The 144,179-nt window shown below is 34.7% G+C and overlaps 11 protein-coding genes, 1 non-coding gene and 8 pseudogenes across 14 annotated transcripts; 12 read left to right on the top strand and 8 right to left on the bottom strand.

The window, feature by feature from the left end:
• Positions 1-1,075: 1,075 nt before the first annotated feature.
• Positions 1,076-1,148, top strand: TRNAV-UAC. The gene has a single exon. It is a non-coding gene; the product is annotated as a tRNA-Val (tRNA).
• A 3,673-nt stretch (positions 1,149-4,821) lies between these two features.
• On the bottom strand, positions 4,822-7,366 carry LOC116112189 (zinc-finger homeodomain protein 9). The gene has a single exon (XM_031398363.1). It carries the CDS (start codon positions 7,107-7,109, stop codon positions 6,087-6,089), a length of 1,023 nt encoding a protein of 340 aa, XP_031254223.1. The 5' UTR covers positions 7,110-7,366; the 3' UTR covers positions 4,822-6,086.
• A 19,556-nt stretch (positions 7,367-26,922) lies between these two features.
• Positions 26,923-27,950, top strand: LOC116112185 (gibberellin-regulated protein 4). The gene is made up of 4 exons (XM_031398360.1): positions 26,923-27,161; positions 27,255-27,296; positions 27,401-27,434; positions 27,558-27,950. The coding sequence occupies exons 1-4, from the start codon at positions 27,099-27,101 to the stop codon at positions 27,737-27,739; spliced, it is 321 nt and encodes a 106-aa protein (XP_031254220.1). The 5' UTR covers positions 26,923-27,098; the 3' UTR covers positions 27,740-27,950.
• Positions 27,951-33,796: 5,846 nt separating this feature from the next.
• LOC116112174 (structural maintenance of chromosomes protein 4) lies at positions 33,797-42,715 on the top strand. Its single transcript, XM_031398350.1, has 28 exons — positions 33,797-33,935; positions 34,484-34,573; positions 34,688-34,789; positions 35,014-35,190; positions 35,275-35,405; positions 35,830-35,908; positions 35,988-36,145; positions 36,235-36,310; positions 36,502-36,630; positions 36,699-36,843; positions 37,413-37,543; positions 37,654-37,806; positions 37,903-38,092; positions 38,504-38,637; positions 39,130-39,288; positions 39,391-39,699; positions 39,791-39,967; positions 40,068-40,151; positions 40,227-40,436; positions 40,537-40,626; positions 40,716-40,837; positions 40,927-41,082; positions 41,165-41,272; positions 41,378-41,438; positions 41,747-41,881; positions 41,997-42,084; positions 42,188-42,260; positions 42,352-42,715. The coding sequence occupies exons 1-28, from the start codon at positions 33,804-33,806 to the stop codon at positions 42,473-42,475; spliced, it is 3,723 nt and encodes a 1,240-aa protein (XP_031254210.1). The 5' UTR covers positions 33,797-33,803; the 3' UTR covers positions 42,476-42,715.
• Positions 42,716-43,154: 439 nt separating this feature from the next.
• On the bottom strand, positions 43,155-45,798 carry LOC116112102 (aquaporin NIP2-1-like). The gene is made up of 5 exons (XM_031398295.1): positions 45,606-45,798; positions 45,231-45,455; positions 43,687-43,881; positions 43,528-43,589; positions 43,155-43,386 (listed from the first exon to the last, which is right to left on the bottom strand). The coding sequence occupies exons 1-5, from the start codon at positions 45,747-45,749 to the stop codon at positions 43,155-43,157; spliced, it is 858 nt and encodes a 285-aa protein (XP_031254155.1). The 5' UTR covers positions 45,750-45,798.
• Positions 45,799-63,726: 17,928 nt separating this feature from the next.
• LOC116112058 (amino acid transporter AVT1I-like) lies at positions 63,727-83,954 on the top strand. 3 transcript variants are annotated; one of them, XM_031398238.1, is made up of 3 exons: positions 63,727-63,912; positions 82,504-83,111; positions 83,369-83,954. In XM_031398238.1, exons 2-3 carry the CDS (start codon positions 82,620-82,622, stop codon positions 83,888-83,890), a joined length of 1,014 nt encoding a protein of 337 aa, XP_031254098.1. In that variant the 5' UTR covers positions 63,727-63,912; positions 82,504-82,619; the 3' UTR covers positions 83,891-83,954. The 3 variants fall into 3 exon arrangements, with proteins under 3 accessions (XP_031254098.1, XP_031254099.1, XP_031254097.1); XM_031398239.1 differs by lacking the exon at positions 63,727-63,912 and adding an exon at positions 81,147-81,282; XM_031398237.1 differs by lacking the exon at positions 63,727-63,912 and adding an exon at positions 81,949-82,343.
• Positions 67,482-68,675, top strand: LOC116112101 (annotated as a pseudogene).
• Positions 74,423-76,094, top strand: LOC116112100 (annotated as a pseudogene).
• A 235-nt stretch (positions 83,955-84,189) lies between the features above and the next one.
• LOC116112060 (amino acid transporter AVT1I-like) lies at positions 84,190-86,139 on the top strand. Its single transcript, XM_031398240.1, has 3 exons — positions 84,190-84,528; positions 84,689-85,296; positions 85,554-86,139. Exons 1-3 carry the CDS (start codon positions 84,345-84,347, stop codon positions 86,073-86,075), a joined length of 1,314 nt encoding a protein of 437 aa, XP_031254100.1. The 5' UTR covers positions 84,190-84,344; the 3' UTR covers positions 86,076-86,139.
• A 645-nt stretch (positions 86,140-86,784) lies between these two features.
• LOC116112029 (pentatricopeptide repeat-containing protein At2g36730) lies at positions 86,785-88,613 on the bottom strand. The gene has a single exon (XM_031398196.1). It carries the CDS (start codon positions 88,556-88,558, stop codon positions 86,981-86,983), a length of 1,578 nt encoding a protein of 525 aa, XP_031254056.1. The 5' UTR covers positions 88,559-88,613; the 3' UTR covers positions 86,785-86,980.
• A 2,208-nt stretch (positions 88,614-90,821) lies between these two features.
• On the top strand, positions 90,822-94,139 carry LOC116112027 (annotated as a pseudogene).
• A 413-nt stretch (positions 94,140-94,552) lies between these two features.
• Positions 94,553-96,147, bottom strand: LOC116112099 (annotated as a pseudogene).
• Positions 96,148-98,613: 2,466 nt separating this feature from the next.
• LOC116112030 (phosphate transporter PHO1 homolog 9-like) lies at positions 98,614-102,402 on the top strand. Its single transcript, XM_031398197.1, has 11 exons — positions 98,614-99,320; positions 99,435-99,736; positions 99,825-99,873; positions 99,959-100,030; positions 100,127-100,256; positions 100,352-100,472; positions 100,581-100,839; positions 100,943-101,092; positions 101,186-101,704; positions 101,824-101,963; positions 102,082-102,402. Exons 1-11 carry the CDS (start codon positions 98,751-98,753, stop codon positions 102,179-102,181), a joined length of 2,412 nt encoding a protein of 803 aa, XP_031254057.1. The 5' UTR covers positions 98,614-98,750; the 3' UTR covers positions 102,182-102,402.
• Positions 102,403-102,436: 34 nt separating this feature from the next.
• On the bottom strand, positions 102,437-105,181 carry LOC116112028 (ATP-dependent zinc metalloprotease FTSH 6, chloroplastic-like). Its single transcript, XM_031398195.1, has 5 exons — positions 104,529-105,181; positions 103,906-104,446; positions 103,333-103,646; positions 103,003-103,243; positions 102,437-102,917 (listed from the first exon to the last, which is right to left on the bottom strand). Exons 1-5 carry the CDS (start codon positions 105,122-105,124, stop codon positions 102,576-102,578), a joined length of 2,034 nt encoding a protein of 677 aa, XP_031254055.1. The 5' UTR covers positions 105,125-105,181; the 3' UTR covers positions 102,437-102,575.
• Positions 105,182-108,253: 3,072 nt separating this feature from the next.
• LOC116112098 lies at positions 108,254-111,451 on the top strand (annotated as a pseudogene).
• A 341-nt stretch (positions 111,452-111,792) lies between these two features.
• LOC116112097 lies at positions 111,793-113,596 on the bottom strand (annotated as a pseudogene).
• Positions 113,597-115,958: 2,362 nt separating this feature from the next.
• LOC116112096 lies at positions 115,959-119,285 on the top strand (annotated as a pseudogene).
• Positions 119,286-119,698: 413 nt separating this feature from the next.
• Positions 119,699-122,129, bottom strand: LOC116112095 (annotated as a pseudogene).
• A 2,845-nt stretch (positions 122,130-124,974) lies between these two features.
• LOC116112094 (beta-1,3-galactosyltransferase GALT1-like) lies at positions 124,975-127,987 on the top strand. The gene is made up of 8 exons (XM_031398292.1): positions 124,975-125,076; positions 125,190-125,814; positions 126,060-126,295; positions 126,384-126,665; positions 126,749-126,877; positions 126,957-127,136; positions 127,224-127,328; positions 127,462-127,987. Exons 1-8 carry the CDS (start codon positions 124,975-124,977, stop codon positions 127,672-127,674), a joined length of 1,872 nt encoding a protein of 623 aa, XP_031254152.1. The 3' UTR covers positions 127,675-127,987.
• A 300-nt stretch (positions 127,988-128,287) lies between these two features.
• On the bottom strand, positions 128,288-128,938 carry LOC116112025 (protein DMP9-like). The gene has a single exon (XM_031398192.1). It carries the CDS (start codon positions 128,936-128,938, stop codon positions 128,288-128,290), a length of 651 nt encoding a protein of 216 aa, XP_031254052.1.
• Between the last annotated feature and the right edge of the window lie 15,241 nt (positions 128,939-144,179).

Raw genomic sequence — 144,179 nt, 5'->3', positions numbered from 1 at the left:
TTCATTTCCAATATATATTTGGTTTTTCCAAATCTTTTTAGAATAAATGAAAAAAAGTTTCGTTGTGAGTATATATCTTATAGAAGTACTTATCGAAAACTCAAATCAATCTTTGACTTATAAGAAATATGGCTTCGTTTAGTTAAGAATTTGTATCACAAATTTGAACGACAATACTTTATATTAAGAAAAGTTATAACAAAATAATTTGATAGAAGAAAAAGATAGATTATAATCTATCATTAGTCTCAAGAAGGGCTTGGGAATAGTATAATTTTGTTTAAGATAATCTCGTTCCTTAACTTAGGGAACTCATAGTTTTAGTGCATTTAGGATGAAAATCAAAGATGAAATTTTGTTTCATTTTTTTATTTTTTTTAGTATCAAATATCAATCAAATCCCCATCTGCGCATCGACGTATTACCAAGAGATTGTGGTAGTGGGGTCCTACGATCCCTCTCGAGGACTAAATGGGTTCGGCTTATAAGTGGACCCATAGTAAACCTCGGATACCTCGATTATGACAAAAAATATATCAATCAAATTTAAAATGCTTATTTTTCTTTGTAATATTTCTTCTCTTATTCACCATCACATCATCATAGGTTCATGAATTTTTATTTGAGCTAGGATCGTCATGATTAATTAACAGAGGTAACACTATATAGTATAAACCTTTCTAATTTCTTTCTTATTATAATAATTTAAAACTATTTGGCTTTTTCCTTTCTTTCTTTCTCTTTTTAAATGCATCTCTAAGCGTATCCCAAGGGACAATCATGTGAAAGGATATGTATTTTGATTTGATGTTCGTGTGTAAATATTCATCAAACCAAAATATGATAAAAGGGATTAAATGAATTTTATACCAATTTTAAAATAAAAAAAATGGAATATTCAAAACGTACATCCTCTTGCCCTAGCCCTTAAAAGTTCTTACTCTTAAAATCGGCCCAATGGACCATCGTGTATTTGAGAAGCAAGCCCATGGGCCTTCCAACAAGGTAATTTTTCCCAAATTGGATCTCTTGGCCCATAAAATTTATAGCGATTAAAATACAACATAAACATCAAGTTGCTGTGGTGTAGTGGTTATCACGTTAGTCTTACACACTAAAGGTCTCCAGTTCGATCCTGGGCAGCAACCAGCGTTTAATATATTTTTTCTCTCCCTAAATTAACATTTTATTTTGCAAATAAAATCCTCTTAGATCCTGTGGTTTGTAACAAATGGGTTGTGGATCTCTTTGGCTCCGTTTGGTTCACAATTTTGTGTTTTTAGAAAAAGTTTTTTGAAAAAAGTTAAAAAAAAAGTTGAATTGGGTGGGTATTACGATGTAGGATTTACAAATTCATAAAATACCCCCTATGTTTGTTTTTTTACAAAACACCCTTTATAATAAAATATTAAAAGTTAACAAAAACACCCCCAATCCACCCTCAAATACGGACAATCGGCCACCACCGCCGGAGGGTGGCTGGAGTCGCCGTAACAAAAACATTAAAAATATTTAGGGATATTTAATTGAATTAACAAATTTAGGGGGTTTAAAAAATGTTGAATAAAATTGAATAATATTGTGAGTTTTTTGGTATTTTACTGTTTAACTTTTTTGGGAATACTAAAAGTAGTATTCCCAAAATCCAACCAAACGAAGCCTTTAATTTTACCTATATGTTGGTGGGTATTAACCACATACAAAAGTTTCACAAAACCCAATTCAATTCATCTCATGGGATGCCTTCCACATCAACCCAAATTAAAGTTGGGATGAAATAACATGTGAAGTGAGGGGTTAACAGGCTCACATAGTTTCCAATTTTGGGTTAGACAAATGGGTTCTTTCCTTGTTTGTTCTCACATGCAAATTAAGTTATGTCCACGACTTGATTTAACATCACTCACATGACCTTATTTAACTTCCAAACTTTTCCACTTTTCACCCTCTCTACCTTTCAAATTTCAAAATTTTACCCACTCTAGATGGGTCGTTTCTCGACATCATAACACCATCTATGGATCTACTCATCTGGTAACTTAACAATACCTAGTCGTCAATGCTATATTGTGTAAACTCTATTTAAGCAAAGTATTAGTTTATTTTTTTGAAGGAAAACAATAAAGATATCCCAGTGTTTATATCATAGCAATATCGATGGATCTACTAGTAATTATCAATATGGTAACTTAATAGGACCAAGTTGTTGGTCTCTAGAGTGTGTAAACTCAGGCCAAAATGGAATAACTTCTAACGAAGCAAAGTATTAGGTTACATTTTTTTTTTTTTAGAGGAAAGTGAAAGAAAGATATGTAGGTGCCGAGAGTAAATTGAAGATGATGGTATCAAATATAAAGAGATAATTAGGGATATGGTTTTGAGAATATTTTTGGACCACATTATAAAGCGTAATAATCTTTATGCTTGGAAATAATTTTTTGTGGTCCTCTATTGACATAGCAATTTTGTGTTCCTTTTAATGTTTGTTTATAAGCTTCTTTTCTTTTTCTTTTCTTGAAAGGTGTTCAAGCACAAGATAGGATTTAAAGTTCTACAATTTCTTGTCATATGTTCTTAAACTCTTTTGCAAATTGGACAAAGAGCAATACCCCTGTGTGTGTAAACTTACTCGAACACCCCAATTTTAAAAAAAAAAAAAAAAAAAAAAAACAACAAAAAAAAAAAAAAAAAAAAAAAATAGCAATACCCATTTCAAGAAACTAATCAATATATGTAAGATGAAAGTGTTTTCAAAAAATATTTTTAAAAAACACCACAATTGGGATTTGTATTGGTGGAAGGGCAACAAAGACAAAAGAATATCTCTTATTTAAAATCCCTCAAAACCTTTATGAAAATTAATTTTGGCCATTAACTAGTTTAGGAAAATCCAATACAATTCAAACTTTTAAAATTGGTTGAGCCCAATGCATCAATCTCTTTCAAACGTTGCCTAATTAGTGCTACAATTTATCATTCTCATGTTTATCAAATAAGCAACTATATTTTGAAACACAATTTAAATGTGCATTAAAAAAAAAAAAAAAAAAACCCACATGGTAGACACATGAATAATGTAATATCCACACTCTAATTGCTCATTTATTTTTGTGGGATAAGATTTTTTAATTGGGTTCTTGTGAATTTCTTCACCCAATTGGCAGGCCTAAATTGTTTATACAATTGACTTGGTTGTATTGAAAAGATTGGGAAAAGCACAAAGGTACTTTTGAAGAACCAGGTCCTATTTTCAGCTGCAGGATTATTTGACCTGTATACAATTTTCAAGAATAAAAAAACCCAGAAATTTACATCCAACTTTTGCCATAAAAAATAATAATAATAATAATTCATCTCACACAAAGGCTTACAATTTAAGTTTTCATGAGGAATAATAATAAACTTTAAAAAGCAAAACTGATTGATACAGTAATGTTTCTGAATCATACACTGAAAAGTTTAATAATCTTAAGGATGTAAAGGAAATACCCGATTGGAAATTCTTCCTGTCTTGATCAGGTTCTTATCACCAGTTTATAAGATATGGCTGTTAGCATAGATGTAATCTTATTCTTATAAGTTATCAACCCTTTGTACGCGGTTTGAGGTGATTCGACCCTCTTACTTTGGTCACGATAAGATGTTAACCCTTTTAATACAAAACCCTATAAAAGTAGAGATTATATTCAGTATGGAGACTTTTTTTTTTTTTACGACCATGGGTATCCGAATCAGCTTACGCACGGACCTATCAATCGGGTAAGAGTTCTTGTGACTATCTCTATTAGTAATTAAGAAGGGACTCAAACTCGAGACCTCTTAAATAATACACAAAAAAATTTATATTAAACCACTTTATCATCCAGAGATAATACGGAAATATTGTGTCAGCAAAAACTAGTAGGAGATGGGGGAAGGACAGTATCAGAAAATGATCCAAGCAAAAATATTACAAGTTGAGTAGGCACATCACATGTCAAGGTTATAATTAGTTTCTGAATTGGTCATGGAGGCAATAAGTAAGTTGGTGACCTCTATATTCATAAGTGTATACAAAGCATTCAATCATCCAAGAGAGAGAGAGAGAGAGAGAGAGAGATCTCAAAAATCCAGAAAGAGAGATTTGATCCACAAAAGCAATCTTCTCCTTATAATATAAGCTTTAGATTAGACTAGATTAGATTATCAATCCCTCTCTATGCTAATGGGGATTTCCCTATTTCTGTATTTGACCCTGAATAGCCCATACCCTCTTACAAAAAAGTCAAAAAAAAAAAAAAAAAGCCTGCAAACGCCATTAATAACCTTCTGATCAAAGGGGTAACGTGAACCAGAAAAATTACCCACCAATCTCTCAAAATTTTCAGCTTTCTAATCATCTTCTCTGAGGGTCACATTCAGTCACAGTAAAAAATATAAAAAGTTCTCAAAAAATTTGGCTCCATTTTTTGACTTGCTTCAAGTTAACTCCATTTAAAACATGATTAAGCGAGAAAATTACGGGCAAAGCAAAAGCATTAGAGAATCGTTTTAGGGGTTTAATCAAACTTTGGTATATGCTTACACAAAACGTGAAATGAGAACCCAATAATCTCCTCAAAAGCTTGAAATTAGATGAAGAATTGGTGATGGAAGCACATCATATAATTAGAAATAGAACTTATAAAAAGATTCCAATCACCACCCAAGTGACATTACACCTACCATTTGCTTAATCCCACATCAAATCAAATTTATAGAATATATATTTCAGGATTCGATTCATATTTATACATAATCAATACATATCCGAGACTATCGTCTCATAATATGGAAGAATAAACTATCAAATCGCGAATTTATTATATTAATATTGAAGAAGATGGTCTTGAGGGAAGACTGAGGGACAAGCTATAGCCCATGCTTTGGCAGTTGAGCCACAGAAGATGATGCATGCACCCACGGCCACACCCCACAGAAACAAGATTACTGACTTCATCAATGACCATAAACCAAAACAAACCCACATCAAGGAAGTTGAAGGCAACAAGACACTTAACATTTAAGGACTCCAATCGTCATCAGCATCAGCATCTTTATTATACAAATAATAATAAAAATACTAGCACTAATGGTGAACTGAAACTGCTTCCCTTAAAAGGAAAGTTACAGATAAAAAAGAAAGGAAAAGACGACTCCAATATAATATTAAATTAATTAAACTAAAAAGATTAGATTAGATTAGAATAATATCCCTTATCCTTAATCATGAAGCTTAAAAGTTGAGGGTTTGGAGTTAAGTATTATGCATTATCCAAAACACCCAAAAGGAGTAATAACCCTAATTGAGAAGAATGGTCTTTTCTTTTGCACTTTTGAAGAATAAAATAAAATAAAGCTATGAATAAGATTCTATATTTAGAACTAGAAGCAAGTACTGGTTTAGCTTTAACCATGGAAATCTTAATGCTTAATTAATTATAATAATCTAGACTTTATGAGGAGGAGGAGGAGAAGACAGGGGAACAATGATCATAAAATGATGCAGCTTCAAATAAAATAAAGCTATCAAATCTCTCAAATATATCTCCCATAAATCAAACACTAAAGTATTGCATAAAAGCTATGGGGATAAAATAGAATAATCTGCAACCACACTCTTCTATGCAAGCAACACTTTTTGCTCCTTTTCTCTCAGACAAAAGATGTCTCTCTGTGTTTCAACAAGAAGAAGAAGAAGAAGAAGAAGAATGAATTAATTAATTAAACAAAAAGGGCAATTAATTAATTAATTAAAGCCAATAAATGAGGGGAAAAAATTTGCAAAAGAAAAGAAAAGGGATTCCCTTTGGAACAAGCTCTCCCATGTTAATATCCATCCTCATAATCAACAAAGTAGTAATGAAGTGACAAGTGATTGATCATCACCATCATTTAATTAAACTAAGAACAAAATGAGAAAGGAAAAAAAGAAAGAAAAGAGAAGAGAAAATAATTAAAAGAAGAAGGAAAAAAAAAAAAAAAAAGGATAATAAACAGCTAATTAATAAAATCAAAGTCCTTACTCTATCATCTTTCTAACACTTATTTTCCCATCAAAACATTGCTCAAGATGAAGAAGATGACCCATTCGCCGTGGCACCACCACCACCACCTCCACTTCCACCGCCAACTCCGACAACGTGTGCAACACTTTCACTTTCAATATTAATATTATTAGTATTAGTAGTATTAATATTATTCTCCTCCCCCTCTTCACCACCACCATTGTTGCCATTGCTTTCAAGATTGATTTTTTCACCTCCAAGACTCTCCCTTCTCCCGAAAGTGTTCTTGTTATTATGCATCCATACCTTCAACACAGTTCTATCGACCCCAACTTCATTACAAAACTCCTGCACCATTTCATCGTCTCTCTTTTGCATCTTCCACCCCACTCTCTCTGCAAACTCAAGCATTTTCTCCTTCTGTTTCTGACTGAACTTCGTTCTAAACCTCTTCCTCGAGCTCGCCCGGACATTTCCGACATTATTCATCACATTTTCGTGCCCGCTCAAGTTCCCGGATAAAGCAAGCAGCATGTGGGGGGCTGACGGGTAGTACGACGACGAGATCGGCGGAGGAGAGGAAGAACTGGGGCTTCTGTGCGGCGGAGGTTGAGCTTGGGACGATGGTGGAGGCGGAGGGTGGTGACGGTGGTGGGGCTGGTACTCAATTGTGGCAGTTGTAATTGTATTAGGATTAGCTGTAGCGTGGGGTGTGGTGGGAGCAAACGACGGGTCGTCTGGATCCCGGCGGTGGAAGTTACGGTGGCAGCCACATGCGGCACATTTAAGGGAAGTGGGATCCGTCGACGTGGCTGTAGGAGAAGGCATGAACTCTCCACACCCGTCTAGAGCATGTCCACCCAAGCTGGCTGCATGATTTTTCAGACATTCTTTGTAAGTAATAACAATAGGATGATGATGGTGGCTGTGGGGGTGGCCGCCGCCGTGGTGTTGGTGGTGATGAACCTGGTGGCGCTTCAACACCCCGTTGGTGAAAGCTAAATGCTTCGCCGGAAGGATCTTCGTGGCCGCTGTTTCAGTACTCTCAGTTTCAGGAGACTTCGAAGCTGGGGTTAAGTCCATGGCTCAAACATTAATTAACAATATCAAAACTTAAAAGGGAAAAATTAAAAAGAAAAAAAAAAGTGGTTTTGAAAAAAGTAGTTTGAAGAAGAGGTCAAGTTAGGGTTAAGTGGGGGTGAAAGATTGAAACTTTATTATGGGTGTTTTTGAAAGCCCTGAAAGGAGAGCAAGAAGATGATGAAGAAGAAGATGATGATGATGAGCAGTGATGACTGTTGATAATAGAAAAATCTTTGAGTTTTGTGGTGGTGCTTCTTAACCACTTGTTGGTTTTGAGTTTTTAACCCTGGTTCTAATCCATGGTTAATTTTTAACCGCCAACTGGGGTTAGATATTGTGTAATAAATATACCCACCTAGTGACCAGTACTGTTTATGTAATAACACTTTTACTATTTTCAACTTTGATGGAAATTAAATTAATTAAATTCTCTTTTTTTTTTTTTAAATTTGGAGCGAGCGAGTTGACTCAAGAAAAATATGAGTGGTGAGAAATGAGAATAGTCTGCAAAATTTCTGAGAAATTATCTGTAACCCATCTTAATTTGTCGAGTTGCTGGTGTAAGAAGGTGGACCGCTTTAATACTAAAACCTTATTCATTTTTCGATTCTGCCCACCCAATCTTTTTCTTATGACTAAATTACCCTTTCATAAATCATAAGGTGAGGTTCTCCTATTTTATTTATTTATCTCTTCTTGCTTCTTTTATGATTTTTTAAATGAAAAAAAAAAAAAAACTTGAAATCTAAGAAAATTTATGGTTAAAAAAATAATATTGAGGTATACTTTACATCTTTCTATATTGACTTGGGATCCATAAAAGAATATTAATGAACACAATATTTTATATGGAGATTACACATGAATGTATCAAATAGTACTCATTTTTTAATAACCTCATCCATCAATATTTAGATTTATATATGTTTGTGTGTCCGGATGCACCTCAATTAATTCTCAAGGGAGACCAGCGACCTACCATCACAGCCTCCAACTTAAATCGCTTATGCTCAAATGGTTTCAATTTGTCTTAACCATCTGGGATACCCACGGATGGTTTATTTCATTCTTCTTCAACATAGTTTTTTACAAAGTAATTATTATAAAATAAAAAGAAAGAAAATATCGGCATACCTAACAAAAAGAAATAAAAGACTATTAATCGAACAAGAATCAACTAGTATTTTTATCAAATATTCTTCCTAATTGATGAACTTAATTTTTTTTTGGCATTTGGTTCATAAGAATACATCCTTATTATCATATTATCGAATGAGTGTCGTAGTTTTTCTCTTACATCATAATCAAGGGCGGGAGCTATGGGGTGCTCCCTCGAGCTTTCGTCCTCACAGACTTTTCAGAAAAGAAAAAAAATTCAAAATTTTTTAATTGATCGTAAAATTCAAAATTTATTACCTATTATTATTCTAATTATATACACAAATATCTCTTTATAATAATTTTTTTAATTTTTTAATTAATTTTATATAATTTTTTAGTTTATCTTTTCCGTGTTAATACATTTCCTCTTATCAAATATTGAATATATATTTAATTTTTCAGTCCTCCCAAAAAAAAATTCTACTTTCCCCTATAAAAATATGTGATATTGTGTATTGAGTAATTAACCAAATGGGTTGTGGGCAAAAGAGTAATTTAAAGTGCATGGAGTCCATCAATCAAATCCAGGGTGTTTAGGTCACTACATCCCTAAAATTAAAGGTATCTTTGTCGGCTTGGGAGAATTTTCGGACGTTGAACGGGCTTGTCTGGAACCCGACCCACCGTAACCTTTTTGTTCCAAAACTCAAAACCAAATCCAAAACGACATGCCGTTTTCTTTCTGCTTAAGAACCCGACAAAACCCAACGTTTCATAACTGAACCGGAATTCCGGGTCCGATCTCTCTTCCCAGATTTGGAATTTAGTGCATGAAAAACGAGATTTCGGTAATGATAATCATCATAATAACCGTGATTATCAGGCTAAAGACATTCTTTATTCAGTGACACGTGTTAATCTTTTTCCACGTGGCGACTCACCTCTTTTACACTTTACATTTGTTTGTTGCCACGCACTGGGCTTTATCTCAGCTTTATGACACAGTGAATGAATTTAAAAGAAAGCCAAGGATTTACTAACCTACATCAGTTCTATTATATTATTATGTTACTTCTCTTTCTAATTTTTATTTTACTTATTAAAACAAGTAAATTTTAAATAAAAAATTCATATCTCTTGAAATTTTTATTTTGGTAATAAAAATTAAGAGTGTTAATGCTGTTATTTACACCAACGAGAAATACGCAGAATCCGTGATAGAATCTATGCAGAAGTTTGTTTAAAACCCATGATTTGGATGCTGAATACAAATAATGAATTGGAAATCAAACAATAACACGCTGAATACAAATAATAAATTGAAAATCAAACAATAACACGAGGAAATGATTTGTAAAGTGGTTTGGATGCTAAGTGTAAATCTTACGTCCACTATTTTGTACTATTTTCTGTGTTTTCTCTGCACACAAATACGACTTATAAAATATTAATAAAAATCAAATCCATAAATATTAAAAAACAAGTTTATAAATTGTTATAATGATAAACTTGTAAATAAAATCAACCTAAAAGAATGACAACGTAAATCTATGCTTTAGAGATTTACTGTATAATAAACATATACAAAAATTTGAGTGGGAAATTTTTCAAAAATAATGTTTTTAGAATTATTTCATAAATATTAAAAAAGAAAAAAATTATTTCAAAATATATTTTGAGAAACTATTGATAAAAATATTGAATTTTATTTTAAAACAAGATTAAACTTTTTCATATTAACATACTACTATTTAAAGGATTGGATCATGACAGTCCATAAAAAAATTTAAAAAAAAAAATAATATTAATAAAGAAGATAAAAGCAGGAGAACAGTTGAGGTGGGCGCTGACTTTGGTGAGAATTAATTAAAAAAAAAATTAATTAAAGAGATAGCAGGAAGAGGCAGTGGAACTGTGGAAGTGAAGTGATTAAAGATTGATTAAACCAATGAAAATATTTGATAATCAGAAATTATGGGAATGACCTCAGCAATCCAATCATGCAGTAGCTGAGTTTAATCATCGATTTTTGTGTCAAACAAAATCACAACCGTTGCATTGAAACTCACAAAAACAAATTATTATTTTTATATATATTTTTAATCTAATTAATTTTAAATTTCTCAAGAGCTTAGATTATCTGATGGGGTGTTTGATGTGCAAGTGCTTTTGCCTTCTTCAGCTTTTAACTTTGACTCTATATTTTTCCATTACCTTTTACTGTTTTCCACAGTAAAAAAATCTACACATTTTTCTGCTTTCTTGCTTGACCATCTCAAATTTCAATCCCACAATTCTGAAATCCTTTTTTTACCCTCTCAAAAGTTTTCAAAATCCGACCTCTGTCAAACCCTACAATCTTTTAGAATCCACAAAAAGATACAAATTTTTGTGGGATCGATTGTCGTAGCCATGTCAGGCCTGAATGTAACTCCGCCCTTGATTAGTCGTAGTTATAATATCGTTTAACTTTGATAATAACATCGGGTCGATAAGAAAAACAATACCCCCATTGAATTTAAGCATAGCTTGTTGTGAAGTGATTGTTGATTTGGGTCCCAATTAACAGTAAGTAGTGAGTTGTGGAGGCCCCGGCAGTCTGCATTATCAGGTGTTTATACAAGGACATAGCACCACACCACCTAAGACTAGCTAAATCTTAGGGACAAAGGTCACGTTATGACAATTACTTCCACACCCTCTTCACTTTTACATCAATTCTTCTTCATTTTACATCTTTATATATATATTTTCATAATCAACCATTGATTAGATATTGAGTGGGTAATATTACTTGGAAACAACTAGAAGAAACCGTTACGTTCGCTACAAGCTACAACTTGACCTAGTAGGTCACAATATTAGAAAATAATTGGATAATCGTATCATCGACCTAAGATTATTCGTGTATCGAATAGTATTACCGACAAACCGTTAGAAGAAAATATTACTTTTGATGACCTATTACTTTACTTAGAAGATTATATTGTCATAAAATAATCAGATACGGCTTGATATTATCTTAATCCATCAAAATAGTTGTATTTGAATAATTTAGTAGGACCCATTTTATTGTCTTGTTATTTAGAATTTAAGTATGGAGGAATACCATACCATACCATACCATAAAATTGAAGACTCGACAAAAAGTGATTTGGCAATACTAAAAATTTTGTATATTTATTGCGGGGATGACATCGAGCTTGTTTGAACTCTTCATATTCTATGGATAATTTATCGCAAAAAAATAAAAATAATAATAATTAAATTTCAACATATCGTTTTCATATCAACTACAAATAGTTTGAGAAATCTCAAGAATATCAAGATTTAAGCTAGCTAACCATGAGTTCTGGTCAAATTGGTAACTGGGCTTCTAGTATGTGAATTTTATCTGCAATATCAGAGATTCGAATCTCACTGGAAACAGTTCGTAGTCAGGGACATTTACCCAAGCCCTGATTGAAGATTAGTCTCGTGCGTACCTTCAAGTGTGGGGACACCTCAAGACTTTCACCAAAATTAGGTATAAAATAAGGTTTAAATCCATTATTTATCATTATAAAATTGTTTATAATTTAAAGTTTGTTAATGGGTATTGAGTACACAGTACTAAAACAGTTGATTTTACCAAATTATTTGAAAACAAAAAAAAAAAAATTAAAAAACTTTCAAAAACGTTTATTCTTAATTAGGGGATTTTCTTTTTGAAAATGTTGTTAACCCACATTTGGACTCTCTTTCCAATTAGCTATATATATATATATCAACATAAAACAAAAGGTTAGGAGCAATAACTAATTGTAGACTAAGATTATTATCTTTTTGAAAAATTTTGGTCAACATGAATGTGAATAACATGAAATTAATTGTTTAAGCACATGAGATGAGTCCATTTCTAGACCACATCAATTTCTATAATCTTAAGAAAGACTAGGATTTGTTTCGTACGGTTTACTTAAATAAAGTTAATAAAACTAAAAACTATTATCATTAAAGTCGTTCGTTGTTTGTTTGCGTAAATTCAAAAGTAATAGAATTGTATAATGAATAGTATATTAAAGTCGTTAATTTCGTTATTACTGGTGACATAAGATTATTAATAGTGTAAAGTAACAAGTCAAGATGATTCATCCGTAATCAGTGTCGGCATGCACTTCGATAGTTAAAAAAACACGAGTAATCAATTCAACAACTCCATCCTTATAAACCCTATTTAATCCTTAAAATCAGCATAAACCAATCAAATTAATGATTTTTTTGGCATTGTTTTCAAGTTTTTGATTAAAAAAGCAAAACCCAAGAAAAAAACAGGAAAAAGATTTTCAAAGGAAAAGATAGAACAACAACCTTGCTTGGAGGGAAGTGACTAGACAATGCAATTCCACTCTCTCTTCTTTGATTACAAATACTTCTAAATTTGTAAAGAATGTTATGTCACTTCATATTTATTAAAACCCATCTAATCAAACAAGCTTAACTTCAATTAGGGTTCTAAATTTTCTAATCAATTTGATGTGAAATTATATGCCTTGAAGAAGGCTTGGTAGGAATTGCTTTTGGATTTTAGCTATAGTACAAAGATTGCATATTAGATGCTTCAACAAATTTGGATAATTTTTTAGCACTAGTTCCTATGCAAATTCATTTTTTTTTTAGTAATATTTATTTATTTTTCATTTTAATGAATATTAAAAGAAAATTCAATCAATTAATATTTATCTATTATCTTTTTTATTTTTTTATTTTTTTAGCCGAGATATTCAGATCAGTCTATATGCACTTCAACTAATTCTCAAGGAAAGTTATCTTATAGTAATCCATCGTTACGGTCTCATAGGTAAATCATATCTTTGTCACATTTGTTGTGAAGATTAATTATATACTAACAAATCCTAAATCATTATGAAAATGAAAATAATACGAACAAAGGATAAACAAATAATCATACACAGAAACACAAGGGCTCCGTTTGGTTCAAAATTTGGGGGTTTTGGGAAAAGTTTTTTTAAAAAAGTTAAAAAAAAGTTGAATTGGGCGGGTATTACGATGTAGGATCGTTGATGGTCAACGACGACCATTTGTTGGCCGTCGTGACCGACTGTTACGGCCAAAGATCTGGCCTTTTCCGGCCAGATCCACCGTGGATCTGGCTGGAAAAGGCTAGCTCGGCGCACTACCGGCCAGATTCAGCCGGTAGTGCGCCATCCTACCAGATTCCGGCCATTTTCCGGCGATAGTGGCCGGAATCTGGTAAATGTGGATTATTGGGGTGTTTTTGTAATTTTAAAAAAAATATTTAGGGGTATTTAATTAAATTATCAAATTTAAGGGGTTTAAAAAAAGTTGAATAATATTGGGAGTAGTATTCCCAAAAATATGAGTTTTTGGGTATTTTACTGTTTAACTTTTTTGGGAATACTAAAAATAGTATTCCCAAAACTGAAACAAACGAAGCCAATATTTATAGTAATTCACTCTCCATATGAGAGTTACATCTATTTTGCCACGGCAGAATTTCACTATAAAGAAGAAGAATCTCAACAAACTTTTCAAAAAGGCATGCTCAATCTTTCACTCTTGTTCAATAAAAAAAACATATTTTAAACTTTATATCTAACAATGTTTTAAAATACCCACATAACTTAGTTTAACATGAATGATTTAAAATTACAGTAATACTATATTTACCAACCCAAATACCGATTTTTATATACCGACTCACTACCCAACAACCCAAATCTCAAAATTTAACTTAGAGTCAGTATGTCAAATCGGTCCTGGGTCGGTAAGGCTACCATTACTGTTAAAATTAATTACAATTTATAACTATGTTGAAAGGAAGGTGCTAGAAGGCTTGTTGGTTTGGATAAATTATTTTAAGTGTGGAAGCTAAAAATCATAAATTATTAAGGATAAACATCAATAAATAGTTAAGTAGTTGACTCATGATCAATGCTAATTATACCATTGATAAAGATAGATAAAGAAATTATAGTGCTTATACATGTTGATAAAGTTATCTATCTAACTTTAATTCATACCCTACTTATGACAGATTTTATGAATCTTAATTACCAATTGACCAAGGACCTNAAACAAGCTTAACTTCAATTAGGGTTCTAAATTTTCTAATCAATTTGATGTGAAATTATATGCCTTAAAGAAGGCTTGGTAGGAATTGCTTTTGGAATAGTACAAAGATTGCCATATTAGATGCTTCAACAAATTTAGATAATTTTTTAGCACTAGTTCCTAGGCAAATTCACTTCTCTTTTTTTAGTAATATGTATTTTTTTTATTATTTTTTTAATGAATATTAAAATAATATTTATCTATTGTCTTTCTTATTTAGTTATTTTGTAGTTGAGTTATTCATATTAGTTTATATTCACTTTAACTAATTCTTAAGGAAAGTTATCTTACAGCAATCCACCGTTGCGGTCTCATAGGTAAATCATATATTTGTCACCTTTGTTGTGAGGATTAATTAGATGCTAACAAATCTTAAACCCTTATGAAAGTGAAAATAATACGAACAAAGGACAAATAAATAATCATATACACAAATACAAGATTTATAATAATTCACTCTTCATATGAGAGTTACATTTATTTTGCCACGACAGAATTTTACTATAAAGAAGAAGAATCTCAACAAACTTTTAAAAAAGGCATGCTCAATCTTTTACTCTAATTTAATAAAAAAAAAAAAAAAACATATTTTAAACTTTATATCTAACCATGTTTTAAAATACCCACATAACTTAGTTTAACATGAATGATCTAAAATTAATTATAATTTATAACTATGATTAAAGGAAGGTGCTAGAGGGCTTGTTGGTTTGGATAAATTATTTTAAGTGTGGAAGCTAAAAATCATAAATTATTAAGGATAAACATCAATAAATAGTTAAGTAGTTGACTCATGATCAATTCTAATTATACTATTGATAAAGATAGATAAAGAAATTATAGTGCTTATACATGTTGATAAAGTTATCTATCTAACTTTAATTCATACCCTACTTATGACAGATTTTATGAATCTTAATTACCAATTGACCAAGGACTTCCCCCACCCCCTCATAAATGACCAATACAACAAACGGTCAAAACTATGTATTCTTGGCCACTTTTCTAAATCTAGCTCCATAATTTTTACTTCCCCCGCGTATTATGTAAAAGAGTTAATCCAACATATAACGTCATCGACTTTTGATAACAGTTAAATTAATCCTCAAGAAAAGCTATCTTACTTACCAATTCACCAAGGACCACCCCACCCCTCATAAATGACCAAATGCAACAAATGGTCAAAAGCTATTTTAAATCTAACTCGATATTTTTTTTACTTTCTAGTTAATCAAACACATAACGTCATTGACCTTTGATAATAGGTAAACTATTAGTTTAGAAGTCAGATTTCTTTCTCGTACTAATTGTACAAGTGAGTTTGATTAATCAGATAATTTGATCAACAGTTTAGGGATCAAATCTGTTTTGTACTGAACATTAGTTCAGGGAACAAGAATTAGTAGTTGATGAAGTGGGGCAATTGGAAGATGGGATATTAATCATAGATATGTTTGTTCCCCTTGAATGAAATAATAAGAGTGATGGTCAAGGCAACAACCAGCACAGCATTTGAGCAATAATGGCATGTTTTTTTCTCCACGATGATAGATGAGGTAGAGGGCTAATTGGGGTTCCAAATTGACCAAATGGGGATGCTTTGTGGAGGTCATTTTAGTGGTTTTTATCTCATGGCCCTAATGAGAAGAGAAGGATAAGGTTCTCTATTTCCTATTGATGTTATTCTCCTGATCATATTATTAACAAATTTAATGAAAATTTTGAACCTGTTAAGACCGAAATTAATTAACCATGGCTTGTAGACTAAGAAAGAAACAAATTATTGGAGAAATAATTTCAACTTATGGGGGGATATTGCTTAGAGATGAGGAGGAAAAGCAGTATTTGTGGAGCAATTATTTTGCTTACTGCCATGCCAAATATCAAAGTAAATAATATTTCACCATTAAAACAGTAACCTACCCAGCTTTAGCCTTTAATGAAGCTTTAGCTTCGATCCATCATTTACACGGAGGATTTTGATTACTTTAGTGGGCAAAGTCATTTTCCTTGCACTGGGTAATATTTTTCAGACTTTCCAGGGAATCACTGAACAGGTCCCTTGTCCTGGATTTGCTCAAGAGAACAGTGAAAAAATAATTCCAGGGCTTGCTCAAGATCTAGTTTTGAAGTTAAAACAGACAATATGATTCCACAAGATCTAGATTTGTTCAAGTAACAGATTCTATTATTCTAACCAATTGAAATGATCGGATTATTTCGATTCCATTAGTAATGAGAATTCAGAAATCAGACATTAATCAATTCCATCATTTCGATTTTTTGGGATCTTTCTTTTCTTCAAATAGAGATAGAATCCGAACAATTCCCTACATGTTTTTCTGAATATACGCTAAGTAAGTAAAAGAGTTTCAGATTAAGATCTTGTTTTGAAGTATAACAGGACAATATCTACTCGATTAGACGCGTAAAAATCTGCATAATACAAATTTTTTTGTCTCCTGTTTCAGTGTCATTATAGTGTAACAAGAGCACGAGCTTCAACATTTACAATTTTACAATCTGTCAAGGATGATTATGCTTTTCTTTAATTTGTCTACTGTCACAAGTTACAGCAGCCTCACAGTTAACAGGCTCCAAAATTTACATGAAAATGTCGATAGTGGGGTCTGCAAAAATGGGGCTGGCACGCAGAGCCAATAGCAACTCTTTTGGGAACTTGGGCCCCCATGGAGGAAAACCCTTACCCTCCTTTCTTCCGTTGAGATGGGGCCAGTGGAAATTTCAGGTAGCAGAATACTGTAACTCACAGGAAATGGAAAAGGTGAAACTGTTGACAATCAAAATTTCAGGATTCGCAAAAAGAAAAATTGTAAGGTTGCTGGGTTTCCAAGTCCAACGTTGCTTAATTTTAAGGTACATGAAATTAAATGTGGTGAAAAAATAAAACAAAAGAAAAGAAAGAAAGAAAGAAGATGAGATGATGAAGATGAAAGGAATAATAATGGCTTTCTGACAGATCTACCAAATAGTCCTTTAAGATTTGTACAGTTTAATAATTTGGGTTAAACTGAAATCAAATAATGAGGTTCTCCGGAGAACAGCTAGAACATCTGCAACAGGACCCCACTTGTTTCTTTTGGGTAGAGCACAAATTAATGATGGAGTTTAAAATCCAGAATTCAAGGTTAGATTGGTTTAAGACTTTTTAAGTGATAGAGAAAACGAAATGTCATGAACAACAGCTAGCAAAAGAACTGTGACTGAGTGAGTGTCCGAATTATAATTGAAATTGGTTGCAGGTTTTTTGCTTTGCTTGCTTGTAATGGCTTAACGACCTTAATAATTGGAGGGTTGTAGGGCTCTCAACCCATGTGGTGAGTAATCAGGAACTTTTGAAAGCCTATAAGGGAATGATGAGAAAGAGGGATCTATAATATATAAACCCAACCAACCAAGCAAATAAATCCCCATTCACATTTGTTTTAAATCTTTTTCCTAATACAAAGAATCTTAATTTACCTATAGCTATCTACTTCCCTTTGCTTTGCTTTGCTTCTTCTATTTTCTTGCATCCATTTCCTTTTAATGCTGACTTTGGTTCCGATAATGTTTATTATTGAAAAGATAGGATTACTAATTAGATAGATTACTTTGAAGATTAGTGAAAAATGTTACTCTAATATGTTTGATTAGATTGGTGTGTATAAATAATTAAATATATTTGGATGAGAGGAATAAAAGAATTCTAGAGAAGCCTTTTACTGAATTACCGTTTCTTTTTAATATTATTATTATTTAGAGTATTATTTTTAACCCTTTATATTTTAGAATTTAGCTAAAAAAAACCCAACTAAAAGTTTAAAATTTAAACAAATACCCCCAGCCTAAAGACGACTGCCAACGGTCGGCCAACACCGTCATCGGCAGTCATCAAAATGATGCATGGCCTATCGGATTTGGCTGACTGTGCATCAATCTAACCGTTTTCCACCAGATTAAAGGTTGGAATTGGCTAGACGGTCATGGATATGGCCGAAAATGGCCAGATTCATGGTCGTTAACAGCCAAATTTGTGGTCGTTAATAGTTGTGCATTTGGCCATTAAGGGCCAGATTAGTGCACGATCGGCCAAATTTGGTTGGTCGTGCACCGTTTTGGTGACTATCGGTGGTGGTCAACAGTCGTCTGCAGTGACTGACTTATTTTGGGTGATATTCATGTAAATAATGAGGGACATTTCTGTCCAAAAAAATAATTTATGAGGTTATAGAAGTTTGCAATGCCCTCATTTGTCTATTGGTATGGAAAGATTATCGAAATCTTTTATTACTTTACAATCAAACAAGGGAATGTCTGAAATCAAATATAGATTACTGGAATTATCTTTTCAGAACCCTAACTAAATGCAACATAAATTCTTGCTAAAACTCATTCTAACATCTTGATGGGTGATATTGAAAGCTAACATATGTACAAGTCACAATTTTATTTCAGTGGGGGCAAAAAAACAATAAAGATTAGCTCACAATCTAATCTTGCAAATTTTCTTTTACAATCCCAACGTGGCAGCTCACAGTTGGGATTACGGGACCCATAGCGAGCAAATGGGACCTATTTTTGAGCTGATCAATTACAAATTATCACGTCAAAGTTATAAGAAAAAGTTTGTGAGATTGGATTACAAGTATAGTATTGTCTAAAAGAAAAAATAATTTGAGGTTTAAATTATACACTAAAAAAATACAAAAAATGTCAGTATAGATAAAGAATACAATTAAAAGGGGGTTAAAAAGTTCTTGCATGAGTTGTGGTCCAGCTGGTAACTAGGCTCCCAATTGGCAAACTTCACCTGTAATGTCAGATGTTTAAACCTTACTGGAACCAGCTCGAGGCCAAGGACACTTACCTGAATCCTAATCAGGAATTAGTCTTATACATTCAAGTATGGGGACATCTCAACGTTTTCAATAAAAATAAAAATAAATAAAAAAAAAAAGAAGATTTTTTCCAGGGTTAGTGAGGGTTGAGCCCCTTAGGCCCTTAGTGGCTTCGTCCCTGCCAGCCATTATGTTAAATTACGTGCTAAAATTGTTTCGCTTCATATAAGTTTTTATTTGGAATCTCGTGTGTGTAAATATGTTGAATTGGCACTCCTTTATTTGTCGGATGACTAAATACATTCTATTTGATGCACCTTGAATGTTTCCCTATGGAATAAAGAAACAACAAATGCATTGAATTCTAAACAACAAATGATAGTGTGGTCCAAAGTGTCTTTAGTTTTGAGATTGAACCATGGCCTATTTCTGTTTAAACTCAAAAGGGTTTAGGCAGAACTTTGTTTTTATGAAAGATCACTGTCATTGATCTACCAAATGGGCCACATATTTATTTCAATCTGCTAAAAGAAAGTCAGAGAATTTTATTTCATGGTGTTCTTTAGGGAAGAAGGCCTTTTAATTGGGCTAGTTCTTTTGTTAGCCCAATTTGAACATTCATTCAATGTTTTCGGAAGTGGGCTTAAACAGTTAAACCCTCAAGTTTGATTAGCTTCTTGGTTGGGCTAAACCCAAATCAAAACTACAAGGCTTTTTTGGTGCAAAGATTGCTCTTGTGCAAGCATATTTGTCATAGAAATTTCTATTATTGGGAAGGTGTAATATTGGGGTGTTTAGGATCTCTAATTTACAATAAAATTCTTCCATAAATATTAGATTGAGAATTCTCAAGACTTTCGAGTTAACCCAATGCTTTATTTTCTGTCCTGGTTGATCCTGATTCAATTTTTCTTTTTTAAATATCTCAATTCGTAATAACAAGCGTTAACTTTCGAAGAACAAGAAATGAGCCGTGAATGCTAATTTAACCTTAGTTTCTTAGGCTCAAAAGTATTCAATGTGACTGACAAGAGTAACTTCTTATCATTCTTAGGGTGTTTTAAATGATTACCCAATATCTTGATTTGAAAGTTGCTATACGTAACCTATAATAAATAATAAATAAATAGGACCCGATCATACTCTTGAATCATTTAAAAAGATAATATCCGGGCTTGAGTTGGCAGTATAAGCTCTAAATCTCGTTATTAATTATATTCTTAATCAAAAGCATGCAGGAACATGAACATTATTGATTTCAAAAGCAAAAGCAAAGCAAAAGAAAAAGAACAAGTGGGAATTAATTATATTCTTAATTATCCAAAAATATACACGTATGTAGGCATACATGAATGAATATCCTGATGGATCTCTGATATATAAACTGTCTCCCATGTGGGCTCACATGCAAGAACATGAACATTATTGATTTCAGCTTTGTTACAAATCCCCTGCAATTCACACATCACCACTCTTTTTTTTTTTCTTTTTTTTTCTAATAACAGAGGTATCCGAGCACAATGGCTAATCGAACCCATCTAATCTTCAAAACCCCGGAACACCTTACAAGTATCTTACAAGCTTAATAAATCAAAATAATTGTACAATTATGGTAGATGTTTCTCTTGCAACTCAAACACCCACGACTTGAACACAAAACCTCTGGATATAATTAATTCCAATGGTTAAAAGACGTACCATCCGGCCACGAGGGGAGGGTCATCACTACTCCGTTAATTTGCAGTTAAAAAATTTTTGTGTGATATTTATTGTGTAATAAATATTTTTCGGAAGATGAAAATTTGGTAGTTGCCTCTAATAGTTGTGTGTAATTAATTTGGTCATGGCATTTGAAAATTATAATTATGGGCACATGGATTGGCTGCAACTAACCATATCTCTTTCTTACCTTTCCCCACCTAATAAGCAATACCATAATCAAATTTGTTGGGAATATATACAACATTAATCAACCTTTCATACTTAATATAGTATGGAATAATATTTTAATGGGTATCAAGGATTTAATTTTTGGTGGGTTCACATTTATAGTTTAATTCGTATAATGTGATCCTCCTTGATGTTCATACATAGTACAAATATGGTTTTAAAATCTAATAGATTCGTTGAAATTATTAAGATGCGGTTTTTTTTTTTTTTTTTTTTTATTTAACTAAGAATTCATAATGTCATTTGAAATTAATATAGAGTTTTATTATTGTAAATACCCACTAATTTTGTTGATAAATCTCGTATAAATGTATAAAAAAAATAAGTCATTTATAAAAGTAAGAATGTTATTAATCCAAATCTGTACATGTTATCAAGTAGAAAAGAAAAAACAATTATACCTAACCATTTTGATGAAAAAAAAAAAAGTTAATGACTTTTTCTCACTCAAATAATAGTTTAATGATACTTTCCTATTTACATGCTTTTAAAATATCATTTTACTACTTAAATTTATATTTTGACAATAAGCAAAGAGCAAACTCGATCCAGTTTTTTAGGACTTTTGAAGAGGAGAAATCGATGAGTCTTTTGATGGTTAAGATTGATCGGAATTTGACTTGAGAGAGGCAGCTATGCAAACTCTAATCACTCAATTTCTAGCAATTGTCGGGGTTGGTGAGAGTAGGGTTTGAGGGGTTTTACTAAGTGATAATCGGGGAAGAGAATTGTGACAGTATGAGGTCGCAACGGTGCCGGAATTGGAAACAAAATATAACTTTGGATAGTAAAGTGTTATTTTAAAAGTCTAGGGATGGGAATGTGTCATTAAGTCATTATTTTGATGGGAAAAAGTATTTTACTAACAAAAAAAGACATGGAAGCGCTAGAAATTGTTGCAAAACTAATTCAACACAAGTAATTATGTAATTAGGTGATAATTAAGATGACAAAAATATCTTATTTCATACCTTTTTCTAGGGATGAGCACAAAGCACGGCCCCGCGGAGACCTGCCCCGATCGAGTGGATTTTCCCTAAATCGTTCAGGCTTTGGGCCGGGATCGAGCCTAAGATTAGCCCCGGAATTTGGGGACGGGCTAAGGTCGGGATAAGTCTTGCCCCGACCCAGCCTGTATATTATATATATATATATATATCAATATTAATTTTAATAATAAAAAATCAATCATATATACATATATTAATTTTAATATCTGAAAATCAATCATATATACCTATAATAATTTTAATATTTGAAAATCAATTATATATTATACAATAACAAATTATAATTGTATAAATATTTGATAAAACTATATACAAATAGGTAATAAATAAAACTAGATTAAATCTAATAAATCATTATAAATATTTGTAATATATATATATTATGCATAATATGTTAATGCTACAAAACAAAAATTATACATTCGACATTATATATTATACATTATATATGGTATACATTTGACATTATACATTATATATTGTATATAATATATGGTATATACCATATAAGTATAATGTATATAGCATATATATGTTGTATATTATAATTTATACATAATATGCTATTATCTATAATCTTACGTTAATATATAATATATATGTAATATATTATTTGTTGTTTTGATTGATCGTAATGAATCAATAAATCATTATAATTTTCTTTTTGTCCCTCGTTGAATCATTATTTCAATTCTATTACCTAATTGTATTTGTTATATTGTGATAACTATTTATTTAGAATTTATTATAATATATATGGTAGTTATTTATTTAAAATTTATAATAATATATTTGTATAATGTATCATATGTAATACATTATATATTAAAGAGACATTATGTATGTTAATAATTATTACTTAATACAATAATACATAATATTATACTATTAATATGTAATATATTTATATATATGTATCATGTATTATAATTATCATTTTGATAGTTGGATTCATTATAATCATTAATCAGGGGCGGATCCAACTCTTGTGAAAGGTGGGCATTTTAACCAAAAAAAAAAATACTAATATGTATAATTGTCGGGTGGGTTTTTTTGGCAACTCATGTTTTAAATCTTGATACTGTCATGTTTCGAATCTTTTAATTATAGGTATATCACCTATTGTAATATATTATCAATTTAATATGATGGTTTTTATATTTAATATGTATATTATAGATTTAATTTCTTTTTTGATGATATGAACTTTATCTTTAATATGTATATTTTATATATATATATATATATATTTTTTTTTTTTGGCATATATAATTTGGAGAAAAAGATAATAAAACTAATAAAGATATAAAAAGACAGAAAACCCCCGCTTTTTTCTTATTCAACAAGTCTATAAATTTTATGATAACTACTCTAAGATTCCTATTGAATTTTGATGGAAGCTTTTTTTGAAGTAATATAGCATGGTTATCTAGTAATGACTGAAATCACTGGAGTAATTTTTTTTGTTCTTAGGGCTCACGTCACGTATAACTACCTAATGAAGGTGTGTTATGTTAGCATGTGTGTATGATACATGGATTCTCATTAGGCAGTCATTCGTACGTAGCATGGTTATCTAGTAATGACCGATATCATTGACTACTATTTTGTTCTGTACAACTACCTAATGAAGATGTGTCATGTCAACATGTATGCATGTCGCACATATCCTCATTAGACAGTCATTCACACATAGCATGGTTATCTAGTAATACCCATAACGATTGAGGCTCTGTTTGATTCATTATTCTGATAGTTTTTAGAATAATCTTTTGAAAAAAATTAAATTGAGCGGGTATTACGATGTAGGATTTAAAAATTAACAAAAATATCCCCTATGTTTGTTTATTTACTGAACACCCTTGTTTATTTACTAAACACCCATATAATAAAATATTAAAAGTTAACAAAAATACCCTCAATCTACCCATTAAATACGGACAGTCAGCCACCACCGCCAGAAGGTGGCCGAAGTATTTTTGTAATTTCTAAAAAAATATATTTAATGATGTTTAGTTAAATTAATAAATTTAGAAGGTTTAAAATAAATTAAAAAATATAAAATAATATTTTAAGAATAATGATATTTTACTGTTTAACTTTTTTTGAGAATACTAATAATAATATTCCCAAAAGCCAAACAAATCTTACAATGAACGCACAACTATCTAATGACTATTTAAAGTCGTTTTTTTTGTACCAATGAACCTCATTAGATAGTCGTTCGTACATAACATGGTTATCTAGTAATGACCGAAATCACTAATTAAAAAAAAAAAAAAAAAAAAAAAATCTTTTTATAGACTCATTTTGAAATTATATAAAAATCTTTAAGATAGGATGTGTGAGTCCAATAGAAGACTTGATTAAACAAGCGTGCCATCATTATCAGATGTGGGTAGCCAAGGGTACATTGCAATTAGAGCTTAATTAATAATTAATTATGTACATTATCCCACCTCATTAATACTTCATTATCCTCCCAAATTCTATACTATGTATAAAACTTGGAGCTATTTTGGATAATTAAATTTTCTTTTGAGATATATCATTCAAAAATAAAAATTTAAAAAAAAAAGGTTAGAATCTATTAATTTCAATTTTTTAATTTTAATTTTAACATTAATAATTAGTAATATGGTTATGGTTTATAGGGCACAGTAGAAAGGAAGAAATGTCGGTGATGCACGGCTAAGATTGGCCCAAAAAAAAAAAAAAAGGAAGAGAGAAGAGGATGGGATCGGGACGCGGGTTCACAGCGCATGGTGCGCAGTTTTGTCAAAGCGGCGCAGCTTTGGGTCACGTGCTATGGTCAGAGGGATCACATGTGAAGAGACAAAAGGTTGAAATTTTTTATAATAAAAAAAGCACTTATTTCAGATTAACTTTTTCAATATTTTTAATAAAAAGGGTTTCAGTTTCTTTGACTTTTCTGCTCCAGTGGGCCCCTTATCCATAACCCACTTAACCAACTCTTACCTTCCTTCTCCCTCCACTCTTCAATGCACCGCCTTTCTTAAAATCACTTTTTTTTATTACCATTTACCCAAACGTTGTCTTAGGATTTAGCCCCATGCCTCTTTAATTTTTTAATATACATTTATTATTCTAATCTACTTGTTTATAAATTAAAACTTTAAAATAATCTAATTGGTAAAAAATATCTATCGAAATTAATCAAAACTAACTATAGAGTTTTTTTTTTTTTTTTTTTTTTTTTAAGACCAAAGTATGTGGGATAACTTATGCACACTTCGACTAATTTTCAAGAAAAGATTAATCCAGAAACCCGCCACCACAATCCCCCACTTAAATCTCGAATACTCAAGTGAGGAATCGAACATAAGACCGTACGTCTATCCACACTATTCTCAATTTATTCTAACCAGTTAGGTTACCCATGTATGAGTTAACTAAAACTAATTTCGGATTAGAAACTATAAAAAGTTATGATTTTACATAAATTTTTAAGATTATATTAGAATATATTTGTTGAAACATTACAATTCAATTTATACAAGTATGTTTTTCATTATAGGTCTTTTACATCTCTTATATAGAACATCTTGAAATTTTTTACGTACAGATCAAAGGCGAGCATCTATCCGCTAGCTTTTGATTTTAGGGTTTATGAAATTAGCGATTGAACGCTCACATTTGGTCCGTATATTAAAAAAATTTCAAGACTTCGCATTGGATATGCAAAACCTATTGCATTGAATTTTTATCCATATTTTTGTTGATCTCTTTAAAGAAAAGCTACCATGATGCATATGCATTAAATCACTACTCACCCATTCACATAAAATAAATCAACTTGTGTTAGGGAAAAGAAAAAAATGGGTTTTGGGTACACACCTTAGAATAATTCTATTGAAAACAATATATCTATAGATTATAGTTACCATCACATGTAATTGTCACAACAATAATTGAGGTCATGTAGTCATTTTTGAAGCATAGTCTTTTGATATTTAATTTGGGCATGACATGAGCTTGAGCTTGGCACATGAATGAAAGTGAAAGAATGTAGATCCTATCATATCATAAATTGGCTTCTCCCATGTGCATCTTGGCCTCACATATGGTCTAAAATTGTCAATTAAAAACTATATATATATATATATATAAGATCCATTTGATCAAATATATTTACATATAATTTTTTGGGATTCTAACTAGCATTATCTTTATATCTTAGCCTTTTATAATGTGAATTTAATGATAATCTATCGCAATTGCGGTCATTATTATGCTTAAATAATATTTATTTAAAGAATAATATTATATATACAAAATTGATGTCAAATTCCATATAAATCGATATTTCAATAATGAAAAAAAAAAATATTACGAGTATCTTATCGTTAATTTTATTATAATTTATTAGAAATATCTCAAACTTTACTTTAAATGGTAATTCTAAAAATTCAGAAGGCCAAATTTATATATATTTTTGAGTCAGATTATATTTACCGTTTTTGCATACCGACTCTTTATCTCGATTGACATGGAGTATCGACAAGGAGACTTCCCACGTCGCACTTTATGTCAATCGGGATGGAGAGTTGATCTAAGTACAATATTTTCCATATTTTTTCTTTTTTTTAAAAAAAGCTCCCAACAACTGAAAAACACATGGGTACCCACAAAAATGTCCTTTAAATCTAAAATGCAAAGGTGTCATCCATCCAATAGAGAGAGTACAAGATAATGTTGCATGACTGAGTACAGCTAATAATTTTCTTTCTTCAACAATCCCTCGTTTAGTTACCCTCTCCCTATTTATACCTCTTCCCAACCAAAACCTTTCCCATAAACAAACCCCTCTGCCATCTACTTTTGTTGCTGTTGTGGTTGCTCTTGTTTCTTGGGCTATTTAGGTGCTCTCATTGTTGTCACTTGGAGAGAGGGGTTTGTTTGTATCAACCTTAAAAAAATAAAAAGTAGTCATGGCTAAGTTTGTTGCCATCTTCATCTTTGCTCTCATTGCCATTTCCATGCTTCAAACCATGGTAAAAAAAAACTAAGAAGAAGAAGAAATACCCTTTTGATTTTTTTTTTTTCACTACAATATGTTCTTATTTTGATTTGTTTTGTTAATGTAGGTGATGGCAGCTCATGGCCAAGGAGGTCACCACAATGACCAGGTAATAATCTTTTCTTCTTCTTCTTCTTCGTCTTTTCTTCCTCGGGGTCTCATATTTGCAAGAAACTAATGAAATGAGGGTATGATTTTCTGTGTTTTTTTCAGAAACATTATGGCCCTGGGAGTCTCAAAAGCTTCCGTAAGTTGCTCAAAACTTTTTACCCATCTCATTTTTTTATTTTTTTAAATTGGTCAAAACTGTTTTGACCAATGGTCAAGAAATTTTAGTTACTGATTGTGGTGGTGGGTTGGAATTGACCAGAATGTCCATCACAATGTACGAGGAGATGCAGCAAGACTCAATATCATAAGCCATGCATGTTCTTCTGTCAGAAGTGTTGCAAAAAGTGCCTTTGTGTGCCCCCAGGTTTCTATGGCAACAAACAAGTCTGCCCTTGCTACAACAACTGGAAGACCAAGGAGGGAGGCCCCAAATGCCCTTAAGCTAAAAATAATTATTCAAAGCAACAATATTTTCTGACTCTTTTACAGAATTACTGTATTTCCCTTTTAATATTTTATGTTTTGGGTTTATTTTGTTCGAGTTAATTCATAATTAACTCTGTAATGTGAAAAAGTCACTCCTTGAGGATTATTTCCCCTAAATGTGAGTGGCTAATCTATCATATTATCAATGAAATTTCTTGTTCTATTACACTTACAATGTAGGGATCAATTCGGCTAGTGGTTGAACATGGACTCTTGGAGTATTACCCAAAAGGATGGTCATTGAAAGTTTACTCAGCCTTAACTTTAGGACTTCAGGATTAGTTGAGATGCTAGCAAACTGGTTCAAAAATACTCAAATCAAAAGAAAAATAATTTGGTTTTCATTTGGGTTTCTGGGTATCAAAAGAAAAATAAAGTAGACACCAAATTAAGGAAAGATACTTTGATCATGTGAAGAGTGTAAAAAGAAGCCATTGAAAAAGGGGAAAAAAACAAAAAGAATTGGCAAATAGTAACATAGTGGGGTTGGATAATGGACAAAGCGTGAGCTTATGGAACCCTACATGTACCCGAAATTTATGGGTGGAAATTGGAAGCCAGATTAAAGATGCGATGCCTACAGAGATTTAACATGGGCTACTCATTCTACTTGTAACTTTTCTGGGTACCATTAAGGTGGCATAGTGGGGGTAAATAAGCATGCCTGAACTTTATCAATTCAACTAAGCAATGAGTTTGAGCAGCATCTCTTGTTGTGATTTACTCTTCATATCTATGTAGAAGTATAGGCTTCCACAGAGAAATATGAAGGTGGGTTTCAGACCTTTGCCTCCTCTTTAACAATCAACTGTATTAATGTTGATCCAGAACAGCTGAGTGGCAGAAAATGGCAATAAATTTTATCCTCTATTGTCTACCCTTATAATCCCACCTCTCAGCTAATGCTGCCTTAACATTTAATTTCAATCTAGCTCTTCCTGGTAATGTAATGTGAATGTGTCAACTCTCATTCCCCTGATGAGGCCAACAGTTTCAGTATATAATCCAATTTCTCCAGCAAGTATCATCCAACAGGAGTCCGAATTTTATATGTATATATAGAAAAACCTTATGTATAGTCATGAAAATAAGTCTGGTTTGAAAAGAAACATAAGGTAAAACAGAGGTCCAACACAATAAAGAAAACTCTTGGATGTTCAAAACAAAAGCATATATATTTAAATGTTGCCTTCAGACCTTTCTCTTGCGACAATGTTCCTGAACTTTGACACAACGGGGTGAACTTCAGCTTCGTCGCCGAGCTGCCGATGATCAGCTGCATCATTTTGGTCTCCTAAGTCTATCACAATGGTTACTTCTGCAGGCGTTTCTGTGTTCTCAGATGCTGTTTCCTAATCACAAAGTTGCAAATATTGCCATCATGTTCCAACTATAAAACAATACTAGTAAACTGGAAATCAAAATGTTACCAATAAGAGAGAAGTAAGAAAGATTACTTCAGGATTCTGGCCTTGACATTGACAGAAATTGGTGCCTTGAGACCTTTCTCTTGCGACAATGTTCCTGATTGATGACACAATAGGGTGAATTTCAGATTCTGAAACTACCTCAGGTTCAACAGCTTCGTCTTGGAGCTGCTGACGATCAGCAGCATCATTTTGGTCTCCTGAGTCTACCACAACGGCCACTTCTGGCGTTTCTGTGTTCTCAGATGTTGTTTCCTAATCATAAAGTTACATACATTGCCATTAAGTCCCAATATAAAACAATACTAGAAACAGGAAATCAAAAAGTTATGAATAAGGAAAAGAAAGAAAGGTTAATTACTTCAGGTTTCTGGCGCCGACAGAAATGGATCAGGAATGATATGATAGCGGAAGGCAGCATGAATGCAATGGCAAACTTTTGAAGCAACATCATGGAAACATGTTATAGCATTACTATAATTATATTTAAGCTTAAAATTGATACCATATATGTGAAAAATTACAACTGAAATTTGTTCTTACATAGAAGATGCCACTGGTATCAATTTTTTCATAAGGATGTGGACCCTTAAGAGCATCCTTGATGATCAGCGCCGTCAGCAACTGCCAAGGGTCGATACCATATAAATAATTAGCTCATAAATCATATGACAAACAAAATTGCATAATGAAAAGAGACAATTATTTGGTTCTGGGATAAATTAAGCGAAAGATGATGAAGATAATGCAGAAGGGTACTTACCATTGCATTGCAGCAACAGAACACAGCTTGCATCTTGTAAAATACAGAATAAGAAACAGTCAGTATATCACTATCTATCTGAAACTAAAGTCGGATCAATTGGACGTCCGCCCCTGAGAATAATTTGTATGAAACTTACTATTAGAAAGGTAGCACAACATTTATTAGCCAAAGTTAATTCTTCAGTCTGGAGCTCTTCCTCTGATTGCCCGATTGGTCGTGGCTGCAGTATTGCTGGTGAGAACAATAATATTCTTGGACCTCCATTGGAATCACTGCAAGAAAGTTGGTTAATTCAGTATGCACAACATAGAAACAATGGTAATTAATAACATTTTCTTTAGCTACAGTACTAATCCCAGCTGCGACTTAATGCAATTGAAACCATAACAAGACTTGCGTTATATCGAATGGAGGGTGAATATAGCGAGGCGCTGAAGGTGGCGGAGCAGTATAACCAGGCTTGTAACGCTGCATACACAGGAAGAGGAAGATTAGTATTTATAACATATCATGTTACAGGTTGATAAATAGCTTATGCATACAAAAAATGAGAGAATCGATCGACAAATACCTGACGACAGATTTCACAAGTGACACTTAGCTTGGCGTTGCACCATTTCTGAACGCAGTTCCTGTGGGCAAACTGAGGAAAAAGAAATTGAAAAAGAATCAAAGGTGTATTTATATTGAAGATGTATAAGGACATTATGCATACGTACGTTACAGCTATAGCCTGAAAAACTTTGAATATAGAATGAATAAGAGATGAAAAAAAAAAAAAAAAAGAACTGAGGATTATAGGATTATATATATATATATATATACACTTCCGGTGGTCACCCTTAGTAGACAGTAAGTTAAGGTCGGGTAAACTCTCTAGTGGTCACCTTTACTAGGTAAGGAGGAAAATCAAATTCAAGACTTCTTGAGTAATACACTCAAAAATCTCTGCTGCTCCATCCGACAATGTAAGGGTGGTTTGGATTATATTTAATCACTAATCCTTCAAAGGTTGATGCCTAATTATGGAAGATATTAATTAGGGATTAAATCTAACTTTTATTAAGTATTAGTAAATATTAACTTGTGGTACATATCAGTAATACTAAGATGGTAACATAGATTTTCTTCCTAATTCGAAACTTTAAAATATTTTATAACCAACCATATACCTCGATGGTCCCTTTACAGGCACAAGGGGCCTCCATTTTCGAAATGAAATCTTCCTCTTGGCAAAAGCGACATTCAGCTTTCCGTCCTAGCACCTGTTCTTCACCAGGCAATTCAAGGTAATCGTCCATGGCTGCCGAAACAGTAGTGGACTGCCTCTTGTATTGCTTGGAACTGCCTTCTCCATGAGGCACTGCAACCTGATCATGAGGATGATCATGCTTTGACACCATTGATGCGAACCTTGGAGGTGCCACAAGGCAGTCGCCACTCGGTAGGAGTTGATCGGTACTCATTCTTCCAACCTGAAAAAAAAAAAAATAATAAATAAATAAAAATAAAGGAAAAATAGAACGAAATTTCAGTAACTTTCATCATTAACTGCTAATTAATTTAAACTATGATAATAACGAGTAATATATATATCTTCTATATTATTAGGAGGGACACAAACGATTGAAATAATTATTACGATAAAATATCAAGAAAACACGTAAATAAACATGCATCCGTAAAACTTGTTCGAACACTTCGATTATCAAAAAAATAAAAAAATAAATCACCCTTAAAGCTCCAAAATGAGATTTGATAATAACATCTTTTACATAATTATAAGAGATCTATCATTCTGAAAGATCTAACCAACTTATACAAAGAAAACATGCACCTGTGAAACTCCAAAATGAGATCGATGATAAAATAAAATCTCTTACATAATTATAAGAGACCTATCATTCTAAGAGATAACAAGATGAACTGATTAGTACGATGAAATATCAAGAGTACACGTAAATAAAGATGAATCGGTGAAGATCTTTCACATAATTACTAGAGATCTACTGTTCTAAGAGATCCAACCAGCTGAACTAAATAGTACAATAAAATACTGATATAATACCATAAACAAACATGAACTTTGAAATTCTAGCAAAACCTGTTTTGATAACACAATCTCTTGTATAGTTTGGACAGATCCAAACATTTCAACTGGTTAGGATACAGATTTAATAACAAGATCTCTTATATAAATACGAGAAATCTAACCAATTGAACTAGTTTATACGATAAAATACTATAAAACTTGTTAAAAATCAGAATCTGCTTTGATACTATGTTAAAAATCGGAGAAATAACAGTATAATATGAGAAAAATATTAATTACACAGAAACACAATATTTTACGTGATTTGACAAAACTAAATGTATTGCATGTAAGAACTCCAAAACAAAGAACTTTTAAACATACATAAATGGAATTAAAATAATCAAAAAACACTTTGAAGAAGAGAGAGTAGAGTACTACTGAATTCTCTTCTTGATTTCTTCTTCTTCTCTTATAATGTTTTTGAATGTGTGGAAAATTAAGGGAGAGTAAGATTGTTTTTATATTGGAGTTGAATGTAACGGAAGGTTAGTGAGAGTGTACATTTGTCCAAACGAAAACAGGAAGAGGGATGTGAGATTTGGACGCGTAAAGGGGCTAAATTGGGTTATTTCTGCCACATAATTTCACTTTTGGAAGGGCTTTTATTTTGCTAATGTGGCTATTTGTTGTTTTCTGATTTTGTTTTATTTGTTGCGGTTATGCCTCTTTGGACTTTCCTTTGTGAATTCTCTAATATATCCTTCTCCAAATTATTTCATAATCTCATACAACTAACCCGGTTTGGAAACAAAATTACATTTGGGAAAAACACTTCCTTTTAATAAAAGTGATTAACACAACATTCCACCACCATGAGCATCTAATTAAATCTTGAGAGTCAGAGAAATTCGAACCTAAGAACAGACAGTGTGAATTAACCACACATCTCAATGCTCGTCCTATTTTTTGAACTACCTAAGAGGATGCTAGTAGGAATGGAATATCACATTTACTTCATTAATAACAAGAAAGAAAAATGAAAATGAAGTAATTAAACGTACGCTTTTAAGGTAACTTATTGGTATCCTCGTGATGAACTAGTTTGTCATATCAAAAAACGACAATGTAGTAACACGACAAATAAGATTTTCCTGTATAAACAAAATCTTAAATACCCGAGTTGCGACAAGAGTTTACTTTTACATTATTAATTATAACACGACGTATAGTTAGATTTAGTGGTTGTTGTATGTATTAAGATTATCCAAAACTCATTATAAAGATATCTTCCTATATGCAACATGAAATCTTATTTCTATTCAAAATTGGAATTATTAGTAGATTTTGCAATAAATGTACTCAAATTTTCAATTGATTCCAATGCATTCCATTTTATAGTTACTACTTAAATAAAGTAAAAAAGAGAATGGGCCTGAGCCCAAAAAAGAGAAGCCCATAAGAAGATAATGGGCCTGAACCCAAATAAGAGAGGCCCAGAAAAAGAGAATGGGCCTGAAACCAAAGAAGAGAGGCCCATAAAAGATATTAGGCCTGAACCCAAATGAGAGGACCCAGAAAAAAGAGAATGGGCCTGAAACCGAACTAGAAAAGCCCTTCAAACGGCCCATATGCACTCCTTTTAAAATTCTCATAAAACTTTCATTTTCCCGCCAAAAGCCTTCACCAAAATTTAAAAACAAAAAGTATAGAAAGAGAGAGAGAGATAGAGACTCATTTTTAGTTTACTTTTTTGCTTTTTCAGTGAGGGTCGCTGAGTAGACTGGGGGAAAAATGGTGATGGAATCGGCGGACGACTCAGTTCACGAAAGAACCGGAAAACGGCCGAGGCTCTTCATCAAAGAAATGGTGATGCGGAACTTCAAATCGTACGCCGGTGAACAGCGTGTCGGTCCTTTCCACAAGGTTAGCAGGAGCACGTCTAGTTTCTGTAGGGATGAAAAGGAAAATTTGAGGTCAAATTGATTTGCGTCAACATATTTGAGTGATTAGTAAAGCTATGGTTCTGTTTGGTTGCCCAGAAAAAATTGAGGTTATATTGAATTGAGTCAATTGATTTGAATTATTAGTAAAGGTGTTTCGTTTATTTTAATTAAATTCAAAGCTATGGTTCTGTTTGGCTGCCGGGGAAATTTTTTGAAATTAAAAGGAAAACCAACTGATTTCAATCATTAGTATGTGCTTTTTGTCTATATTAAATTAAATGGAAATACTTAAACTCAATGAGCTCAGTTAAGCAGACAATTGAAAGGTTATTGATTTTCCTATATTTTCTATCTCGGTTTCTCCTCAACCAAACAGGACACATGGTTCGTTTGGGAATTGAATATCTGTCTTCCTGATACAAAATCAGGCAAAAAGTTGCACACGCTTGGTTTGATTTGCTTATTATTAGTATTTTTGGTAAGAATTATTTAACTACTTATTTATTTGTTTATTTTGGTTGGTGTTAGAGCTTTTCTGCAGTGGTTGGGCCGAACGGGAGTGGGAAGAGTAATGTGATAGATGCAATGCTTTTTGTATTTGGGAAACGAGCCAAGCAGGTGTACTGCACAGTCATACTTTAATTTCTGTTTTGGAAATGTTTTTCTTGCTTTTAGTAGAAAAATAACCTATCATTTATACAAGATTGAGATTGTGTTAATTGAAATGTGCAGATGCGGCTTAACAAAGTTTCAGAGCTTATTCATAATTCTACAAATCATCAGAATCTAGATAGTGCCGGTGTTTCTGTTCATTTTCAGGAGATTGTTGATTTGGTAATTTTTAAAATAGTCTTTCTTATTTGGATTTGGTTGCTATTATGCAATAAATTCTGTTCTTTGTGAGGCATGACTGAGGTTGGCTTTCTTTTCGCTGTGGCATTCACTAGCAAGAATGTTAAAATTTAGATGAGATCTTACTTTTTTCATTCTCAGTGATCAAGAAACTTCAAGTAACTTATCTGTTAAAGTTTTCTGATCTGAGTTTGTAACAAATACAGGATGATGGAACATATGAAGCTGTCCCAGGAAGTGATTTTGTAATTACCCGGGTCGCTTTCCGTGATAACTCCTCTAAGTATTACATTAATGATCGCCAAAGCAATTTTACTGAAGTGACTAAGAAACTGAAAGGGAAAGGGGTTGACCTGGACAACAACCGTTTCCTGATTCTTCAGGTTGAGAATTGTTGCACAGCATTTCTAATCTTGAGTCAGAATTTCGTTTTACTTGTCTTAGACTCAGTTGTCCGTGTTTATCAGGGTGAAGTGGAGCAGATTTCACTGATGAAGCCAAAAGCTCAAGGGCCACATGATGAGGGCTTTCTTGAATATCTTGAAGACATTATTGGAACTAACAAATACGTTGAGAAAATTGATGAATCTTACAAGGAGTGAGTACTTTTCCAGCAGGCTACTTTGTAGAAAGTTTACCCTGTACATGCTCTCATCCCTGCTTTCTTCACTCATTAACACTTGGAAAACATACATGATATGCATTAATTTTGTCAGAGTATTATGAAAACTTAGCTTTATTTTTTGTGGTAAATAAATGCTGCCATCAAAAGCTCAGGAAAAAAGATAATTTACCATGCAAATAGATTTTTTATTAGGGTAAAGTGCTGGAATTCTTCAAGAATGTTTGAAAAGAAACATCTGACTATATATTTTGCTCTTAATTATAACTAGATGGTAGGCAGGGCTTTAGAATCAATTCTATATATTTTGGACCATGGTTAAAGTGGGTACTCTGTTATTATATACTGTTATGACTCATATGTCTCACAATCTGTGTACTTTGTTCTTATTTTCTGATAGACTTGAATCTCTCAATGAGAAGCGATCTGGTGTTGTTCAAATGGTTAAGTTAGCCGAGAAAGAAAGAGATAGCTTGGAGGTCTGTATGTGTTTCTTTGCACTGGTACTTCATGTTTACAAATGTTCAATCAAACTCTTAATGTATTTCGATGGAACAGAATGTGAAAAATGAAGCAGAAGCCTACATGCTGAAAGAGTTGTCGCTCTTAAAATGGCAAGAGAAAGCTACACAATTGGCCTCTGAAGATACTAGTCAGAAAATGGTAGACCTGCAGGAAAAAGTGTCCAATCTAGAAGAAAATCTTAAGAATGAAAGGTAATTTTTGTCCTCATAAGTGTTGAGGCAACATGACGCTTTTAATGCAGAAAACTATATGTAATGAAGTTTTTGACATCTTATTCTAGGGAGAAAATCCAAGATAACAATAAAACACTCAAGGAGCTAGAATCTGTGCACAATAAATATATGAAGAGACAAGAGGCAAGCATTTCTTTCACTCTACTGTTAAAATAATTACTCAAAGTAGTAGTTGCCTTACGACAGATACTTGATCTGTTGTTTATTGAAGGGAAGTTTGCGTGTATAAATCTTATGTCATTTTGATGATTTTGCTAAATTTTTCTTTGTGTTTATTGGAATAATGAAGTTTTAATCTTTCCTGTGAACATTAGGAACTTGATAATGATCTTAGAGTTTGTAAGGAAGAGTTCAAAGAGTTCGAAAGGCAGGATGTTAAATACCGGGAAGATTTGAAACACATGAAGCAAAAGATCAAGAAACTTGAAGATAAACTTGAAAAGGTAATGCAAAAGGGATGGCTTATGGGGATTGTATACATACTAAACCTTACTTTGGCTTGCACTGGCAGGATTCCTCAAAGATTGATGACCTAAAAAAGGACTGTGAGAACTCGACAAACCTGATCCCAAAACTTGAAGATAGCATTCCAAATCTGCAAAAGCTTTTAGTGGAAGAAGAGAAGATACTGGAGGAGATTAAGGACAATGCCAAAGGTGGTTTTATTGCTATTTTTAACTGTAACTATATGATCATACTTTCTAGGATCAGCATGTGTTACAGCAATTCTGATACTAGTTTTAAATACAATACTGATTTATATATATTTTCTTTACGTTTGCATTTCTTGAAAAAAATAATCTATGTTACTCTGAAGATTTGGATCTCCATCATTAGTTTGCAACCTTTGGGTGGTTCATACTGAGTTTGCTTAAATCAGATCTATTAATGTTTTTCTCAAACCAGATTTTTAAATGTACTATCATATCTCCAATGCATTACTTGATAATTGAGTTGTTTAGATATCAAGTGTCAGTATAGTTCAAATTTTAAGTTCAATTTATTTTATTAGGCTTTTGGGCTTTTCATATCCAGTTCTTTGAGTATAATGTCTCATACAAAGTACGTGATTAGTGGTTTCGGGAACAACACTTTTGTGGTGCATATGATGCATACTTTGCATTAGAACTGCATTATGTTATGATGGGTGTGTTTTCCATTGTTGACACCTTGTAAACATAAACTGTGCACCTAACGTACTTGTTTTTGATTTATTTATGAGCAGTTGAAGCTGAGAAGTATCGCTCTGAGCTCACAACAGTTCGTGCAAAATTAGAACCTTGGGAAAATGAGTTGATTGTGCACAAGGGAAAACTTGAAGTTGCATGTACTGAAAACAAACTACTAAGTGATAAGGTGTGCTGGTGTATTCTTTTTGAATTTTTAACTAACATTAAAGAAGTTAGGAACCACAAAGTAGAGGATGAATCTAGATAACTGACTGAATGTTCCTTATGACTGTTAAGCATGAAGCTGGCCGTGTAGCTTTTGAAGATGCTCAAAAGCAAATGGATGACATATTGGAAAGGATCAACACTAAGAATGCAACTATTGCAAATATGCAAAGTGATTTAGAAAAGAACAAGCTTGAAGCATTGGAGGCCCGCAAAGTGGAACAAGTTAGTCTTTTCTTGATAATTATTTGAATATACTATTGTTTATAGTTTATTCTGTTGCTGTGATGGGATATGATGAAACACTCAAGTCTTTTGCAGGATTGCATTAAAGAACAAGAAGCAATTATTCCTCTTGAACAAGCAGCAAGACAGAAACTTGCTGAACTGAAGTCTGTAATGGATTCTGAGAAGAGTCAGGGGTCAGTTCTAAAAGCAATTCTGCAGGCTAAGGAGTCCAACCAAATCCAGGGAATACATGGCCGAATGGGTGATTTAGGTGCAATTGATGGTGAGCATTCTGTGTCATAATTGCTGTATAGTCTTTGCTACCATTTGCTATCTGTGTCGTATTGACTTTTTAAGTTCAAGGTGTCAAATTGAATTGGGTGGATCCTGGTTATATTCAGTTCAATCTTTTATGCATCTGGATTCCCACAATTTCTTGTTAGTCCAGAGTGATATAAATTTAGGTTAACCAAAGCTGCGATTCTCCATGGCAATTGTGCTAGTTGTACTTTCTAGCCATGATTCTAAACTTTACCGCCTTTTTGATTTGACTGTTGGTGCATATGTGTTGCTTAATGCATCAACAAGTTTTCTCATTTCTTTCTTCTAGAATATTTTGATTTTGGAAAACTTATTCTTGTCATTTTTTCATGTGCTCAAGTTATTCAATTTTTTCCTGATTTTGTCTTTGCAGCAAAATATGATATTGCTATATCAACAGCATGCCCTGGACTCGATTACATTGTGGTAGAAACAACCGATGCAGCGCAAGCATGTGTTGAGCTGCTCCGGCGGGAGAAACTTGGTGTTGCAACATTCATGATATTGGTATTAACTGGTTTTTATAGGGAAATTCTTACATTTCAATCTGCCAAAAGTGACATTAATATATTAGTACATAGATGAAGTTGTGAATCTGGGAGTTGGATTCCATGAAGACTTTGCATTAGAATACCGTGCTGACAAACTATTTGATTGCTAGAGTTATCTGATTCTGTATTCAAATACTATTTCCTGAGCTTTGAATTGCTTAAACATGAAACGAAGCCGTGAAAAACAATTTTGTAGTTGACCTACTAAAGAATCTATTGGTGCAAGGATGAGTTGATTTAGGAAACATAATTTGTTTAGAAAAGATGGTTTCAACGGTGATGAATAGGTCGCAAAATTCACAAGTTACAGCATCTTTAGGGTTGTGATTTATTAAAGGGAGGTAAATGTTGGCATCTTTTAGTTTCTTAGAGTAAGTGGTTTGGCACTATTACTGTAATATAGAGATTAATAAATTATGAATTAACCTTTTGTTGGTTCTTCATGCAGGAGAAACAAGTCGATCTTTTGCCGAAGTTAAAGGAGCAAGTAACCACTCCAGAGGGAGTTCCACGTCTCTTTGACTTAATTAAAGTTCGGGATGAGAGAATGAAACTTGCTTTCTATGCGGCTCTTGGAAACACTATTGTAGTGAAGGATCTTGATCAGGTAGAGTTTTAGTTTCCCGCACAAACACACCTGCTCATTGAAGGTTCCCTGTTAAAGTTAATTTTGGTTTGGCCTTTTAATTGCGTTTCTTCTCCAATTTAGGCCACCCGCATTGCTTATGGCGGGAACAAAGAATTTCGACGAGTAGTAACACTCGATGGAGCCCTTTTTGAAAAATCTGGTACTATGAGTGGTGGGGGAAGTAAGCCACGTGGAGGCAAGATGGGGACGTCCATTCGGCCCACCAGCGTGTCTACTGAAGCTATTAGAAGTGCTGAAACGGAGCTGTCCACTATGGTTGATAAATTAAATAGTATTCGCCATAGAATTTCTGAAGCCATGAGGCATTACCAGGCATCAGAAAAAGAAGTTGCACTCTTGGAGATGGAGTTCGCCAAAAGCCAGAAAGAGGTTTAATGCAGTTATTTGATTGTCCAAAGTTTCTTTTGGATATTATATATTCAAGTGGATTTGCTACTAATTTTTTTTTTCTATCAAATAGATTGATAGTTTAAAAACGCAACACGGTTATCTTGAAAAACAACTTGGATCCTTGGAGGCTGCATCAAAGCCGAGGAAGGATGAGACTGACAGACTTAAGGAACTCAAAAACATTATTTCTGCAGAAGAAAAAGAGATTGATAAACTTATACAGGGTTCTAAAAAGCTGAAGGAGAAGGTGGGTAGGGGAATTCATAGAATCAATGATACGAAGAAAAATATCCTTTCTATTTTAACAACTCAGTTTGCTGGATGTTCATTCTTTGGGTCTGTTTCAGGCTTTGGAGCTTCAAAGCAAAATAGAAAACGCTGGTGGTGAAAAGCTGAAAGCACAAAAGGCAAAGGTCGATAAGATTCAGTCGGTAAGTTATTCTCTACTCGGAAACTTCTAATTATGGTAAATGTAGCGCATCTATTGATTTGTTCTTCACACTCAGGATATTGACAAAAATAGCACTGAGATCAACCGTCACAAAGTTCTTATAGAGACGGGACAAAAGATGATAAAGAAGCTGACGAAGGGGATTGAAGATGCTGGGAAGGAGAAAGAACGGCTTATCAAAGAGAAGGAGAAAATGCGAGAAATTTTTAAAGAAATAGAGCAGAAGGCCTTTACTGTTCAAGAGAATTACAAAAATACACAGAAGGTTTAACCATTTTTCTGTTTGTTTACCCTTATGGTAGTTTGGCACAAGGGTGGGTTGGTTCTGTTGCAGATATGTGATTGTTTTTTTCTCTTTTTTACAGTTGATTGACCAACATAAAGATGTGTTGGATAACGCAAAGAGCGATTATGAAAAAGTGAAGAAAATTGTTGATGAGTTGCGTGCATCAGAGGTACAGTGTGAATGAATTCATATATATATATATATAGGTTTTTGGTTCTTGATCGTATCTTTTAGGTTAACATTTTGGTTATAACACAGGTTGATGCTGATTATAAATTACAAGACATGAAAAAATCATACAAAGAGTTGGAAATGAAGGGCAAGGGTTATAATAAGCGACTTAATGACTTGCAGATGGCTCTTGTGAAGCATTTGGAACAGTATGTTGGTTAGTTTGATATTTTGATTAGAGTAATAGTGTATTTGCTACTCTGGAGCATGCTTTGACGTTATATCTCATTCGTTGCAGAATTCAGAAAGATCTAGTGGACCCTGAAAAGCTCCAAGCAACCCTGACAGATGGGACTCTAACTGAGGCCTGTGACCTAAAAAGAGCCCTTGAAATGGTAGCACTGTTGGAAGCACAACTGAAAGAGCTGAATCCAAATCTTGATTCAATCTCAGAGTATGAATTCTCTGGTTCATTTAAGTGTTTCCACATTTTTATTTATTTACTGTGTATCATTAACAAAACTACCTTTTTGTAGGTATCGGAGAAAGGTCTCGTTGTATGATGAACGTGTGGAGGATCTTACCACAGTCACTCAACAACGTGATGATATAAAGAAACTGTATGATGAATGGAGAAAAAGAAGGCATGGATTTCCTTCATATTATATCTGCCTTCTACATATTCCATTTTCTCCTTATTCAAAATTGATAATTTCTTACTCAAGTTGAATGTGATCACTTAATCTTAGGTTGGAAGAGTTCATGGCTGGATTTAGTGCAATATCTTTAAAGTTGAAGGAAATGTATCAGGTTTGGAACTCTCTCTCTTTCCCATTGCAATTTTTCTTCTGCAGATATGTCGGTTTTTATATAGAATCATTTGAATTTGTATTAAACAGATTTTAGTCAAATGTAAAATTGGTGAAATTGCTGGCAGTTTATGAACTCCACTACTGATTTTGCTCGAGTCTTTTTGCTTGAGTCTTCTTGAATTTTTTATTTCTCATTAAGTTGGGCTTACACAACTTTTTCTGGAGTTGCATTCAGTTTCTACCCCATGTGTGTCCGTTTCCTCTGATTAATGTTTGTACCTTGTCCATGTAATGAACTTGCTGCAGATGATCACTCTGGGAGGTGATGCAGAACTTGAACTAGTAGACTCTCTGGATCCTTTCTCAGAGGGTGTTGTTTTCAGTGTGAGACCACCTAAAAAGAGCTGGAAGAATATTGCAAATTTATCGGGTGGCGAAAAGGTTACCTTTGATCTTGTTCTCTCATTGATTTAGTGCTCTATTTTTTAGTGTCAGTGATGCATTATTATGATCCCAGTACTTTTTCATCTAACATTGATATTTTAACTGTTCTCAGACTCTCAGCTCATTAGCTCTTGTTTTTGCACTTCATCACTACAAGCCTACACCGCTTTATGTAATGGATGAAATTGATGCAGCTCTAGGTACAGTACTTAGAATCAACTAACTCAATTTTTTGTTTCTTTAAATTATCTTCTGTCTTCTATTTGGCCTCCATTTACTAGTATGGTTCATATGGTGTCCCAGACTTCAAGAATGTTTCAATTGTTGGGCATTATGTGAAGGACAGAACAAAGGATGCTCAGTTCATAATTATAAGGTTGGTTAGATCTCTTTGTGGATTAATATTATGTAACAGACATTATATTTGCTCAAATTCATTTTATACATTATGTACTATACACCTGCAGCCTGAGGAACAACATGTTTGAGTTGGCAGATCGATTGGTGGGAATCTATAAAACTGATAATTGCACCAAGAGCATTACCATCAACCCCAAAAGTTTCACGGTGTGTGAAAAGTCAGCTGCTTGATGCATTTTGAAAATTTCTTCTGATATGAAATTGAGGAATGGCAACTTGCCATCACCTTTGTATAAGCTTAACTTCCAACTATTTGGAAGCTTACGATTATCACTCACATAAAGACATGTAGCTGTTATGTATATGATCAACATTTGATTTTATTTATCTAAATCATGTAATTATTGCCTAGAGGGTAAAGATAAGTGTAAGTACACATTGCCGATGTTGAAGAAACTTAATATTGCCTTTGAATTCTTTCAACTCCATATTTAAGATTCTGTTCTTTTGAGGGGTTGCAAATTTGAATGTTTGGTAGAGTTAATAATTGTTCAGAAAGTTTTCAGAGAGACAGAGAGACAAACGTATGTTACGTATCATGTCATTTGTACATGGATAACTGGTATGCTCTCATTTAAGACTTTGTAGATAGTTCTTATATTCGAATTTTGACATTGCTTTCTGTATGCTTGCAAACTTATACTATTTAACTGTTTCAGGACAAGTGATTGCTGAGATTTGGGCGGGAACATACACTTTGAATTTTAAAGAAAAGGTTCGAAAACAGCTGGTTGGTACTTGGTACAGTATATTACAAGAGCCACACACACTACACAGAATTGTTGTGAACAAATTCAAACGCAGCATGCAGGTGAGTGACAATGTCCTCTACTTTTCAGAGTCAATTCTTTCACAGAACGTTAAGAGGGTCTTTGTTTGTAAGCTGTCTATCAGTGTCACCGCTGTTCATTCTGTGAAGTTTGAATGACATATCAGTCTCTCGAATAATGCTGTAACACCATGCTCCCATAAGTGCTCCTGTGACTGGGCCAAGCACATACACCCAAATGCTCTTATAGTATGAGCTAGCAATTGCTGGTCCCAATGTCCTTGCTGGGTTCATCGATCCACCCGATACTGGCCTGAGGATCACCTCATAACTTGTTAGTTTCATCAACTCTTAATCTTTTTACCCTTTTCTTTCATTTGGTCTGTAGTTAATTTGTTCCAGGATTTCGGTTTTATGCCATAGAATTGAAATAAGTGGTTTAGAATTTGCTTACCCTGCTAAGATAGATGTTATGCAGACTGCTGAACCAACTGCAACACCTGCTAGCTCTCCTGTCTGCAAAATGGTAATAGTTAATCAGAAGTCTTGTGAATTCCACACTTCAAATTCTTAAGAAAATGTTGAACCAAAATGGGAATTTTTAGTATTTTACAGCTCTGGTATCGGTTGCAACAGCCGAAGTAACGAACATCATAGAAAATGTTACGATTATTTCCATGATCAGAGCTTGGAGGTCTGTTCCTGAAGGTGATGTAGTGCCAACTTGTTTAATTGGGTGCAATAATACTCTCAATGTCATTGCAGATGAAATTGCTCCCGTTAGTTGAGCTGCCGCATAAAATGGGACCTGCAAAAAATAAGGTGACATCCAATACTGTTTTATGAAACTATTTTCATAAAATAAAAACAGGGAATTGAATTTGGTATGCTCAAATTTGGGATTGGGTCAATTGAAAAGGGTCCATTCACATAATTGTTCATAAAAACAGAACTGGGGTTGGGGCACATTACTGAAGCAATGGACCATGGAATTAATGATTTTATCAATTAATTAGCCCATCTGCAAGAATAAATTATTTCTTTATATTATTGCAGTTTCTAATACATATTTATATTTTTTGATTTATTAAATGGAAAATAATTTATAACATAATAATAACAAACAAGAACTTTTGATATTTCTGATACTGTTTCTGTATGATGGAGAAGTATAATTATAGCAGTCATGACCCATGACTTGAATATATACCTATTCCATTTATTGAGGCATGAATCCTATCGATTTTAGACTTACCCAGTGGTTACACTTACATTATTGATTCCTACCATCTCTCATGTGGTTAAATGTTTATATTATTTCAGTTCACTCGTGTCTATCACTATGTCCTCCACAAAAACTATTTCGTAATACAAGCTATTATTTACTTTGGGGTTATGGTAAGTGTCATCTAAAACACATTTATTTAGTCGATTTAAATTATTTTATTTTTTATTTTTGATTACTGAGGTGTCTGGATTAACTTGCATGTATTTCGATTAATTCGAGAGGTTTATTAAATACTTTACAAGTCAAATGTTTTAAAATAAGTCACAAATGTGGTAATTGGGGGGCCTATTGAATAATCTATAAGTTTAATGTTGTAAAATAAGTTACAAATATGATAATCGAGGAGTTTATTGAACATTTTATAAATTTATTGTTTCTAAGTAAGTCACAAATATAATAAGTGACTCGATGTGGTTTGAATTTTCTTGATTGCCAATCAATTTTTAGGGTTATTAAAATTGTTTTAGGTATGTGAAATGTGACATATTGTTTGATTTTGATTATGAATAGTAGCTTTTGCCTTAAAATTTTCATTGTTTCTTCTAAAAATTTCATTCTAGGGTGACCAATCAAGGTGCGTTAGCTAATCCTCAAGGCTGAGACCATGCCACCTCATGGGCTATAGCTATGGCATGTGGTCCAAAAGACGACCCACCTGTAATTGAATGTCATGTGCCTAACACCAGATGTACACGCATGGCATCACAATATTACAATAATTTCCATCGATGAAACCTAAAAATATTCCAAAACAGAAGGAGATAATCAATTCTGTTTATTTAAATTATGCTTATAAATTATAATTTTATCCATCTTTTGCCATGAAAGACCTGGAAATATCAGAAGCTAAGCTAGTGAATTGTACGTACTTGTTTCCAGGGAAAATGCCTGACGGCTGCAAAAGCTAGAGTCACAGCCGGGTTCATGTGGGCACCAGAGATGTGACCAACCGCATATATCATCACAGTCACGATAAGTCCACCGGCCAACGAGGCTCCCAGTTTGGAAACTCTCCGTTCATCACTTGCACTCAGAGCAGCCGAGCCACATGTCACAAACACCAACAGATATGTCGCTATAATCTCTGCAAACACCTGCACATTACCCAAACTCTTCACTATGCATGTGTGTTTAGGTTAAAGATGAGTTAAATAACGTTTTCAATATAGTTGTTCGCATTTAAAGAAGAAAAGGATATACAGGAAATGATATATATATATATATATATATATATATACACACACCTTAGTGAGAAAACCCGAAGGGTAATTTTTGTGCCAAAGAAGAGAGAGTTTGAGCTTGTGGGATTGAGGGTTTTGAACCGAAGCAAGCTCATCCTGGTTTGTGTGATCAGTTTGGTGGCTGAGATTTGGACCAATAGTGGCCATTTTTCTGGACTGATATAAAGAACAAAGTTTAGAATATAAATGAGGATAATGAAGGAGGGAGATGGCATGAATTGAATTGCATAAAGTGTGACATATTTATAGTAGAATAGTTCAATCACTCCCTCTCGAAATGTTGGGGGAAAAGAGCATCAAATTTTAAAAGCATTAGATACCTACAGTCCATCTTTTATTTGTTTGCTTATTTTAATTCATGTTGGTTAAAGGTCCACACAACAAAGGAATTTCTTTCTATCAGAAAGATAAGTCTCTGCAGTTGATAAAGTTATTATTATTAAAAGTGTTTCTCTTTAAGAGTTAGAATATATAATGATTAACCATCCTTGGGTGATAGAGACTTTTTTATATATTACTCAAGAGGTCTTGAATTTAGTTTCCCTCGGTTACTAATAAGAATTCCTCTCGGTTGCTAATAAAGGTGGTTATTACTGCGATTATCTGATCATTAACTTTAAGGTCCTGAGAAATTAGTCGAGGTATGTGCAAGTTGGCTCGAGCATCCCGATTACTATATATATATATATATATATATATGTAATGGTGATAAGTTATTATTATTTATAAATTCTTAGATGCCACAGCAAGTGCCGATTTTATTACTTACTGAGATGATAACCTTATAAACTGAATCCCAAACTTATTAGCTAGTATTGTGAGAGTATTATTTATTTATTTAAATTCAGACATTAATTCTGAAAGATATTTTTAAATTTTTTTTTTTTTGTGTGAATAGAATTAAAGCTTTTTAGTTATTATATAAATTTAGCCAAAAAAAAGAAAGATAATCACCACCCACAATAAAAGCCCACCCGAAACACAATTTTGAAGTATTAGTTAGTTATTGTTAAAGTTCATTTGTAACACAATCTTGTTAGTTATTGTTAAGAGTAATGATATATTTATAACACTCTGTTACACCATATTTATTACATTATAATGTGACATATGTCACAATCACATAAATTTTATTATAATATTAAAAATTTAAAATAATTAAAAATTTGTGTGATTGTGATATATGACACATCATGATGTAATGAAAATGATATAAAAGAGTGGTGTAAATGTAGCATTGTTCTATTGTTAAAGTTCACCTGTAACACAATCTTTGAAAACTTAAATGAATAATAATACTATGTGCACTAACCAATTTAAACTAACATTAAAAATTTGAAATTCCCCCCAAAAGCTAAAAAAAAAAGTTCAAATTTTCAATGTTAGTATTTGGATTAGTACAAATTGGTTAGTACACATAGCATTACTCAAACTTAATTAGGCTAAACTAATTAGATTTATAGGGGTGGACGGGTCCGGGTATCCACCAAAATCAAAGGAACCGGAATCAAAACTAGAATCGACCGGTTCCTTTGATTTGGAACCAGAACGGGAACCAGAACCATCGGTTCCGATTCTTAAAAACTTGGAGCCAGAACCTATGTTACAGGTTCTAGTTCCGGTTTTTGGTACACTGCAAAATATCAATTAGCCCCTATTTTAAAAAAAATTACAAATAAATCCTTAAAAATTACAATTATACCCCTAACATTAAGTGCAAAAAATTAAATATTATATTTGTTTATATTTACCTGATGTCTGTTTTCACCAATAATAAACATTTAAAAACTTTTATTTAATGTAAATGTCTTAATGTATATTAATTTTTTAATCAAATAATAAGTGAAACATAAATATTAATAAGAATATTTTGAAAAACTGATCTTTTACTGAAAATTAATAAGACTTTTGATACTAAGATAAAAAAACCAAAATTTTCTTATATATTTATATGATATGTAAAATATTAAAAAATCCCATATGAAAACTATTAAAAAACCCTATATTCTTTAATATTATATCAATTTAGTCCCAGTTCTTGGTTTCGGTTCTAGTTCCTTTGATTTGAAAATGAAATCGGAACCGTGCAGTATCGGTTCCAATTTTTTAGAACTAGAACCTACCCTGTTACGGCTAGTTCTGGGTAGGAACTGGAATAGACACCTAGGTATCCGTCGATTCCAGTTCTACCTTAAAATTTTGCCCACCCCTATAGTTTTATGAGACGATTCAAATTAATTTAGCTTGGATGGGTATATTTGGATATTATAATAATATCTATATATATTTGAAAGATTTAACTAATTCAGATTAAATTGTCGCCCATTTTGAAGACTTAAATTAAGCTTGATTTAAATGGAACAAGTGGTCAATCCCCATCAAAAAAGCTTTACCTGTTCGGTCAAGAAATTCATACTCCCACTATCATAATTCAATTTCGCTTTCATTCCACATACCCTTCGATTTTTTAGGATAATTTTTTTTATTAATTATTAATAGGATAATAAAATAACCGGAAATATTGGATCATGTATCTATATATTATTTCAATTATTACACAATGAATGATATTCTAAATGTAAATGTTAATTGGGCTTTATGAAATCGTACCTAAACATCCTTGTACTTGACCTCTTATGGCCCAAAAAAATTGAGCTACCCTCGGCCCTAAAATTGAATACTCTTGTGAGATACTATTACTAGGGATGAGAAGTGAGCCGAATAGTTCGTGGGCTACCCGAGCTCGGCTCGTGAAAAGCTCGAGCTCGTTTAAGGTATCGAGCCGAGTTCGATCAGGGTGAAGCTCAGCTCGATAGGCTCGTGAGCCTCATTGTACTCGAAGAGCCAAATTATAAGTTTTGTAACTTTTTTTAATTTTCAAGTTTTTAAAATGACAAACAACCCCCTTCTCACAATAAAGTCGAAGCTCGAGCTCGTTTGAGCTTGATTACTCAAGCTCGAGCACGAGCTCGAGTATCCACCCACACTCGCGAGCTCGAGCTCGAGCCCAAGTATTCAAGCTCGAACGAGCTCGGCTTGAACTCAAGCTCGACACTGTTCATCATGAACCGAGCTCGAGTGTCTAGATATTTGGCTCGGCTCGGCTCGTATACACCCCTAACTATTACCATTTACTAAAAGTATTTCATTTTCTTTTTTGTTCTCAAAAACCATTCGAAAAATATGGTAAATAATAAAATGATTTAGGAAAAAAAATTAAAAAAAAAAAAAACACTATAGGTGTATTTTTTTTTTCTTTCAATACACTCTCTTATGTAGTTATGTTCAGTATCAATGTACTTGCTTGGGTCATGATAGACTTGATTCTTTGTTAAAGAAAGTTGGATCTACTCTTTCTCCTTCATGTGCTTGGATAGTTTGAGTCTGCACTCTAACGGTGTGCTTATAGGATTGCAATGATGCGTTTTAAATTTCTTAAGTATCTCCTTTGTGTAGCCTTCTTGAGAGATGAAGATGATGTCTCCCCTTTGCTTGACTTCAACGCCAAGATAGCATGCCATGAGTCCAATATTTGTCATCTTAAATTCATTGGCCATTGCTTTCTTGAATTCTTCAAACAAGCTTAGGTCGCTTCCGATAAAGATCAAATCATCCACATACAAGCACACGATCAAAACTTGGTATTGACATAAAGAACATGCTCATGAGGACATTTGGTGAAACTGTTTTTTTTGAAAGTACCTATCAATACAACTGTTCCATGTGCGACGTGCTTGTTTCAACCCGTAGAGAGTTTGTTCAACTTCAAAACTTTGTCTTCTTTCCCTTTCATGTCATAACCTAATGTCTGTTTAACGTAGACTTCTTCGAGTACTCCATTCAGGAAAATAGACTTTACATCCATTTGATGACTCTTCCACTTATTTTGAGTTGTGTATGGGCCAAAATTCATATTGAGTCTGACGAGGTCCAACCGTAACAGTAATAAGAGACAACTCAGAGCCTTGGCCCAATTCCGATTGAACCCATGCCTAGAATACCTTGGGAACTGCCTGCTCTACCAGTTGGACCATCCCCCGAGTTAAGTTGAATTGGGTCCGGCCCATTCACCTGTAGCAGTCCATAACAAGGATCAGAATCCTAACCAAATTTCTCTTTTGACAAGGCCCCATATCTCACCCAAAGAGGAAAGCCTTGACAGATAGAGGTAAAGAATCCAATCTCTTCCCGAAAAGAGAGTTCCCCTACCAAATATGACTCAGAGTCTTAGTAGGATTCGAGCCCCTGCGGTTCATTACATAAGCTGAGGCCAGTTCCCTCATCGGGCATTCGGAGGAGACCACCCTTAAGCCTTGATTCTCATATCGCCAAACCCCTGATACTTCTATCCCCTCACATCACTTGAACTCCTTGAGAAACACAAGGAGGCACCTCGCAGGTCTATCAAGGTTGTCAGTGACTCTCTTTACAAGATTTAGTCTTCAATTCAATTGTAAATTTTAGCGTTTACAAGTTGTCAAAGAAATGATTAGTCATATGGTTTCTAAGCGAGCAACGGGAGAAATACCTCATCATAGTCCATGCCAACTCTTTGACTATATCCTTTTGCTACGAGCCTCGCCTTGTATCTTTCCATCCCTCCCTTCACATTCTACTTTGTTTTGTAAACCCATTTAACCCTTATCGCCTTCTATCCTTTAGGAAGTGAATCAAGTTCCCACGTGACATTCTTCACAAATCGTTTTTATTTCTTCATGCATTGCATCTCTCCACTTCTTGACTTGCACAACTTCTTGAAAATTCACAGGTTTACAATTGGCAAAGAGACAAAACAAAATGATGTTTTCTTGTTGTTTGGTTAGTTCATAAATATCTTGTAAGGTTCTCGCACAGCTTTTTCATTCAAAGTTTCAAACTCTATAATGATGATGATGATGATGATGATGAACTTCTTGTCGGTGAAGTTGATGGAGTGGCAACTCTTGTTGTTTTTTACTCGTGTATTCCATCACAAGTTGCTCATCTTCCTCTTCAGATAAGGGAAAAAATTTGTAGTGTAGATTACAAACATCTCAATTCCAAGTGCTTTCTTCATCAATCTCAACATCACGATTCAGGCCTAATGATTGTCTTCCTTATGCTTGGACGATGAGTCAGTCCCATAAGCTCATTTAATTTTCTTTTTCTTTTTTGACATGATTAATTGATTGTTTGCAAAAGAATAATTAATGTTACATATTCCAAGTTGTATCAACCACCAAAAATATCATCTCAAATAATCTATCATTCTATATAACACTGTCGTGAAAACTAATATAATAATGGTCATAATGATTCCAGTCAATTTATTTAGATTTGAATATTTATAAAAGATATAAAGACAAATATGAAAATGCCATAGCTTTAAAGGGGTGGATTTAGTATTATATTGACTAAGTGAACCTCCTTCTTTCCAAAACGACAATGTATAAAGTAGCAAATTAGACAAGATATGGTGATTACACTCACATAATATTCAACTGAAAAAGGTAAGAGAGATTGCTTTTTGATTATTAATATAAAATTTCCAATTTCTAATTTCAATATTCATGGTACCGATACCTATCTCCATCACTTTTGGCTGCAATATCCCATTTATTTAATGGCTTTAGTGCTTTTCAGTGAAGCCGATCCCTTGCTGAAAATTTTTCGTGGAATTTTCCCACTATCCCACTTGTATCATTGAATAAATAATTGAAAATTCTACCAAGTTCTCCATTAAAGCACACGACGAAGGCCAGCTGTGACTACTTTTAAGTTTTAATTAGGTTTAGTGGGGGAAGATGGTGCCATCTTGTCGTAAGTTTCTGATGAATAATGTAAAGGTAAAGCCAAACCATATTGTTGGCAATAGCCCTGGAAACGTGAAACTTGATCATAAAGGAAATAAAAGAATCACTTATCAATTATCATATCAATATTGTTGTCGAGTAGTGCTTGATAATTGATGAATCGACAGTAACCTGCAGGCAAAATTGTGGTGTATAAGAGCTTCTCCTAAAGGAAAGAAAAAAAGAAAAAAAGCATCGATTGACAGAAAAATAAACAAGCAGCACATGATTGGTCCGTACAATTAAAGTTTTCACCTCATGAAATTTTATTCATGCACACATCTATCAGCCTTTCCCCCTTGGTCCAGTACCTTAAAGAAAGAAGAAAACAATCATTCAATTAATTTTTTTTTTCTCATATATATATATATATTTCCTTTTGTTTTTTTACTGTTTTCCTTTTTTGATTAACTGAAGTGTTTAGATCAATTTATGCGTACCTTAACTAATCCTTAAGAGAAACTATCCCACAACAATCCACTATCGCGACCTCCCAAGTAAATCATGAGCAATCGTTTTCCCATTTTTTTTTCTAATATTTAGTAGTTTATGTTTTCACATCTAAATAAATGTTCCAATATGATATCAAAACAAAGTTTTGACTTTGAATTTTTCCTTCGTTGTATATATATATATATATATATATTTTTTTTTTTCAGCTAATATTGTCAATTGGGTTGAAAATCTTGTGGTTATCTCTTATATTATTTTATTGTTTTGTTCCTTCGTTTTCAACTTACGTACCCAATTAATTATTAGACTTGATCTGCGTACCAAAACTCGTGGATGATTTCAAACTCTCTTCTTCATTAGGATTGAAGCAATTTTTTTTAACTAATTTTGTATTTTGGGGTAAAATTTAAAGTAGTTTTTCTATATATAGATCACAGTACTCTAGTAGTTTAATTAAGATAATAATCTGTGTATCAGTAAATATATGTATTATTTAGAAAAAAATGTAAAAGAAAAATATAATATGAGTGTAGTTTTATCAATAACACTAGCTAGTTACATAAAATTATTTTTTTGAGAAGTATATATATATATATATATATAGCTTGCTCAGGATACTATTGAGTAAACATATTTATCATGTGGTATATTTATGGGAGCGTTTATCATGTGGTATAATTATCGTAGCCTGAACTTTCATGTGCAACACATTTTAACATAAAATTATGAATTTGGACATTCTTCTAAGACAAATTTTATACAAAGAAATCTCTTCGTTCTTATACCAATATTATAACTAAGCTTGATGATCTAAATCTACGAAATTAGAGAATCCATATCCTTAATTTTGATTAGTTAATATACTAAAAGAGGCAATTATATATGTTGCACAATTATATATATACAGTGGCGGACCCAGGATTTTTGCCCAGAGGAGGCCTCTGTGGCTCCGCCATTGTTTATCAAACAACTAGTGAAGAATTTAAAAAAATTACCAAACCTTGAGCAAAAGAAATAATATAATATCAACAATCTGAAAGAAAATAATATAATAATACAATACTTTACCACTTGAATGAATTTATGAGAAGCAAAACCTTGAGTAAATTATGTTGAAAATAACATTCAATTCACGAGAAAACACAAGAAATTTTTTACGTGGAAAACCTTTTCAATTAAAGAGAGCAAAAGACTACAGTAATCTAGCGATCAACTTAAATCCAATATAATTAAAAGAGTTTACAACAATTACAATCTAACAAAAATATTCTACGCAAATTTCGTATTTCTCCTCTTTTTTTTTTTTTTTTTCTTTAAAATATTATAATATAAATTTTATGACTTTGAACAGGCCTAACCTAAGCTAAATTCAACCAAAACTTAAATTAAGTCAATGTTGTCTTGACTTTTAATATGAATTAATAAAAAAATGGGAAATTTTCTTAGTATAAATATAGATAATAACTCAAATTTCTTTAATAATTTTGAACAGCTAAACGGTGACGTTTGAAATATGGGAAAATGGTTGGTGAAAAGTGAAAATAATGTTCAGTAAAATATAGTTAAGGTTTAATTTGGGAAAACGGGAACATTCTTAAACACAAAATAAACTCACAAGATCCATGCATTTTTCCATCAAATTAGAATAAAAATCCTTCAAAAAATAAGCATGATTCAACCCTAAAATAAACTAAAATATAATGAGTAATACATATACCTAAAACTGAGAAAACATAAAACGAAGCTAATTGTGGCACCTTGATGAGTGAAAGCTTCAACAATTTCAGTTTTCAAAAGTTTTATGAACGAATAACATAGAGAAAGTGAAAGAGAAAATGAGAGAATAAAAAACTGTAGGGATAAAATCATAAAAAACAGATATACGTAGAAAAAAGTGGAGAGAGTTTTAAATTTTTAATATGATGTAGGCGTGGAATATATATATTAATAAAAAGTTTTGTATGAGTTTGGATATATATATAATATATATTTTTTTTTTTAAATATGAAGATAGGTATATATATATAGAATTTTTTTATAAACCAATATAAATTTTTTTTTTTTAAAAATGTAGGCCTACCCTCCAAGGGCTGGCTCCGCCCCTGTGTTATATATATATATATATTATATATATATATATATATATATATATATATATATATATATTATATATTATAGATATATATATATATATAATATAGCTTACGCATACCTCAACAATATAATATGGGTCTCGAACAACTGTCAACCAGGTAAGAGTCCTAGTGGTTATTCCTATTAGTGTTGTGGGGACTCGAATTCAGAGGTTCATGAATTTTTTTTTTGCTCTTTTACTATTAAATTACCCAATAATGGTTAAAATGGAATAATATTTTATATACAAACTTTTAATACACGATAAATCTTTTAGGTAGCGTTTGGTTCGAGGTGATATAAGATTAATTCTGTAATCTTTGTTTAATTTTCAAGATTCCTTTATTTGGTTGTCAAGTAATAAAACATTACGTAATCTTTTATTGCAAATAGTGTTTACTGTTGGTAATATTGGGGGTAATCAGATTACCTTATCAAGAGGTGTTAATATAAGATTACTGAGGTAATCTTAATTTTGACCCTATTTTGCCTTTAATCTTTTATCATTTCGGACACATTTACCCTCATATGTCTACCAAATAACAATTACCCAGACCCCCTACATTTGAGAATTTAGCTAAAACACCCCATCACAAAAAAGTTTAAAAATTAACAAAATACTCTCAACCACCCAAGATCACCGCTGGCCCCGGCGAAAGTCGTCATATCGGCACAAGACTGAGAGGATCTTGCCGGTCATGTGCCGATAAGGACGTTTCCGGCCATGGATTTGTGATCCATGGCTGGAAACGACCAAATCTGGCCGTTTCACGGCTAAAGATGTGGCCGTGAAACGCCATAGATCTGGCCGTGAAAAGGCCAGATCTTTGATAGTGAAATGGTCGCCGTTTCACGACCAAAGATCTGACCTTTTCACGACCAGATCTGTGGCCTTGAAATAGCCAGATCTAGTCGTGAAACGACCATATTCACGGCTAGATCTGGCCGGATTAGGCCTTATCGACGCACGATTAGTCAGATATGACCAGTCGTGTGCCATTATGGTGGCTGCCGATGGTGGTGGCTGGCTGTCGGCGGTGGCTTGGGGTGAGTGGGGGTGATTTTGCTACAAATTAAAGTTGTATATGGTTGGAGTGTTTTAGTAAAATTTCAAATATAGGGGGGTTAAAAGAAATAATTTAAAAAATAACGTTATATTATTATTTAAAAAGGAGGGCAATTTAGTAATCTACATAACATACCTACTCATTTATCCTCCCAACCAAACAAATTATTATAACATACCCACCAATTTATTTCAACCGACCAAACACATTTCTCTAAAGATTCCCTAGTAATCTATCTTTCCAGTAATACAACATTTCTCAGTAATATAACATTTCCTGAATCAAACGCACCCTTAGTATAAATTAAGTAAGATTACATGTTAACCATAAGGGGTTACGGAGATAACACTACCCTTTTATATGTTTGGCTTCTAGACCGTGACATGATGAATTATATCAGATGACGAGCCATGGAAACTGAATGAAGTTGTCGTATCCCATACAAAGTCCAAAACCTTAATTATAGGATTTACATGAGAGCTGTCAGTTATTAGAGCTTGAAGACAAAGACTAACATCCCATATAAAGTTGCGAGAATTACTAGTTTAATTTGAATATAATCTTCACTTCAGTTACGTCTCTCTCTGGCTAGCATAAGCCCCTTGAATTTTGATTCGTCTAAAAAATTCGGCTTTGATTTATAATAATTCTGTCACTGTCTTCTTCTTCTTCTTCATAATGACCATGAAGACAACTCAACAGGATGAACATCCACACGTGTCTTCGCTCAATGTTTTCACCTCATGAAATTTTATTCATGCACACATCTATCAGCCTTTCCCCTTGGTCCAGTACCTTAAAGAAAGAAGAAAACAATCATTCAATTAATTTTTTTTTTCTCATATATATATATATATTTCCTTTGTTTTTTTACTGTTTTCCTTTTTTGATTAACTGAAGTGTTTAGATCAATTTATGCGTACCTTAACTATCTAAGAGAAACTATCCACAACAATACACTATCGCGACCTCCCAGTAAATCATGAGCAATCGTTTTCCCATTTTTTTTCTAATATTTAGTAGTTATGTTTTCACACTAAATAAATGTTCCAATATGATATCAAAACAAAGTTTTGACTTTGAATTTTCCTTCGTTGTATATATATATATATATATATTTTTTTTTCAGCTAATATGTCAATTGGTTGAAAATTGTAGTTATCTCTATATTATTTTATTGTTTTGTTCCTTCGTTTTCAACTTACGTACCCATTATTATAGACTTGATCTATGTACCAAAACTCCTGGATGATTTCAAACTCTTCTTCTTTATTTGAATTGAAGCAATTTTTTTAATAATTTTGTATTTTGGGGTAAAATTAAAGTATTTTTCATATATAGATCACAGTACTCTAGTAGTTTAATTAAGATAATAATCTGTGTATCAGTAAATATATGTATTAGTTAGAAAAAATATAAAAGAAAAATATAATATGAGTGTATTTTATCAATAACACTATCTGGTTACATAAAATATTTTTTTTGAGAAGTATATATATAGCTTGCTCAGGAATCAGGATACTATTGAGTAACATATTTATCATGTGGTTATTTATGGGAGCTTTATATGTGGTATAATTATCGTAGCCTGAACTTTCATGTGCAACACATGTTAACATAAAATTATGAATTTGGACATTCTTCTAAGACAATTATACAAAGAAATCTCTTCGTTCTTATACCAATATTATAACTAGCTTGATCTAAATCTACGAAATTAGAGAATCCATATCCTTAATTTTGATTAGTTAATATACTAAAGAGGCAATTATATATGTTGCACAATTATATATATACAGTGGCGGACCCAGGATTTTTGCCCAGAGGAGGCCTCTGTGGCTCCGCCATTGTTTATCAAACAACTAGTGAAGAATTTAAAAAAATTACCAAACCTTGAGCAAAAGAATAATATAATATCAACAATCTGAAAGAAAATAATATAATAATACAATACTTTACCACTTGAAGAATTTATGAGAAGCAAAACCTTGAGTAAATTATGTTGAAAATAACATTCAATTCACGAGAAAACACAAGAAATTTTTTACGTGGAAAACCTTTTCAATTAAAGAGAGCAAAAGACTACAGTAATCTAGCGATCAACTTAAATCCAATAATTAAAAGAGTTTACAACAATTACAATCTAACAAAAATATTCTACGCAAATTCGTGATCAAATCATCCACATACAAGCACACGATCAAAACTTGGTATTGACATAAAGAACGTGCTCATGAGGACATTTGGTGAAACTATTTTTTTTTTAAAGTACCTATCAATACAACTGTTCCATGCTCGACGTGCTTGTTTCAACCCGTAGAGAGTTTGTTCAACTTCAAAACTTTGTCTTCTTTCCCTTTCATGTCATAGCCTAATGTCTGTTTAATGTAGACTTCTTCGAGTACTCCATTCAGGAAAATAGACTTTACATCCATTTGATGACTCTTCCACTTATTTTGAGTTGTGTATGGGCCAAAATTCATATTAGGTCTGACAATCGTAACAGTAATAAGTGACGACCCAGAGCCTTGGCCCAATTCCGATTGGACCCACGCCTAGAATACCTTGGGAACTGCCTGCTCTACCAGTTGGACCATCCCCCGAGTTAAGTTGAATTGGGTCCGGCCCATTCACTTGTAGCAGTCCATAACAAGGATCAAAATCCTAACCAAATTTCTCTTTTGACAAGGCCCCATATCTCACCCAAAGAGGAAAGCCTTGACAGATAGAGGCAAAGAATCCAATCTCTTTCCGAAAAGAGAGTTCCCCTATCAAATATGACTCAGAGTCTTAGTTGGATTCGAGCCCCTATGGTTCACTACATAAGCTGAGGCTAGTTCCCTTATCGGGCATTCGGAGGAGACCACCCTTAAGCCCTGATTCTCATATCGTCAAACCCCTGATACTTCAATCCCCTCGCATCGCTTGAACTCCCTGAGAGACACAAGGAGGCACCTCGTAGGTCTATCAAGGTTGTCAGTGGCTCTCTTTACAAGATTCAGTCTTCAATTCAATTGTAAATTGTAGCGTTTAAAAGTTGTCAAAGAAATGATTAGTCATATGGTTTCTAAGCGAGCAACGGGAGAAATACCTCATCATAGTCCATGCCAACTCTTTGACTATATCCTTTTGCTACGAGCCTCGCCTTGTATCTTTCCATCCCTCCCTTCACATTCTACTTTGTTTTGTAAACCCATTTAACCCTTATCGCCTTCTATCATTTAGGAAATGAAGCAAGTTCCCATGTGTCATTCTTCAGAAATCGCTTTTATTTCTTCATGCATTGCATCTCTCCACTTCTTGACTTGCACAAATTCTTGAAAATTCACAGGTTTACAATTGGCAAAGAGACAAAACAAAATGATGTTTTCTTGTTGTTTGTTTAGTTCATAAATATCTTGTAAGGTTCTCGTGCATTGCACAACTCTTTCATTCAAAGTTTTAAACTCCATAGTGATGACGATGATGACTATGAACTTGTTGTCGGTGAAGTTGATGGAGTGGCCAACTCTTGTTGTTTTTTACTCATCTAGTCCATCACAAGTTGCTCATCTTCCTCTCCAGATAAGGGAAAAAAATTGTAGTGTAGATTACAAACATCTCAATTCCAAGTGCTTTCTTCATCAATCTCAACCTCACGATTCAGGACTAATGATTGTCTTCCTTATGCTTGGAAGATGAGTCAGTCTCATTCGCGATCCAAAAAAATTTATAATTTTCTTTTTCATTTTTGACATGATTAATTGATTGTTTGCAAAAGAATAATTAATGTTACATATTCTAAGTTGTATCAACCACCAAAAATATCATCTCAAATAATCTATCATTCTATATAACACTGACGTGAAAACTAATATAATAATGGTCATAATGATTCCAGTCAATTTATTTAGATTTGAATATTTATAAAAGATATAAAGACAAATATGAAAATGCCATAGCTTTAAAGGGGTGGATTTAGTATTATATTGACTAAGTGAACCTCCCTCTTTCCAAAACGACAATGTATAAACTATAAAGTAGCAAATTAGACAAGATATGGTGATTACACTCACATAATATTCAACTGAAAAAGGTAAGAGATATTGCTTTTTGATTATTAATATAAAATTTCCAATTTCTAATTTCAATATTCATGGTACCGATGCCTATCTCCATCACTTTTGGCAGCAATATTCCATTTGTTTAATGGTTTTAGTGCTTTTCAGTGAAGCCGAATTCTTGCTGAAAATTTTTCGTGGCATTTTCCCACTATCCCACTTGTATCATTGAATAAATAATTGAAAATTCTACGAAGTTCTCCATTAAAGCACACGACGAAGGCCAGCTGTGACTACTTTTAAGTTTTAATTAGGTTTAGTGGGCGAAGATGGTGCCCTTTTGTCGTAAGTTTCTGATGAATAATGTAAAGGTAAAGCCAAACCATATTGTTGGCAATAGCCCTGGAAACGTGAAACTTGATCATAAAGCAAATAAAAGAATCACTTATCAATTATCATATCAATATTGTTGTCGAGTAGTGCTTGATAATTGATGAATCGACAGTAACCTGCAGGCAAAATTGTGGTGTATAAGAGCTTCTTCTCAAGGAAAGAAAAAAAGAAAAAAAGCATCGATTGACAGAAAAATAAACAAGCAGCACATGATTGGTCCGTACAATTAAAGTTTTCACCTCATGAAATTTTATTCATGCACACATCTATCAGCCTTTCCCCCTTGGTCCAGTACCTTAAAGAAAGAAGAAAACAATCATTCAATTAATTTTTTTTTTCTCATATATATATATATATTTCCTTTTGTTTTTTTACTGTTTTCCTTTTTTGATTAACTGAAGTGTTTAGATCAATTTATGCGTACCTTAACTAATCCTTAAGAGAAACTATCCCACAACAATCCACTATCGCGACCTCCCAAGTAAATCATGAGCAATCGTTTTCCCATTTTTTTTTCTAATATTTAGTAGTTTATGTTTTCACATCTAAATAAATGTTCCAATATGATATCAAAACAAAGTTTTGACTTTGAATTTTTCCTTCGTTGTATATATATCATATATATATATATTTTTTTTGAGCTAATATGTCAATGGTTGAAAATTTGTAGTTATCTCTATATTATTTTATTGTTTTGTTCCTTCGTTTTCACTTACGTACCCATTAATTAGTAGACTTGCTATGTACCAAACTCCTGGATGATTTCAAACTCTTCTTCTTTATTTGAATTGAAGCAATTTTTTTAACAATTTGTATTTTGGGGTAAAATTTAAAGTAGTTTTCTATATATAGATCACAGTACTCTAGTATTAATTAAGATAATAATCTGTGTATCAGTATATATTGTATTTTAGAAAAAAATTAAAAGAAAAATATAATATGAGTGTACTTTTATCAATAACACTATCTGGTTACATAAAATATTTTTTTTGAGAAGTATATATATAGCTTCATCAGGAATCAGGATACTATTGAGTAAACATATTTATCATGTGATGTTATAGTATGAGCCTTTAATCATGTGGTATATTATCGTAGCCTGAACTTTCATGTGCAACAATGTTAACATAAAATTATGAATTTGGACATTCTTCTAGACAAATTTTATACAAAGAAATCTCTTCGTTCTTATACCAATATTATAACTAAGCTTGATGATCTAAATCTACGAAATTAGAGAACCATATCCTTAATTTGATTAGGTTAATATACTAAAACGGCAATTATTATGTTGCACAATTATATATATACAGTGGCGGACCCAGGATTTTTGCCCAGAGGAGCCTCTGTGGCTCCGCCATTGTTTATCAACAACTATGAAGAATTTAAAAAAATTACCAAACCTTGAGCAAAAAATAATATAATATCAACAATCTGAAAGAAAATAATATAATATACCAACTTTACCACTTGAATATTTATGAGAAGCAAAACCTTGAGTAAATTATGTTGAAAATAACATTCAATTCACGAGAAAACACAAGAAATTTTTACGTGGAAAACCTTTTCATAAAGAGAGCAAAAGACTACAGTAATCTTAGCGATCACTTAAATCATAAATTAAAAAGTTTACACAATTACAATCTAACAAAAATTCTACGCAAATTCGTATTTCTCCTCTTTTTTTTTTTTTTTTTTTCTTTAAAATAATAATATAAATTTTATGACTTTGAACAGGCCTAACCTAAGCAATTCAACCAAAACTTAAATTAAGTCAATGTTGTCTTGACTTTTAATATGAATAATAAAAAAATGGAAATTTTTCTAGTATAAATATAGATAATAACTCAAATTTCTTTAAAATTTTGAACAGCTAAACGGTGACGTTGCAAATATGGGAAAATGTTGGTGAAAAGTGAAAATAATGTTCAGTAAATATAGTTAAGGTTTAATTTGGGAAACGGGAAACATTCTTAAACACAAAATAACTCACAAGATCCATGCATTTTTCCATCAAATTAGATAAAAATCCTTCAAAAATAAGCATGATTCAACCCTAAAATAACTAAAATATAATGAGTAATAACATAACCTAAAACTGAGAAAACATAACGAAGCTAATTGTGGCACCTTGATGAGTGAAAGCTTCAACAATTCAGTTTCAAAAGTTTTATGAACGAATAACATAGAGAAATGAAAGAGAAAATGAGAGAATAAAAAACTGTAGGGATAAAATCATAAAAAACAGATATACGTAGAAAAAGTGGAGAGAGTTTTAAATTTTAATATGATGTAGGCGGTGGAATATAATATTAATAAAAAGTTTTGTATGAGTTTGGATATATATAATATATATTTTTTTTTTAAAATATGAAGATAGGTATATATATATAGAATTTTTTTATAAACCATATAAATTTTTTTTTTTTAAAATGTGAGGCCTACCCTCCAAGGGGCTGCTCCGCCCTGTCTATATTATATATATATATATATTATATAATATATATATATATATATAATATATATATATATTATATATATATATATATATATATAATGATACTTACGCATACCTCAACTAATAATATGGGGTCTCGAAACGTCAACCAGGTAAGAGTCCTAGTGGTTATTCCTATTAGTGTTGTGGGGACTCGAATTCGAGGTTCATGAATTTTTTTTGCTCTTTTACTATTAAATTACCCAAAATGTTAAAATGGAATAATTTTATATACAAACTTTTAATACACGATAAATCTTTTAGGTAGCGTTTGGTTCGAGGTGATATAAATTCATTCTGTAATCTTTGTTTAATTTTCAAGATTCCTTTATTTGGTTGTCAAGTAATAAAACATTACGTAATCTTTTTTGCAAATAGTGTTTACTGTTGGTAAATTGGGGGTAATCAGATTACCTTATCAAGAGGTGTTAATATAAGATTACTGAGGTAATCTTAATTTTGACCTCATTTTTGCCTTAATCTTTATCATTCGGACACATTACCCTCATAGGTCTACCAAAACAATTACCCAGACCCCCTACATTTGAGAATTTAGCTAAAACACCCCATCACAAAAAAGTTTAAAAATTAACAAAATACTCTCAACCACCCAAATCCGCTGGCCCCGGCGAAAGTCGTCATATCGGCACAGACTGAGAGGATCTGCCGTCATGTGGCCGATAAGGACGTTTCCGGCCATGGATTTGTGATCCATGGCTGGAAACGACCAAATCTGGCCGTTCACGGCTAAAGATGTGGGCCTGAAACGCCATAGATCTGGCCGTGAAAAGGCCAGATCTTTGTAGTGAAATGGTCGCCGTTTCACGACCAAAGATCTGACCTTTTCACGACAGATCTGGGGCCTGAAATAGCCAGATCTAGTCTGAAACGACCATATTCACGGCTAGATCTGGCCGGATTAGGCTTATCGACGCACGATTAGTCAGATATGACCAGTCGTGTGCCATTATGGTGGCTGCCGATGGTGGTGGCTGGCTGTCGGCGGTGGCTTGGGGTGAGTGGGGGTGATTTTGCTACAAATTAAGTTGTATTTGGTTGGAGTGTTTTAGTAAAATTCAAATATAGGGGGGTTAAAAGAAATAATTTAAAAAATAACGTTATATTATTATTTAAAAAGAGGGCAATTTAGTAATCTACATAACATACCTACTCATTTATCCTCCCAACCAAACAAATTATTATAACTACCCACCAATTTATTTCAACCGACCAACACATTTCTCTAAAGATTCCTAGTAATCATCTTTCCAGTAATACAACATTTCTCAGTAATTAACATTTCCTGAATCAAACGCACCCTTAGTATAATTAAGTAAGATTACATGTTAACCATAAGGTTACGGAGATAACACTACCCTTTTATATGTTTGCTTCTAGACCGTGACATGATGAATTATATCAGATGACGAGCCATGGAAACTGAATGAAGTTGTCGTATCCCATACAAGTCCAAAACCTTAATTATAGGATTTACATGAGAGCTGTCAGTTATTAGAGCTTGAAGACAAAGACTAACATCCCATATAAAGTTGCGAGAATTACTAGTTTAATTTGAATATAATCTTCACTTCAGTTACGTCTCTCTCTGGCTAGCATAATGGGCCCTTGAATTTTGATTCGTCTAAAAAATTCGGCTTGATTTATAATAATTCTGTCCCGTCTTCTTCTTCTTCTTCATAATGACCATGAAGACAACTCAACAGGATGAAATCCACACGTGTCTTCGCTCAATGAGCCTCTCGTTGTTCTCATATTGATGAGAAAATGAGAAACTCTTGGAGAATTTGAGGCTAATAATATAACAGAGATGACGATGATAATTCTGGCAATACTCCTTTCTTCAAGACTTGTTTCAATGGACTCAATGCTTATCAGGTTCTTTTTTTTTTTTTTCTCTGTTAATCTTGTTTAATTCATCCCATCTTTATAATTACTTATTTATTTTATCATTAGTTCTATTAATTATATTTATTGTTGAGTGGTTGATAAGAGGATTTTTTTTTTTTTTTCGATTATATGTATGGTATGTATTTAGAATTAAAAATATAGTCATAAGAGTTTATGATGTCAAAAATATGTGTTCAGATAACACCTCTGGGGTTTGGGTGAAACTGTTGGAACTCTTGAGTGTAGTATTCAAGAGACTAATTATTTTTCTTGGTTGTTATAATGACCTTAAAGGGTATATCTGGTTGTTAATTTTAGGATCCTAAAGATTAGTCGAGTAAGGATCTGTCTTTGTTCCTATAAAAAGATTAGAAGAATATCTGAGAGATCATTCGATGGGTAGATAATATCTATTTCCCAATTACTTTTTAACTAATATTTGTGCTGCTGAAACAACATTCCAGAAGGAAAAGATATTCTGAAATATAGATTAATATAAATTTGAGATGATGACAGTAAAATTTCATAAGAAGTGGTTTGGATACTTTACAGTAATTACCAAATAAAACACATTAAATTATTTAAAGCAATCTGTAGGTTACCAAAATTTACTTTTGGCTTTATCTTGATTTGTAGGATTTGTTTGTGACAACAAAGGAGAAATATGAAACTCTTCCGATTTGCAGTAAGAATTGTCAACTTCAATGGCTTGTCATTTACCTGCTAAAGGTTAACAAATTTGTTTCAATCTTCCCCATTGAACACATCTTCTACTAGAAATCCTTGGCTGCTTCTCCATAACTCCTTGCCTGTGATCTCATCAAGAATGTTTTTTTGTGGTTTTGATTTCTGAAAGGTCGCTAGAATAGTTGCTTTCACTTGTTGTTGTCTGGAAGAATAAGTGCCGTATGGGCAGCTTAAATTTCCAGGCAATTACAAACGTATCTTCTCCTTCATTATAAGCATTCGATTCTTTCTTGCTATCTAAAGGATCAAAATGAACTAGATGTTACACGTTTCAAATGATGGATTATTGTTCAAGATATTATCGTTGTTCTATTATAAACAGGATAATCCAATATATATCTTTTTTTCATGAAGTCTGATATCAGTACTAATGTCGTTATCAACATATGAAAGAATGCATGTAGAAAACTTGGTAGTAGGATAATACTGATTATAAACATTATTGTAGTTTGAAACCATGCCTAGTAGGACAAATACTCTTGTAACAAGTGGTCGGAGTTGATGATTGCAATAATCTTGCTGAAATTCTGTTTGTTTGATTTAATAATCTTGGAAGCTAAAAAAGCTGAAAAATATGCAGCCAAATGTGACAATTTGGTCTTCATACTGGTTCACTTGGATTTGTGGCTCTGGTTGTCTCAGACTGTGAATATTTTATCCTTCTGGTCTCTGATGGTGTGAGTTATGTTATACGACAAAACTGAAAGACATTCTTTCTGCAAAACCATTCTGGAAAAAAATATTGCTCAGTCGAGACCAACGCTCAAAATCTTAAAATAGCCTTAACACAGTAGTTGATTGATGTTCCAATTTCATGGATAGTGCAGGGAACCATTGCGTAGACTGGTTTCTACTAGTTAGTACTTCACATATATTACGGAATTTGTCACATTCATAAAGCGACAATTATTCACTTGTTTAGCATTACTGAATAACACTTTGGTTTTCAAATGAGTTCGGAGTATCATAAAATTGAAGTTAAGCGCATCTCGACTCAAACTTGCATATCATCTCTCCAAACAGTCTGGAGTATCAATTATGGAAAGATACATACAGTTCGATCGAGGATCGAGGACGATTTCAAGTCTCCAAATTTAAGGTGGATAAGAGAGAAATTTGAACTCTATCAAATGAGGTGGGTAGGACATACATAATGGTCTTAATAACTGATTTATAAAAACCAATTCTCATTTCATCATCATCATCTTATACCTCTATATACTTTCAATAATGGTGGCCAATTAGAGTTTTTCTTAACTTACATCTTTCTATATTAACATATTTAATCTCTTCACTTGACTACTACAAATTTCAGTTCATGCTACTGCAACGTCAAAATCTGCTCAGTAGGTTTCATGAAGACTTTTTTTCCACTTCTACGGTAGTCAATGTAATTAGGCCAACGCGCAAAATTTCTTAGTACTAATACCAAATTGAAGACAAAAACCTTAAACTTCTTTCAATGAAAACATGGTCCTCACCCTCCTATAAATGCGCATGTCTCCTGTCATTATTATTAATAGTCCAAAAGACAAGCCAAAATTTTGAGTTGGATAACTCAAAACATCAATATCAATGGTCCACCATTTCCTGTCCACTAGCAAATTAATGGCAAAAACACCATATTTTACACTCCCGTGTTCATTAAACTAACTCACTAAACGCCATTTTCTCTCGGTTTCCTCACTAACAGCTCAAAAGTAATGTGTTATACGAATCTGCAGAGATTTGGCCTCGGTTTCTTCATTTGGACCTTGTTTTAGTTCATTATAAGGCTTTTGTCACCCACATGTGATTTTGTGAGGATAATCACGTGATTCTCATCAGTAGAGACAAATCTTCAGGGCCAATTAAAAACTTAGAAAGTTTGTGGTCTGACGTTTAAGTTAATATATGTTGATATTCTTGGGACAATATTGCTGTTCACAGATTTTAATGATATGAGGTTCATGTATTGACTTGGAATGTTTCAAAGTAATCTGACCTTGTGGATTCTGTCTATCAGGGTTCTAATTTGATTGCAATCTTGACTTCTGCACAGTATTCGTCCTGATCTTATAGACAAATTTTCTTTATTATTTTTATCTTTGATTTAGATTCAATTATTTTCTTTAATAGTTATCCTTTGATTTAGATTCAACTGGTTCTTTATACAATATCCTTGATTTTACATTCATTTATTAATGTTATCATTGATTAGAGTTGAATAGAGTAGCAAATCTAGGATGTATCTTGATAGAAATATTTAGTTTTAAAGTGAATATAAATTGTATAGAAGTATATATAAATTTACAGTTCACATTAGAACTTGTCTCAACTGTGAACTACACTTGGAGTACTGGCATGGGGGAAAAAATTTCAAAAAATTGGAGTTTGTGTTTTGGTATTTCACTCATGAAACAAAAGATGATTCCTGGAATTGTCAACATCAACATGTGAGTGGCAGTTTTCTCCAGTAATCTGAAAGAAATAGTGAGCAAGAAATGAAGAAACTGTACGAGCAGATACTCGCTTATAGCTCGGTAGTCTTATAAGCTCGCTGTTACTACAGTGTCCAGCCAGGCGAGAAATGAGCTCGAACTCGAGCTTGAGCAGGACCATGCAGTTCAGGAATAATGTTTACATCTTTTAATATGTGCTGTAAAGACTTAATATATATATTAAAAAGCGCGGCAGTCTTCAAAGCCATCTAAAACTTCCAATCAGCAAATATAGGCGGCCGAGTTCAACCCTATATTAACTTATCTCCTACATTCTTTTTCCTTTGTGTTGCCTCTCTGAACTCTCTGGAGCTCCTCTCTCTCTGAATCATGGGATCCAAGGAGGCCATGGAACGTGATGCTCATCCTTACAGTCCTCTTATTGTTGATGATGAGAATCAACATGCGGTTGGCGCAAGCTTGAGGAGATAAATCAAACCATGATAGTCATAGAACAGGCTCTACCTCTTTCTTCAAGACTGTTTCCATGGACTCAATGCTTTGTCAGGTTAAATACTTCTTAGTTACACTCATAAGAATTAAGAACAACCCTATACAAAGTATCAGAGTTTACAAGATGCAGTTTTTAACGTTTTCTTGTAACTTGTTCTTCAGGCTAACTCTTAACTCTTACTTTTTCTGGTTTTCATTGTTGGTATCAGGAGTTGGGATACTTTCAACCCATATGCGCTGGCTCAGGAGGGTGGTGGAGCTTGGCCCTTGTTCCTTATTGCCTCTGCAGCTTTTACTCAGGTTTGTTGATTCAAAGATGCTGGATGCGGATTCAAATATCAGAACTTATCCTGATATAGGTGAACGAGCATTGGCAAGAAAGGGAGATAGTGGTGTCAATTTTATGAACGTTGAGCTCTACTTGGTGGCAACAGTTTCCTGATCCTGGAAGGAGATAACTTAATAAACTTGTTCCCAAACATGAAGCTTGAAGTTGGAGGGTGATTATTGGTGGAAAACAAAGCTTTGTGATGCTTGTTGCCCTGATTATTCTGCCTACAGTTTGGCTGGATAATTTGAGCTTGCTTCATATTTTCTGCTAGTGGGGTTTTAGCTTCTGCAGTGACTCCTTGGATCAATCTTCTGGACTGGTGCTTTGAGGAGTTGGATTCAAACAAAAGGAACCCCTCTTAATGGAGTGTACCCTACTGCTGTCAGCTTGTATGCCTTCTGTTATTGTGCTCATCCAGTCTTTCCAACTCTTACACTTCAATAAGGAACAAGCGCCAGTTCTCAAATGTAAGTTACAAATTACTTTCAGTTCAATCTTGAGAATAACATTGTTTTAATACAACATCCCTACCACTTTCTCTGATGGGACCTGAAGTTACGTTCTTACGTATTGTTTCTACACACCGTTTTACCCCCGATTCGAATCAAGACTTCATCCTTGAAAGTAATCTCTTGGACCCCCACCAGATAAAGTGGGTTTATGATGTACATTCAATGTGTTTAGAGTTACTTATAACTACTGTTCTTATGCAGGTTTGCTTGTGTCTTTTTCCTGTGTAATTCATCTATTCATCAAGGGCGATTTTGGGTACTTATGTCGGCTCGGGGTTCAATCACAATAACATTAAACCTTCCAACCAACACACTCGCTCAAAGTGGCGATTGCCAACCCTTGTCAATCCCATTTCCAAGTATCATTGATGGTTACACCAATGTGAATGCTACCAAGAGCTGTTCACAGCCACTACAGCAAGAAGCCTTATAGCCTAATTATCAGCACCACTTTGGTTGAGACAGTAATTGTTGCCTGGTCGTCCCTCTGTTTGGATACGTGTCCCTGGTTGGAGCATTTTTGAGTGTCTCAGCTCAGTTATTCTTCCATGCTTATGTACCTGAAGATCCAGGACTTTATAGGAGGTTTGGATGTGAAATGGTGGCCATTGTGAGTATTATATTAATTGGTGTTGCAGTTGCCATTATTGGCACTTACACCTTCTTGTACAAATATTGGCCATTTGCAGTTATGAATGTCAACTTCTATATATTAATGGAATTTCTCAGTTCTGTAATTTCCAGTCACTTGTAAAGCAGGGCTGACTGTCTCAAATATATATCTGTACATTGTCAAATTTTTTGTGAAATGTTGTTTTCACTTGGATTGAGATCATATATCCCTATTGGACTGCAACTTGAGTGAAGCAGATAATTGAAACACCAAAGCAAAGAGGGGACCCTTTCAGTAAATCCCACCAACTTGTAACTATGTGATCGGATATGTGCAATATTTCAACATCAGGTTGAAAGAAATGGTTTTTCTTTAGGGACCATTTCAATTAAAATTTCTCATATCTTGTGGTTTTCCATGGTACAAGTTCAATTACATTTCAACATAAATTATGTGATCGGCCGATGTTTCATAGTAAGGTGCAAGAATATGGCTTTTCTTGTAGACCTAACTGAGTAAATATTGTCACTTTGAGTTATTACAAGAATTGTTTATGGGTTCATGTAAGCAGTATGTCAATTTAGTTAGGACCTAAACAGAGTAAATATTGTTTTCATTTGCCAGCATGTGCGTAACATAAAATTTCTTAAAAAACATCCAAAACTAATAACTGACCTTAGCTTTCATTCACCAGCGATTTGAATGTGACATAAAATTTCTACCAGAAGAATATTATAATTGATTTCTGAAACTCAGCTACATCTAGTAAAATCAGATCTCATTTCACTTTATGATATCAACAAATACTTCTGTTACAGCCTGTATCACACAAAATTTTACTGAAAGAGTATGTAGGCCCTGTACAGGGCACCCCCAAAATAGTTGAGCTCTGTTAAATCAGTCAAAATAAGTAAAAAGAGAAACGATGAAGAATCAAAACTTGTTATTCATTCTATGTGATAAAAGGGGATGAAAGATACTGTCACAAGAGTTCACCATCTTCATGTGCAAGTTCATGCTTTAAGTAATTGGTAGATTCTTTAAGTTCGATTTGAGAATCATCCCAGAATAGAACTTATGGATGGATCCACCTATCGCCCAACTTCTCGCCCATCTTCTTTAACCTACATCTTTCATAAGCCTTCTCACATTGCGCTTTCTCCCACATCCCAACTTCAGCATACATGTTTGCAACTATCACTAAATTCCCACTCCTTTTCGGCTCCAATTCAAGCCGCTCTTTCTCACTTCATCCCCACTCACATCGTGTCATTAGTATCATGGATGCTGCATGCACTAAGCAATGTCCTCCACACAACAGCGTTAGGCTCAATAGGCATGTTCATTATGAAGGAATAAGCCTCTTTAGCCGACCAGCACGAGCCAAGATATCCACATGGCACCATAATGTATCATCATAGGCTTATCCCATGCACATTTCCATATCATGAAAGTACCGGTATCCATCATCCACCAATCCAATGGCTACAAGCAGAAAAGAACCAGAAATGTGACATAATTAGGTCTAATTGCAGAATTTTTCATCATCTTCAAAAAAGCTTAAGGGCTTCTTGCCATATCCATGTTGAGCTAATCCCAAATCATTGCATCTCAGCCATACATTTTCTCCTTCATTCTATTAACACGAGCCTAGCATAACCTACAGCACCACACTTCGCATACATGTCAACAAGAGCAGTACCGATTGGCAATTAACACCTTCCTCTCTCAAAACTTGGAATGAACCATTTCCCTAAGCTTAAATTTCCAAGCTACACCAAGCAGAAGCACATCACCATGTAGTCTCATCCGGCTCAAACCCAAAATCCATCATCTTAACAAAATACCCGATTGCATCCCCTAACGCCAAAATTCTTACACACAAGCGTTATCACCGCATTCCACGACACCACACTCTATCACACATTCATCGTAACACTTTGGGGCACTAAGTTTTCTTGCAGCCCATAAAAAGTGTATAAATTGTTGTACATAAACATCAGAATCCAATCCACACTTCACAACCTCCACTTGAAACCTGCTCCCTCTTCAGAGCAAACTCTCCGCACAAGCCTTTAAAACAAAAGGGAAAGTGAGCTTACTGGGTCTAAACATCTCTTCTTTTCATTCAAGAAACACCAAATGGCCTCTCTTGGTGTTCACTAGAGGCATAGCCTCTAACAAGCATGTTCCATGATAATGGGCGCCGGATTACTCGAATTATAAAACAAGGGTTCGCGCGTAAGTAAGTTTTTGAGAGGAGACAATGGTGCGAAAGCGGACGAGTTCGCTTAAAAGGTGGGTGTCGTTTTGAGACCAGAGACTTGGACTTGAGCATGATTTGATGAGGTGTTTCGCGGAGCAGCAGAGTTTGAGTAGAGTGAGACATTGGCGAGTTTGGAGAGAAAATCTGTATTGCAGTTGGTGGGTTTTGGAAGGAAGACTTGGTTGTTGTTGTATTGGTAAACGAACCATGCCTTGGGCTTGTTTGAGCACAAACTCAGTTTCAAAATCTGAAGCTTTTTCACATATAATGTTCCTAAGCACATTTAACTAGGTTTTTGGCTTATCTCCATGGTTAAGTACCGCTATCTACTGTTACTGCATATAGGGAACGTGTTTTAAAAAATTTCCCCACAACCAAACACATTAACCGCTTGAGTTTTCTTCCTTTTTTTTTTTTTTTTTTTAATAAAACTTATTTTTTATTTTTTTCCTAAATTAAATTATAAATATAAATAATATATCCAAATAAAAATTAAAACATTCATATTATCATTTACATACTTACTAACAATACATTAAAATATTATATATTTTATTTAATAGATAATATGTTAATTTTTTTAATTTTAATATACGATCTATATATAAAACCGGTTCAAAAAACTGATTTCGATTAACCCTTTTTTATTTTTTCCCGAACCAAAAATTCGGTTTTTTGAATTTTTCGAACCGTAACCAAACCGTTTTTTCGGTTAACTGGTTTTTCGGTTCGGTTCAGTTTTTACATTTTTTTGAACACCCCTGATTACTATTACGCTCAGTTGGATTTCTGACTAATGTTTTGACTCAGTGTTCATGGTTTAATGTATCATTTTGTTATTGTTATGTTGTGCGTTTAATCCCTGAAGTATAGATTCAAATCACGTGTTATTTTTTTAAGGTTAATTTTATTTATAAGTTTGTTATTATAATAATATACTTTTTACTAAAAGGTCAGAACTAATTTTTTATTAATACTTTGTAAGTTGTAGTTGCGCACATATAAAAGTCGTGGACGTAGGATTTACACTCAGCATTCGAACTACTTTAAAAATATTTTTTTTGTGTTATTGTTTGATTTTTTATTCATCCATCAATCTAGCATCGAATTTTATACGAACTTCGGTTTATAATCTATCACGTATTTTATATACTTCTCGTTGTTGTAAATCATAACTTCAATAATTCTTTTTAATTATTCTAAGAAGGAATATGCCGTAAAGATTAGTGACACATGTCACAACAAATAATAAATTACCACGTCTGTTTCAGCAATATTCTTATACGTCAATCTATGATTTTATTTGGTCCCATTAGAGAGCCATTAATTGATCTAATTGTTTGTTCAAAACTTAGATATATTATTGTAATCCCTTATCCATTAAATAAAACCCATTTAAAAGGTACCTTATTCTTTGATATTTGTCCAATATTTTATGATGTTAGGTTACTTAAAATCATTGAATAGCTGACAAATAATGTAACAAGCTAACCACCCTTAACCATTTCATGTCCTTATCACCCACCATGCACATTTTAAATATAAATAACAAGTTGTTTATCCGCGTATATTAAAAAAAATAAAATAATAAATAAATAACTTTTTCCCACCTAAATAATGATTTAGTAACATTTTTAAAATATTATTTTATTATCAAAATTTATATTTTGTTTTCAATTTCAGCATCGTTGCGACTGTACACTACCACCATTCTCATTCTCGATTATCACTCACCAAAACCCCTCAAACCTTATTCCTGTTGACCCTACCAATCGTCGATAATCGAGTGATTAAGGTTTGTATAACTGCCATTCCCAAATCAAATTCTGATCAATTACAACTACCAAAATCTAATTTTCTACCATTAAAAGATTCAGTGATCTCTTCTCTTTAAAATCTTTAAAAGTTTGGACCGAGTTTGCTCTTTAAAAGTTTGTAGGTGAGAAAGTGTTATTAAACACATAATAAATCAAAACTCCGTACCATTGTACATTAAACAAAAGAAAATTAAATTCAACAACGGTATAACATCATCCATATCTGTAAAATACGCGTATCCTATATAAAATACGAATTTATTATCACAACAGCAGCAATATGGTCCCCTTGGACATTGAAATTATCACATGTGGGTACAAAAATCGTCACACACCAGCTAAGAATTAGGTGCAATTTTGTCTCTCCGTGTGAACTTAAATCTTCAATCAGGATTTCTATGTAATAAAGATTTCAACCGACCAAGCTTAGTCTTTTTACAGCTTATGGAATTGACTTTACAGAACCTGACAAGGCCAAAATTACTTTGATGAGAAGAGTGTTTTTGTCTGTAACTATCTTTGATTTTAGATTCAATTATTTCTTTAATATGTTATCCTTTGAATTTAGATTCAACTGGTTTCTTTAATACAATATCCTTGATTTTACATTCATTATTTAATGTTATCATTGATTAGAGGTTGAATAGAGTAGCAAATCTAGGATGTATCTTGATAGAAATAATTTAGTTTTAAAGTGAATATAAATTTGTAAGAAGTATATATAAATTTACAGTTCACATCTAGAGACTTGTCTCAACTTTTGAACTACACTTGGAGTACTGGCATGGAGGAAAAATTTCAAAAAATTGGAGTTTGTGTTTTGGTATTTACTCATGAAACAAAAGATGATTCCTGGAATTGTCAACATCTACACATGAGTGCAGTTTTCTTTCCAGTAAAGTCTGAAAGAAATAGTGAGCAAGACAGAAACATGAAGAGAAGTAAACGAGCCGAGCCCACCTGAGCTTTCGCTATAAGCTCGTTGTAGTGCTTATTAAGCTCGGCTTGTTATACAGTGTCCAGCTCCAGCGGCGAGCCTCAGAATTGAGACTCGAACTCGAGCTTGGCAGGACCATGCAGTTCAGGACAATAATGTTTACATCTTTTAAATGTGCTGTAAAGACTTAATATATATATTAAAGAAAGAGGCAGCTTCAAAGCATCTAAAACTTCCAATCAGCAAATATAGGCGCCGAGTTCAACCTAATAACTTATCTCTACGATTCTTTTTCTTTTGTGTTGCCTCTCTGAACTCTCTGGAGCTCTCTCTCTCTGAATCATGGGATCCAAGGAGGCCATGGAACGTGATCCTCATCCTTGACAGTCCTCTTATTGTTGATGATGAGAATCAACATGCGGTTGGGCGCAAGCTTGAGGAGAGAATCAAACCATGAAGTCATAGAACAGCTTACTCTTTCTTCAAGACTTGTTTCCATGGACTCAATGCTTTGTCAGGTCAAATACTTCTTAGTTTACACTCATAAGAATTAGAACAACCTATACAAGTATCAGAGTTTACAAGATGCAGTTTTTAACGTTTTCTTGTAACTTGTCTTCAGAGCTAACTCTTAACTCTTTCTTTTTCTGGTTTTCATTGTTTGGTATCAGGAGTTGGGATACTTTCAACCCATATGCCTGGCCTCAGGAGGGTGGTGGCTTGGCCTCTTGTTCCTTATTGCCTCTGCAGCTTTTTACTCAGGTTTGTTGATTCAAAGATGCAGGATGCGGATTCAAATATCAGAACTTATCCTGATATAGGTGAACGAGCATTTGGCAAGAAAGGGAGACTAGTGGTGTCAATTTTTATGAACGTTGAGCTCTACTTGGTGGCAACAGGTTTCCTGATCCTGGAAGGAGAACTTAATAAACTTGTTCCCAAACATGAAGCTGAAGTTGGAGGGTTGATTATTGGTGGAAAACAAAGCTTTGTGATGCTTGTTGCCCTGATTATTCTGCCTAGTTTGGCTGGATAATTTGAGCTTGCTTTCATATATTTTGCTAGTGGGGTTTTAGCTTCTGCAGTGACTCTTGGATCAATCTTCTGACTGGTGCTTTTGAGGAGTTGGATTCAAACATAAAGGAACCCCTCTTAATTGGAGGGGTATCCCTACTGCTGTCAGCTTGTATGCCTTCTGTTATTGTGCTCACCGTCTTTCCAACTCTTTACACTTCAATAAGGAACAAGCGCCAGTTCTCAAATGTAAGTTACAAATTACTTTCAGTTCAATTCTTGAGAATAACATTGTTTTAATACAACATCCCTACCCACTTCTCTGATGGGACTCTGAGAGTTACGTTTTACGTATTGTTCTACAACACCGTTTTACCCTGATTCGAATCAAGACTTCATTTGAAAAGTAACTCTTGGAGCCCCACCAGATAAAGTGGGGTTATGATGTTACATTCAATGTGTTATGAGTTACTATAACTCTATGTTCTTATGCAGGTTTTGCTTGTGTGCTTTTCCTGTGTACATTCATCTATGCATCAATGGCGATTTGGGTACTTAATGTTCGGCTCCGGGGTTCAATCACAAATAACATTAACCTTCCAACCAACACACTCAGCTCAAGAGTGGCGATTTGCACAACCTTGTCAATCCCATTTCCAAGTATGCATTGATGGTTACACCAATTGTGAATGCTACCAAGAGCTGCTTTCAAGCCACTACAGCAAGAAGCCTTATGCCTAATTATCAGACCACTTTGGTGGTGAGCACGTAATTGTTGCCCTGGTCGTCCCTCTGTTTGGATACTGATGTCCCTGGTTGGAGCATTTTTGAGTGTCTCAGCTTCAGTTATCTTCCATGCTTATGTTACCTGAAGATCAGGACTTTATGGAGATTTGGATGTGAATGGTGGCCATTGTGGAGTATATTAATTGGTGTTGCAGTTGCCATTATTGGCACTTACACATCTCTTGTACAAATAATTGGCCATTTGCAGTTATGAATGTTAACTTCTATATATTAATGGAATTTCAGTTCTGTAATTTTCCAGTCATTGTAAAGCAGGGCTGACTGTATCAAATATATATCTGTACATGTCAATATTTTTGTGAAATATGTTTTCACTGGATTGAGATCATATACCCTATTTGTATGGACTGCAATTGAGTGAAGCAGTAATTGAACCACCAAGCAAAGACGGGGACCCTTTCAGTAAATTCACCAACTTGAACTATGTGATCGGATATGGCAATATTTCAACATCAGGTTGAAAGAAATGGTTTTTCTGTAGGGACCATTTCAATTAAAATTTCTCATCATCTTGTGGTTTTTCCATGGTACAAGTTCAATTAAACATTTTCAACAAAAATTTGTGATCGGCGAGTTTCAATAGTAAGGTGCAGAATATGGCTTTTTCTTGTAGACCTAACTGAGTAAATATTGTTCACTTTTGAGTTAATTTACAAATTTGTTTAGGTTTCATGTAAGCTAGTATGTCAATTAGTTAAGGGACCTAAAACAGAGTAAATATGGTTTTCATTTGCAGCATGTGAGTAACATAAAATTTTTTAAAAACATCCAAAACTAATTAACTGACTTAGTTTCCATTCACCAGCGATGTGAGATGTGACATAAAAATTTCTCCAGAAGAATATTATAATTGATTTCTAGAAATTCAGCTACATCTAGTAAAATCGATCTCATTTTCACTTTATGATATCAAACAATACTTCTGTTACAGCCTGTTATCACACAAAATTTTACGAAAGGGTTAGTAGCCTGTACAGGGCACCCCCAAAATAGTTGAGCTCTGTTAAATCAGTCAAAATAAGTAAAAAGAGAAACGATGAAGAATCAAAACTTGTTATTCATTCTATGTGATAAAAGGGGATGAAAGATACTGTCACAAGAGTTCACCATCTTCATGTGCAAGTTCAATGCTTTAGTATGGTAGATTCCTTTAAGTCGATTTGAGAATCATCCCAGAATAGAACTTATGATGGATCCACCTATCGACCCAACTTTCTCGCCCATTTCTTTAACCTACATCTTTCATAAGCCTTCTCACATTTGCTGCTTTCTCCCACATCCCAACTTCAGCACTAGTTTGCAACTATCACTAAATTCCCATCCTTTTCGGCTCCAATTCAAGCAGCCTCTTTCTCACTTCATCCCCCACTCCATCAGTGTCATTGTATCATGGATGCTGCATGCATAAGCAATGTCCCCACACACAGCGCGTAGGCTCAATAGGCATGTTCATTATGAAGGAATAAGCCTCTTTAGCCGACCAGCACGAGCCAAGATATCCACAATGGCACCATAATGTATCATCATAGGCTTATCCCATGCACATGTCCATATCATGAAAGTACCGGTATATCATCCACCAACCAGCATGGCTAACAAGAAAGAACCAAGAAATGTGACATAATAGGTCTAATTGCAGAATTTTTCATCATCTTCAAAAAAGCTTAAGGCTTCCTTGCCATATCCATGTTGAGCTAATCCCAAAATCATTGCACTCCATGTCCAACATTTTTCTCCTTCATTCTATTAAACGAGCCTAGATAACCTACAGCACCACACTCGCATACATGTCAACAAGAGCAGTACCCGATGGCAATTTAACACCATTCCTCTCTCAACAACTTGGAATGAACCCATTCCCTAAGCTTAAATTTCCAAGCTTAACACAAGCAGAAAGCACAATCACCATGTAGCCTCATCCGGCTCAAACCCAAACCATCATCTTAACAAAATACCGATTGCATCCCTACCAAAAATTCTCAACACAAGCGTTATCACCGCATTCCACGACACCACTTCTATCACACATTTCATCGAACACTTGTGGGCATCATAAGTTTTCTTGCAGGACCCATAAAAATGTATCAAATTGTTGTCACATAAACATCAGAATCCCATCCACACTTCACAACCTCCACTTGAACCTGCTTCCCTCTTCAAGAGCAAAACTCTCCGCACAAGCCTTTAAAACAAAAGGGAAAGTGAGCTTACTGGGTCTACATCTCTTCTTTTCATATCAAGAAACACCAAATGGCCTCTCTTGGTGTTTCACTAGAGGCATAGCCTCTAAAAGCATGTTCCATGAAATGGCGCCGAGTTACTCGAATTATAAACAAGGGTTCGCGCGTAAGTTAAGTTTTTGAGAGGAGACAAAGTGCGAAAGCGGACGAGTTCGCTTAAAAGGTGGGTGTCGTTTGGAGACCAGAGCTTGGACTTGAGCATGGATTTGAGTGAGGTGTTTCGCGGAGCAGCAGAGTTTGAGTAGAGTGAGACATTGGCGAGTTTTGGAGAGAACATCGTATTGCAGTTGGTGGGTTTTGGAGGAGAATTGGTTGGTTGTTGGGATTGGTAAACGAACCATGCATTGGGCTTGTTATGAGCACAAACAGTTTCAAAAGTCTGAAGCTTTTTCACATATAATGTTCCTAAGCACATTAACTAGGTTTTGGCTTATTCTCCATGGTTAAACGTACCGCTATCTAACTGTTACTGCAGTATAGGGAACTTGAAAAAATTCCCCAACCAACAACAAACGGTAACCGCTTTAGTTTTCCTTCTTTTTTTTTTTATAAACTAATTTTTTTTATTTTTTTTAAATAAATTATATATAAACAATAATATATCCAAATAAAAATTAAACATTCTATGTATTCATTTACTATACTAACAATACATTAAAATATTATTATTATTTATTTAATAGATAATATTATATTTTTTATATTCCAGAAGGAAAAAGATATTCTGAAATATAGATTAAATATAAATTTGAGATGATGACAGTAAAATTTTCATAAGAAGTGGCTTTGGATACTTTACAGTAATTACCAAATAAAACACATTAAATTATTATAAAGCAATCTGTAGGTTACCAAAATTTACTTTTGGCTTTATCTTGAGATTTGTCAGGATTTGTTTGGTGACAACAAAGGAGAAATATGAAACTCTTCCGATTTGCAGTAAGAATTGTCAACTTCAATGGCTTGTCATTTACCTGCTAAAAGGTTAAACAAATTTGTTTTCATCTTCCCCATTGAAACACTTCTACTAGAAATCCTTGGCTGCTTCTCCATAACTCCCTTGCCTGTGATCTCATCAAGAAATGTTTTTTTGTGGTTTTGATTTCTGAAAGGTCGCTAGAATAGTTGCTTTCACTTGTTTTATTGTTCTGGAAGAATGAGTGCCGTATGGGCAGCTTAAATTTCCAGGCAATTACAAACGTATCTTCTCCTTCATTTATAAGCATTCGATTTCTTTCTTGCTATCTAAAGGATCAAAATGAACTAGATGTTACACGTTTCAAATGATGGATTCATTGTTCAAGATATTATCGTTGTTCTTATTATAAACAGGATAAATCCTATATATCTTTTTTTCATGAAGTCTGATGTCAGTTATCTAATGTCGTTAATCAACATTTGAAAGAATGGCATTGTAGAAAACTTTGGTAGTAGGATAAGACATGATTAGTAAAACATTATTGTAGTTTGAAACCATGCCTAGTAGGACAAATATTCTTGTAACAAGTGGTCGGAGTTGATGATTGCAATAAATCTATGCTGAAATTTATTGTTTGTTTGAATTTAATAAATCTTGGCAAGCTAAAAAAGCTGAAAAATATGCAGCCAAAATGTGACAATTTGGTCTTCATACTGGTTCACTTGGATTTGTGGCTCTGGTTGTCTCAGACTGTGTAATATTTTATCCTCTCTGGTCTCTGATGGTGGTGCAGTTATGTTAATAAGACAAAACTGAAAGACATTCTTTCTGCAAAACCATTCTGGAAAAAATATTGCTCAGTCGAAGACCAACCGCTCAAAATCCTTCAAAATATAAAGCCCTTTACAACACAGTAGATTTTGGAATTGATTGGTTCCAATTTCATGGAATAGTAGGTGGCAGGGAAGCCATTGCGTAGACTGGTTTTCTACTAGTTAGTACTTCACATATATTACGGAATTTGTCACATCATAAAATCGACAATTATTCACTTAGTTTAGCTTACTCGAATAACACTTTGGTTTTCAAATGAGTTCGGAGTATCATAAAATTGAATTTAAAGCGTGTACTCTGACTCAAACTTGCATATCATCTTTCCAAACAAGTCTGGAGTATCAATTATTTGGAAAAATTACATACAGGTTCGAGTCGGAGGAGTCGGAGGACGTATTTCAAGTCTCCAAATTTAAGGTGGATAAGAGAGAAATTTGAACTCTATCAAATGAGGTGGGTAGGACAATATGTAATGGTCTTGAATAACTGATGTTATATAAAAACCCAATTCTCATTTCATCATCATCATCTTATACCATCTATATATCTTTTCAATAACTGGTGGCCAATTAGAGTTTTTCTTAACTTACATCTTTCTTATATTAACATATTTAATCTCTTCACTTTGACTACTACAAATTTCAGTTCATGCTACTGCAACATCAAAATCTGCTCAGCAGGTTTCATGAAGATTTTTTTTCCACTTCTACGCGGTAGTCAATGTAATTAGGCCAACACGGCAAAATTTTCTTAGTACCTAATACCAAATTGAAGACAAAAACCTTAAACTTCTTTCTCAATAAAACATGGTCCTCACCCCTCCTATAAATGCATGCATTTGTCCTGTCATTATATTATTAATAGTCAAAAAGACAAGCCAAAATTTTGAGTTGGATAACTCAAAACATCAATATTCAATGGTCCACCATTTCCTGTCCACTAGCAAATTAATTGCAAAACCACCATTATTTTACACTCCCGTGTTCATTAAACTAACTCACTAAACGCCATTTTCTCTCGGTTTCCTCACTAACAGCTCAAAAGTAATTGTATTATGTTCGAATCCTGCAGAGATTTGGCCTCGGTTTCTTCATTTGGACCTTGTTTTAGTTCATTAGAAGGCTTTTGTCACCCACATGTGATATTTGTGAGGATAATCACGTGATTCTCATCAGTAGTAGACAAATCTTTCAGGGCCAATTAAAAACTTCAGAAAGTTTGTGGTCTGCGGTTTAAGTTAATAAATTGTTGATATTTCTTGGGACAATATTGCTGTTCACAGATTTTAATGATATGAGATTCATTTATTGACTTGGAATGTTTCAAAGTAATCCGGATTCTGTCTATCAGGGTTCTACGTTTGATTGCAGATCTTGACTTCTGGACCAGTAATTCGTCCTGATCTTATAGACAAATTTTCTTTATTATTTTTATCTTTGATTTTAGATTCAATTAATTTCTTTAATATGTTATCCTTTGAATTTAGATTCAACTGGCTTCTTTAATACAATATCCTTGATTTTACATTCATTTATTTAATGTTATCATTGATTAGAGTTGAATAGAGTAGCAAATCTAGGATGTATTCTTGATAGAAATAATTTAGTTTTAAAGTGAATATAAATTTGTATTGAAGTATATATAAATTTACAGTTCACATCTAGAGACTTGTCTCAACTGTTGAACTACACTTGGAGTACTGGCATGGGAGGAAAAAATTTCAAAAAAATTGGAGTTTGTGTTTTGGTATTTCACTCATGAAACAAAAGATGATTCCTGGAATTGTCAACATCTAACATGTGAGTGGCAGTTTTCTTTCCAGTAAAGTCTGAAAGAAATAGTGAGCAAGACAGAAACAATGAAGAGAACTGTAAACGAGCCGAGCCCACCTGAGCTTTTCGCTTATTAAGCTCGGCTTGTAGTGCTTATTAAGCTCGGCTTGTTTACTACAGTGTCCAGCTCCAGCCGGCGAGCCTCAGAATTGAGACTCGAACTCGAGCTTGAGCAGGACCATGCAGTTCAGGACAATAATGTTTACATCTTTTAAATGTGCTGTTAAGACTTAATAACTTCACGCCTCTTACTTGCTGCCTGCCTTCTATATATATATATATTAAACAAGCCAGGCAGCTTTCAAAGCCATCTAAAACTTCCAGTCAGCAAATATAGGCAGCTGAGTTCAACCCTACGTTAACTTATCTCCTACTATTCTTTTTCCTTTTGTGTTGCCTCTCTGAACTCTCTGGAGCTCTCTCTCTCTGAATCATGGGATCCAAGGAGGCCATGGAACGTGATTCCTCATCCTTGACAGTCCCTCTTATTGTTGATGATGAGAATCAACATGCGGTTGGGCGCAAGCTTGAGGAGATAGAATCAAACCATGATAGTCATAGAACAGGCTCTACTTCTTTCTTCAAGACTTGTTTCCATGGACTCAATGCTTTGTCAGGTTTAAATACTTCTTAGTTTACACTCATAAGAATTAAGAACAGCCCTCTACAAAGTATCAGGAGTTTACAAGATGCAGTTTTTTAACGTTTTCTTGTAACTTGTTCTTCAGAGCTAACTCTTAACTCTTTCTTTTTCTGGTTTTCATTGTTTGGTATCAGGAGTTGGGATACTTTCAACCCCATATGCGCTGGCCTCAGGAGGGTGGTGGAGCTTGGCCCTCTTGTTCCTTATTGCCTCTGCAGCTTTTTACTCAGGTTTGTTGATTCAAAGATGCATGGATGCGGATTCAAATATCAGAACTTATCCTGATATAGGTGAACGAGCATTTGGCAAGAAAGGGAGACTAGTGGTGTCAATTTTCATGAACGTTGAGCTCTACTTGGTGGCAACAGGTTTCCTGATCCTGGAAGGAGATAACTTAATAAACTTGTTCCCAAACATGAAGCTTGAAGTTGGAGGGTTGATTATTGGTGGAAAACAAAGCTTTGTGATGCTTGTTGCCCTGATTATTCTGCCTACAGTTTGGCTGGATAATTTGAGCTTGCTTTCATATATTTCTGCTAGTGGGGTTTTAGCTTCTGCAGTGACTCTTGGATCAATCTTCTGGACTGGTGCTTTTGACGGAGTTGGATTCAAACATAAAGGAACCCCTCTTAATTGGAGTGGTATCCCTACTGCTGTCAGCTTGTATGCCTTCTGTTATTGTGCTCATCCAGTCTTTCCAACTCTTTACACTTCAATAAGGAACAAGCGCCAGTTCTCAAATGTAAGTTACAAATTACTTTCAGTTCAATTCTTGAGAATAACATTGTTTTAATACAACATCCCGTACCCACTTTCTCTGATGGGACTCTGAGAGTTACGTTATTACGTATTGTTCTACACACCGTTTTACCCCCTGATTCGAACTCAAGACTTCATCCTTGAAAAGTAACTCTTGGAGCCCCACCAGATAAAGTGGGTTTATGATGTTACATTCAATGTGTTTATGAGTTACTTATAACTCTACTGTTCTTATTGCAGGTTTTGCTTGTGTGCTTTTTCCTGTGTACATTCATCTATGCATCAATGGCGATTTTCGGGTACTTAATGTTCGGCTCCGGGGTTCAATCACAAATAACATTAAACCTTCCAACCAACACACTCAGCTCAAGAGTGGCGATTTGCACAACCCTTGTCAATCCCATTTCCAAGTATGCATTGATGGTTACACCAATTGTGAATGCTACCAAGAGCTGCTTTCCAAGCCACTACAGCAAGAAGCCTTATAGCCTAATTATCAGCACCACTTTGGTGGTGAGCACTGTAATTGTTGCCCTGGTCGTCCCTCTGTTTGGATATCTGATGTCCCTGGTTGGAGCATTTTTGAGTGTCTCAGCTTCAGTTATTCTTCCATGCTTATGTTACCTGAAGATCTCAGGACTTTATAGGAGGTTTGGATGTGAAATGGTGGCCATTGTGAGTATTATATTAATTGGTGTTGCAGTTGCCATTATTGGCACTTACACATCTCTTGTACAAATAATTGGCCATTTGCAGTTATGAATGTTAAACTTCTATATATTAATGGAATTTTCTCAGTTCCTGTAATTTTCCAGTCACTTGTAAAGCAGGGCTGACTGTCTCAAATATATATCTGTACATTGTCAAATTTTTTTGTGAAATATGTTTTCACTTGGATTGAGATCATATATCCCTATTGGACTGCAACTTGAGTGAAGCAGATAATTGAACCACCAAAGCAAAGAAGGGGACCCNGCAATAATGTTTACATCTTTTAAATGTGCTGTTAAGACTTAATAACTTCACGCCTCTTACTTGCTGCCTGCCTTCTATATATATATATATTAAACAAGCCAGGCAGCTTTCAAAGCCATCTAAAACTTCCAGTCAGCAAATATAGGCAGCTGAGTTCAACCCTACGTTAACTTATCTCCTACTATTCTTTTTCCTTTTGTGTTGCCTCTCTGAACTCTCTGGAGCTCTCTCTCTCTGAATCATGGGATCCAAGGAGGCCATGGAACGTGATTCCTCATCCTTGACAGTCCCTCTTATTGTTGATGATGAGAATCAACATGCGGTTGGGCGCAAGCTTGAGGAGATAGAATCAAACCATGATAGTCATAGAACAGGCTCTACTTCTTTCTTCAAGACTTGTTTCCATGGACTCAATGCTTTGTCAGGTTTAAATACTTCTTAGTTTACACTCATAAGAATTAAGAACAGCCCTCTACAAAGTATCAGGAGTTTACAAGATGCAGTTTATTAACGTTTTCTTGTAACTTGTTCTTCAGAGCTAACTCTTAACTCTTTCTTTTTCTGGTTTTCATTGTTTGGTATCAGGAGTTGGGATACTTTCAACCCCATATGCGCTGGCCTCAGGAGGGTGGTGGAGCTTGGCCCTCTTGTTCCTTATTGCCTCTGCAGCTTTTTACTCAGGTTTGTTGATTCAAAGATGCATGGATGCGGATTCAAATATCAGAACTTATCCTGATATAGGTGAACGAGCATTTGGCAAGAAAGGGAGACTAGTGGTGTCAATTTTCATGAACGTTGAGCTCTACTTGGTGGCAACAGGTTTCCTGATCCTGGAAGGAGATAACTTAATAAACTTGTTCCCAAACATGAAGCTTGAAGTTGGAGGGTTGATTATTGGTGGAAAACAAAGCTTTGTGATGCTTGTTGCCCTGATTATTCTGCCTACAGTTTGGCTGGATAATTTGAGCTTGCTTTCATATGTTTCTGCTAGTGGGGTTTTAGCTTCTGCAGTGACTCTTGGATCAATCTTCTGGACTGGTGCTTTTGATGGAGTTGGATTCAAACATAAAGGAACCCCTCTTAATTGGAGTGGTATCCCTACTGCTGTCAGCTTGTATGCCTTCTGTTATTGTGCTCATCCAGTCTTTCCAACTCTTTACACTTCAATAAGGAACAAGCGCCAGTTCTCAAATGTAAGTTACAAATTACTTTCAGTTCAATTCTTGAGAATAACATTGTTTTAATACAACATCCCATACCCACTTTCTCTGATGGGACTCTGAGAGTTACGTTCTTACGTATTGTTCTACACACCGTTTTACCCCCTGATTCGAATTCAAGACTTCATCCTTGAAAAGTAACTCTTGGAGCCCCACCAGATAAAGTGTGTTTATGACGTTACATTCAATGTGTTTATGAGTTACTTATAACTCTACTGTTCTTATTGCAGGTTTTGCTTGTGTGCTTTTTCCTGTGTACATTCATCTATTCATCAATGGCGATTTTTGGGTACTTAATGTTCGGCTCCGGGGTTCAATCACAAATAACATTAAACCTTCCAACCAACACACTCAGCTCAAGAGTGGCGATTTGCACAACCCTTGTCAATCCCATTTCCAAGTATGCATTGATGGTTACACCAATTGTGAATGCTACCAAGAGCTGCTTTCCAAGCCACTACAGCAAGAAGCCTTATAGCCTAATTATCAGCACCACTTTGGTGGTGAGCACAGTAATTGTTGCCCTGGTCGTCCCTCTGTTTGGATATCTGATGTCCCTGGTTGGAGCATTTTTGAGTGTCTCAGCTTCAGTTATTCTTCCATGCTTATGTTACCTGAAGATCTCAGGACTTTATAGGAGATTTGGATGTGAAATGGTGGCCATTGTGAGTATTATATTAATTGGTGTTGCAGTTGCCATTATTGGCACTTACACATCTCTTGTACAAATAATTGGCCATTTGCAGTTATGAATGTTAAACTTCTATATATTAATGGAATTTTCTCAGTTCCTGTAATTTTCCAGTCACTTGTAAAGCAGGGCTGACTGTATCAAATATATATCTGTACATTGTCAAATTTTTTTGTGAAATATGTTTTCACTTGGATTGAGATCATATATCCCTATTGGACTGCAACTTGAGTGAAGCAGATAATTGAACCACCAAAGCAAAGAAGGGGACCCTTTCAGTAAATCCCACCAACTTGTAACTATGTGATCGGATATGTGCAAATATTTCAACATCAGGTTGAAAGAAATGGTTTTTTCTTTAGGGACCATTTCAATTAAAATTTCTCACCATCTTGTGGTCTTTCCATGGTACAAGTTCAATTAAACATTTTCAACAATAAATTATGTGATCGGCCGATGTTTCAATAGTAAGGTGCAAGAATATGGCTTTTTCTTGTAGACCTAACTGAGTAAAATATTGTTCACTTTTGAGTTAATTTACAAGAATTTGTTTATGGGTTTCATGTAAGCATAGTATGTCAATTTAGTTAAGGGACCTAAAACAGAGTAAATATTGGTTTTCATTTGCCAGCTATGTGAGTAACATAAAATTTCTTAAAAAACATCCAAAACTAATTAACTGACCTTAGATTACATTCACAAGCAATTTGAAATGTGACATAAAAATTTCTCAAGAAGAATATTATAATTGATTTCTAGAAATTCAGCTACATCTAGTAAAATCAGATCTCATTTTCACTTTATGATATCAACAAATACTTCTGTTACAGCCTGTTATCACACAAAATTTTACTGAAAGGAGTATGTAGGCCCTGTACAGGGCACCCCCAAAATAGTTGAGCTCTGTTAAATCAGTCAAAATAAGTAAAAAGAGAAACGATGAAGAATCAAAACTTGTTATTCATTCTATGTGATAAAAGGGGATGAAAGATTACTGTCACAAGAGTTCACCATCTTCATGTGCAAGTTCAATGCTTTAAGTAATTGGTAGATTCCTTTAAGTTCGATTTGAGAATCATCCCCAGAATAGAACTTATGGATGGATCCACCTATCTCGACCCAACTTTCTCCGCCCATCTTCTTTAACCCTACATCTTTCATAAGCCTTCTCACATTTGCTGCTTTCTCCCACATCCCAACTTCAGCATACATGTTTGCAACTATCACTAAATTCCCACTCCTTTTCGGCTCCAATTCAAGCAGCCTCTTTCTCACTTCATCCCCCACTCCATCAGTGTCATTAGTATCATGGATGCTGCATGCACTAAGCAATGTCCTCCACACAACAGCGTCAGGCTCAATAGGCATGTTCATTATGAAGGAATAAGCCTCTTTTAGCCGACCAGCACGAGCCAAGATATCCACAATGGCACCATAATGTATCATCATAGGCTTAATCCCATGCACATGTTCCATATCATGAAAGTACCGGTATCCATCATCCACCAATCCAGCATGGCTACAAGCAGAAAGAACACCAAGAAATGTGACATAATTAGGTCTAATTGCAGAATTTTTCATCATCTTCAAAAAAAGCTTAAGGGCTTCCTTGCCATATCCATGTTGAGCTAATCCCAAAATCATTGCACTCCATGTCCATACATTTTTCTCCTTCATTCTATTAAATACGAGCCTAGCATAACCTACAGCACCACACTTCGCATACATGTCAACAAGAGCAGTACCCGATTGGCAATTTAACACCATTCCTCTCTCAACAACTTGAGAATGAACCCATATCCCTAAGCTTAAATTTCCAAGCTTAACACAAGCAGAAAGCACAATCACCATCGTAGCCTCATCCGGCTCAAACCCAAAATCCATCATCTTAACAAAATACCCGATTGCATCCCCTAGCCAAAAATTCTCAACACAAGCAGTTATCACCGCATTCCACGACACCACACTTCTATCACACATTTCATCGAACACTTTGTGGGCATCATAAGTTTTCTTGCAGGACCCATAAAAATGTATCAAATTGTTGTTCACATAAACATCAGAATCCAATCCACACTTCACAACCTCCACTTGAACCTGCCTTCCCTCTTCAAGAGCAAAACTCTCCGCACAAGCCTTTAAAACAAAAGGGAAAGTGAGCTTACTGGGTCTAACATCTCTTCTTTTCATATCAAGAAACACCAAAATGGCCTCTCTTGGTGTTTCACTAGAGGCATAGCCTCTAACAAGCATGTTCCATGAAATAGGCGCCGAGTTACTCGAATTATAAACAAGGGTTCGCGCGTAAGTTAAGTTTTTGAGAGGAGACAATGTGCGAAAGCGGACGAGTTCGCTTAAAAGGTGGGTGTCGTTTTGGAGACCAGAGACTTGGACTTGAGCATGGATTTGAGTGAGGTGTTTCGCGGAGCAGCAGAGTTTGAGTAGAGTGAGACATTGGCGAGTTTTGGAGAGAAAATCTGTATTGCAGTTGGTGGGTTTTGGAAGGAAGACTTGGTTGCTTGTTGGGATTGGTAAACGAACCATGCATTGGGCTTGTTATGAGCACAAACTCAGTTTCAAAATTCTGAAGCTTTTTTACATATAATGTTCCTAAGCACATTTAACTAGGTTTTTGGCTTATTCTCCATGGTTAATGTACCGCTATCTAACTGTTACTGCACTATAGGGGAACCGAATCGGTTTTTCCGTTTGAAAAAATTCCCGAACACAAACCAAACCAATTAACCGCTTTAGTTTTCCCTTCCTTTTTTTTTTTTTTTTTTTTTAATAAAACTTATTTTTTTATTTTTTCCTAAATTAAATTATAAATATAAATAATACATATCCAAATAAAAATTAAACATTCATACATATCCATTTACAACTACTAACAATACATTAAAAATATTATTATTAATTTATTTAATAGATAATATATTATATTATTTTTTTATTTAATATATATATATAACTGGTTCAAAAAACCGATTTCGGTTAACCGCTTTTTATTTTTTCCTGAATCGAAAATCTAGTTTTTTGAATTTTTTGAACCGTAATCAAACCATTTTTTCGGTTCGGTTCAATTTTTGCATTTTTTTAAACACCCCTAATTACTATTACGCTCAGTTGGATTTCTGACTAATGTTTTGACTCAGTGTTCATGGTTTAATGTATCATTTTGTTATTGTTATGTTGTGGTTTAATCCCTGAAGTAGATTCAAATCACGTGTATTTTTTAAGGTTAATTTTATTTATAAGTTTGTTATATAATAATATACTTTTTACTAAAAGGTGAACTAATTTTTTATTATACTTGTAAGTGTAGTTGGCACATAAAAAGTCGTGGAGTAGGATTTACACTCAGCATTCGAACTACTTTAAAAATATTTTTTTGTGTATTGTTTGATTTTTTTATTCTCATCAATCTAGCATCGAATTTTATACAAACTTCGGTTATAATCTATCACGTATTTTATATACTTCTCGTTGTTAAATAAACTTCAATATTCTTTTAATTATCTAAGAAGGAATATGCGTAAAGATTAGTGACACATGTCACAACAAATAAAAAATTACCACGTCTGTTCAGCAATATTCTATACGTCATCTGATTTATTGTCCATTAGAGAGCCATTAAAAATGATCTATGTGTTCAAAACTAGAATATATTAATCCCTACCTAATAAAAACCCATTTAAAAGGTCCTTATTCTTTGTATTGTCCAATATTTTATGATGTTAGGTTACTTAAAATCATGAATAGCTGACAAATAATGTAACAAGCTAACCACCCTAACCATTTCATGTCCTTATCACCCACCATGCACATTTTAAATATAAATAACAGTTGTTTACGCGTATATTAAAAAAAAAAAAAAAAATAAATAACTTTTTCCCACCAAATATGAATTTGAACATTTTTAAAATATTATTTTATTTCAAAATTTATATTTTGTTTTCAATTTCAGATCGTTCGACTTACACTACCACCATTCTCATTTCGATTATCATCACAAAACCCCTCAAAACTTATTCTGTTGACCTACCAATCGTCGTAATCGAGTGATTAAGGTTTGTATAATTCCATTCCCAATCAATTCGATCAATTACAACTACCAAAATCAATTTCACATTAAAAGACTCAGTGATTCTTCTCTTAAAATCTTTAAAATTTGGACGAGTTGTCTTTAAAAGTTGTGGTGAGAAGTGTTATTAAAAAATAATAAATCAAAACTCCGTACCATTGTACATTAAACAAAAGAAAATTAAATTCAACAACGGTATAACCTCATCCATACTGTTAAATAAGCGTATCCTATATCAATTATTATCACAAAGCAGCAATATGGTCCCCTGGACATGGAATTATCACATGTGGGTACAAAAATCGTCACACACCAGCTAAGAATTAGGTGCAATTTTGTCTCTCCGTGTGAACTTAAATCTTCAATCAGGATTTCTAGTATAAAGATTTCAACCACCAAGCTTAGTCTTTTTACAGCTTATGGAATTGACTTTAGAACCTGACAAGGCCAAAATTACTTTGATGAGAAGAGGGTTTTGTCTGTAACTTGATTACTTGACCTATTGACAGCCGTGTGAAGGCGGCGACACGCGCATATACAGGAGAAATGGCATCACGATATATATTAATCAAAAAAGAAAGAAGGAAAAATAGGAAGGAAGATTTGTCTCCCTTGGTGAGACTTTTTCTTTGCACTTTTTGAATTAATAATTTGTCAGTTCATTCAAAAGGGTTCTCTCGTGTTTATTTAGAGAAATAAGCATTTGGTTTCTGTTGAGAGAAGATGAAGTTTGGGAAGGAATTCGCAGCACAGTTGGTGCAAGATGGCAAGATGCATACATGGACTACAATTATCTGAAAACAATCTTGAAGAATATATTGCGGTTCAAACAACAGCAGTACACACCATCTCCGATGGCGGCGGCGAAGAAAGGGTCATTGAAGAGAAGGGTGTCATTGTATAGAGCCTTTAGGGGCTAACAAGCAAGTACAGAAACTCTCCAAGGAAGAGTGAAGATGAAGAATACTGGTGAGTTCAGTACAAGAAGAGGGATCAGAAGATGGGAAGTATCAGACTATGTTCTCATGTCATCTGATGAAGGAGGAGAGCACGAGCTGTGTTCTTCAGGAGGCTTGATGATGAGTTCAATAAAGTGGTTCATTTTTATAAGAAGAAAGTGGAGGAAGTGATGGTAGAGGCAGAGGAATTGAGTAAACAAATGAATGCTTGATTGCTCTGAGGATCAAGATTGAAAATCCAATGGTGGTGGGGTCAACATGCTCAGTCTTGCCTCTTCTGATCCTCAATTCATCCAAAATGGCAGAACACGGTAAAGAGAATGTTTTAGATTGATGAATGCCAATTGTGCTCTATGCAATTAGGTTTATGTAATATTCTCTTATATTGCGAATCTCTCAAAAGTTATGGTATGTTTGCTATGTAGGGCAGTCGCATATGGATACGATTCAAGAAGTTGAGATGAGCAGTGAAGGACAGTCCGAGAGTGAAAGGGGAGGAAGCAGTGGAAGAAAGGCTGATATGGAAGGCTTTAGACCAGCCATTAGAAGTGTTGGATCATGTCAGATCAATATCGAGCCTGAAACTCCGGTATCAACCTAAAAGGTGTCCTCAAGAGTTCGAAATCAGACAGGTCATTCAGCAAGCGTGAGTACGGAAAGCAGAACAACTAATGACACAGGCTTTTGCTGAGTTCTACCAAAAGCTTAGACTTTTGAAAAGCTACTGGTATGATGTTATGCCTTTTTCTCATTCTAGGATCATGACAATATGATAATATAATCGACAATTACCTTAATTGATATGTAACAGCTTTTTGAATCAACTGGCATTCCCAAGATCATGAAGAAGTATGACAAGGTTCATCCCTTGTCTCACATTACCAATTTTAACTTGGCTTCTTTTTTTAGCTCGATCAGTTGGACTAATTTATGCTAGTGCAGATCACTTCCAGAATGCATCAAAGACTTACTTAGAGATGGTGGGTAATTCTTATCTGGAAGTTCTGATGAGGTTAGTTTAGCCAATGAGACTCTTTTTCTGTCAGTAGAATTGATTGCCTCTTGTTACTGATGAATTTGTGTTCCATGACTATCTGTGGGCTGAGGTTACTAAGCTCATGGAAAGGGTGGAAGCTACTTTTGTTAAGCACTTTGCCAATGGAAATCACAGCAAAGGAATGGACACATTAAGACCAAAAGCCAAGAGGGAGAGAGGTACCATATCATTTTCTTGGTAAAACTTGTTCCACTTTTCTTCAGAGTTTGAATGGAAAAATTGACCTTGTTAAATCCAAATGAATTCTCATTACTTTGTAAACCTGCAGGTACCTTCTTTGGTGCTCCATTGCACTTGTAGTTGGCATTTTTGTGGACTCCATGCTCGAGATTCTGAAATCCAGGGCGCGCTAAATATATGGATAACATTTTTCCACTTACAGGTGATTACAGATTTTGTGAGTGAAATTTGCCTCAGTGAATGGCAATTTACATCTGCACATGCAAAATGGACATGAAAAAATAATATTTCTGGACTTGTTTGCAGCCTTTTTTGGATACATTTTCTGCATATGCTCATGTATGTGGGAACATATACTTTTGGAAGCGTTTGAGTAAATTATTCATTCATACTAGGTTCAAGCAAGGAACTGAATTGGGTTTCAGAGAAGTCCTTCTAGGTAGTCAGGTCTTGCTGTACTTACATTTGGTGGGGTCTTATCAAATTTGGATATGGAGAGGATCCAAGAACACAAAGCTTCACAGTTATAACTGAACTGTCCCTTTGGCTCTATTCTTGTAAGTAATAAATAATTCAAACATCACTTTCTCAATTGTTCAATATTTTCCCCTAAGAAACATGCTTTAACGATATTCTACTGATTGTTATTGCAGCTTGTGATTCTTATAACATTCTGTCCTTCATATCATTACCGTTCTAGCCGGTTTTTCCTATCCGATGTACAGTTCCTGTATTTTTGCACCTCTTTACAAGGTTAACCTCCCAGATTCTTCTTGGCAGATCAGCTTACTAGCCAGGTTAGACAATAAAGTTCATACCAAATTAATTTGATGCAGTGCGTAAACGTGGTTTAGTTTGTGATTAATTGCCATTGTATAATCATTTCAGGTGCAAGCTTTTAGAAGTTTGGATTCTATATTTGCTACTATGGATGGGGGACTTCAAAAAGAGGGAAAATTCCGTGAACAAGTGAGTTTTTAAGACTTTTTACTGGTTGTAGCAATCATTCCATATTGGATTCGGTTCCTTCAGGTACTCAATGTTGCATCAATTTTTATTGTAATTGCAACAAAAAAAGATTCTTACAACAGCTTTAGTTTCAGTGCCTCAGACGTTTATTGAAGGAAAGATATAATGCATGGAGCTAATGGAATAAATACTCTCAAATAGTTGCGGTTGCTACAAGGACATTTTTGAGTTAGGCTTTTAGGATGGGACAAACTTTGAAGCTTGCAGCTATAGTCACTTCAGTAGTTGCTACAGGTGGTGCTACGTATTGGGATATTGTCCTAGATTGGGGTCTTTTGCGTCGAAATCGAGAAATCCTTGGTTGAGAGACAAGCTTCTTGTACCAAACAGAAGTGTTTACTTCATAGCCATTGTAACAATTATATGCAACTTTCCTTCTAGATTGTAGTTTTCATGATGAGTGTGATAAGTGTATTAGTATAAGTGATGCTGTACCTTGTAAATTGACAAGAACTTTCGATGAATTGTAGGTGTGAACTTTTACTGAGACTTGCTTGGATGCAGACAGTGTTAGGCTTACAGAAGCTCCATTCCTGCATAGAAACGCTTGACTGCAATAGTTGCCAGCTGGAGATTATCCGGCGTGGCATCTGGAATTTCTTCAGGTATGCTATACTTCTTTCATACCAATGCCCCGTTGATTTTTTAAACATGACACAGTTTCATTAGAATTGTAAATGCTACTGAGTTCTGGTGAAGAAATGATTTTTGTTTGATCAGGTTGGGTGAGCACTTATACAATGTGGGGAAGTATCGCGCTTTCAAGTCAGTACATTACCTTTCAACTATAATGACAATGAAGACAAGGATGTATAAACATGAATGGCTCAGAAGAGAGATGAAGTTCAAATCTTTCTGCAGATATAGTTTCTGTATTGTTATTCTTTAAATCATTGAGGGAAGTGAGTTGTGGTGTAGAGTTGCAGAAAACAGAAATGGAATGGCATGCTGTACCAAAAACAAAAATACATCATAGAAGGATTTTGATCACACAACGCTATTACGAAATTTTTGATATACAACAATATTCTTCATTCATACAAATTGAGTTTTCATGAACTTTAAAGTTCAAAGAATGTCAGCTTGGAATAATTATGAAAGGTTGCATTGGTTCACAACTTTCTATGCTCTACTAAATACACCGAAACATTATAACATCACTTCCTAAACTAATATATACATACATTCATGACATTAATTTTAACACTATCATCTCACGGGGAGTTTATCTATTTCTCCACTGATATATCAGTAAATTCTGAAAGATTGCCCTGAATTCATCTCCTGTGAGGGTTTCTTTCTCACTAGAACCCACTAGTTGTCAATGGCTTCCCTGTTGTGCCTTATGTGGTTCTTTGCAATCTCATAAGCACTTTCAGTTATGTTTCTTACTGACGAATCGATGTCTTCTGCGAGCTTTTGACATGTTGTTCCTGCCAGCATCCTTAGCACACATCACTGCTCTGTATGCTGGGTCAGTCAATGCCACGGCCCTACTCTAGACATCCCAAACCTTGTTACCATCTGTGAAAAAGAAGAATTGTTAGCTGATGGTTGAAAATTTACTATTTTTCATATAGCAACATAAAAACTTATGTTGGTATAAACCTGTTTGCTATTGAGTAATTTGTTGCAAGGCGCCTGCAGCCCCGTAGTAATTCGGGTTCTCGCAAAATCACTCTTCTGCTGCTCTACCTCCAAGTCCTCCAACTATTCTAGCAAAATAGTGTGTGTGGAGATGAGTTCAGGATCTTCACAGGTAAGAACCATGTAAGCCCGCGAGCTTGTCCTCGGGAATCAGAGTGACTTTCTGCACTGGTCATGGCCTGGAGTCAATGTCCTGCAAATGCATACCAAATAAAGAAGCAGCCCCAATGCCCTTGAAAAATCAGTCTTTGTTCGAGTTCGTTGTATCAAATACTTACGCACAAACAGCATGTCCAATTTCATGATAAGCCACCAGAATTTTGCTCTTTCCATCAGTCATCTTGGTTCCCTCATTCCAGCCACAATTCTGTCAATTGAGTCATCAATCTCTTTCAATGTAATCTTGCCTTGCCTCTACGGCAAGAATGGCAGCTTCATTCATCAGGTTTGCCAAGTCTGCACCACTGAATCCTGGAGTCCTCATGGCTATAACACTGAGAGATACATCCTTATCAAGCTTCTTATTGTTGCTGGGCACCTTTAAAATCTGTTCCTTCCCCTTATATCAGGCAGCCCCACAGAAAACTGCCCACACCACAACAACAGAAGTTTACATAAATTTTTCTCATACTAACTAGCTTACTTACTGTCAAAATCCTGGGTCCCATGCCCGTACAGGATCGCTTTTGGCTTCACGTTGCTACTTCACCCAAAAACGCATCTACTTAGTAAAACTAAGCCTTATCTCAAACTCATTGTACAATATGAGAATGATATTAAGTGTTTCTTCTTAGATAAACTAGCTTACCTGTCTGTCAAACCTTCCAGGCTAAGCAAGCAGAATCAAGATTTCAGGCCGATCGTTGCGGCAATAACAATCACTATGTTGCCACTGAAACCATCCATTTCAGTGAGAATTGGTTCAATGTTTGCTCCTTTCATCATTTCCTCCACCAATGCCAGTTCCTCTCTGTCTCCACACCGCATCTATCTCATCAATAAACACAGCAAGGGGAATAGCCTTTGCCTGTTGAACAAGTCTCTACTCTGAAGCTCCAACTCCAACAAACATCTCAATGAACTCTGATCCTGAAAGAGAGAAAAAAGGAACCCCTGCTTCTCCAGCTATGGCCTTTGCCAACATGTTCCCTGTTCCTGGTGGCCCTACTGAAAGAACCCCTCATTGTATCCTTATCTTTGTCTTTGTCTTCCTCTTCGTCCTCCTTTTTCTTTCTTCTATGGAGTTTCTGGAAAGTAAAACTTTGAGGTATGCAATGTAATGATTTCTCTATGCATAAAAATTTGAGGTATGCAATGTAATGATCTTCTCTATGCATAAAAACCATTGTATGAATGTTTTGGTATGAGTATCACCGATTTCAGGTGTGTTTTTTGTTTTGGAAGTGGGTTTTTTGTTTTGTGTGTGGGGGTTGTGAGACTGAATAGTGAACTGTTCTTTATTTTATTTTTTTATGTATATGCATTTCTGTTTGTGTACACATAAAAAAACATTGTCTTGGTTTTATTTATTTTTCTAAGTTTGTGGGGAATTGTGAATTGTGTAGATCTTTAAATACCTACTGGTTTGATTTCTCGTTGAGTTGTTACATAGTAGAATCTTTGGATATCTTGTGTCATATTTTTAGTGGTTTTCATGACAGGAAAATATCAATATGGGTGGTTTTAGATAAGGTTTTTTTCTCTGATTTTTAACCATCTTTTCCAAATTTTCATCAGTTGAATTGCGCTGAAAATTTAGAAAAAAATAAAATTGATCTACTAATTAGCTCTTCAGCTACTTAATTCCCTTTCTTTCATGAGTATTTAAGATTTTTGTTTGAGCATTTATTAATTTTGGTTACAATATCATAGGCTACAATGTGCTTGAGAGAGTGAGCCACCGAATTTGTTAGAAGATTGTTGAATAAAAATGAAGAAATGGTCTGGAGGCATTTGCATTGGGTCCTTGTTTATGCTCCTAGTTATGAGGTATACTGTGATGAAAAATCCGATTGGGGAGAGTTCTCTTTCTAGGAAAATGATAGAGTTACAGAAAATTACACACTGAATCCATGCATCGAATGATATGGCAAAATCCTGACGTTGATTAATATTAACTTATAATGAATCAACGGTTAGGATTATGCTACGTCATTCGATGTACATCCTTCGATAACTGTAGCATTACTCCTCTTTCTTTTCCTGTTGCCTTCAACACAATTAGTCCTCTTTCTTTTCCTATTGCCTTCAATGCAAGGGACTAAAATAAAAATATTTAAAAAAATTTGGTCATAGGCCCAGGCCTTGGAGGAGGGCCCAATGGAGGGACTGGGCCCTCCTTGTTAGGCCTAATTTCGTTTTGGGCCTAATTTCGTTTTGAGACTAAATTTTTGGGTTAGATTTTTAGACCTGGTTCCAAATGCCCACCTTTACTTGGTACGCTAAGAAATATTCAAGTAATAAACAAGTGATCAAATGTCAAACAAGCCGATCATTAATGAATATTTCAAACAAAACCAATATTTTGGGGGCCACATGAAAATTCCAAAGGAAAGATTAGTGACACATGTCACAACAAATGACAAATTACCACGTCTATTTTAGTTTGTTTCACTATTTTATTCATTTGTTGTTAACTGGCTTTGTACGAAAATCTTTGTAAAATTTCTTTATAAGTATAGTATTATTAAATTTTGAATATAAATAATAAGTTGTTTATCAGCATATATTAAAAAAATAAAGTAAACGACTTTTTCCAACCTAAATAATGACTTAATAACACTTTTTCACTTATAGACTTTTAAAATACTATTTTACTATTAAAATTTATATTTTGTTTCCAATTCCAGCATCGTTGCGACTACACACCATCATTATTTTTTTTCTCAATTATCACTTGTTAAAACTCCTTAAATCTTATTTTTGTTGACCTTATCAATCGTTGGTAATCGAACAATTAAGGTTTATATAATCGGCCTTCTCAATTCAAATTTTGATCAATTATAACTATAAAAATTTAATTTTTTACTATTAAAAGACTTATTGATCTTTTATTTTTTAAATCTTAAAAAGTTTGGATTGAGTTTACTTTCTATTTATTGTCAGAATATAAATTTAAATAGTAAAATAGTAGAATATAAATTTAAGTAATAAAATAGTATTTAATAAAAAAATAAAAGGTCGGGTGGGAAAAATTCCTTAACTCTAAAAGAATAAATCTACCATTAAACAAAAGAAAATTAAATTCAACAAAGGTCTGACATCATCCATATCTGTAAAATACGCGTATCCTATATAAAATACGAATTTATTATCACAACAGCAGCAATATGGTCCCCTTTGAGTGTGATGGACATTGAAATTATCACATGTGGGTACGAAAATCGTCGCACACAGCAAAGAATACTTAAATCTTCATGACATTCTTTTCATCTGGATTTCTATGCAGCAAAGACTTTGAAATACCAACCTTAATCTTTTTACAGAACCTGGAAAGGCCAAAATTACTTTGATGAGAAGAGTGTCTTTGTCTGCAACTTTGATTACTTGACCGTCATTGACAGCCGTGATTAAAGGCGACACGGGCAAATACAGAAGAAATGGTCATCACGATGTATATTAATAAAAAAAGAAAGAAGAAAAAGTAAGGAAGAAAGAATTTGTCTCCCTTGGTGAGACTTTTTCTTTGCACATTTCTGAATTAATAATTTGTCAGTTCATTCAAAAGGGTTTCTCCGTGTTTATTTAGAGAAATAAGCATTTGGTTTCTGTTGAGAGAAGATGAAGTTTGGGAAGGAATTCGCAGCACAGTTGGTGCAAGAATGGCAAGATGCATACATGGACTACAATTATCTGAAAACAATCTTGAAAGATATATTGCGGTTCAAACAACAGCAGTACACACCATCTCCGATGGCGGCGGCGACGAAAGGGTCATTGAAGAGAAGGGTGTCATTGTATAGAGCCTTTAGTGGGCTAACAAGCAAGTACAGAAACTCTCCAAGGAAGAGTGAAGATGAAGCAATACTGGTGAGTTCAGTACAAGAAGAGGGATCAGAAGATGGGAAGTATCAGACTATGTTTCTCATGTCATCTGATGAAGGAGGAGAGCACGAGCTTGTGTTCTTCAGGAGGCTTGATGATGAGTTCAATAAAGTGGTTCATTTTTATAAGAAGAAAGTGGAGGAAGTGATGGTAGAGGCAGAGGAATTGAGTAAACAAATGAATGCCTTGATTGCTCTGAGGATCAAGATTGAAAATCCAATGGTTGGTGGGGCTAACATGCTCAGTCTTGCCTCTTCTGCATCCTCAATTCATCCCATAAATGGCAGAACACCGGGTAAAGAGAATGTTTTTAGATTGATGAATGCCAATTTGTGCTCTATGCAATTAGGTTTATGTAATATTCTCTCTATATTGCGAATTCTCTCAAAAGTTATGGTATGTTTGCTATTTGTAGGGCAGTCGCATATGGATACGATTCAAGAAGTTGAGATGAGCAGTGAAGGACAGTCAGAGAGTGAAAGGGGAGGAAGCAGTGGAAGAAAGGCTGATATGGAAGGCTTTAGACCAGCTTCATTAGAAGTGTTGGATCATGTACAGATCAATATCGAGCCTGAAACTCCGGTATCAACGCTAAAAGGTGTCCTCAAGAGTTCGAAATCAGACAGGTCATTCAGCAAGCGTGAGCTACGGAAAGCAGAACAACTAATGACACAGGCTTTTGCTGAGTTCTACCAAAAGCTTAGACTTTTGAAAAGCTACTGGTATGATGTTATGCCTTTTTTCTCATTCTATAGGATTCATGACAATATGATAATATAATCGACAATTACCTTAATTGATATGTAACAGCTTTTTGAATCAACTGGCATTCTCCAAGATCATGAAGAAGTATGACAAGGTTCATCTCCTTGTCTTCACATTACCAATTTTAACTTGGCTTCTTTTTTTAGCTCGATCAGTTGGACTAATTTATGCTAGTGCAGATCACTTCCAGAAATGCATCAAAGACTTACTTAGAGATGGTGGATAATTCTTATCTTGGAAGTTCTGATGAGGTTAGTTTAGCCAATGAGACTCTTTTTTTGTCAGTAGAATTGATTGCCCTCTTGTTACTGATGAATTTGTGTTCCATGACTATCTGTGGTCTGCAGGTTACTAAGCTCATGGAAAGGGTGGAAGCTACTTTTGTTAAGCACTTTGCAAATGGAAATCACAGCAAAGGAATGGACACATTAAGACCAAAAGCCAAGAGGGAGAGGCATACCATTACATTTTTCTTAGGTAAAACTTGTTGCCACTTTTCTTCAGAAGTTTTGAATGGAAAAATTGACCTTGTTAAATCCAAATGAATTCTCATTACTTCTGTAAACCTGCAGGTACCTTCTTTGGCTGCTCCATTGCACTTGTAGTTGGCATTTTTGTGGCACTCCATGCTCGAGATGTTCTGAATAATCCAGGGCGCGCTAAATATATGGATAACATTTTTCCACTTTACAGGTGATTACAGATTTTGTGAGTGAAATTCTGCCTCAGTGACATGGCAATTTACATCTGCACATGCAAACTGGACATGAAAAAATAATATTTCTGGACTTGTGTTTGCAGCCTTTTCGGATACATTTTCCTGCATATGCTCATGTATGCTGGAAACATATACTTTTGGAAGCGTTTTCGAGTAAATTATTCATTCATACTAGGCTTCAAGCAAGGAACTGAATTGGGTTTCAGAGAAGTCCTTCTAGTTAGTTCAGGTCTTGCTGTACTTACATTTGGTGGGGTCTTATCAAATTTGGATATGGAGATGGATCCAAGAACACAAAGCTTCACAGTTATCACTGAGCTCGTCCCTTTGGCTCTACTTCTTGTAAATTAATAAATAATCTCAAACATCTTAACTTTTCCTAATTTGTTCAAATATTTTCCCCTAAGTAACAGCTTTAACGATATTCTACTGATTGTTATTGCAGCTTGTGATTCTAATAACATTCTGTCCTTTCAATATCATATACCGTTCTAGCCGGTTTTTCCTCATCCGATGTACAGTTCACTGTATTTTTGCACCTCTTTACAAGGTTAACCTCCCAGATTTCTTCTTGGCAGATCAGCTTACTAGCCAGGTTAGACATAAAGTTCATACCAAATTAATTTGATGCAGTGCCTAAACGTGGTTTAGTTTGTTGATTAATTGTTATTGTTATAATTCATTTCAGGTGCAAGCTTTTAGAAGTTTGGAATTCTATATTTGCTACTATGGATGGGGGGACTTCAAAAAGAGGGAAAATTCCTGTAGAACAAGTGATGTTTTTAACACTTTTTACTTAGTTGTAGCAATCATTCCATATTGGATTCGGTTCCTTCAGGTACTCAATGTTGCATCGAAATTTTTATGTTGTAATTTGCAACACAAAACAATGATTCTTACAACAGTTTTGATGTTTCAGTGCCTTAGACATTTATTTGAAGAGAAAGATATAATGCATGGAGCTAATGGAATAAAATACTTCTCAATCATAGTTGCGGTTGCAACAAGGACAATTTTTAAGTTAGACTTCTTAAGGATGGGACAAACTTTGAAGCTTGCAGCTATAGTCACTTCAGTAGTTGCTACAGTTGGTGCTACGTATTGGGATATTGTCCTAGATTGGGGTCTTTTGCGTCGAAATTCGAGAAATCCTTGGTTGAGAGACAAGCTTCTTGTACCAAACAGAAGTGTTTACTTCATAGCCATTGTAACAATTATATGCAACTTTCCTTCTATGATTTGTAGTTTCATGATGAGTTGTATAAGTGTATTAGTATAAGTGATGCTGTACCTTGTAAATTGACAAGAACTTTCGATGAATTGTAGGTGTTGAACATTTTACTGAGACTTGCTTGGATGCAGACAGTGTTAGGCTTTACAGAAGCTCCGTCCCTGCATAGAACAGCCTTGACTGCAATAGTTGCAAGCTTGGAGATTATACGGCGTGGAATCTGGAATTTCTTCAGGTATGCTATACTTCTTTCATACGCAATGCCCCGTTGATTTTTTAAACATGACACAGTTTCTCATTAGAATTGTAAATGCTACTGAGTTCTGGTGAAGAAATGATTTTTGTTTGATCAGGTTGGAGAATGAGCACTTATACAATGTGGGGAAGTATCGCGCTTTCAAGTCAGTACCATTACCTTTCAACTATGATGACAATGAAGACAAGGATGTATAAACATGAACGGCTCAGAAGAGAGATGAAGTTCAAATTCTTTCTGCAGATATAGTTTCTGTATTTGTTATTCTTTAAATCATTGAGGGAAGTGAGTTGTGGTGTAGAGTTGCAAGAAACAGAAATGGAATGGCATGCTTGTACACAAAAACAAAAATACATCATAGAAGGATTTTGATCACACAACGCTATTACGAAATTTTTGATATACAACAATATTCTTCATTCAACAAATTGAGTTTTCATGACACTTTAAAGTTCAAAGAATGTCAGCTTGGAATATATTATGAAAGGTTGCATTGGTTCACAACTTTCTATTGCTCTACTAAATACACCGAATTACATTATAACATTCATCTTCCTAAACTAATATATACATACATTCATGACATTAATTTTAAACACTTATCATCTCACGGTTGGGAGTTCTATCTATTTTCTCCACTGATATATCAGTAAATTCTGATAAGATTGCCCTGAATTCATCTCCTGTGAGGGTTTCTTTCTCCACTAGAACCTCCACTAGTTTGTCAATGGCTTCCCTGTTGTGCCTTATGTGGTTCTTTGCAATCTCATAAGCACTTTCAGTTATGTTTCTTACTGACGAATCGATGTCTTCTGCGAGCTTTTCTGACATGTTGTTCCTTGCCAGCATCCTTAGCACAACATCACTGCTCTGTACTACTGGGTCAGTCAATGCCCACGGCCCTATCTCAGACATCCCAAACCTTGTTACCATCTGTGAAAAAGAAGAATTGTTAGCTGAAGATTGAAAATTTTACTATTTTTCATATAGCAACATAAAAACTTATGTTGGTATAAACCTGTTTTGCTATCTGAGTAATTTGTTGCAAGTCGCCTGCAGCCCCAGTAGTAATTTCGGGTTCTCCGAAAATCACTTCTTCTGCTGCTCTACCTCCAAGTCCTCCAACTATTCTAGCAAATAGTTGTTGCTTGGAGATGAGTTCAGGATCTTCACCAGGTAAGAACCATGTAAGCCCGCGAGCTTGTCCTCGAGGAATCAGAGTGACTTTCTGCACTGGATCATGGCCTGGAGTCAATGTCCTGCAAATGCATACCAAATAAAGAAGTCAGTCCCAATGCCATTGAAAAATCAGTCTTTTGTTCGAGTTTTCGATGTATCAAATACTTACGCACAAACAGCATGTCCAATTTCATGATAAGCCACCAGAATTTTGCTCTTTCCATCAGTCATCTTGGTTCCCTCCATTCCAGCCACAATTCTGTCAATTGAGTCATCAATCTCTTTCAATGTAATCTTGTCTTTGCCTCTCCTACCGGCAAGAATGGCAGCTTCATTCATCAGGTTTGCCAAGTCTGCACCACTGAATCCTGGAGTCCTCATGGCTATAACACTAAGAGATACATCCTTATCAAGCTTCTTATTGTTGCTGTGCACCTTTAAAATCTGTTCCCTTCCCCTTATATCAGGCAGCCCCACAGAAACCTGCCCACACACACAACAACAGAAGTTTACATAAATTTATAATCTCAACTAGCTTACTTAATGTCAAATCCTGGGTCCAACCAAGTAGAAATGGGTCCATGCCCGTACGGGATCGCTTTTGGGCTTCACGTTGAGTCCTTCACCCAAAAGGCATCTACTTAGTCAAACCCAAGCCTTATAAACTGAATCTCAAACTGATTTGCTACAATATGACAAATGATATTAAGTGTGTTTCTTTCTTAAGATAAAACTAGCTTACCTGTCTGTCAAACCTTCCAGGCCTAAGCAAAGCAGAATCAAGAATTTCAGGCCGATTCGTTGCGGCAATAACAATCACTCCACTGTTGCCACTGAAACCATCCATTTCAGTGAGCAATTGGTTCAATGTTTGCTCCCTTTCATCATTTCCTCCACCAATGCCAGTTCCTCTCTGTCTCCCAACCGCATCTATCTCATCAATAAACACCAAGCAAGGGGAATTAGCCTTTGCCTTGTTGAACAAGTCTCTCACTCTTGAAGCTCCAACTCCAACAAACATCTCAATGAACTCTGATCCTGAAAGAGAGAAAAAAGGAACCCCTGCTTCTCCAGCTATGGCCTTTGCCAACAATGTCTTCCCTGTTCCTGGTGGCCCTACTAAAAGAACCCCTTTCGGAATTTTCGCACCGACTGCGGCAAACTTCTCCGGGGTTTTTAAGAATTGGACAATCTCTTGAAAATCTTGCTTTGCTTCGTCCACTCCAGCAACATCATCAAACGTAACTCCAGTATTAGGCTCCATCTCAAATTTGGCTTTGCTCCTGCTTCCAAATATCAAAGTTAGTCACTATTTTGAGCACAATTAAGGCCATTTAGAGTGAAGAAAATTCTAAAAACACTTGCCTTCCAAGTCCAAATGGCAAGTTTGGACCTCCAGGAGTGTTTGTAGAAGAAGAACGCAAAAACAACGAGCCAAGCAATAGCAAAGGGAAGCCAAAGTTTGTTAGAAAATCTAACAAAGCAAGTCCCCAGTTGAAATCCATTGGATGAACATCAAAATCGACATTTTTCTCTTCCATTTTCCGGAGCAACTCTTGAGGCAATCCTGGTAACTGCACTTTAACCCTCTGGATTCTCTCGAGAGCTGGATTATAAAGCTCGGCGATCGCGACGGTTCCATTCTCAAACAGGTCTACTTTCCTCACAGCACCCTCGTTTAAGTACTGCAAGAATCTTGAGTATGACATTCTACTTGAAGTGGACTCACTTGGGCTCTCAGGTTCAGCAGATTTTGCAGGCTGAGCCATTGACAGTCCCCCGCCAATAAGCCCCAAAGCAGTGGAACTCAACAAGTTTCTTTTAGTCAGTTTGACATCTAGAGGTGTTTTCTGACATGGGTTCTCTCTAAAAGTTCTTCTCGGAAGGAGGGTGTCCTTAGAAAAATCCTGAGTTTTGCAGAGGGGAAGATGGGAGAAAGACAGAGATACAGCAGGAGACATTTTTTGTTAATGTGGTGTGTACCTGGTTGTTTTGGGAGGGAAAAGTCAGAAGCTGTTTAAATAAGGGAAACATAGGATGTTTCCAGTAGTTGCTGTTTGGCATTTACTGGTTAAGTCTCATAATCTTGAAGGCTCTAGAGAAGTGCTTTTTCAATCCAAAATCACTTCTTGAAAGCTGATGGCAAGTAGAAGCCAAAGCAAGTAGGAGAGTTTTATCTCACTCTTTCTCAACCATACAATTGGAAACAGAGAGGTGGTACTATACAATTTTCATGATCTTAATGGGGTCTAAATAAATTCTTATAAAATGATGCCACGTTATTATATCCTTTGTGGTTAGAAAATTACCTTAATTAGGTACATAAGGGTTTAATTTTTTTCAAAGCCTTTGTCAATAATTTCCATTCCTCTAGTTAGAGCATATGTAGAATTTAGGGGTCTTCATAACCGCTTAACCGATTTTCTGAATTGAACTACTCTTTCAGTTTAGAAATTTTCTTGAACTAAAACCGAACCGGTTAAGGAGAAAACCAGTTTTTTGGTTAACTAAAAAACTTATTAACCGGTTTTGAATCAGTTTTTCCAACTTATTTTTTATTTTGATTTTTCTCTAATTTAACTTATTTTTTATTTTGAGAGAGAAGAGAAAAGTGAAAATTAATAAGGACTGAGGAGAAATGTGTGTGTTTGTGTGAAAAAAGAGCAGAAATGTGTAAAGGGTGAAGGATAAAGAGAAATGGATTTGAAGATTTATGGTTTTTTAATTTTAAAGTGAAACAAATTTTATGAACCGGTTAAAAAATTTATTTAAACTGGTAACCAAACTAAATTTTTAGTTTATATATTTTCTTAAACTGAAATTGAATTAATTTTTTATATAACTGAAAAACCGATTCGATTTGATTCAGTTATTACATTTTTTTTAACGTGTGATACTTATCATGGCTAAGACTTCAATTTCGATTATTTCTTAATAATTGTTGTACTTGCCAAATGTTTTTTTCCAACTCAATAATTGCTGTAATTCGCAAGTCACATCATTTGGTTGATTAATTGACAGTATCTTGACATTTAAACGATCATGACGTTGTAAATTTTGGGCATCTTGTTAGGGGAAACACAACATCCAGTTCCAGTACTGGACCAAGGACATCCCATTAGAGGAAAGGATATATCCGGTAATAGACCAATGATTTGAGCGATTAAAAGAGACATAAACCAATTATGTGGTTTTAGGGGTATATTTGGATAGTTTTTAGAATAATATCTTGAAAAAAAGTTAAATTAGATAAATATTATGATGTAGGATTTGAAAATTAATAAAAATATATTTTATGTTTGTTTATTTACTAAACACTTCTATGATAAAATATTAAAAGTTAACAAAAAACACCTCTAACTTACCCATTAATTACGACAGTCTGCCACCACCGTCGGAGGGTGGTCGGAGTATTTTTACAATTTCTAAAAAAAATATTTGGAGGTATTTAGTTAAATTAATAAATTTAGGGGGTTTAAAAGAAGAATAATACTATAACCATCGAAAGTAGTACACCAAATGACGTGAAAAAATCATGACCGTTGATTAATCAACGATTAGGATTATGTCATATCATGCGATGCACTACTTTCGGTGATTTTATTATTTTCCTTAAAAAAATTGAATAATATAGATTAATATTTTGTATATAAGTCGTTTTTACTATTTAATTTTATTGAAAATACTAATAAAAGTATTTCCAAGAGTTGACCAAACGGACCTACATATTTGTGACTTTCCTTTTTTATGATGCACCTACTGCAATTTGGTAGCCTTTAATTAAACCAATTATGTGGTTTTAGATGTCTGTGAATTGTGACTGTTATACCCGGGAAAATAAAGGGCTGACGTGGGAAAAGTCACGTTACGGGTGAACTGCTCCCGTCAGGGCAACACGCACACGTCAGACCTTCAAAGTAATATGGAGCTCACACGCGTCCATTCCTCTGCAGCAAGTCGTGCGAAATCAGCTTGGAAAAAGGAAAATGGGACGTAAAGCCGGATTACATCCTGACAATCACACCAACCCATGGATTTAATGATGATTACACGCTTCAATTTGATATAAAACGAAGAAGACCCCTCCATTAAGGGGATTCGGCCATTCTTCACAAAAAATGACTCTCTCTCTTGTAAAAGAAAAAAAACACTTACTTTTCATAACTTTTTGGACGTTAGTCCGTCTCGCAACCTGACCCACACTAATATCAATACAAATCAGTGGACGTAGGATTTGCTACCTTAGCATCCGAACCACTTTAAAAGCCTTCTTTGCACTCATTTCATCTCATGCATCCATTATCACGTGCATCAATTCATTAAATAGCAATACCCTTATGACAATTGGTTGGTGTCATAAACCAGCATCAACAGTGACTAATATTTAACAAATAAATTTATTAAATAAAATAAAATTATAAAATCTCAATGCATTCATGTCAACTGATGCGTCATTTTAATCTAAATTTTCATATTAAAAAGTTAAAAAAAAATAATTATTTTTTTAAGAATGAGACGATGACGTTTAAGCGCCAAACTCAAAAGCCCGCGAGGGAACGCGCAGAAAATAACGACCTAACGGCAATTGTCCAAGAGTAAGAATTTGTAGATAAAAGCAACATAAGAGAGAACACAGAGAAGACTCAAAATAAATAAAATCCACACAATACACGACAACAGCTTCGCTTCGCTTTGACGTTAACATCAATCAAAGGTTCATTAGAAGTTTCAAAACTTTAAACATTTTTAGACACTTACATGCCACCAAACAGCGCCAACCGCCTTCGATTGTCCAGTTACTTTCTTGCTTTTCACGAAGTATACCCTTCATTGTATCTTTATCTTTGTCTTCCTCTTCCTCCTCCTTTTTCTTTCTTCTATGGAGTTTCTGGAAAGTAAAACTTTGAGGTATGCAATGTAATGATCTTCTCTATGCATAAAACACATTGTATTGATATGTCTTGGTGATGAGTATCACAGATTTCAGGTGTGATTTTTGGTTTTGGAAGTGGGTTTTTTGTTTTGTTTGTGGGGTTTGTGAGACTGAATTATGGATATGTATTATAGGTTAATTTTTTAGTAACTTGGGTATGGGTAGTGAACTGTTCTTTATTTTATTTTTATTTTTTTATGTATATGCATTTCTGTNGTTCTTCAGGAGGCTTGATGATGAGTTCAATAAAGTGGTTCATTTTTATAAGAAGAAAGTGGAGGAAGTGATGGTAGAGGCAGAGGAATTGAGTAAACAAATGAATGCCTTGATTGCTCTGAGGATCAAGATTGAAAATCCAATGGTTGGTGGGGCTAACATGCTCAGTCTTGCCTCTTCTGCATCCTCAATTCATCCCATAAATGGCAGAATACCAGGTAAAGAGAATGTTTTTAGATTGACGAATGCTAATTCGTGCTCTATGCAATTAGGTTTATGTAATATTCTCTCTATATTGCGAGATCTCTCAAAAGTTATGGTATGTTTGCTATATGTAGGGCAGTCGCATATGGATACGATTCAAGAAGTTGAGATGAGCAGTGAAGGACAGTCAGAGAGTGAAAGGGGAGGAAGCAGTGCAAGAAAGGCTGATATGGAAGGCTTTAGGCCAGCTTCATTAGAAGTGTTGGATCATGTGCAGATCAATATCGAGCCTGAAACTCCGGTATCAACTCTAAAAGGTGTCCTCAAGAGTTCGAAATCAGACAGGTCATTCAGCAAGCGTGAGCTACGGAAAGCAGAACAACTAATGACACAGGCTTTTGCTGAGTTCTACCAAAAGCTTAGACTTTTGAAAAGCTACTGGTATGATGTTATGCCTTTTTTCTCATTCTTTAGGATTCATGACAATATGATAATATAATCGACAATTACCTTAATTGATATGTAACAGCTTTTTGAATCAACTGGCATTCGCCAAGATCATGAAGAAGTATGACAAGGTTCATCCCCTTGTCTTCACATTACCAATTTTAACTTGGCTTCTTTTTTTAGCTCGATCAGTTGGACTAATCTATGCTAGTGCAGATCACTTCCAGAAATGCATCAAAGACTTACTTAGAGATGGTGGATAATTCTTATCTTGGAAGTTCTGATGAGGTTAGTTTAGCCAGTGAGACTCATTTTCTGTCAGTAGAATTGATTGCCCTTTTGTTACTGATGAATTTGTGTTCCATGACTATCTGTGGTCTGCAGGTTACTAAGCTCATGGAAAGGGTGGAAGCTACTTTTGTTAAGCACTTTGCAAATGGAAATCACAGCAAAGGAATGGACACATTAAGACCAAAAGCCCAGAGGGAGGCATACCATTACTTTTTCTTGGGTAAAACTTGTTGCCACTTTTCTTCAGAATTTTGAATGGAAAATTGACCTTGTTAAATCCAAATGAATTCTCATTACTTCTGTAAACCTGCAGGTACCTTCTTTGGCTGCTCCATTGCACTTGTAGTTGGCATTTTTGTGGCACTCCATGCCCGAGATGTTCTGAATAATCCAGGGCGCGCTAAATATATGGATAACATTTTTCCACTTTACAGGTGATTACGATTTTGTGAGTGAAATTCTGCCAGTGACATGGCATTTACATCTGCACATGCAAACTGGACATGAAAAAATAATATTTCTGGACTTCTGTTTGCAGCCTTTTCGGATACATTTTCCTGCATATGCTCATGTATGCTGGAAACATATACTTTTGGAAGCGTTTTCGAGTAAATTATTCATTCATACAGGCTTCAACAAGGAACTGAATTGGGTTTCAGAGAAGTCCTTCTAGTTAGTTCAGGTCTTGCTGTACTTACATTTGGTGGGGTCTTATCAAATTTGATATGGATGGATCCAAGAACACAAAGCTTCACAGTTAACTGAACTTGTCCTTTTGGCTCTACTTCTTGTAAGTAATAAATAATCTCAAACATCTTTACTTTTCCTAATTTGTTCAAATATTTCCCCTAAGAACATGCTTTAACGATATTCTACTGATTGTTATTGCAGCTTGTGATTCTTATAACATTCTGTCCTTTCATATCATACCGTTCTAGCCGGTTTTTTTCCTCATCCTGTACATTCACTGTATTTTTGCACCTCTTTACAAGGTTAACCTCCCAGATTTCTTCTTGGCAGATCAGCTTACTAGCCAGGTTGACATAAAGTTCATACCAAATTTAATTTGATGCAGTGCGTAAACGTGGTTTAGTTTGTTGATTAATTGCCATTGTTATAATTCATTTCAGGTGCAAGCTTTTAGAAGTTTGGAATTCTATATTTGCTACTATGGATGGGGGGACTTCAAAAAGAGGGAAAATTCCTGTAGAACAAGTGATGTTTTTAGACTTTTTACTTGGTTGTAGCAATCATTCCATATTGGATTCGTTCCTTCAGGTACTCAATGTTGCATCGAATTTTTATGTTGTAATTTGCAGCACAAAAAATGATTCTTACAACAGTTTAATGTTTCAGTGCCTCAGACGTTTATTTGAAGAGAAAGATATAATGCATGGAGCTAATGGATAAAATACTTCTCAATCATAGTTGCGGTTGCTACAAGGACAATTTTTGAGTTAGGCTTCTTAAGGATGGGACAAACTTTGAAGCTTGCAGCTATAGTCACTTCAGTAGTTGCTACAGTTGGTGCTACGTATTGGGATATTGTCCTAGATTGGGGTCTTTTGCGTCGAAATTCGAGAAATCCTTGGTTGAGAGACAAGCTTCTTGTACCAAACAGAAGTGTTTTACTTCATAGCCATTGTAACAATTATATGCAACTTTCCTTCTATGATTTGTAGTTTCATGATGAGTTGTATAAGTGTATTAGTTAAGTGATGCTGTACCTTGTAAATTGACAGAACTTTCGATGAATTGTAGTGTTTGAACATTTTACTGAGACTTGCTTGGATGCAGACAGTGTTGGCTTTACAGAAGCTCCATTCCTGCATAGAACAGCCTTGACTGCAATAGTTGCCAGCTTGGAGATTATCCGGCGTGGCATCTGGAATTTCTTCAGGTATGCTATACTTCTTTCATACACAATGCCCCGTTGATTTTTTAAACATGACACAGTTTCTCATTAGAATTGTAAATGCTACTGAGTTCTGGTAAGAAATGATTTTTGTTTGATCAGGTTGGAGAATGAGCACTTATACATGTGGGGAAGTATCGCGCTTTCAAGTCAGTACCATTACCTTTCAACTATAATGACAATGAAGACAAGGATGTTAAACATGAATGGCTCAGAAGAGAGATGAAGTTCAAATTCTTTCTGCAGATATATTTTCTGTATTTGTTATTCTTTAATCATTGAGGGAAGTGAGTTTGGTGTAGAGTTGCAAGAAACAGAAATGGAATGGCATGCTTGTACACAAAAACAAAAATCATCATAGAAGGATTTTGATCACACAACGCTATACGAAATTTTTGATATACAACAATATTCTTCATTCAACAAATTGAGTTTTCATGACACTTTAAAGTTCAAAGAATGTCAGCTTGGAATATATTATGAAAGGTTGCATTGGTTCACAACTTTCTATTGCTCTACTAAATACACCGAATTACATTATAACATTCATCTTCCTAAACTAATATATACATACATTCATGACATTAATTTTAAACACTTATCATCTCACGTTGGGAGTTCTACTATTTTCTCCACTGATATATCAGTAATTCTGATAAGATTGCCCTGAATTCATCTCCTGTGAGGGTTTCTTTCTCCACTAGAACCTCCACTAGTTTGTCAATGGCTTCCCTGTTGTGCCTTATGTGGTTCTTTGCAATCTCATAAGCACTTTCAGTTATGTTCTTACTGACGAATCGATGTCTTCTGCGAGCTTTTCTGACATGTTTTTCCTTGCCGCATCCTTAGCACAACATCACTGCTCTGTACTGCTGGGTCAGTCAATGCCCACGGCCCTATCTCAGACATCCCAAACCTTGTTACCATCTGTGAAAAGAAGAATTGTTAGCTGTGGTTGAAAATTTTACTATTTTTCATATAGCAACATAAAAACTTATGTTGGTATAAACCTGTTTTGCTATCTGAGTAATTTGTTGCAAGTCGCCTGCAGCCCCGGTAGTAATTTCGGGTTCTCCGAAAATCACTTCTTCTGCTGCTCTACCTCCAGTCCTCCAACTATTCTAGCAAATAGTTGTTTGCTTGGAGATGAGTTCAGGATCTTCACCAGGTAAGAACCATGTAAGCCCGCGAGCTTGTCCTCGAGGAATCAAGTGACTTTCTGCACTGGATCATGGCCTGGAGTCAATGTCCTGCAAATGCATACCAAATAAAGAAGTCAGCCCATTGCCATTGAAAAATCAGTCTTTTGTTCGAGTTTTCGTTGTATCAAATACTTACGCACAAACAGCATGTCCAATTTCATGATAAGCCACCAGAATTTTGCTCTTTCCATCAGTCATCTTGGTTCCCTCCATTCCAGCCACAATTCTGTCAATTGAGTCATCAATCTCTTTCAATGTAATCTTGCTTTGCCTCTCCTAACGGCAAGAATGGCAGCTTCATTAATCAGGTTTGCCAAGTCTGCACCACTGAATCCTGGAGTCCTCATGGCTATACACGAGAGATACATCCTTATCAAGCTTCTTATTGTTGCTGTGCACCTTTAAAATCTGTTCCCTTCCCCTTATATCAGGCAGCCCCACAGAAACCTGCCCACCGCACAACAACAGAAGTTTACATAAATTCTAATCCTAACTAGCTTACTTACTGTCAAATCCTGGGTTCCATGCCCGTACAGGATTGCTTTTTGGCTTCACGTTGCGTACTTCACCCAAACGCATCTACTTAGTCAAACCTAAGCCTTATCTCAAACTCATTTGCTACATATGAGATATGATATTAATTGTGTTTTTCTTCTTAGGATAAAACTAGCTTACCTGTCTGTCAAACCTTCCAGGCCTAAGCAAAGCAGAATCAAGAATTTCAGGCCGATTCGTTGCGGCAATAACAATCACTCCACTGTTGCCACTGAACCATCCATTTCAGTGAGCAATTGGTTCAATGTTTGCTCCCTTTCATCATTTCCTCCACCAATGCCAGTTCCTCTCTGTCTCCCAACCGCATCTATCTCATCAATAAACACCAAGCAAGGGGAATTAGCCTTTGCCTTGTAACAAGTCTCTCACTCTCGAAGCTCCAACTCCAACAAACATCTCAATGAACTCTGATCCTGAAAGAGAGAAAAAGGAACCCTGCTTCTCCAGCTATGGCCTTTGCCAACAATGTCTTCCCTGTTCCTGGTGGCCCTACTGAAAGAACCCCTTCATGTATCCTTATCTTTGTCTTTGTCTTCCTCTTCGTCCTCCTTTTTCTTTCTTCTATGGAGTTTCTGGAAAGTAAAACTTTGAGGTATGCAATGTAATGATCTTCTCTATGCATAAACTTTGAGGTATGCAATGTAATGATCTTCTCTATGCATAAACACATTGTATTGATATGTTTTGGTGATGAGTATCACAGATTTCAGGTGTGATTTTTTGTTTTGGAAGTGGGTTTTTTGTTTTGTTTGTGGGTTTGTGAGACTGAATAGTGAACTGTTCTTTATTTTTATTTTTTATGTATAGCATTTCTGTTTGTGTACACTAAACACATTGTCTTGGTTTTATTTATTTTTCTAAGTTTGTGGACTTGTGAATTGTGTAGATCTTTAAATACCTACTGGTTTGGATTTCTCGTTGAGTTGTTACTAGTAGAATCTTTGGATATCTTGTGTCATATTTTTAGTGGTTTTCATGACAGGAAAATATCAATGGGTGGTTTTAGATAAGGTTTTTTTCTCTGATTTTAACCATCTTTTCCAAATTTTCATCGTTGAATTGCGCTGAAAATAGAAAAAATAAATTGATCTACTAATTACTCTTCAGCGACTTCATTCCCTTTCTTTCATGAGTATTTAAGTTTTTGTTTGAGCATTTTAATTTTGGTTACAATATCATAGGCTACAATGTGCTTGAGAGAGTGAGCCACCGAATTTGTTAGAAGATTGTTGAATAAAATGAAGAAATGGTCTGAGGCTTTGCAATTTTGCATTGGGTCCTTGTTTATGCTCCTAGTTATGAGGTTACTGTGTAAAAAATCCGATTGGGGAGAGTTCTCTTTCTAGGAAAATGTAGAGTTACAGAAAATTACACACTGAATCCATGCATCGAATGATATGGCAAAATCCTGACGTTGATTAATATTAACTTATAATAATCAACGTTTAGGATTATGCTACGTCATTCGATGTACATCCTTATCAACCTTACCTTACTCCTCTTTCTTTTCCTGTTCCTTCAACACAATTAGTCCCTTTCTTTTCCTATTGCCTTCAATGCAAGGGACTAAAATAAAAATATTTAAAAAAATTTGGTCATAGCCCAGGCCTTGAGGAGGGCCCAATGGAGGGACTGGGCCCTCCTTGTTAGCCTAATTTCGTTTTGGGCCTAATTTCGTTTTGAGACTAAATTTTTGGGTTAGATTTTTAGACCTGGTTCCAAATGCCCACCTTTACTTGGTACGCTAAGAAATATTCAAGTAATAAACAAGTGATCAATATGTCAAACAAGCCGATCATTAATGAATTTTCAAACAAAACCATATTTTGGGGGCCACATGAAAATTCCAAGGGAAGATTAGTGACACATGTCACAACAAATGACAATTACCACGTCTATTTTAGTTTGTTTCACTATTTTATCATTTGTTGTTAACTGGCTTTGTACGAAAATCTTTGTAAAATTTCTTTATAAGTTAGTATTATTAAATTTTGAATATAATAAGTTGTTTATCAGCATATATTAAAAAAATAAAGTAAACGACTTTTTCCAACCTAAATAATGACTTAATAACACTTTTTCACTTATACTTTTAATCCTATTTTACTATTAAAATTTATATTTTGTTTCCAATTCCAGCATCGTTGCGACTACACACCATCATTATTTTTTTTCTCAATTATCACTTGTTAAAACTCCTTAAATCTTATTTTTGTTGACCTTATCAATCGTTGGTAATCGAACAATTAAGGTTTATATAATCGGCCTTCCAATCTCAATTTTGATCAATTATAACTATAAAATTTAATTTTTACTATTAAAGACTTATTGATCTTTTATTTTTTAAATCTTAAAAGTTGGATTGAGTTTACTTTCTATTTATTGTCAGAATATAAATTTAAATAGTAAATAGTAGAATATAAATTTAAGTAATAATAGTATTTAATAAAAAAATAAAGGTCGGGTGGGAAAATTCTTAACTCTAAAAGATAAATCTACATTAAACAAAAGAAAATTAATTCACAAAGTCTGACATCATCCATATCTGTAAAATACGGTATCCTATATAAAATACGAATTTATTATCAAACAGCAGCAATATGGTCCCCTTGAGTGTGATGGACATTGAAATTATCAACATGTGGGTACGAAATCGTCGCACACAGCAAGAATACTTAAATCTTCATGAACATTCTTTTCATCTGGATTTCTATGCAGCAAAGACTTTGAAATACCAACCTTAATCTTTTTACAGAACCTGGAAAGGCCAAAATTACTTTGATGAGAAGAGTGTCTTTGTCTGCAACTTTGATTACTTGACCGTCATTGACAGCCGTGTAAAGGCGACACGGCAAATACGAAGAAATGGTCTCACGTGTAATTAATAAAAGAAGAAGAAAAAAGTAAGGAAGAAATTTGTCTCCCTTGGTGAGACTTTTTCTTTGCACTTTCTGAATTAATAATTTGTCAGTCTTTCAAAAGGTTTCTCCGTGTTTATTTAGAGAAATAAGCATTTGGTTTCGTTGAAGAAGATGAAGTTTGGGAAGGAATTCGCAGCACAGTTGGTGCAGAATGGCAAATGCATACATGGACTACAATTATCTGAAAACAATCTTGAAAGAGTATTGCGGTTCACAACAGCAGTACACACCATCTCCGATGGCGGCGCGACGAAAGGGTCATTGAAGAGAGGGTGTCATTGTATAGAGCCTTTAGTGGGCTACAAGCAAGTACAGAAACTCTCCAAGGAAAGTGAAGATGAAGCATACTGGTGGTTCAGTACAAGAAGAGGATCGAAGATGGGAAGTATCGACTATGTTTCTCATGTCATCTGATGAGGAGGAGAGCACGAGCTTGTGTTCTTCAGGAGGCTTGATGATGATTCAATAAAGTGTTTCATTTTTAAAGAAATGGGGAAGTGATGGTAGAGGCAGGATGAGTAAAAACAAATGAATGCTTGATTGCTCTGAGGATCAAGATTGAAAATCCAATGGTTGGTGGGGCTAACATGCTCATTCTTGCCTCTTCTGCATCCTCAATCATCCCATAAATGGCAGAACACCGGTAAAGAGAATGTTTTAGATTGATGCATTCATTTGTGCTCTATGCATTAGGTTTATGTAATATTCTCTCTATATTGCGAATCTCTCAAAAGTTATGGTATGTTTGCTATTTGTAGGGCAGTCGCATATGGATACGATTCGAAGTTGAGATGAGCAGTGAAGGAAGTCAGAGAGTGAAAGGGAGGAAGCAGTGGAAGAAGCTGATATGGAAGGCTTTAGCCGCTTCATTAGAAGTGTTGGATCATGTACAGATCAATATCGGCCTGAAACTCCGGTATCAACCTAAAAGGTGTCCTCAAGAGTTCGAAATCAGACAGGTCATTCAGCAAGCGTGAGCTACGGAAAGCAACAACTAATGACACAGGCTTTTGCTGAGTTCTACCAAAAGCTTAGACTTTTGAAAAGCTACTGGTAGATGTTTTGCCTTTTTCCTCATTCTTAGGATTCTATGACAATATGATCAATTACGTTAATTGATATGTAACAGCTTTTTGAATCAACTGGCATTCTCCAAGATCATGAAGAAGTATGACAAGTTTCATCCCTTGTCTTCACATTACCAATTTTACTTGGCTTCTTTTTTTGTGCTCGATCAGTTGGACTAATTTATGCTAGTGCAGATCACTTCCAAATGCATCAAAGACTTACTTAGAGATGGTGGATATTCTTATCTTGAAGTTCTGATGAGGTTAGTTTAGCCAATGACCTCTTTTTTCGTCAGAGATTGATTGCCCTTTTGTTACTGATGAATTTGGTTCCATGACCATCTGTGGTCTGCAGGTTACTAAGCTCATGGAAAGGGTGGAAGCTACTTTTGTTAAGCACTTTGCAAATGGAAATCACAGCAAAGGAATGGACACATTAAGACCAAAACAAGAGGGAGAGGCATACCATTACATTTTTCTAGGTAAAACTTGTTGCCACTTTCTTACTTTTCTCACAGTTTTGAATGGAAAAATTGACCTTGTTAAATCCAAATGAATTCTCATTACTTCTGTAAACCTGCGGTACCTTCTTGGCTGCTCCATTGCACTTGTGTTGGCATTTTTGTGGCACTCCATGCCGAGATGTTCTGAATAATCCAGGCGCACTAAATATATGGATAACATTTTTCCACTTTACAGGTGATTACAGATTTTGTAGTGAAATTCTGCCTCAGTGACATGGCAATTTACATCTCACATGCAAACTGACATGAAAAAATATATTCTGGACGTCTTTGCAGCCTTTTTGGATACATTTCCTGCATATGCTCATGTATGCTGGAAATATATACTTTTGAAGCGTTTTCGAGTAAATTATTCTTTCTATTTGGCTTCAAGCAAGGAACTGAATTGGGTTTCAGAGAAGTCCTTCTAGTTAGTTCAGGTCTTGCTGTACTTACATTTGGTGGGGTCTTATCAATTGGGATATGGAGATGGATCCAGAACCAAAGCTTCACAGTTATCACTGACTCGTCCCTTGGCTCTACTTCTTGTAAATTATAAATAATCTCAACATCTTAACTTTTCCTAATTTGTTCAAATATTTTCCCCTAAGTAACAGCTTTAACGATATCTACTGATTGTTATTGCAGCTTGTGATTCTATAACATTCTGTCCTTTCAATATCATATACCGTTCTAGCCGTTTTTCCTCATCCGATGTACAGTTCACTGTATTTTTGCACCTCTTTACAAGGTTACCCTCCCAGATTTCTTCTTGGCAGATCAGCTTACTAGCCAGGTTAGACATAAAGTTCAATACCAAATTAATTTGATGCGTGCTAAACGTGGTTTAGTTTTGTTGATTAATTGTATTGTTATAATTCATTTCAGGTGCAAGCTTTTAGAAGTTTGGAATTCTATATTTGCTACTATGGATGGGGGACTTCAAAAGAGAGAAATTCCTGCGAACAAGTGATGTTTTAACACTTTTACTTGTTGTAGCATCATTCCTATTGGATTCGGTTCCTTCAGGTACTCAATGTTGCATCAAATTTTATTTGTAATTTGCAACACAAAAAATGATTCTTCAACAGTTTTGATGTTTCAGTGCCTTAGACAGTTTATTTGAAGAGAAAGATTAATGCATGGAGCTAATGGAATAAAATACTTCTCAATCATAGTTGCGGTTGCTCACAGGACAATTTTTAAGTTAGACTTCTTAGGGATGGGACAACTTTGAAGCTTGCAGCTATAGTTACTTCAGTAGTTGCTACAGTTGGTGCTACGTATTGGGATATTGTCCAGATTGGGGTCTTTTGCGTCGAATTCGAGAAATCCTTGGTTGAGAGCACAGCTTCTTGTACCAAAGGAGTGTTTACTTCATAGCCATGGTAACAACTATATGCAACTTCCTTCTATGATTTGTAGTTTCATGATGAGGTATAAGTGTATTAGTATAAGTGATGCTGTGCCTTGTAAATTGACAAGCACTTTGATGAATTGCAGGTGTTGAACATTTTACTGAGACTTGCTTGGATGCAGCCAGTGTTAGGCTTTACAGAAGCTCCGTCCTGCATAGAACAGCCTTGACTGCAATAGTTGCAAGCTTGGAATTACGGCGTGGAATCTGGAATTTCTTCAGGTATGCTATACTTCTTCATACGCTGCCCCGTTGATTTTTTAAACATGACACAGTTCCATTAGAATTGTAAATGCTACTGAGTTCGGGGAAGAAATGATTTTTGTTGATCAGGTTGGAGAATGAGCACTTATACAATGTGGGGAAGTATCGCGCTTTCAAGTCATTACCATTACCTTTCAACTATATGACAATGAAGACAAGGATGTATAGAACGGCTAGAAGAGAATGAAGTTCAAATTCTTTCTGCAGATATAGTTTCTTTATTTGTTATTCTTTAATTATTGAGGAAGTGAGTTATCGTTAGAGTTGCAAGAAACAGAAATGGAATGCATGCTTGTAAACAAAAACAAAAATACATCATGAGGATTTTGATCACACAACGCTATTACGAAATTTTTGATATACAACAATATTCTTCATTCATACAAATTGAGTTTTCATGATACTTTAAAGTTCAAAGAATGTCAGCTTGGAATATATTATAAGGTTGCATTGGTTCACACTTCTCTATGCTCTACTAAATACACCGAATTACATTATAACATTCATCTTCCTAAACTAATATATACATACATTCATGACATTATTTTAAACACTTATCATCTCACGGTTGGGAGTTCATCTATTTTCTCCACTGATATATCAGTAAATTGATAAGATTGCCCTGAATTCATCTCCTGTGAGGGTTTCTTTCTCCATAGAACCTCCACTAGTTTGTCAATGGCTTCCCTGTTGTGCCTTATGTGGTTCTTTGCAATCTCATAAGCACTTTCAGTTATGTTTCTTGACAATCGTGTCTTCTGCGAGCTTTTCTGACATGTGTTCCTTCCAGCATCCTTAGCACAACATCACTGCTCTGTACTGCTGGGTCAGTCAATGCCCACGGCCCTATCTCAGACATCCCAACCTTGTTACCATCTGTGACAAAGAAGAATTTTAGCTGAAGTTGAAAATTTACTATTTTTCAATAGCAACTAAAAACTTATGTTGGTATAAACCTGTTTTGCTATCTGAGTAATTTGTTGCAATTCGCCTGCAGCCCCAGTTGTAATTTCGGGTTCTCCGAAAATCATCTTCTGCTGCTCTGCCTCCAATCCTCCAACTATTCTAGCAAATAGTTTTGCTTGGAGATGAGTTCAGGATCTTCCACCAGGTAAGAACCATGTAAGCCCGCGAGCTTGTCCTCGGGGAATCAGAGTGACTTTCTGCACTGGATCATGGCCTGGAGTCAATGTCCTGCAAATGCATACCAAATAAAGAAGTCAGTCACAATGCCATTGAAAAATCAGTCTTGTTCGAGTTTTCGTTGTATCAAATACTTACGCACAAACAGCATGTCCAATTTCATGATAAGCCACCAGAATTTTGCTCTTTCCGTCAGTCATCTTGGTTCCCCCATTCCACCACAATTCTGTCAATTGAGTCATCAATCTCTTTCAATGTAATCTTGTCTTGCCTCTCCTACCGGCAAGAATGGCAGCTTCATTCATCAGTTTGCCAAGTCTGCACCACTGAATCCTGGAGTCCTCATGGCTATAACACTAAGAGAGACATCCTTATCAAGCTTCTTATTGTTGCTGTGCACCTTTAAAATCTGTTCCCTTCCCCTTAATCAGGCAGCCCCACAGAAACCTGCCCACACACACAACAACAGAAGTTTACATAATTTCTAATCTTAACAGCTTACTTAAGTCAAATCCTGGGTCCAACCAAGTAGAAATGGGTCCATGCCCGTAGGGATCGCTTTTGGCTGCACGTTGCGTCCTTCACTCAAAAGCATCTTTACTTAGTCAAACCAAGCCTTATAAACTGAATCTCAAACTATTTGCTAGCGATAAATATGATTTAAGTGTGTTTCTTTCTTAAGATAAACCTAGCTTACCTGTCTGTCAAACCTTCCAGGCCTAAGCAAAGCAAATCAAGAATTCAGGCCGATTCGTTGCGGCAATAACAATCACTCCACTGTTGCCACTGAAACCATCCATTTCAGTGAGCAATTGGTTCAATGTTTGCTCCCTTTCATCATTTCCTCCACCAATGCCAGTTTCCTCTCTGTCTCCCAACCGCATCTATCTCATCAATAACACCAAGCAAGGGGAATTAGCCTTTGCCTTTTGAACAAGTCTCTCACTCTTGAAGCTCCAACTCCACAAACACTCAATGAACTCTGATCCTGAAGAGAGAAAAAAGGAACCCCTGCTTCTCCAGCTATGGCCTTTGCCAACAATGTCTCCCTGTTCCTGGGGCCCTACTAAAAGAACCCCTTTCGGAATTTTCGCACGACTGCGGCAAACTTCTCCGGGGTTTTTAAGAATTGGACAATCTCTTGAAAATCTTGCTTTGCTTCGTCCACTCCAGCACTCATCAAATGTAACTCCAGTATTAGGCTCCATCTCAAATTTGGCTTTGCTCCTGCTTCCAAATATCAAAGTTAGTCACTATTTTGAGCACAATTAAGGCCATTTAGATGAAGAAAATTCTAAAAACACTTGCCTTCCAAGTCCAATGGCAAGTTTGGACCTCCAGGAGTGTTTTAGAAGAAGAACGCAAAAACAGAGCCAAGCAATAGCAAAGGGAAGCCAAAGTTTGTTAGAAAGTCTAAAGCAAGTCCCCAGTTGAAATCCATTGGATGAACTGCAAAATCGACATTTTTCTCTTCCATTTTCCGGAGCAACTCTTGAGGCAATCCTGGTAACTGCACTTTACCCCTCTGGATTCTCTCGAGAGCTGGATTATAAAGCTCGGCGATCGCGACGGTTCCATTCTCAAACAGGTCTACTTCCTCACAGCACCCTCGTTTAAGTACTGCAAGAATCTTGAGTATGACATTCTACTTGAGTGGACTCACTTGGGCTCTCAGGTTCACAGATTTGCAGGCTGAGCCATTGACAGTCCCCCGCCAATAAGCCCCAAAGCAGTGGAACTCAACAAGTTTCTTTAGTCAGTTTGACATCTAGGTGTTTTCTGACATGGGTTCTCTCTAAAAGTTCTTCTCGGAAGGAGGGTGTCCTTAGAAAAATCCTGAGTTTGCAGGAGGAAGATGGGAGATAGACAGAGATACAGCAGGAGCCATTTTTTTAATGTGGTGTGTACTTTGTTGTTTTGGGAGGGAAAAGTCGAAGCTGTTTAAATAAGGGAAACATAGGATGTTCCAGTAGTTGCTGTTTGGCATTTACTGGTTAAGTCTCATAATCTTGAAGGCTAGAAGAAGTGCTTTTTCATCCAAAATCACTTCTTGAAAGCTGATGGCAAGTAGAAGCCAAAGCAAGTAGGAGAGTTTTATCTCACTCTTTCTCAACCATACACTTGGAACAGAGAGGTGTACTATACAATTTCATGATCTTAATGGGTCTAATAATTTCTTATAAAATGATGCCACGTTATTATATCCTTTGTGGTTAGAAAATTACCTTAATTAGTACATAGGGTTTAATTTTTTCAAAGCCTTTGTCAATAATTTCCATTCCTCTAGTTAGAGCTATGTAGAATTTAGGGATGTTCATACCCGCTTAACCATTTTTTGAATTGAACTAGTCTTTCGGTTTGAAATTTTCTGAATCGAAATCGAACCGATTAAGGAAAAACCGATTTTTTTAGTTAACTAAAAAACTTATTATCGTTTTGAACAGTTTTCCCTTTAACTTGTTTTTTATTTTGATTTTTCCTTAATTTAACTTTTTTTATTTTGGAGGGAGAGAAAAGTGAAAATCAGTAGAGTTTGAAGAGAAATGCATAAAGGTGAAGGATAAATAGAAACAGATTTGAGATTTAGAGTTTTTTAATTTTAAAGTGAAACAAATTTTATAAACCGGTTAAAAATTTATTTAACTGATAACTAAACTAAATCTGTTTATAATTTTCTTGAACTGAAATCGAATTAACTTTTTATTTATCCAAAAACCGATTTAATTCAGTTTTATATTTTTTGAACACTCATCGTACTCATCATGGCTAAGACTTCAACTTTGATTATTTCTTAATAATTTATGTACTTGCCAAATGTTTTGTTCCAACTCATAATTACTGTAATTCGCAAGTCACATCATTTGTTGACTGATTGACAGTATCTTGACCTTTAAATGGTCATGATGTTGTAAATTTTAGGCATCTTGTTAGGGCAAACACAACATCCAGTTCCAGTACTGGACCACATCCCATTAGAGGAAAGGATATATCCGGTAATACCAATGATTTGAGCGATTAATGAACATAAACCAATTATGTGGTTTTAGGGGTATTTTGGTTAGTTTTTAAAATAATATCTTGAAAAAATAAATTGGTGTAGGATTTGAATTAATAAAAATGTCTTTTATGTTTATTATTTACTAAACACTCTTATAATAAATATTAAAAGTTAATAAAAACCATTTAACTCACCCATTAAATACACAGTCGGTCACCACCGTCAGAGGGTGGTCGGAGTGTTTTACAATTTCAAAAAAAATATTTGGAGATATTTAGTAAATTAACAATTTAAGGGGTTTAAAAAAGAGTAATCTACTTCATCGAAGTAGTAACACCAAATTTATGTACAAATGACGTGATAATCCTACGTTGAGCAATATTAGTTATATTAGAGAAATTGAATAATATGAATAATATTTAAATATGCATTTTTACTGTTTAATTTTATTGGGAATAATAATAATAGTATTTCCAAGAGTGACCAACAGCCCTAGATTGTGCTTTCCTTTTTTATGATGCACCTAATGCAATTTGGTAGCCTTTAATTAAACCAATTATGTGGTTTTAGATGTTTTTGACTAATATTATACAAATAAATTTATTAAATAAAATAATATTATAAATCTCAACGCATTCATGCACAGTGATGCGTCGTTTATCTAAATTTCATATTAAAAAGTTAAAAAAAAATATATTTTTTAAGAATGAAACGATGACGTTTACGGCCAACTCAAAAGCCCCCGAGGGAACGCGCAGAAAATAACGACCTAACGGCAATTGTCCAAGAGTAAGAGTTTGTAGATAAAAGCAACGTAGAGAGAACACAGAGAGACTCAAAATAAACAAAATCCACACATACACGACAACAGCTTCGCTTCGCTTTGACGTAACATCAATCAAAGGTTCATTAGAAGTTTCAAAACTTTAAACATTTTTAGACACTTACATGCCACCAAACAGCGCCAACCGCCTTCGATTGTCCAGTTACTTTCTTGCTTTTCACGAAGTATACCCTTCATTGTATCTTTATCTTCTCCTCTTCCTCCTCCTTTTTATTTCTTCTATGGAGTTTCTGGAAAGTAAAACTTTGAGGTATGCAATGTATGATCTTCTCTATGCTTAACTTTGAGGTATGCAATAATGACTCTCTATGCATAAAACACATTGTATTGATATGTTTTGGTGATGAGTATCACAGATTTCAGGTGTGATTTTTGTTTTGGAAGTGGGTTTTTGTTTTGTTTGTGGGGTTTGTGAGACTGAATTATGGATATGTATTATAGGTTAATTTTTTAGTAACTTGGGTATGGGTAGTGAACTGTTCTTTATTTATTTTTATTTTTTATGTATATCGCATTTCTGTTTGTGTACTATAAAACACATTGTCTTGGTTTTATTTTATTTTTCTAATTTTTGTGGGACTTGTGAATTGTGTAGATCTTTAAATACCTACTGGTTTGATTTCTCGTTGATTTGTTACATAGTAGAATCTTTGGATTCTTGTGTCATATTTTTAGTGGTTTTCATGACAGGAAATATCAATAGGGTGGTTTTAGATAAGGTTTTTTCCCTTATTTTTACCATCTTTTCCAATTTTCATCCGTTGAATTTGTGCTGAAAATTTAAAAAAAATAAAATGTCTACTATTTACTCTTCACTACTTAATTCCCTTTCTTCATGGTTTTAAGTTTTTGTTTGAGCATTTATAATTTTGGTTACAATATCATGCTACAATGCGCTTGAGAGAGTGGCCAGAATTTGTTAGATTGTTGAATAAAAATGAGAAATGGTCGGGAGCATTTGCATTGGGTCCTGTTTATGCTACTAGTTATGAGGTATTCTGTGCTGAAAAATCCGATTGGGGAATTTCTCTTTCTATTCCTATTGCCGCCAACACAATTAGTCCTCTTTCTTTTCCTTTTGCCTTCAACACAAGTAGTCCTCTTGAATTGCATCAAGATGGGGTCCGCCGACTGCTCAGCCTCCGGAATCTGCTAACAAGGTGATTTCTGCTGATGCATTGGTGTCTGGTCTTTTTCTCAAAAGGAACTTTTCCCAGGAAGTGCATAGTTCTTTGCTCACATGGAATCGTATGAAGCACTTGATCAACTACTCTCAGGGCTTGCCTAATGCAGTAGTGGCGGTTAAAGAAGCTCGAGTGGCATGGGAAAATCTTATGGATTCTTTTGTGAAGGAGCAAAATGGTGACTTAAATAACAGCTCAGTTCAGAAAATGAAGGAGAAACTATGTCCACATTTTCTTAATAAAATGAATGCTACAGAATTTGCTGATAGTGGTTATAAACTAAGAATTCCATGTGGCCTGATTCAGGGTTCTTCAATTACTGTAATTGGCATTCCGAATGGTCTTCTTGGTGATTTTCGGATTGATTTAACTGGGGAGTCTCTCCCAGGAGAGCCAGATCCTCCTATAATTTTGCATTACAATGTTCGGCTTCAAGGCGACAAGATAACTGATGATCCTGTAATTGTCCAAAACACTTGGACTGCGGCTGATGAATGGGGTGAAGAGGAGCGGTGCCCCTCGCCAATTCCTGGTGATATTAAGAAAGGTACTTATATCCATTATGCACTTTGTCCTCAAAATTTTGACATTTGAAATCCATCTTATGCAAGAAGAGAACTTTGAAATATCATTGACATATTTGATCAGATATGGGCCGAAGAAGAATTGCCAATGCAGGGTTCTATCCTATACTCATGAATGTTGATTTTGTTTACCGAACATCTTGAACTTTCATTTTAGAGTTGTGAAAAATCACTTAATTTGTAGCCTTTTACTTTGCATGATAAACAGTGGATGAGTTGAACCAATGTAATGAACTGGTGGGTAACAATGATGCCCGGAAGGCTATGGAAAGTGGATCTCCATCCATTTCTTTACGGTCATCAGTGGCAAGGAACAGATCTGGATCAAGTCAGCATTTTCCATTTAAGCAAGGCTATTTGTCTGTGATGACACTGAGGGTGGGAGAAGAAGGAATTCAGATGACAGTTGATGGAAAGCACATAACATCTTTTGCGTTCCGTGAAGTAAATTCTCTTGTTTCTCACTTAACATGGCGTATGCTCATCTATGTTTCCCCGACTAAATTCACATTTTTGACTGTGATGATTGCAGAGTTTGGAGCCGTGGCATGTAAGTGAAGTAAGAATATCCGGAGACTTGGAACTAATTTCTGTCTTGGCAAGTGGCTTGCCCACATCTGAGGGTTTAGACGATGTTGTGGATCTAACAGCACTGAAATCAGCTCCACTCCAACGCCACCAATCATTAGACCTCTTTGTAGGTGTCTTCTCTACAGCCAACAATTTCAGGCGGAGGATGGCTGTTCGGAGAGCATGGATGCAGTATCCTAATGTCAAGAATGGAACAGTTGCAGTGCGCTTTTTTGTGGGTTTGGTTAGTACCATTTCTTCATTCATCATTCCTTGATATGAAATACTTGTTTGAAACAAATACTCAGGTTTTGTACTATCCTGCAGCATAAAAACCAGATGGTGAATGAGGAACTCTGGAATGAGGTACAAACCTATGGAGACATTCAGCTGATGCCTTTTGTTGAGTATTACAGTCTTATAACCTGGAAGACAATAGCAATTTGCATCTTTGGGGTGAGTTCTTACCTTCATTTCTTTTCCTTTTTGGAAGTAAAAGAGTTTATCTTGTTGGCTTATTTTATGGTTTTGACAGACACAAGTTGTTTCAGCCAAATATGTCATGAAGACAGACGACGATGCATTTGTTCGTGTGGATGAGGTTCTAGCTTCTCTAAATAGATCAAATGTGAGCCATGGCTTGCTATATGGCCTCATCAACACTGATGCTCACCCGCATAGGAGTACTGACAGTAAATGGTATATCAGCCCTGAGGTAAGTTTCCCCACTGCATCCATCAAATTCTGATTGATTTAGCTCTAAATTAGAACCTGAGCCTTGATTCCTTCTGTAATTTTGAAGGAATGGCCTGAATCTACTTACCCTCCGTGGGCACATGGCCCTGGTTATGTGGTGTCACATGATATTGCACGGGCAATTGCTAAGAGAAACAAAGGTCGTTTGAAGGCAAGTCTACCTTCATTCTTTCTATTTCTATATGATATATAAAGCTCACTCAATCCTCATCACATGATACCAATCATATAACGAAATCGAATATGCATGCTGCTGAATCATTATTAATGCTTGGTTTCTGCAGATGTTCAAGTTGGAGGATGTGGCAATGGGGATCTGGATAGCAGAGTTGAAGAAAGATGGTTTGGAAGTAACTTATATAAACGAACAGCGGGTTTACAATGAAGGGTGCCAGGATGGATATGTTGTTGCCCATTACCAAAGCCCCAGGGAGATGCTCTGCCTCTGGCAGAAGTTGCAAGAGGGAAATGCGGCCAACTGTTGCGTGGATCAATAAGCTAGTAGTGCTATAGACTTATTAAATTTGGCATCAGAATGATATTTAACACACAAGTTCTTGACTAAATTTATCGATGAACCGCAACATACAGAATTAATCCTACTAAGCAATTTGATCAAGAGAAGCCGTTAGAGATTCAACAGATAAATTTATGTTTGGTTTTTGACATAATTACAGGTAGGCAGGTGGTAAGTACTGAGTTCTAATATTTTGAGGGATTTATACCATTTGTTTTATGATGAAGCAGATCAGCAATCGTTTGTATAGAGAAATGATAGTATTACATTCTAGCATTCTTCTTTTTCTTTAATTTTAGTCTTATATTTCAAAGTTTAGAATCGATCATCTTCAGAAACATAATGATATATGAACCTCACTTGTTTTGAGTATCATAAACATATTCCTGTGCTGACAAAACTGATTATTCCCCCTGGAATTCAGAATCACTCTAACCAAAGATCATAAATTAATAAAAAATCCATTTTTGTAAAAACCAGAAACAATGACATAAATAATATTTAGTTAATTCATACATATTATGATATTAATCTTCTCTGAAGTAGTAAGTGATACATAATTACTTAATAATACAAGTTGTTATTTGTCCTCTTCATGAAGCCATGCAACCAATTCCATACCTAGTGTTCGGAAACACAAGAAACAAACCACTGCAAACAACCCCCACCATCAATGGAAAACTCTCCATAACTTGATCCATCTCCTTCTCGTGTCCCGGAAACAAACAACTCGTCACTCTATGATCCGAAAACGCTATGGCCACAAACACCATTACCGACATCACTGCATGAACAAAATCATTCAACCCCAGTTTGTACCTCGCCTCTTTCGGAACCTCCACTTCCAGGCCGGGCTTGAACACCGCCAGCCCCTTCGGCGTCACGAATCCGTAGTAGACTTTCCCGTCAGGGCCCCGGAAACTGTCCGTGAAGTGAAAGAAGAAGCAGGAGAGCGTGCAGAGGCCGAGAAGGGCGTAAATCATGAGGGTGCTGACCGGAGAACAGTCGCCTTTGTTGTAAACGGAAGGGAGGACCATTTCGAAGGTTAAAAGGGTGCCTGTGGGAAGAAAGTTTACGAGCATGGAGGTTTTGGAAATGGTCTTTTGTACTCCTTTCGCCATTGCTCGTCTCTTTCTGCCATGTTCGGGGAGAATGGTGGGAGGATTATTGGATTTCGGAGTGGAGCCCTCTGGTGGGGTTGCTGTGTAGATTTTGATGCCGAGTGCTTCTTCAGATTGCTCCATTTAGAGATTGAGCAGAGGGTTGTTTTGTGCAGGATATTTAAAGGGTTGGATTGTGAGTTTGAATTTGAAAGAAAGAGTAGTTATTGACGGTTGAGGAGCGGTTGCTACCGGCTAGTTTCTTGGAGAAATATAATTTGATTGTATATGACTGTTTGCTGTCAATTATTAACTGGAAACGTTGGACTACTCATTTGATTATTAATAAAAAGTTCTCAATCCATTTCTGATAATGCTTGTCAAGGGCCGGAGTCAGAATAAAACCTGCCTAATTTTGAGCTTTATTTTGTAATTATATCATGAAGTCTTAATTGATATAACATGTACTGATGTTTAATATCTTCACCAACAAAATGATTTCACAAATATACAGAGTATTTTAAAACCCGGCCTGGTTGGTTTAACCGGTCAGATTGGGAATCGGGGTCTTCGTCGGTTTAACTAGTCTGATAAACAACCTAGGTCCCAAAATTACAATTACCCCTACCCCTTCCACTCACCCCCTACTCTCACCTGACCGCTGCCTAACCCCTGGTGGCTGGTAGGCCGCGTCCCTCGCTCCAGTCGCGACAACAGGCAATGTCGTGCAATCACAATTGTGCGACGGCAACTGAGCGACTGCTTTCACATGCCCTCCCCGCCCGAGCCCAACGTCCCAACCCCGCTCTCCTTGGTGTATAGCCGCCGAACAATCAGTCGATGGTCGATTTGCATTTGGCCATATCACAGGGGTGTGTTTGTTAGATTTCAAACCTGTAGAGACTGATGTGTGTTTATCAGGGGTGTGTTTTCTATATTTCAAACATGTTGGATTGAGGGAAACCTAATGGTCAAACTGATCAGACCAGTACTAGGTTGGTTTTGAAAACATTGCTCATACGTGATAAAAAGACCAGAAACTCTATAGTAATAGTACAAATAATACATTAAAACATAAATTCAGAATCCCCATATTACAAAATTGTTTGAAAAGCTGAGAAATCGGAATGCATAAAACATAGGAATATCTAAACCCCCTTTGGTTTTGTAAATTACTCTCGGCCCCCCTACTGTTTAACAGCCGTTCTTCTTTTTCGGTAATTTTGACAGAACAGGGATAAAATAGTCAATGCAATAAATGAAATAATTTCATAAGGATTTGTCAAATCTTTTTTCTGGATAAACCGCGGATAAACCGCACCTCTTATTCTTCACCCCTACTGACCCACTCTCACACCACACAACTGCCGCAAACCAGCATCAGTCCTCCCTTCCGCCAAACCCAACCACCCCATGGCCCCTCACCCCTTCCTTCCCAGCGCCTCCACCTTACAGCGAATCCCCAGTGGCCACCCACCCTATCTTTCTTTCCAAAATAACACTTCAAACCAAAATCGTCAACCACCCAAATCAGATTTTTTTTTTTTTTTTTATAAATTAGGAGGAAGGGATTAATAAAATTTGCATATAGATAATCAAAGGGTTAAAAGAGGCATTTCAATACCCTGTATGAGTAGTGAGCAGATTTTAGTAGCTTTTGTTAAACGGTAAAGGGTCGATAGCAATTTATGAAACCACAAGGGGTTTATCGTTATTGTATATCTCCGAGGATTTAGAAATTTTTTGTCATAAAACACATTCAATCTTTATATAAAAAAAAGTACTACAATAACCAGGTGTATAACTAACATATACAGGTAATCATGTTTAATAGTTTGATCTAAATTAAAAATGAAGTTCAGGAAAGCATGTGCAATTTAGATGATAACATAATGTCGAAATCTTAATCATTGAGGTGATAAATAGCAAATTGTTTACCAATATATCAACAAAACTGTTTACACAACTTACATTAAATACATTTATCATTATTACACATGTTGGAATTATTATTGTTTGTTTAATCAAAGTTTGACAGAAAACAGGGGAATGGAAATAGTGAAGCTCTGTTTTGCTTTCTTTTTTCTCTGATTTGATTCATAAAAATGGTTGTAGGATATATGAAAACTCATTGTATTACCTCTCCCCTTGTGACCAGATAGTAAACCCTTCAACTATTAGGGTTAGCTATACCCAAGGGGTTTTGCGTTTGAATCGCAAGAGCTCAGCTCACAATGGGTCCTGCATGTCCAACAATGGGTCCCACCTGATCAAATACGAGCTGCCATATCAGTATTAGTGAGAAGTGTTTGTTAGCTTATCTTTATTCAATTAACAAACAACATATGTTAGTTAAATGTATTGTCTTGTTTGCCCAAAACGTTTGCCAACTTGGTGAAATTAGAATACATAAAACAAATCCAACATGTAAAACAACAGGACAAATGTGTAAATAGAGGGCCCTCCATCAATCAACCAAATACAAACACAAGATCAGTGAAGATCGCAGAAATAAATCCCCTCTTCAAATGTAGGAAAATGGAGTTGTTGTATCACAATCTTAAATGGTATCTTATTCCAGTTTGTGAATGAAGAATTACCTCAATCTTTCTTAGAACTCTGTACACTCTGCAATTATAAAGCATAACACATTGAATTCAAATAATGAAAGAAAAATCATTCAAGCAATTCAATACATCAATCAGAAAAGAAAATTCCCCTGTTGGTATTTTAATTGTTTGTTTTGATTACATTTTAATTCTGCACGGATCTTTCTATCTTGTAACTGTTTCTGATCTTGAAGTATCAACTGTAGAAAGTGGAAAATCATTTCTAAACATACTTCTTTATTTGAATGAACTGTCCTTACATGTGTAGATATATACATCTTTAATGACACACGGAAGTGATTTAAACAGCTATGCATGCTTCCTTTATTTATTTGTTTATTTGTAAATAAGCAGTACTTGAATACATAGTAGCAACAAAAGAAGAAAAAAAGGTATTGAGTTATAATCATCACCATGTATATATGAATATATAATATTTATTAATAGTAAGAACAGAAAACGGAAATAGAAAAATTCTATGAATAAGTGAGTACCATGTGTGTAAATAGTTGTTCGATCGTGGAATTGAGATCCTCCTTCCAAAAAATATTCTGGGTCATCTTTTTTGGTGAGTAGTACTCTCTTTAGTAATGGTGTCCTTAAGACTCCTTCAGAGAAGATCTTCAATTTTGAGCATTGACTTACAATAACTTGCTCCAAACAGGGGAATTTGAAGGAATAATTGGCTGAGCAGAAGAATGTGAGGTCTGTTAAACAGTAAAGCTCCAAAATTTTCAATTGGTCAAAAACAATTTATTCTTCTCTATCTCCCTCTTTTGCTATTACCTCTGTCACTAACTTGCAATCTCTTATTCTCGTTGTTTTGAGATTGACAAGAGTTTTGACAGCGGAGCATGTTAGTACATAGGCCAATCCATTGCAATAGCATGCCTCTAGAATTTTAAGGTTTTTGAAAGACGTTGCGGATGGTATTAAAATTGTCAAACAATGACAATACTCTACTTCTAGAGTTCGAAGATTTTGAAGAAATGTGTCCCCTTAGAAATCTTGTTTCCATATATGTCCTCGTTCATGGGGAAATAGCTCTTTGAAACTATTACCACTAAAACAAAGTGATTCCAAACAATATAACCTTTGAAGGAAACTGAACAGAGAAGCAACGAATTCATCATCAAAGTTACCCATCGAAAGTTGTTTAAGTTTGCCAAAGCTCTTAGCTAGATCAATGTGGAGGAATGTCAATTTGAAGTTGTGTGCATCTAAACCTAACTCTTCCAAATTCAGTATGACCTGAAAATTGATGAGCAAGCAAATAAGTAGGTGTTAGCATTCACTCATCAACAAGTTCACTGGCATAAACAAAAAAATGCTATGATTTTTTTCATAGATATGGTACAGGTGTCACATGTTATATACTTTTGAAGAAGCAGTCAGTATCATTAATTATTAGTGCAGCTAATTATAAGCAAGTAGAATCATTAATTAGTAGATCCTTAATTTTGAAATAATGTAAATGGAAATGTACAAGGCAAAATGTCTTATCTACTTTTATGAGCCAAATTTTAATGTAGGAAATAAGAATTTGGTTTATGATGTACCTGCAACCGATATTACCAACAAAATTTCTCCAGTTGATTATGTTAATTATATATTTCAAATAATTAAATAAATAAATATCTTACAATGTCAGTATGCACTTTAAACAAGAATTACATATATGAACAATAATTTTTATTCAACAAAATGAAGAATACCTCACAGCTGTAACATTCAACTAATTATTATATATCAACTCAATGGATTTAAAGAGAAAAAGAATTTAATATAACCAAGCAAAAGGAAAAGTGCTTTTTAGTTTATTTTCATTTGCAATGGAAACATTGATGTCCTCATGAATTGGAAACCAAAGTTGACTGACGCTTAGTTAATATCTTAATTTTCATTTGGGGTATTGTATCATACTAAAAAGTGCAACACAAAATAAAAGGATTTATGTTATATTACGTAAAAGGAAAAATTGGCTATCCCACAATATTTGTGCACAAATATAATCAAATTAAGCGATGGTCAGATTAATTTAAATGATCATAAACATATTGCATTTTTTAGTAAGTATGGATGAAATTGAAATCATACCTTTTATAACAGAAAAATGGCAGGTTGGCTTTCTTCATCATCTTTCTTTTGGAAGCTAGGAAATTCTAAAGCATATATTTTTATCTTCTTGCAATCATACACACCCAAACTATTTAGCATTGGCTACTCTGTTGTATGCAACCCTAAGTAGAAACATTTGAGTTCTGATAAATTATCAAGATGGATGTATGTTAATTGTGGAAACAAAAATCTAGGGGCCCCGTTGACTTCCTCCTCAGAAACAATTTTCTCCAACCCATAGGAGGATAAGTGCAGGTCATTAAGTTGCATGAGACCAGTAGCTATAGTAATTGGAAAGAAACTTTTCACACTCCAACAACTTTCAACGGTTAACTCTTTTAGATTGTGAAAGGTGAGAAGTCCGTGAGAATTAGATGGAACAATAGTCTTTAACTTTTCACAAAATTCGACTCTCACTTCTTTTAGTTTGCAAAAGGATTTCACATGGTGTTGTTGGCTATGCCATATCAATTGTAAGTTATCCAAGTGTAAGAGTTCCATCACCTCTAAGTTTGGAAAGGCAACCTGTAGCAAACAATTCATGATGTCAATATTTTTGTATAAATGACCTACAATCGCACGATAAGAAAGATGTGCAAATATTGTGTAAGGTTGATCTACTATCAAAACCGAAAAAAAAATTTGAACACAATAGGTAACATATGTTTTTAGTATAAAGATAAATCACATTTTTGTCAAAGAAAGGGTTTATATCAATAAAGTAGTTCTCCAAGTTCACTTTTTCTTCTCTCATTGTCTGAATATTTGCAAAGAATGTCTTCAAATTAGAGCAACTATCAATGTGAAGTTCATTTAAAGAGGGGAATTCGATTGAATTCCCGATACCAAAACTCACAAGTTTTGGCAAAACTTCAAGCTTCAAGTAGAATAGTTTAGGAAAACTTATATCCATTATCTTTTCATCTCATTTTTCCCCTTTTGAGTCGACTATTACTTCCATTGACTTACAATTGCCTATCACAAGCTTATGGAGTTGCTTAAGACTTTTGACCATAGAGGATTAAAACAAAAATTTCAAGCCATTATACCACTCAACAGTTAAGCTTTTTAAGCATCGAATATAAGAAGGCATTGCCAGAGGTTGATTAAGCCAAGTATTCTCAATATTAATTAAGCACAATTTCAAGTTCTCCAATCTTGGAAAGATGACCTGTAGAAACAAAGTTTGTTCGTAAACATAACTTATAAACTAATAAGTAAACTCTTTTTTACGTCAAAAGAAAATAGAAGATAAAAAATGCAAAACATACCCTCATGTCAGAGTCAATCTTTATGAATTGTGATAGACATTGTAGTGTTAGAGAACACAATTGATTGAACTCAATCTTATTATTTGTTTCAATTTCATCACCATGGTCTTTACTTTCTTCACCAAAAATTCTTTTAGGTTCTTACAATTAGTCACTTCAATTTCTTGTAGCTAGGTAAGGTTTTTTGCTAAGAAGGATGTAAAGAGATACTCAAATCTATCACATTTTTCTATTTTCATCATCCTTAATTTACTGAAAGACTCTGCATTGAGTTGGCCATGACATATCTTCTCCAAATTAATCAAATTACGAAGGATCAAGGACTCCAATGTCGGGTCATGTCTGTTGTTGAAGATAGTTGCTGGCTTTAACTCCTCATCCAATGGTCAAACACTTAGTTTAATTGGGTAGGGGTGGGATAATCCAGTTAACAAAACCGGATTAGGCAAATCGAAAACTGAACCGATTATTCGGTTTAGCCAAAATGCAAACTGAAACAGGATTGGTTTCGGTTATAAACCGGTTGTAAACCGAACCGAATATTCGGTTCGATTAACCGATTTTCAAATTAACCCCTAAAATTCTTCAATTTTTACATTTAAGTCCCTAAATTCAAATATTTATTATTTTATAAATAATTTCATGCTGTTTTTCTCTTTTATTTGGTATTATTGTTGTATTCTTTGTGTGAAAAATACATTAAATTACTTATTTGCAAATACTGAATCCAGAATATAAAATAAAAACATAAAGAATTCAATTACACAGTACTCAATACTCATTAATAAAAACATTGGCATAATTAAAAACTGAAAAATATTTGCAAATAAAAAGAGTCTTCTTCAAAATTCATATCTCCAAAGCCGAAGTCCAAACTTCTTCGACTTGCTATAGTGCTATTGAATAAAAAGAGTCTTCCTTAAAATTCATATCTCCAGGCCTGCATCTGCATCTACTTGTGCAATAAATAAACTTTTAGTTAGCAACTCTCCAAAAATATAAATTCAATGCACAATATGGTCTACTGAATAATATCAATGCAAAAGGTGGTCCACAAAATAATATCAATGCAAAGGGTGGTGCAAAACGTACAGGTGGAGGCGTGGAGCTTGTCTCCCTTCTTAATTCACTTATAAGTTTTAACTACATAAAGTAGTTCAAAAAATTTAAAACAAATAAAGACAACAATCATCAAGATACCCAATATGAGAATGCAGGATGAGAAGTGGTGAGGAAGAACTTTCTGCAGAAAGTAGATGCTCTAAATCAACCAAAAATTACAAATACTTTTACCAAATATATAATTAGTTCGTGTGCTATATAACTTGTTTGTATGCAATATTTATAAGTATTGAAAAGGAGAAACACATTACCATGACCTAATTATTTTATATTATCATACATACCGTCTTACTGTTACATTTCTCCAAGTATAGAGATTGATCATAGATTTTTTGCTCTAATATATTGGGATCTAATTAATTTGACTAATTTTTTAAGACAAAACTTGTTTTACTAAATACATGCGACGCAATGGTTAGTAATACTTTTTTTCCATATAGTGTAACATTATTTACTAACATTAAGAGTAGAGAATGAGTTTGAACTTGTGGTCTAGGAATGAAAATTATATNCGATGGTCACGACAAGTCTGTAGATACATGTTTAAAGGTGTTATGCCTACAATCGGGGCTGATTTACGCCGATGTCAGCGAGTATCAATCAAAGTTTAAGAAAACTTCACATCGATCAAGCTTTATCACGTTGTCAAAGATAGAAAAAATATAATTATCAATATTATCACATCGTCGAAGACAAAAAGAATATAATTGTCAATAACCTATCTAACTCAAGTATTTGTATGTAAATAAATTTGGTCCAAACTAGGGGTAGGATAATCTGGTTAACTGAACCGAATTAGGCAAACCGGAAACTGAACTGGTTATTCGATTTAGCCAAAATGCAAACTAAAATCGGACTGGTTTCAGTTATAAACCGGTTGTACACCGAACCAAATATTCAGTTCGGTTAACCGGTTTTCAAATTAACCCCTAAAATTCTGTAATTTTTACATTTAAGTCCCTAAATTCAAATATTTATTATTTTATATATAATTTCATGATGTTTTTCTCTTTTATTTGGCTATTATTGTTGTATTCTTTGTGTGAAAAATACATTAAATTATCTATTTGCAAATACTGAATCCAGAATATGAAATAAAAACATAAAGAATTTAATTACACAGTACTCAATACTCATTAATAAAAACATTGGCACAATTAAAAACCAAAAAATATTTGCAAATAAAAAGAGTCTTCTTCAAAATTCAGATCTCCAAAGCCGAAGTCCAAACTTCTTCGATCTGCTATAGTGCTACTGAATAAAAAGAGTTTTCCTCAAAATTCATATCTTCAGGCCTGCATCTGCATCTACTTGTGCAATAAATAAACTTATAGTTAGCAACTCTCAAAAAATATAAATTCAATGCAAAATATGGTCTACTGAATAATATCAATGCAATAAGTGGTCCATAAAATAATATCAATGCAAAGGGTGGTGCAAAATAGGTGGAGACGTGGAGCTTGTCTCCCTTCTTAATTCCCTTATAAGTTTTAACTACATAAAGTAGTTCAAAAAATTTAAAACAAATAAACACAACAATCATCAAGATGAGTTACACTACTTTCCACTTTCGAACATAACCAACTATTGAAAATCAGTTCACAACAACTGTTCAAAAAATTTAGCCAACATAACCAACCAAACCCTAAACCATTTAATCATCAATGATAATATACCTCATATATTGGAAATTTGAAATACCCTTAAATCATCAAGATGAGTCTCTACCATCTTAATAGTAAGGGATCTATGAAATGGATCTAATACACGACCCCCTGTACTAAAAGTCGACTCAGATGCAACCGTTGAAACAGGCATAGCCAACACATCTCGTGTTATCATAGAGAGTACAACATATTTTGTTGAATTAGTCTTCCACCAATTCAAGATATCAAAAATTTTGTCGTTGTTATCCTCACAATCATCCACTAAATACTTATCCAACTCCATTTTATGCTCAACAGCTTTTTTTGCAGCTTTTTTCTCATTATACATAACCCTCATGAAGTCCTCATTATCAACATTTGCATCATGCACATCAATGTCAATTGAAACTTGAGATTTCTTACTTGACTGCTCATTGTCATCCACCATAAGCAAATTGTATTGCTCAAATAAAGACAACAAAGCTTCCTTCACTTTTCTCATCAACTTGTCAGCTTCAACAACATCATAGGCCTCATTAACTACCTAGTCCCCATATTCCAATTTGTGCCTAGGATCCAGTACGTCTGCAATAAATAACATAATGTTGATATTATCAACATTTGACCAATACTTATCAAATTTTACTTTCATCCGTGTAGCCATATTATGTAAGCCAAGATCAGGACTTTTACACCATGTTGAAATCTTCAACCCAACACCGAAAATCTCTCACATATATGCATTACCAGTAACATAAAGAGACCCAGAGATATGTAGAGTAGCATCATAAAATACTTTCAAGAAAGGTAACAAGTAGTGAGCATACTCCCAATCAGTACTCATAACCAAACCTCGTGACCTATCACTACTAGTAAGCTCATTTGCATACTTACTATCTTCCAATGCCAATAACTCAAAAGCTTTCTGAAATTTTAATGTCGTTTCCAACATCAAATATGTAGAGTTCCACCGGGTTTCTACATCAAGAACCAAATGACTTTTACTTGCGATTTTTTCTTTCTCCACACACCCCTTAAATCTTTGTAACATTGCTGGAGAAGACCTTACATACCTCACTATTGAACGTGTTCTAAATATGGAGTCATCCATTTCCTTTAACCCCTTTTTCACAATTAAACTCAAAATATGTGCACAACATCTGATATGTAGAAAATCACCATCCAATACACTTCCCTTCCAACTTGCTAGTCTAGTCTTAAGATAGCTTACCCCAACATCATTAGAACTAGCATTGTCTACTGTGATTGTGAATACCTTATAAATACCCCAATCAAGCAAACACCTCTCAACTGCCTTGCCAATCGTTATACTTTTATGACTAGTGATTGGACAGAAATTTAAAATTCTTTTTTGTAGTTGCCAATGATCATCAATGAAATGCACAGTAAGGCACATATAATTAAGGTTCTGAACGCTTGTCCATGTATCAGTCGTCAGACAAACTCTATGCGAAAACTTACTGAAAAACTTCTTCAACTTTTGGCACTCTCCAATATACATTTTGAAGCAATCTTTAGTCACGGTTCTCTGGCAAGGTACTTGAAACCTAGGTTGTGTCACATTCATCACGTTGCAGAACCCCTCACGCTCCACAAAACTAAAAGGTAACTCATCAACAATTATCATTTTTGCTATAGACTCTCTAATCATATCTGGATCATATTTCCATGACACCAATGAAGATTGTGCGGAGAGGGCAATGCCGCTTGAGAGATCACGTGATCCTTGTTGAAAAATTATAGTTTTATGTCTCTTTTCCGCCACATTTGGAGGATACTTTTTGTATCTATTTAAGTGGTTACGTAGACAACTCGTACCACTCTTACTCAGACATGCTAGAACACTCCCACAGTAACTGCATGTCACAGTCAAATCATCCTTATTCTCACAATCACTCTTAACAAAGTGATCCCACATTTAAGAACTATTCTTCCTAGTACTTGTATCCCTTGCACGTTTGGGGGCTAAAGGTGCTGGTGGTGGCATGGAATTTGGAGTTGGAGTCATACTTGTCGGTATCTCACAAGTATTGTCAGTGGCCAATGACATCACAATTCCATCAAATAAAAATATGCATTAAGTAAATAAGACATCTATATAAATCATATTCTTTTATTTATTGACAATAACTAAAAATAAAAGAGAAAATTTTGGACATGTAAATTATAAAGACATCCATCAATTAATAATAAAACATAAGGCCACCAATTTACACATAGTCATGGGTCCATCCAAATCCAAATCCAACACAAATTCAATTCAATTTGCACAATTTCAATATAATGTATGCCCCGTACAATCACTCAATACGAGAATGCAAATTTGACTACTTTACTACATTACTCCTTATCTCAAAATTATGTTTCTTAAATTAATTAAACCTTTTTTTTCGTAATTTTAAATGTATAAATTATTAGACTTTTTATTAGAAATAGATCACTTAAAATGCAAAAGTTTCATATTTAAAAATTGGAGTTCCATTTATCTGGTTATTTAAAAATTGAAGATGATAACTACAGTTTTTGAAGGTAAAAATAACTTTATTCGGATGATAACTATAGTACAGTGAGAGGAAAGTGAAAGTCAAGAGTTTCTGAAATATTAAAAAATGTAATGACATTTTTACTCTTCAAGACCTAACCAATGTCTGATGGTTTTGGGGACGAGAAAATAAGCATCAGGGTCACTTAGGAAAAGCTACAAAGATGAGGTGTCATTATCAGGAAACATAAGAAGAATTTTCAGCAAGGGGTGGGGTGAGCAAGTAAATGGATGGAGATTTGAGGATTAACATCAACCAAGTTCAAACAATTCATATTGCTATGATGCCCATAATTCACATGCAAATGGAATTGGGTTACCCAACACGAGAATGCAAGATGAGAAATGGCGAGGAATAACTTTCTGCAGAAAGCAGATGCTCTAAATCAACCAGAGGAAAAGCTAGCTCCTCATTCAAAATATCCATGGAGTTCAATTATCAAACTTAACAACTAGAAGATAAACTACCCCCTCTCATGATTAGAATGACTCTAGGTGTATGAACTTCTCTTACACAACTTAAAAATGACAAGGATCATTGGATCCTGACCCAAAAAAAAAAAAAAAAATGACAATAATCAAGCCCTGAAAAGCAGATCCATATCAAGAAGGATAAAGATTAATAATCCTTGTCAATACACCACATAAATTTCATTGTTTCTAACCTAGCTTTTTGTATCCAGAACCAAAAACAGACCCGAAATAAACTGAAGAAGTTCCATACAAATTGAAAATTTCGAAAGCAGTAAAACATTGCTTACTCAAACAAAATTTAAATAGTTCTATAAAATGTCTAAATATTCACCAGATCTGTTGTTGAATTAGAAGATGCTAGTGGTGGAGCAGTGGAGCAGCTTGAGGATTGTAGTGGCAGATCTGAAGGACGGTGGAAATTGGAGCTGTGGTGGTCAACTCTTGACTGTCGTGACGTCATCGCTGTTCCTAGTTGAGGATTGCAGTCGTAGAGCAACGGTTGTGGACTGTGATATGTGGGTGGTTGTTGTGGCGATGCTGTGGACTGTGGGTGAGTGGGGGTTGATGTGAACTACAGCGCAACAACTGTGGACTATCGTCGTCCGCTCGTTACCGGTGAATGGGTGGTTGTTGTGCTGAATGGTGCTGCTGGGTGAGTGGGTGTCAGCGAAATGGATGCTAAATGGTGTTGTTGGAGTGGATATGTGTGGGACTGTCAACTCACTGTGGGTGGAGCTGCTGGGTGTTGGCGAACAGGCGAAGTGCAAAGAAATGAAGAATTGAAGATGGAATGGAGTGGAGTGGAGTGGAGTGGAGTGGAGTGAGTGGAGTTTGTTGTGCGGAGTGCGCATTGTGGAGATTCGGGCTTGGAGGCGGAGAAGAGAAATAGAGAAGTAGAGAATATTGAAAAAAAATAAAGGCTTGCTTATATACTTAGGGTATAACCGGTTTTAAAAACCGGTCCGGTTAATTGGTTTGAGATATTTCTCAAATCAAAAACCAAACTGGTTTGTAAAAAAACCTAATTTTAGGCTCAATTTCGGATCGGTTTTCGGTTCAGTTCGGTTTCTAGATTATTTCTCCCACCCCTAGTCCAAACCCCATTTAATTTAACGATATTCTTTAAGTTCTCAACCAATAGGAAGACAGGAGAGATTTGTACTGCACCAACCCACTTGCAGAATTGTAATCATTATCTTAAGCACAGCGGGTATAAATGAACAGCTTCCACTTATAAAATGGGGATCAAACCCCTTGAATTCAACAAGGAAAATAGCAAAGACATACTACGAGAAATAGATTGACTTGACATCTCTAAGAACACTTAGAACACCAAGCACTTGTAACACCAGATCACAATTCGCGACCGATTGTAATCTTGGCTCACGACCAGGAACACACTCATATAAAAGAAAACAGTAGATATAGGATTCGCTTTAAGCATCTGAACCACTATAAAAACCTTACTTGTCTCATTTATATTTTTACGTCTTTGCATGCTACTGTGAAAACAGTACCATAATCACCTCTTATAATCATTTCCTGTGTAATTTTTAAGAATCTCTTAACACTTTGCACGTGTGAAGTCATTGATGTCAAAATCAAGTATCAACAAAAAGGTCTTCTTATTTTACAGGCATCACTTCTGTATGTAAAAATATTTTTATGTTCTTTCCTATTCGATCAGGTTCAACACACCATCAAATTTATATTCATTTCCTGCACAGCACACAACACAACATCCTGCAAAAAAAACCAGTTGGAATCTCTATCTTATGTATTCGGTTTTCCCTGCACTATACAGAAATCATCAAAGAGGCATTCTTCAATCTTCAGTATTACTTTTTTATGGTGATCTTTGTACATATGCAATTTTCGATCCCTAAATTTATTAAGTATTTGATTGAATTAACTTTCTATATGCATTTTTCTATGTATTTTATGTTAAACTTGTATTTTTTAATGGTCTAATACCCAACACAAACACACAAGTAGTTGACACAGGAGGTTAAATGCATACTTCCAATGGACTAGTATTGCAAGTTATGTTGTAGGTTATGCAGAAATCATGCAAGTTCCTCAGTAGTCACTAATGCAACATTTGAACAAAGAAATTGCATTATTCAAAAAAAGCAGTATGAGTTGTTGTGCTTTTGAAATTTGGCTTTTCCAATAACATGTTAATTTCTGCTATATAAGAGTAAACGACATATTCCCACCTGAGGTTTGGCGAAATCCTAAGTTGGTATACATGGTTATATTTATTTCAGATTCTTACCTTTAAAGTGATGGAAAATTGTTTGATATAACGGTATAGGGATAAATTGGTCATTTTGCAGTAGGCGATAGACGTAAGCAGATTGTCGCCTCTAACAATGCTTTGGCACACGTTAACAGATGTTGCCCTCGACGTTTTTCACATTTTTTCGACGATTCTTCTACCAAAAATCACCCTTGTCACCACCATTCGAACCCCTATCCTCCCCTTCACAAAACCTTACCCTTCACAACCCCTCATCACTCACCAATCGCTGACCACGACAACCGAGACATGTAACTATTTTTTGCCTATTTTCAACCGTTTTGAGCAGCAACAACCCTAACCACCACCACCATTTGACTCCTCGCATCCCCCTTACAAAACCCCTAACCTTCTCGGCCACGATAGCTCACCGTTTACCGGCCATGATAGCTTCCAAAAACGCGATGAACACAAACATATCAGTCGGCGAACAACGACTAAATGGTTGGTGGGGACATAGAGGTTTTGTAAAGTTGGAGACGATGGTTGCAGTGGTGGTGTCCAATTGGATTTTTACCGTCGAAATTTGACGAAGAATAGCAAAACCCTAAACCTAACAACGCTGGTGATCAGAGGGGCCAATGAGTCAAGAACCAGAGGGGTTTTGGATGACAGACTATGGGGAAGGTGATAGAGGTGGCTAGGGGGTTCAACGTAGTCGGAAACAGCCCAGATGGGCAAAAATTAAGAAGGCGCGCAGTCACCGATGGTGTTATTGAAGTAATTTGAAAATAAAATGGTTAATTTTATAATTATACTAATTTAGGGGTTAAAACATAATTTATTAATTTATTTGTTAAGGGCATTATGGTAATTATAGCCTCTATAACCTAAAAATTGTTAACAGTGTTACTTTAAGGGTGGAAATAATACTACACTAACAACCCTCTCTTACAAACTTTAACTCACAACCTTGACATAACAATTCGCAATTGATTAGTTCATAACGAGTCTCACATGGGTCATGCATAGGTCCCACTAATTAATTGCGAGCTGTTACGTCAGAGTTGTAAGAGAAAGTTTGTGAGAAAATGCTGTTGATGTAGTATTACTCAAGGTGGGAATCTGAAATAAATGAAACCAGAGGTACCAATTAAGATTTTGCCAAACTTTGGGTGGAAAAATGTTGTTTACTCGCTATATAAATTAAACGAATTGGAATATTGTGGCACACAGTGGGTTGGACTTGGACCCAACAATCAAAGGNTAATAAAAATTTTATTAATAAAATATTCAGAGATTTATCTAGTTTTTATATAAAATATTATAACTTTTGCTAT

This window comes from Pistacia vera, unplaced genomic scaffold (genome assembly GCF_008641045.1).
Source record: "Pistacia vera cultivar Batoury unplaced genomic scaffold, PisVer_v2 Contig656, whole genome shotgun sequence".
NCBI classification, from domain to species: Eukaryota; Viridiplantae; Streptophyta; class Magnoliopsida; order Sapindales; family Anacardiaceae; genus Pistacia; species Pistacia vera.
Note: the sequence above shows the minus strand (reverse complement) of the source record. Positions and strands in the feature narration are given on the sequence as shown.

What these genes read in the sequence shown, in the direction of transcription:
- LOC116112189 (XM_031398363.1), bottom strand. Translation starts at nt 7,109, where the DNA reads ATGGACTTAACCCCAGCTTCGAAGTCTCCTGAAACTGAGAGTACTGAA.
- LOC116112185 (XM_031398360.1), top strand. Translation starts at nt 27,099, where the DNA reads ATGGCTAAGTTTGTTGCCATCTTCATCTTTGCTCTCATTGCCATTTCC. An exon ending in TTTCCATGCTTCAAACCATG is followed by an intron (nt 27,162 to 27,254) that starts GTAAAAAAAAAC and finishes TTGTTAATGTAG; the next exon opens with GTGATGGCAGCTCATGGCCA. An exon ending in TGGGAGTCTCAAAAGCTTCC is followed by an intron (nt 27,435 to 27,557) that starts GTAAGTTGCTCA and finishes GGAATTGACCAG; the next exon opens with AATGTCCATCACAATGTACG.
- LOC116112174 (XM_031398350.1), top strand. Translation starts at nt 33,804, where the DNA reads ATGGTGATGGAATCGGCGGACGACTCAGTTCACGAAAGAACCGGAAAA. An exon ending in AATATATGAAGAGACAAGAG is followed by an intron (nt 36,311 to 36,501) that starts GCAAGCATTTCT and finishes TGTGAACATTAG; the next exon opens with GAACTTGATAATGATCTTAG. An exon ending in AGGTCGATAAGATTCAGTCG is followed by an intron (nt 40,152 to 40,226) that starts GTAAGTTATTCT and finishes CTTCACACTCAG; the next exon opens with GATATTGACAAAAATAGCAC.
- LOC116112102 (XM_031398295.1), bottom strand. Translation starts at nt 45,749, where the DNA reads ATGGCCACTATTGGTCCAAATCTCAGCCACCAAACTGATCACACAAAC. An exon ending in CTTCGGGTTTTCTCACTAAG is followed by an intron (nt 45,456 to 45,605) that starts GTGTGTGTATAT and finishes GGTAATGTGCAG; the next exon opens with GTGTTTGCAGAGATTATAGC. An exon ending in GGCATTTTCCCTGGAAACAA is followed by an intron (nt 43,882 to 45,230) that starts GTACGTACAATT and finishes TATTTTTTGCAG; the next exon opens with GTCCCATTTTATGCGGCAGC.
- LOC116112058 (XM_031398237.1), top strand. Translation starts at nt 82,160, where the DNA reads ATGGGATCCAAGGAGGCCATGGAACGTGATTCCTCATCCTTGACAGTC. An exon ending in TGGACTCAATGCTTTGTCAG is followed by an intron (nt 82,344 to 82,503) that starts GTTTAAATACTT and finishes GTTTGGTATCAG; the next exon opens with GAGTTGGGATACTTTCAACC. An exon ending in ACAAGCGCCAGTTCTCAAAT is followed by an intron (nt 83,112 to 83,368) that starts GTAAGTTACAAA and finishes TTCTTATTGCAG; the next exon opens with GTTTTGCTTGTGTGCTTTTT.
- LOC116112060 (XM_031398240.1), top strand. Translation starts at nt 84,345, where the DNA reads ATGGGATCCAAGGAGGCCATGGAACGTGATTCCTCATCCTTGACAGTC. An exon ending in TGGACTCAATGCTTTGTCAG is followed by an intron (nt 84,529 to 84,688) that starts GTTTAAATACTT and finishes GTTTGGTATCAG; the next exon opens with GAGTTGGGATACTTTCAACC. An exon ending in ACAAGCGCCAGTTCTCAAAT is followed by an intron (nt 85,297 to 85,553) that starts GTAAGTTACAAA and finishes TTCTTATTGCAG; the next exon opens with GTTTTGCTTGTGTGCTTTTT.
- LOC116112029 (XM_031398196.1), bottom strand. Translation starts at nt 88,558, where the DNA reads ATGGTTCGTTTACCAATCCCAACAAGCAACCAAGTCTTCCTTCCAAAA.
- LOC116112030 (XM_031398197.1), top strand. Translation starts at nt 98,751, where the DNA reads ATGAAGTTTGGGAAGGAATTCGCAGCACAGTTGGTGCAAGAATGGCAA. An exon ending in AGACTTTTGAAAAGCTACTG is followed by an intron (nt 99,737 to 99,824) that starts GTATGATGTTAT and finishes GATATGTAACAG; the next exon opens with CTTTTTGAATCAACTGGCAT. An exon ending in CAGATCAGCTTACTAGCCAG is followed by an intron (nt 101,093 to 101,185) that starts GTTAGACATAAA and finishes AATTCATTTCAG; the next exon opens with GTGCAAGCTTTTAGAAGTTT.
- LOC116112028 (XM_031398195.1), bottom strand. Translation starts at nt 105,124, where the DNA reads ATGTCTCCTGCTGTATCTCTGTCTTTCTCCCATCTTCCCCTCTGCAAA. An exon ending in ATTGGACATGCTGTTTGTGC is followed by an intron (nt 103,244 to 103,332) that starts GTAAGTATTTGA and finishes ATGCATTTGCAG; the next exon opens with GACATTGACTCCAGGCCATG. An exon ending in TTACTCAGATAGCAAAACAG is followed by an intron (nt 102,918 to 103,002) that starts GTTTATACCAAC and finishes TCTTTTTCACAG; the next exon opens with ATGGTAACAAGGTTTGGGAT.
- LOC116112094 (XM_031398292.1), top strand. Translation starts at nt 124,975, where the DNA reads ATGCGCTTGAGAGAGTGGCCAGAATTTGTTAGATTGTTGAATAAAAAT. An exon ending in TCCTGGTGATATTAAGAAAG is followed by an intron (nt 125,815 to 126,059) that starts GTACTTATATCC and finishes CATGATAAACAG; the next exon opens with TGGATGAGTTGAACCAATGT. An exon ending in TGCGCTTTTTTGTGGGTTTG is followed by an intron (nt 126,666 to 126,748) that starts GTTAGTACCATT and finishes ACTATCCTGCAG; the next exon opens with CATAAAAACCAGATGGTGAA.
- LOC116112025 (XM_031398192.1), bottom strand. Translation starts at nt 128,938, where the DNA reads ATGGAGCAATCTGAAGAAGCACTCGGCATCAAAATCTACACAGCAACC.